Here is a 105,555-nt window from a genome sequence, read left to right as displayed (position 1 = left end):
GACTGTATTCGGCGGACTCCGGCGAAGCACGAGGCTAGCCTACCCACTACTTGGACCAACAAAGCTAGCTAGCTAGCGGGTAGCTACCGGTAACTTTTAGCAACTGTGGTTAGCTGTTTCCAATGTTATTTCACGCTTAAGAGTACCTGTAATTGAGCCAGCTAGCTGCCACCTTCAGCTGTTTTTCTAACCTCATTATCATTAACGTTAGGTGGTTGGTAGCTGCTGTACTTAATTTCGGCTACTGATTGCAGTCTGCCAGTTTGGCTTTATACATAGCTTGGGCTTTGTCGAGTAAGGCTTAAACTATGTATTTAGATTGTAGTTAGGTACTATAGGTAGGCATCGTGGGCTGTATATTATTAAGTAGTATAGGTAGGCATCGTGGGCTGTTGTGGGTAGCTGTTGTGTAGTTATTGTAGGTTACTTTTGTATTCGGCGGTGCCGGATGTAGCACGAAGCTAGCTAGCTAACTCACCTCCTGGATTAGCTGGCGAGTTGCTATTAGCAACGGTTGCAACTAAAAACAATATCCTTTTAGCCAGCTACATTCGTTCGCAGCGACGCCGTTTTTCAAACAAAGTCAACACAGTAGCCATTGCTAGCCAGCCAACACTACCAGCAGGCTGTGGTAGCTAAATACAATATCTTTGTGCTAGCTACCCAACGTTTAATCGTTGCTGCGTTATGAAAGGTAAGCTTGGCTTCTTATATGGTGTTGAGTTAAGCTTAAACCATGTATTTAGATTGTAGGTAGGTATTGTAGTTTGGTATTATAGGTAGCTTACTCAGGTAGTTATTGAAGGTTATTGTAGGTAATTATTGTAGGTAAGGACTGTATTCGGCGGACTCCGGCGAAGCACGAGGCTAGCCTACCCACTACTTGGACCAACAAAGCTAGCTAGCTAGCGGGTAGCTACTGGTAACTTTTTGCAACTATGGTTAATTGTTTCCAATGTTATTTCATGCTTAAGAGTACCTGTGATTGAGCCAGCTAGCTGCTACCATTCAGCTGTTTTTCTAACCTCATCCGAGGCATTAACGTTAGGTGGTTGGTAGCTGCTGTACTTAATTACAGCTACTGATAACAGTCTGCTGTAGTTTACTACAATTCTAATTTCTAAAGTGGAAGTTGGGAGAGTTTTACTCGGGTGGTTCAGTGAAACAATTATAGTTTCTGAGGTGGAAGTTGGGAGAGTTATATATATTATTTTTTTTTGGTGAGGGAGGCCTGCTCTCTCCTTTCCCTGATGTTTAGTTCATTTCATCCCGATCTCCTCTGCATTATTGTAGCCATCTGCTGCAGCCTGTCAACTATGCCTCTGCCTATCCCTGTTCTCTCCTCTCCGCACAGGCTACACAAACGCCTCACACCGCGTGGCTGCTGCCTCTCTAACCTGGTGGTCCCTGCACGCACCACACACCTGGAGTTCCAGGTCTCAGGCAGCCTCTGGAACTGCCGTTCTGCCGCCAACAAGGCTGACTTCATCCCAGCCTATGCCACCCTCCAGTCCCTCGACTTCCTGGCACTGACGGAAACATGGATTACCACTGAAAACTACTACTACTGCTCTCTCCTCGTCTGACCATGTGTTCTCGCATACCCCGAGAGCATCTGGTCAGAGGGGTGGTGGCACAGGAATCCTCATCTCTCCCAAGTGGTCATTCTCAATTTTTCCCCTAACCCATCTGTCTATCTCCTCATTTGAATTCCACGCTGTCACAGTCACTAGCCCATTTAAGCTTAATATCCTTGTCATCTATCGCCCTCCAGGTTCCCTTGGAGAGTTCATCAATGAGCTTGACGCCTTGATAAGTTCCTTTCCTGAGGATGGCTCACCCTTCACAGTCTTGGGGGATTTCAACCTCCCCACGTCTACATTTGACTCATTTCTCTCTGCCTCCTTCTTTCCACTCCTCTCCTCTTTTGACCTCACCCTCTCACCACCCCCCCCCACTCACAAGGCAGGCAATACGCTTGACTTCATCTTTACTAGATGTTGCTCTTCTACTAATCTCACTGCAACTCCCCTCCATGTCTCCGACCACTACTTTGTATCCTTTTCTCTCTCGCTCTCCTCCAACACTACTCACTCTGCCCCTACACAGATGGTAACGCGCCGCCGCAACCTTCGCTCTCTCTCTCCCACTACTCTCTCCTCTTCCATCCTATCATCTCTTCCCTCTGCTCAATCCTTCTCCCTCCAATCTCCTGATTCTGCCTCCTCAACCCTCCTCTCCTCCCTTTCTGCATCCTTTGACTCCCTGTGTCCCCTATCCTCCCGGCCGGCTCGGTCCTCCCCTCCAGCTCTGTGGCTTGATGACTCATTACGAGCTCACAGAACAGAGCTCCGGGCAGCTGAGCGGAAATGGAAGAAAACTAAACTCCCTGCCGACCTGGCATCTTTTCACTCCCTCCTCTCTACATTTTCTTCATCTGTTTCTGCTGCTAAGGCCACTTTCTACCACTCTAAATTCCAAGCATCTGCCTCTAACCCTAGGAAGCTCTTTGCCACATTCTCCTCACTGCTGAATCCCCCCCCCCCTCCTCCCTCTCTGTGGATGACTTTGTCAACCACTTTGAAAAGAAGGATGACAACATCCGATCCTCGTTTGTTAAGTCTAATGACACTGCTGGTCCTGCTCACACTGCCCTACCCTATGCTTTGACTTCTTTCTCCCCTCTCTCTCCAGATAAAATCTTGCGACTAGTGACTGCAGGCCGCCCAACAACCTGCCCGCTTGACCCCATCCCCTCCTCTCTTCTCCAGACCATCTCCGGTGACCTTCTCCCCTACCTCACCTCGCTGATCAACTCATCCTTGACCGCTGGCCATGTCCCTTCCGTCTTCAAGAGAGCGAGAGTTGCACCCCTTCTCAAAAAACCAACACTCGATCCCACTGATGTCAACAACTACAGACCAGTATCCCTTCTTTCTTTTCTTTCCAAAACTATTGAGCGTGCCGTCTTTAGCCAACTCTCTTGCTATCTCTCTCAGAATTACCTTCTTGATCCAAACCAGTCAGGTTTCAGGACTGGTCATTCAACTGAGACTGCTCTTCTCTGTGTCACGGAGGCTCTCCGCACTGCTAAAGCTAACTCTCTCTCCTCTGCTCTTGTCCTTCTAGACCTGTCTGCTGCCTTTGATACAGTGAACCATCAGATCCTCCTCTCCACCCTCTCCGAGCTGGGCATCTCCGGCGCGGCTCACTCCTGGATTGCGTCCTACCTGACCGGTCGCTCCTACCAAGTGGCGTGGCGAGAAGCTGTCTCCGCACCACGTGCTCTCACCACTGGTGTCCCCCAGGGCTCAGTTCTAGGCCCTCTCCTTTTCTCCCTATACACCAAGTCACTTGGCTCTGTCATATCCTCACATGGCCTCTCCTATCATTGCTACGCTGACGATACACAACTAATCTTCTCCTTTCCCCCTTCTGATAACCAGGTGGCGAATCGCATCTCTGCATGTCTGGCCGACATATCAGTATGGATGACGGATCACCACCTCAAGCTGAACCCTGGCAAGACGGAGCTGCTCTTCCTCCCGGGGAAGGACTGCCCGTTCCATGATCTCGCCATCACGGTTGACAACTCCGTTGTGTCCTCCTCCCAGAGTGCGAAGAGCCTTGGCGTGACCCTGGACAACACCCTGTCGTTCTCCGCCAACATCAAGGCGGTGACCCGATCCTGCAGGTTCATGCTCTACAACATTCGGAGAGTACGACCCTGCCTTACACAGGAAGCGGCACAGGTCCTAATCCAGGCACTTGTCATCTCCCGTCTGGATTACTGCAACTCGCTGTTGGCTGGGCTCCCTGCCTGTGCCATTAAACCCCTACAACTCATCCAGAATGCCGCAGCCCGTCTGGTGTTCAACCTTCCCAAGTTCTCTCACGTCACCCCCCTCCTCCGCACACTCCACTGGCTTCCAGTTGAAGCTCGCATCCGTTACAAGACCATGGTGCTTGCCTATGGAGCAGTGAGGGGAACGGCACCTCCGTACCTTCAGGCTCTGATCAGTCCCTACACCCAGGCGAGGGCATTGCGTTCATCCACCTCTGGCCTGCTGGCTCCCCTTCCTCTGCGGAAGCATAGTTCCCGCTCAGCCCAGTCAAAGCTGTTCGCTGCTCTGGCACCCCAATGGTGGAACAAGCTCCCTCACGACGCCAGGACAGCGGAGTCACTCACCACCTTCCGGAGACATTTGAAACCCCACCTCTTTAAGGAACACCTGGGATAGGATAAAGTAATCCTTCTACCCCCCCCCCCCCCCCCCCAAAAAAAAAAAAAAGTATAATTGTAAAGTGGTTATCCCACTGGCTATAGGGTGAATGCACCAATTTGTAGTCGCTCTGGATAAGAGCGTCTGCTAAATGACGTAAATGTGCCCTTGAGCAAGGCACTTAACCCTAATTGCTCCTGTAAGTCGCTCTGGATAAGAGCGTCTGCTAAATGACTAAAATGTAAATGTAAAAATGTTGTTTCTTGGTTATTAACATATTTTGAGGCATGCCTTGTAAGAGGCTATATTTGCTGCACTTGTGAGTGAGAATGCTGTACCAATTTAACTCCTATGTGGTTATAGTGCCTCATCAATTTAAAATGTATAGGGGACAGATTGGAGTGGCAGCTATTCTGAAACCTTAAATGGTTAATCATTTTGGCATGTCCGTTTGGTCCATTTTGCCCTGTAGTCGCTGCCAGTTTGGAAGCCTTTGTTAAGGCCACTAGAAGTGCAAGTGATATAAAACACCAAATATTCATTAATATGCTGTAATGTTTGTAAACACTTTATCTAGCAGCCAACCTGCTTGCACCAATCCCTTGTAATTACAGTAAAATACTGTGAAATACAAACCCCTCCCCTCAATGAATTTCATTCATTCATCCATTCATTCCGATTACGGTAGCATTTACTTTTTTTTACAATATAATACAGTAAATTATCTGGTACTGTACTGTGTGTCATTAAATAGTACTTGCTTTGATACCGTATTTATATTACAGTAGGTGTACTGTAATATGAAATACAGAATTTTACTTGCCACGAGCTGCTTGTAAGCTACTGTCAAATTCACGGTAACACCTTTACAGTGTAACTAAGGGTACATTGTTTGCAAATGTAGCCTGTGTCTGTGAACTGCTGTAACATACATTTGTTGAATTGAAATATTAATTTTAGATCTATATTAGATTCGTTTTATTTTGTATAGAATTATTTGCTGCAAAAGGCCTCCTGCGGGGACAGGGGCTGGGATAAAAAAAATATATATAGGACAAAACACACATCACGACAAGAGAGACACCACAACACTACATAAAGAGAGACCTAAGACAACAACATAGCATGGCAGCAACACACGACAACACAGCATGGTAGCAACACCACATGACAACAACATGGTAGCAACACAACATGGCAGCAGCACAACATGGTAGCAGCACAAAACATGGTACAAACATTATTAGGCACAGAAAACAGCACAAAGGCAAGAAGGTAGAGACAACAATACATCACGCGAAGCAGCCACAACTGTCAGTAAAAGTGTCCATGATTGAGTCTTTGAATGAAGAGATGGATGGTTTTTTGCAGCACGTTCCAGTCGCTAGCTGCAGCGAACTGAAAAGAGGAGCGACCCAGGGATGTGTGTGCTTTGGGGACCTTTAACAGAATGTGACTGGCAGAACGGGTGTTGTATGTGGAGGATGAGGGCTGCAGTAGGTATCTCAGATAGGGGGGAGTGAGGCCTAAGAGGGTTTTGTAAATAAGCATCAACCAGTGGGTCTTGCGACGGGTATACAGAAATGACCAGTTTACAGAGGAGTACAGAGTGCAGTGATGTGTCCTATAAGGAGCATTGGTGGCAAATCTGATGGCCGAATGGTAAAGATCATATAGCCGCTCGAGAGCACCCTTACCTGCCGATCTATAAATTACGTCTTCATAATCTAGCATGGGTAGGATGGTCACCTGAATCAGGGTTAGTTTGGCAGCTGGGGTGAAAGAGGAGCTGAGGGGACAGCTCATAATAATGGCTGGAACGGAGCGAATGGAATGGCATCAAACATATGGAAACCATGTGTTTGATGTATTTGATACCATTCCACTAAGTCCGCTCCAGCCATTACCACGAGCCAGTCCTCCCCAATTAAGGTGCCACCAACCTCCTGTGCATGTCATGTAGAGTCTTCATTTAAGATGCCAGTTATTGAATGATTTATTCTCCTTCATGTTGTATTGAACACAGAACATAATCATAATATTACTGCAACTGTGGTGTTGCTCTTGTGTGATTATTTAATGAGTTGATGATTAGAGATAATGTATGATATTGTACAGTAATACTAAATTACATTTATCCTTGCTTGATTTGTAACTAGTATATTTGTAATACTATGAGTTGATTTAATACATGCCTCAGAACATGAGGTACAGTGCCTTCAGAAAATATTCATACCCCTTGACTTATTCCACATTTTGTTGCGTTACAGCCTGAATTCAAAATGGATTAAATATATTTTTGTCTCACCCATCTACACACAAAACCCCATAATGACAAAGTTAAAACAATTGATTGAAAATGAAATACAAAAATATCTCATTTACATAAGTATTCACACCCCTGAGTCTGTATATTTGGTCTTGTGTTTTAGATTATTGTCCTGTTGAAAGTTAAATTAATCTCCCAGTGGCTGGTGAAAAGCAGTGTCCACCAGGTTTTCCTCTAGGATTTTGCGTGGGCTTAGCTCTATAATATTTTCTCCTGAAAAACTCCCCAGTCCTTAATGATTACAAGCATACCCATAACATGATGCAGCCAGCACTACATGTGAAAATATGGAGAGTGGTAATCAGTAATGTGTTGTATTGGATTTGTCTCAAACATGACACGTTGTATTCAGGACAAAAAGTGAATTGCTTTGCCAATTTTTTTGCAGTATTACTTTAGTTCCTTGTTGAAAACAGGATGCATGTTTTGGAATATTTTTATTCTGTACAGACATCCTTCTTTTCCCTCTGTCAATTAGGTTAGTATTGTGGAGTAACTCCAATGTTGTTGATCCATCCTCAGTTTTCTCCTATCACAGCCATTAAGTAACTGTTTTAAAGTCACCATTGGCCTCATGGTGAAATCCCTGAGCGGTTTCCTTCCTCTCCGGCAACTAAGTTCGGAAGGACGCCTGTATCTTTGTAGTGACTGGGTGTATTGATACACCATCCAAAGTGTAAATAATAACTTCACCATGCTCAAAGGAATATTCAATGTCTGCTTTATTTTACCCATTTACCAATAGGTGCCGTTCTTTGCGAGGCATTAGAAAACCTCCATGGTCTTTGTGGTTGAATCTGTGTTTGAAATTCACTGCTCGACTGAGGTATTTTACAGATAATTCTATGTGTGGGGTACTATTATTGCACACAGAGGGAATCCATGCAACTTATTAAGTGACTTGTTAAGAAAATGTATACTGCTGAACTTATTTAGGCTTGCCATAACAAAGGGGTTGAATACTTATTGACTCAAGACATTTCAGCTTTTCATTTTTTCTTAATTTGTAAAATTTTCGAAAATATAATTCCATTTTCACATTATGGGGTATTGTGTGTAAACCAGTGACACAAATTCTCAATTTAATCCATTTTAAATTCAGACTGTAATACAACAAAATGCGGAAAAAGTTAAAGGGGTGTGAATACTTTCTGAAGGCACTGTATATCTAACCAGCTCTTGAGTGGGTAGGGGTTCATTCTAACCAAAGAAAAAATATAGCGTCAGAATAAAAATAGAATGCTGATACTGCAGTGTTTAGGAATATACAAAGGTATTTTTAAAAGTCACAACACTTCCATCTCTCAAATTCACTATGGCTGTGATTTCATATTTTTAAATAACAGGTTCAATTGTTTCAGAAAATAGAACAACCTTTACAACCTTTCTTTTCTGAAATAGCAGAATGATAATAAATACACTGTCTGATACTTTGCTACAGTAGATTTAATGACTTTCTAATTTCAGCAAGCAAATGTATTGTACTATGGGCACATAGCCATGTAATGACAAATTCAGATCAAGCCAGATGATTACTGATACGCCACTTCTCATGCTCTCCCCTTCACCGAATAGAAAAGGAGGAGAGTCAAATAAAAATATTTTCATCAGATCTCAGAGTGAAGGCTAGCAGGAAAGAAAAGTGTAGAACGACAAGACTCAGGAAATTTGGCACCTGTCCAATAATTCAAAAAAATATATATAAAAAATAGCCATATTCCAACATAAAGCAGAACTATGAATTCATGGTTCAAAGCTCTTATCAGTCCTCATCCTGTACACATAACCCAGTTGGAATATGACTATGGATGGTCGTGGACATGTTGAATGCACTGTAAACATCATAGTGCAGGCAGATGACATTTGGCATTGAATGTTAACCCGGACAATGTCAGCCTCAGGGTTATTACTACAGCACAATACAGCCTCTGCTAAGCCTCTCCTACTACTGCACATTATTACCCACACAAGCCAGGAGATAGTAATGAGTGTCCGGCCTTGCATCTGCAAAGGAAAGAAGAAGCCTTACACCACTGAAAATCCAGGCCACTGCCTGAAATGATCACAAACATCTGTGAGGAGGGTTGGAGTCATATAAACCTAGAGAGATGGTGGGTTGGGTGTGTGGGGGACGGGGCACAGTATAGAGGCTTGGTGGAATAGAAAACAGTTCTTCAACATAATAAGTCCTCTTCCCCACTACCCACCTCCACTGCAGTAGAACAAGACTGACCATCGTTACAGTTTCCAGCCACACCTTGATCTTGAATGGACTAAAAGCACAATAGGCCTATCTCCTAACCAGTCATATCCTAACCAGTCACCTTCAGGTACAATGGCATTGTGATCATGGGTGATAGTGACAGTGATTCATATTTGGGGCATTTTACATCTAAAATGCACAATAAAATACCACAATGTAAAACAAAAACTACAGTAATACTGATATGACTTATGAGCAGTGGTGTAAAGTACTTAAGTGAAAATACCTGAAAGTACTACTTAAGTATTTTTGGGGGGTATATGTACTTTACTATTTATATTTTTGACAACTTTTACTTCACTACATTCCTCAAGAAAATGATATACTTTTTACTCCATACATTTTCCCTGACACCCAAAAGTACTCGAAACATTTTGAATGCTTAGCAGGACAAGAAAATGGTCCAATTCACACACTTATCAAGAGAACGTCCCTGGTCATCCCTACTGCCTCTGATCTGGCGGACTCACTTTCCTGCTAGCCTTCACACATGCTTCTTTTGTAAATGAGTGTTGGAGTGTGCCCCTGGCTATCCGTAAATAAATAAAAACAAGAAAAAGGTGCCATCTGGGTTGCTTAATATGAGGACTTAAAAATGATTTATACTTTTACTGTTGATACGTAAGTATATTTTAGCAATTACATTTACTTTTGATACTTAAGAATATTTAAAACCAAATAATTGTAGACTTTTACTCAAGTAGGATTTTACTGGGTTACTTTCACTTTTACTTGAATAATTTTCTATTAAGGTATCTTTACTTTTACTCAAGTATGACAATTGGGTACTTTTTCCACCACTGCTTATGAGTAAAAAGGCAGGATGATTGCCTCCCTGCTATATGGTAAGGAAGATGACCTAATTATTGATAGCGTGACAGATGACAGTTTGGTTATGTGACTCATTACATCCAATTTTCCAGTAACCAAAAAGACTCACAGTCAAGTCTGTGATGGGCCAATATTTTTTTAATGACAGTTCGTCATAAGTAGGATATAGCTTTCAACCTCCCACAGCCCAGCAATGTGCACATTAGCAGTAGTTTGCCAGTAAACCACACTGTAATGAAACCGGCAGGGAGCAGGTCTCGAACCCTCAACCTTCTAGCCCGAAGTCCAGCGCGCCATCGACTGTGCACCAAATGCATGCTCCAATAGCAGTGTCGATATCTGCGTTTATAAACCCAGGGTCGTTACACTTTCAACTACCGTAAAGAACATTTCCAGTTAGGATATCAGAAGGGAAAAGGAGATCATTTTCCAATGGTGCTACATTACATTACTACCGAGTCACTGTAGCTACCCTATGTTGGTCAGATGTTAATAACCCTTAATCGCAACTGAAGCCAATAAACAATTTATCTGATATTAATCGGCCTATGTGGCATCGATATTAGCCAGAAACATGTATTCTAATGTCAAAATTGACTACCAAGTGTAAATAGGATAATTTTGGTCATAAAGTCAGTCTCGTCCAAAACTGAGTTTTTAAAGTGAGTTCGTCATGACTTTGATTTCGATAATGTTCACTTGCCCACTACATGGGATACACAGCTGGGGTGATTGGTGGACGTCAGGTAGCCTAGCGGTTAGGGCGTTAGGCGTGGTTCGAATACCCGAGCCGTCAAGGTGAAAAATCTGTTGGTGTCCTTGAACAAGGCACTTAACCCTAATTTGCTCCAGCGGCGCTGTACTACTATGGCTGACCCTGTAAAACAACACATTTCACTGCGCCTATCCGGTGTATGCTATGCAGAACACAGACAGTGAAACAGACCTGTCCAGCAGCATAGCGGATCTTTACATAAGACAATAAGTTGCACATTTTTTGACTTGAGAAATACTGCACCAAACACCTTAGCTAGATGTAAAATTCCGCAACTAAAACCTCCTCGGGAAAAACGAGAAAATGAATTACAGATTTATTCTATATTCATTCCTTTGGGACTGATGAGCATTTCATTTATCTGATTGTATAGCCCCCATATTTAGCCTCACATTTAAGTGTTTTACCATTTTATTAATGAAAAACAATGACATAAAAAGTTGCATTCATTTGTTTTATTGACTAATGTTAATACAAAAATGAGGTCCACTAAACAAAATCCTCATATAAAATGCATTTATAAGAATGGTGTTAGTACAGGAAATGTTGGCTCAATGGGAAATGAATATAGAACTAGTCAGTGACAACTGTAGAGTTTGTGACAGCCACTATGAGTTTATTACAGTATTATTTTACATTTTTAATTTGATCTAGAGCGACTTACAGTTAGTGAGTGCATACATTTTTCATACTGGCCCCCGTAGGAATCGAACCCACAACCCTGGCGTTGCAAACGTCATGCTCTACCAACTGAGCTACACAGGTTTATAGTATTATAGACACTATGTGGTATGACTGTCACAAAACAGTCATACCATTTCCAACCCATGTCTGTGATCTGGCTGTAAATGTTGGAAGTGTCAAAAATGCATCTGAGAGATATAGGAAACCTCAGGAAAACATCAGGGACAATCACAATGCAATAATTCTGTATGATCTTCTATGTAGAGTTCTACCGAGACCCCAGATTGGGACAAACATCAGTTTTCTTCCTGAATTCACCCCAACCGTGGTATGCAGCCACTGATGTTTGTCCCAAGGCTCTCAGGGAAAGTGTGGGTGCACCAAAGGAAGGTCAGTCACTTCCCCCACAAACCAGTCAAGTTCCAGGCCAACGGCACCTCCTCGTCAGGGCAGTGTGCTCTGTAATTTCTCCCTGTCCCAGGTGTCACCTGAACATTTCGCAACCCACAACAGTCCCCAGTCTGTTATTCCATCTGCAGTCTCGTCTTCAAGACAAGCATGCACAGACATCATGGTCAGAGATAGCATCATAGCCACTTCTCTGACCCACATATGGTAACAGCCACAGAATGCAACACTGTGATTAGACACATGAAAATTAACTTTTCAGTCCAATATGAAAATTAGGAAGCATTTGGTCAGAAGTTGCAACAGGATTACTTCCACTGACATGGAATACTGTAGTTCCTTGCTGTGTTGAGGCAAGTTCCATTAATTTGGTTCAAATCATACGGCTAAACCATCTTTCCCAGGATTCCTTTTGAGTTGTTATAATACTGAATACTGAATAGTGTTCCTTTGGGAGGTAGCTATTTAGAGTGAGTCTGTGCCATGGCAATACCCTAAAACATGACCAGACTGGAGGGAAGTTGGCCTGAATATGATCCATTGACAAATTCCAAATGGCTCTGGCACAAACTGTACAGTCCGCACAAAAAGGGGAAGTGGGGGGGGGGGGCTTACAAAAACATGCCACACTTTAGCTATGAGTCAGGCCAGAACTTGCTTACACACCTTGCTATTCCATTGCATTTGGACTGAGAGAAGGGTAAATATTTGGTTGATAATAGAATGAAAATGTCCCCATTACATTTAAATAAAGTGTTGCATGCAAAAATAGTTGTGTGTGCATGAATTGCAGCATCATCATCTCTCACACTCACACAAGCATGCACATAAACAGTAGGCACATACTCAAAACTTGGGGCACATATCAAGATTGCACATATTTATTTACTAATGGCAGAGACTGAAATACCATTGATCAGTAGTGTCTATATAATATTTTCGTAATGTATTTCATTTACAATTTACAAGATCATTTACATTCTTGTAGTTCACCTGTTGGATAAAGTACGCAACAGTTAATGGTCTCCAGAAGACTAAATTATACATAAGAGAACATATTAAAGAACCACAGATTATTATAGCCCATGCTTCTTACCCAGTAATCCCAAAAAGACACCATACAAATTCAAAATCCTAAAAAGTGTAAAGATCTCTCACCTTTTGCTTTCTTACCAAAAAATTGGGAATTAATAAAACTGCATTCAAAATTCAGTAAAATCTAGCGACTACGATATAAAATCTCTGATGATGCCCATTGCCCATGGACTATTAGGCTATAACATCTCATCTCAAAACACATAAAAGGGACAAAAGGTCACTTGGTAGTCACAGTGCGACAGAGAGCTGTGTTTGGGTTGCACCTTTGTTTAAAACGGTTTTGATATTGCCACTTAAATGGTTCTAATCCCCAAGCCGACTAGGTGAAAAATCTGTCGATGTGCCCTTGAGCAAGGCACTTAACCCTAATTGCTCCTGTAAGTCGCTCTGGATAAGAGCGTCTGCTAAATGACTGAAATGTAATGTAATGTACTGCTAGAGACAAAACAAAACAGGACATGGCAGGAGGGAACAACAAGCCCTTTGGATCACTTTCACAAAACCAGACAGGTCTTTATAGTTGAGGAACTTGAGTGTCAGAATCTCCTTAAAACACACTTGTGTGTGCAGTTCTTAGGCTAGGCCAGGGTTCCCCAACTGGCGGCCCACGGGCCGAATTTGGCCCGCAGGTGGTTTTATTTGGCCCCCCAAGTTTTCTGAGCATAAATAAATACATTATTTTATTTTTCTTAATTTTCATTGTTGGACATAAACGACTGTAAAAACACCAGGAAATGTATTTTAATTTAGGAAATCTGTTCCCAAGTATTCCCACCATAATAGAGAGATACATGTGATTGTATACAAATGTAAGCAAGGTTTGAAATTATTCTATTTTAGTCAAATATTATATCTGTTTGGGATTCTTGCGGTCAAATTGCAGTCTACAAATGATTTGAAATTATGTTTCGGCCCCACAACAATCCGCTCATGAAAAAAATCGACCCGCGGCTGAATCTAGTTGATGATCCCTGGGCTAGGCTATATCAGTGCAATAAGAATAATTATTGATATGTAGGTAGGTTACTGTATGGGTTGATACAGGTGATCATTCTCATTTTGAAACCAACATCAGTATAATAATTAAAATCTTCATAAAATGTATTTTCTTGCTACAGTATTGCCTGGTCCCCTACACTAAATTGCATTGATGTGAGGTGGTAGATAATATATATCCCATTGGGACCAACACCATTGATTGACTTAGGTCCAACTGTCCCTTTTACCACAATCTCTTTAGCAAACAGATGTCAAAGCACTCTGAATTCATAAGACATCATGATATGTCTGTGATAAGTTTGTTCTCCAGAACACTGTTATAATAATAATAATAATATGCCATTTAGCAGACGCTTTTATCCAAAGCGACTTACAGTCATGTGCGCATACATATGGGTGGTCCCGGGGATCGAACCATCTACCCTGGCGTTGCAAGCACCATGCACTACCAATTGAGCTACAGAGGATCCAGTCATCTCCAATCCCAGAGAGCATTAGCACTAAGAAAATACCGTCCCAACAGTAATCAAGGAAGACATGGATTCCTTCCAGTGAGGAGGATCCTGGGTTTCTCCCTAGCAAGAGGATGGAGCCATTCCACAATGTCTTCAATTAACACCTAGTGCAGAGAGAAGGGAGTCCAGCTCCTTTTGTGCCTCCTCATCCTTGGGGTGAGATGGGGAAAGGGGGGAGAGAGAGAGAGAGAGAGAGAGAGAGACAGAGAGAGAGAGAGAGACAGAGATAAATAAATTAATCTATTTTTTAACCACAACAATGACAAATGTGAGAAAACTAAGACTAGAGCACAAGAATAAGCCAGTGACACTACAGTCAGTACCCACCTCTTTGGAAATGGTTTGAATGGAAGTAGCAGCATCACACATCTTCCTGGCCTGACCTTTTTGCCCCAGGTCTCTGTAGCACTGACCAATCAAAATCAAATTCCTCATCATAATCAACATCATCACTGGTGCACATAAAAAGCCATTGGATTACTGTATATAGATGAATATAAGATGCACACATAACAAGAACATTGGCAGCCCAACTTACCTTGGCTAAAAACACAAAGTTTAATTTGGAGTACTTGGGACTGATCTCCTCCACCTGTGAAATAATGAAAATATAAGAAAAACACGAGAACACTGCACTTGCTGATAATCAACTCTTTCTAGAGTTCAGCTTCCCGAGGATGGGACAAAATGTATTCTCCTTGTCCAGAATCTCTGTAATGTGTCAGCACTAAGGGGATCCATCCCTGATTCCAGTATGATTTGGAATCAAACTCTCGTGAAAAGGTAGCCCAGTCTTAGACTTGGAAGCACAAATTCCGCCCTCGGACGCGACGATGTTGGAGTTAAGTGTTACCATAAAGCTAGAAAACATGGATGTATTATTCCATTGAACATGCACCAAAAACACTACCACTGACAAAAACACAGACTCACAGTTTATGTTCTAATTGCATAAAATCAGTCCAGGACAGGTATGACGTTGGTACACGATTTGGGCAAATGAGTGCAACTGAACTTGCTCAGCACACACAATCATAGACAGGACTAACCATAGCATTATTGTACCTCTAGCAATGGATATATAGACACAAATTAATATCTGTCTATGTACTGTATATTTCACTTGACTCAACCTTTTATTCTGACCCTATATAGCCTTAGCATTAATCATACAGTGACAAGAGTACTATGACAACACCTGGGCACTAGGTAGTGGGTAGCCACTGTTTGTGTACTTGGCTGTTGTGGCACATGTTGCATAACTCAGCAGGATGTGTTTGTTGAAGCTAGACACCCTCTACCAGTCCTTGCGGCCAGGAGCAACAAGTTACAACAGAGTCAACCACTTAAATCAAATTGATGGGTGAGATACACAAGACATGAGGAAGATGCATGCAGCAGGCCAGAAGCAATCTTGGCCAGGAGCAATTTCATTTATCTTTATATAAACGTGAAAAGTGTGAACACAGATTATGCCTCTTTAAATACTTGGGGTTTGGTCTTTGAATCTGGGTTCAGAAGCGACCTCTGGGCAAATTCTGACTCAACACAAAACAAATAGGCTGCTGTGCGCTACATGTTTTAATGGTTTGGAGAGAGCGCATGAAAGACAGTAGAGCCTATGGCTTTGCAAGATGAGTTAAAGCAAGAAAGATTGTATGATTATAACAGGTTAAAGTACACATTATAGAACTATAAAAGTAACTTTTAAATGAGAAATGTACTGGTGAAGTACATTTGCAAGGCCTGACACGCTTTACGCCAACTAACACTCATTGTCTTACGTCATATAGCACAACGATTACGCCTGCACTGATCTGTCTTGTATCTCGCAAAGGGTAATGGGATAGATCAAAAGTAGTCTGGCTACAACGGGCTGTCATAACATTGGAAAATACTGTATTACCTAGGTGACTTTGCCTAATGAACCCAATTTCACCCTCAAAAAGTCAGAATTAATATAAGATAAAACAATAAATCAGTAATTGCTTTAGACTATTTTTCTTAGTCGCTCAATTTTACATCTAGCTAAGAAGTTTGGTGCTTGAAGGAGCAGTATTTCCGGAGTTTGACAATGTGCACGAAAACTAGCTTAAATTTGCCCACATCAATAGTCTGCTAGCGCTAAGCCAGTCACTTCATATGAAATGAATAGGAAGCTAACCTACTGCACACACTCAATGCTGAACACCAAATGCTTCCTCCATAAGCTAGCTACCTAGCAAGCTACTCTAGCAACATTATTCTATCACAATGAGTGATTTGATTAGGGTCCCCATTAGCCAACACCAATGGAGACAGCTAGTCTTACTGGGGTCCGACACATAACGAAAAATACTTTACAGACAAAACACTTTACAATGTACATACAGTACCAACCAAAAGTTTGGACACACCTACTCATTCAAGGGTTTTTCTTTATTTTTGCCATTTTCTACATTGTAGAATAATAGTGATTTTAATTTTTTATTTGACCTTTATTGAACTAGGCAAGTCAGTTAAGACCAAATTCTTATTTACAATGACGGCCTACACTGGCCAAACCCGGACGACGCTGGGCCAATTGTGCGCCCTATGGGACTCCCAATTACGTCCGTTTGTGATACAGCCTGGAATCGAACCAGGGGGTCTGTAGTGACACCTCAAGCACTGAGATGCAGTGCCTTAGACCGCTGCGCCACTCGGGAGCACTAATGATAACATCAAAACTATGAAATAACACATATGGAATCATGTAGTAACCAAAAAAAGTGTTAAACAAATCAAAATATTTGAGATTCTTCAAAGTAGCCACCCTTTGCCTTGATGACAGCTTTGCACACTCTTGGCATTCTCTCAACCAGCTTCATGAGGTAGTCACCTGGAATGCATTTCAATTAACAGATGTGCCTTATTAAAAGTACATTTCTGGAATTTATTTCCTTCTTAATGCATTTGAGCCAATCAGTTGTGTTGTGACAAGGTAGGGTTGGTATATAGAAGATAGCCCTATTTAGTAAAATATCAAGTCCATATTATGGCAAGAACAGCTCAAATAAGCAAAGAGAAATGACAGTCCATCATTACTTTAATAATAATAATAAATAATATGCCATTTAGCAGACGCTTTTATCCAAAGCGACTTACAGTCATGTGCGTATCCATTAAGACATGAAGGTCAGTCAATCTGGAAAATTCCAATAACTTTGAAAGTTTCTTCAAGTGCAGTCGCAAAAACCTTCAAGCGCTATGATGAAACTGGCTCTCATGATCACCCCCACAGGAATGGAAGACCCAGAGTTACCTCTGCTGCAGAGGATAAGTTCATTAGAGTTAACTGCACCTCAGATTGCAGCCCAAATAAATGCTTCACAGAGTTCAAGTAACAGACACATCAACATCAACTGTTCAGAGGAGATTGTGTGAATCAGGCCTTTATGGTCGAATTGCTGCAAAGAAACCCCTACTAAAGGACACCAATAAGAGGAAGAGACTTGCTTGGGCCAAGAAACACAAGCAATGGACATTAGACCGGTGGAAATCTATCCTTTGGTCTAATGAGTCAAAATGTGAGAACCGCCGTGTCTTTCTGAGACACAGAGTAGGTGAACGGATGATCTCCGCATGTGTGATTCCAACCGTGAAGCATGGAGGAGGAGGTGTGATGGTGCTTTGCTGGTGACACTCTGTGATTTATTTAGAATTCAAGGCACACTTAACCAGCATGGCTACCACAGCATTCTGCAGAGATACACGATCCAATCTGGTTTGCACTTGTTTTTCAACAGGACAATGACCCAAAACACACTTCCAGGCTGTGTAAGGGCTATTTGTCTAAGGAGAGTGATGAAGTGCTGCATCAGATGACCTGGCCTCCACAATCACCCGACCTCAACCCAATTAAGATGGTTAGGGATGAGTTGGACCGCAGTGAAGGAAAAGCAGCCAACAAGTGCTCAACATATGTGGGAACTCCTTCAAGACTGTTGGAAAAGCATTCCTCATGAAGCTGGTTGAGAGAATGCCAAGTGTGTGCAAAGCTGTCATCAAGGCAAAGGGTGGCTATTTGAAGAATCTCAAATATAAAATATATTTTGATTTGTTTAACACTTTTGGTTACTACATGATTCCATATGTGTTATATCATAGTTTTGATGTCTTCACTATTATTCTACAATGTAAAAAATAGTAAAAATAAAGAAAAACCCCTGAATGAGTAGGTGTGTCCAAACTTTTGACTGGTACTGTACATTTAAAAACATTAACATGTAGTGTGTGTGCGTATCTATCAGTTACACATACATGTCAGTAAACACACAACAAGTAGGTCACATGTGGGAGAGGCGTTGTGCCGTGAGGTGTTGTTTATTTGTTTTTTGAAACCAGGATTGCTGTTCACTTGCGCTACAGTATATAAGATGGAAGGGAGTTCCATGCACTCATGGCTCTGTATAATACTGTACGTTTCCTTGAATTTGTTCTGGACCTGGGGACTGTGAAAAGACCCCTGGTGGCATGTCTGATGGGGTAAGTGTGTGTGTCAGTGCTGTGTGTAAGTTGACTATGCAAATAATTTGGAATTTCCAACACAATGTTTCTTATAAAAATAAGAAGAAGTCTTTACTCAACTCTTAGTCAAGAGAGACTGACATGCATAGTATTAATATTAGCCCCTGATTACAATGAAAAGCAAGACGTGCCACTCTATTCTGAGCCAGCTGCAGCTTAACTAGGTCTTTCTTTGCAGCACTTGACCATATGACTGGACAATAATCAGGATAAGATCAAACTACAGCCTGCATGCTTTGCGGAGTATGGTGTCAAAAAAGCAGAGCATCTCTTTATTACAGACAGACCTCTCCCCAGCTTTACAACCATTGAATCTATATGTTTTGACCATGACAGTTTACAATCTAAGGTAACACCAAGTAATTTAGTCTCCTCAACTTGTTGAACAGCCACACCATTCATTACCGGATTCAGCTGAGGTCTAGAACTTACGGAATGATTTGACCCAAATACAATGCTATTAGTTTTAGAGATATTCTGGACGCGTTTTGAAGAAGCAGCTAGCGCTGCCTATTCTACTGCGAGTCAGTGCATTAGCCTCCCGTCAGCTTCTGCTGCGCTCAGCTGATCCAAACATTAGTAGCGATCGCGGAGAAACATGCTGATCTACGGACTGATTTCTGATAACGGTTGAGGGAAGAGCAATGAATACATACTGTGTCAAACACTTTTGCGCTGAACTGCAATCCATGGTAGCGTGGAGAATAACAATACCTTGAGGAAGTTCTTCAGAGCATCTTGGACCGTGGCACTTGGAGGCTCTCCAAACAATGTAGCAGCAACTTTCCTCTCAATCCACGACAACTGAGCCACCTGAACAGAACCAATGTATAAACTGTTTCAGAACATGGCAAACCAGAAAAGCATTTAAACATGGTGGGTAAAGTAGCATTTAAGTCTGTGAAAGTAGCATTTACAGTGCATTCAGAAAGTATTCAGACCTCTTGACATTTCTCCACATTTTGTTAAGTTATAGCTTTATTTTAAAATTGATTAAATTATCCTCATCAATCTACACACAACACCCGATAATGAAAAAGCCAAAACAGGTTCTTAGAATTGTTTGCAAATGTATTAAAAATAAAAAACAGAAATACCTTATTTAAGTAGGTATTCAGTCCCTTTGCTATGAGACTCGTAATTGAGCTCAGGTGCAACCTGTTTCCATTGATCATCATTAAAATGTTTCTACAACTTTATTGGAGTCCACCTGTGGTTAATTCAAATGATTGGACATGATTTGGAAAGGGACACACCTGTCTATATAAGGTCCCACAGTTGACAGTACATGTCAGAGCAAAAACCAAGCCATGAGGTCAAAGGAATTGTCTGTAGAGGTGTGAGACAGGATTGTGTCGAGGCACAGATCTGGGGAAGGGTACCAAAAAATGTCTGCAGCATTGAAGGTCCCCAAGAACACAGTGGCCTCCATCATTCTTAAATGGAAGAAGTTTGGAACCACCAAGACTCTTCCTAGAGCTGGCCGCCCGGCCAAACTGAGCTGATCTGGGGAGAAGGGCCTTGGTCAGGGAAGTGACCAAGAACCCTATGGTCACTCTGACAGAGGTCCAGAGTTCCTCTGTGGAGATGGGAGAACCTTCCAGAAGGACAACCATCTCTGCAGCACTCCACTAATCAGGTTTTTATAGTAGAGTGGCCAGACGGAAGCCACTACTCAGTAAAAGGCACATGACAGCCCGCTTGGAGTTTGCCAAAAGGCACCTAAAGGACTCTCATACCATGAGACAAAATATTCTCTGGTCTGATGAATCCAAGATTGAACTCTTTGGCCTGAATGCCATGCGTCACGTCTGGAGGAAACCTGGCACCATCCTACGGTGAAGCATGGTGGTGGCAGCATCATTCTCTGGGATGTTTTTCAGCGGCAGGGACGGGGAGACTAGTCAGGATCGAGGGAAAGATGAACGGAGCAAAGTACAGCGAGATCCTTGATGAAAACCTCATATTGGGGCAAAGGTTCACCTTCCAATAGGACAACGAACCTAAGCACACAGCCAAGACAACGCAGGAGTGGCTTCAGGACAAGTCTCTGAATGTCCTTGAGTGGCCCAGCCAGAGCCTGGACTTTAACCCAATCGAACATCTCTGGAGAGACCTGAAAATAGCTGTGGAGCGACGATCCCCATCCAACCTGCCAGAACTTGAGAGGATCTGCAGAGGAGAATGGGAGAAACTCCCCAAATACAGGTGTTCCAAGCTTGTAGCGTCATACCCAAGAAGACTCAAGGCTGTAATTGCTGCCAAAGGTGCTTTAACAAAGTACTGAGTAAAGTGTCTGAATACATTTTAGCTTTGTCATTGTGGGGTATTGTCTTTAGATTGAGGGAAAAAACTATTTAATCAATTTTAAAATTACCTGTAATGTAACAAAATGTGGAAAAGGTCAAAGGGTCTGAATACTTTCCGAATGCACTGTAAGTCAGGGGATATGTCAGCAGAGTAAAGGATCAGATTTTTTTTTATTTTTCACTATACAAAGACACTTCCAAAATACTGTTGCCAAGGCCCTGTCACTCATGATTTGGAGACAATATAATCTACCAAGCAGTTTCTAATCTTAACACACACCAACCCATCACGACAAACAGTGAGAATTAGGGATGTGCATCTTTCCCTTTCAAGACGATTCGATACGTACCTAGATACATGGGCTCCGATACGATACAGGAACGATACGTTTGACTTTGAAATTATTGAGTGCGATTCGGTTTGATTAGAGAATACAATTCAATGCACTAACATTTGTCGCATAAACACATTCAACTCTAAATTAAAATCTGCTGCTGATGGAGCTCATGAGCTGGGCCTCTGAGCTGACTTCTCTCTGTGCGTGTTTGTGTGTGTGTGTAAATGATGTACAGTGCCTTCAGAAAGTATTCATACCCCTTGACTTATTCCACATTGTTGTGTTACAGCCTGAATTCAAAATGGATTAAAAAAAAAAAAAATCACACCCATATACACACAATCCCCCATAATGAGAAAGTGAAAACATGTTTTTAGAAATTTTAGCAAATGTATTAAAAATTAAATACAGAAATATTACATTTACATAAATATTCACACCCCTAATGACACCTGTTTAATTTTCTAAACTGACCACTTTTCAGGGAGTGTATTATTCACTGTATGGTTGACTTGGGTTAGGGTGGGTGTGTGTGTGTGTGTCACATACAGCATAGCACCAGCGGCCCAGCAGGTAGTAAGACATAGGATCCTGTGGTTTCAGCTCGATGGCCTTATCCAAATGATCCTGTGAGCAAGGGAGGGAGAAAACAGAAGAGGACCGACAGCATTAAGTGTTCATTCATTAGACCACACATTCTCCTTTACCTGATCGGTCCTTCTCGACGTACCCATCTACCCACTACTACTTCACAAATATCTCTCACACACACTTACATGAATGTACAACAAGCTCCTATTTGTCATGCAACCCTCTCCTTTTACCCTCCCCCTGTTCATTTCCACTCCATCGCAAAATCAGTCTCTTTCGCTCTTTCTCTACCCTCTCGCTCACTTTCTGTCTCCCTCCAACTCTCCTCCCACTCTCTCTTTCTCTCCCACTCACTCCCCCTCTCCACACATTGCATGTTCTTCATGTCCGCCCCCTTCTCCCTCTACCCCCACACCGTACGAGGCTTTGCAGGTAAACAGTTTGTGAAGCAACTGACAGGTAAGATAAATGCTACGTGCTGTTGCCCCAGTCTCTGCCGTTATGCAACCCTTACATCTGGGTGTTAGTGAGGGGAGTGATCAGAATAGCCCACGGGCAATAAGGCTAAGACATGTATAGCAGTCAGTGTATAGATGTGCTGTCCACAACTGTGTGTATAGGAACACTTTCTATGTTTAATTTGAACAACACCTGACCTAAATAAGACAGAGGGTGATGATTCTGGCTGTCAACTTGTGGCGATGGGAGGACCCTCTAGACACAGATAGGACTAAACACTGACAGTGACAGACTACAGGGGAGGTTCTGGAAAAGTACAAGCCCTGACCTCAGTTACCCTCTCTTATTATTATTAATTCCACCAATCAATCTGTGTGCCTGCCATCACCTCAGGTGTTGCTAATGTACAGTGCCTTCAGAAAGTATTTATACCCCTTGACTTATTCCACATTTTGTTGTGTTACAGCCTGAATTCAAAATGGATTCAATATTATTATTTTTTCACCCATTTACACACAATACCCCATAATGACAAAGACAAAACATGTTTAGACATTTGTGCACATTTCTTGAAAATGAAATACAGAAATATCTCATTTACATAGGTATTCACACCCCTGAGTCAATACATAATAGAATCACATTTGGCAGCGATTACAGCTGTGAGACTTTCTGGCTAAGTCTCTAAGAGCTTTGCACGCCTGGATTTTACAATATTTGCACATTATTCTTTTAAAAATTCTTCAAGCTCTGTCAAGTTGGTTGTTGATCATTGCTAGACAGCCATTTTCAAGTCTTGCCATAGATTTTCAAGTTGATTTAATTCAAAACTGTAACTAGGCCACTCAGGAACATTCAATGTAGTCTTGGTAAGCTACTCCAGTGTATATTTGGCCTTGTGGTTTAGGTTATTGTCCTGCTGAAAGGTGAATTTGTCTCCCAGTGTCTGTTGGAAGGCAGACTGAACCAGGTTTTCCTCTAGGACTTTGCCTGTGCTTAGCTCTATTCCGTTTATTTTTACACCCCCCCAAAAAACTCCCTATTCCTTGCTAATGACAAGCATACCCATAACATGATGCAGCCACCACTATGCTTGACAATATGAAGAGTGGTACTCAGTGATGTGTTGCGTTTGCCCCAAACATAACACTTTGTATTCAGGTCCTACAGTTAATTTCTTAGCCACATTTATTTTAGCATTTACTTTACTGCCTTATTGCAAACAGGATGCATGTTTTGGAATATGTTTATTAAGTACAGGCTTCCTTCTTTTCACTATGTTATTTATGTTAGTATTGTTGAGTAACTACAAAGTTCTTGATCCATCTTCAGTTTTCTCCTATCACAGCCATTAAACTCTGTAACTGTTTTAAAGTCACCATTGGCCTCATGGTGAAATCCCTGAGCGGTTTTCTTCCTCTCTGGCAACTGAGTTAGGAAGGACGCCTGCATGTTTGTAGAGACTGGGTATATTGATACACCATCCAAAGTGTAATTAATAACTTCACTATGCTCAAAGAGATATTCAACGCCTGCTTTTTAAAAATGTATTTATTATCTACCAATAGTGCCCTTCTTTGCGAGGCATTAGAAAACCACCCTGGTCTTTGTGCTTCAATCTGTGTTTGAAATTCACTGCTCGACTGCTCGAGATAATTGTATGTGTGGGGTAGAGAGATGAGGTAGTCATTCAAAAATTGTGCAACTTATTATGTGACTTGTTAAGCACATGTTTACTCCTGAAGCTTATGTAGGCTTGTCATAACAAAGGTTTTGAATTCTTATCAACTCCAGACATTTCAACTTTTCATTTTTAATGAATTTGTAAAAATGTCAACAAACATAATTCTACTTTGACATTATGGGGTAATGTGTGTAGGCCAGTGACACATCTAAATGTAATCAATTTTAAATTCAGGCTGTAACACAAGAAAATGTGGAAAAAGTAAAGGGGTGTGAATACTTTCTGAAGGCACTGTAGGTAAGGTCTGACATAGTTCAAGTACAGACAAAACAAACACTTGAATCGGTGACCACATGAAGATATAGCTTTGTGTGTAGACTGTCAGAAAATCACTTACTTTGAAGATGTAGCCATTCTTTATCCTGTTCTGCACAGTCTCATACTCTGTCATGATTCCACACATTATGGCGTACCTAGAGAACAGGGATGTGCAAGGTTATTCCAATATCCGAACAGACATTAGTACTCGAATACTTGTGTGAGTAGGCAATTCATTTTTGCTCGGCCAAAAAATGATAGGCCTATTTTAACACTGAAAATGCTTTTTCTAAATGTAATTAAAATATCCATGTGACATTGTTACATACTACAAGGATAATATACCATGACATTTCAAATGATTAATTTAATAAAACAACAAACTTTTCAATGTAGTTTTTATGAGATGTGCCCCATAGAGAGACAGAGAATAGAGAGAATTGTTCAGAAATGTTGCTTTGTAATTTTGTCATGCCAATAAAGCCTTTTGAATGTGAAAGAAACAGATCATGGAGAGATTGCGATAAATAAGAGAGGGGGAGAGAGCGAGAGAGAAAGATGGAGGAGGGTTTGAATAGGGGTCCTTCAGTTCAGTCTTAATCATTTTAAAAACGACACTATATGGTGAAATGTTAACTAATTTGATAAAGCTCTCCCTGGCAACGTTTCCTCATTTTCTTGTGATGCCTATTACTTCTGCCCTCTCTCCCACAGGAGTCAGGCATGATGGAGAGCAGGGAGGGGTTGGGGTGGTTGCCTTACTCACACCACCCATTCCCTGGATCACTAGCCACAACTCAACCCAGAAGGCGCTGGAAGCCAACAACACTCAACCTCCCAGACAAGCTCCTCATTAAACAACTTGGAGGAGAGATAAGATAAGCCGCTTTGCCTCTTTTCCCTGGTTCTCGCTCCCAATTAAAGCTACAGTCTAAGCTTTAGGAAGCTGTTCAATGGTCATTTCAATTATAGATGTGTACCCAATGTATAGCGTCAAAATATGGTTAAAGCGATCACTTGGATGTCATGGATTGTCAGTCCAAAACAAGTGGAGAGGCTGGCGTTCTGTTTTCAGAATCCCAGAATGCAGCTTTAATATACAGGGAAGAGGCTAAATAAAACAGTTCTGCGTACAGTGGAAGATGGTGTGTGTTTTTACCCCAGCCTGTAGCCTGTAGCTGTGGGTTTGGAGAGAAGAAGAATGAGGTGATCAAAGTCCTTTCACCACAAGGCCTCTAATCCTGCTGGTACTCACAGCGGGACATAAACACCTTTTATACAAAGGATCAAGGGGGTGAAAAAGTCACCTGACTGTGAAGAGGGTGGTGGTGGTGGTACTGATGGTAGATTGGGATGTGTGTGTGTTTGTGAGGGGTGTATGGTAGCCTGTGAAAGCATTTGTTGGCAGGCCATGAAATAGAGAGAGTCTCTCTCTTGCTGGGCTTTAATCAGATGAAATGAGGCAGGCATAGCGTGCTACTTAACCGGATTGCAGCTCCTAAAGAAAACAGTGAAAAACGTACCGGGTTATCTAGTGTGTTGTGCCAACTGCCAATGTTAAATTCTGTTGCCTGATTAGCAGGAAACTAATTTAGTAGGATTTTGTGTATGAACTGTGTACGTACCGATATAATATGCTCCATGTGATTCATACATGTACAGTACATTCGGAAAGTATTCAGACCCCTTGACATTCCACATTTTGTTACGTTACAGCATTATTCTAAAATTGATTAAATAAAAATTGTTCCTTATCAATCTACACACAATACCCCATAATGACGAAAACAGGTTTAAAAAAAAACTGAAACACCTTATTTACATAAATATTCAGACCCTTTGCTTGAAGACTCGAAATTGAGCTCAGGTGCATCCTGTTTCCATTGATCATCCTTGAGATGTTTCTACAACTTGATTTGAGTTCACCTGTGGTAAATTCAATTGATTGGACATGATTTGGAAAGGCACACCTGTCTACATAAGGTCCCACAGTTGATAGTGCATGTCAGAGCAAACACCAAGCCATGAGGTCGAAGGAATTGTCCGTAAAGCTCCAAGACAATATTGTGTCGAGTGACAGATCTGGGGAAGGGTACCAAAAAATGTCTGCAGCATTGAAGGTCCCCAAGAACACAGTGGCCTCAGGGAGGCAGATGGTCACTCTGACAGAGCTCCAGAGTTCCTCTGTGGAGATGGGAGAACCTTCCAGAAGGACAACCATCTCTGCAGCACTCCACCAATCAGGAATTTATGGTAGTGGCCAGACGGAAGCCACTCCTTAGTAAAAGGCACATGACAGCCCGCTAAAGGACTCTCAGACCATGAGAAACAAGAAGCATGACGACTTGCAGCGAGTTGTGAACTTCATCAACAACTACGCAGAGGATAATGCAATAGTATTACCAGGACACCACCGAGGACACAAACACTTTGGTGGAAAGCTGCTGCCATCTCATGTCACAAAAGCAGCGGTGTGGCTTCTCTACAAGGAATCGATGACAACACTTGGTATGTAAAGCATAAACAACACGTTTTGATTATTTAATTTAACCCTGCAACGAGTAGGTGTGTCCAATTTTTTTTGACTGGCACTATATATACACTACCAGTCAAAAGTTTGGACACACCTACTCATTCAAGGGTTTTTCTTTATTTTTACTATGTTTTACATTGTAGAATAATAGTGAAGACATCAAAACTATTAAATAACACATATGGAATCATGTAGTAACCAAAAAAGTGTTAAACAAATCAAATTATATTTTATATTTGAGATTCTTCAAACACTTTTTTGATTACTACATGATTCCATATGTGTTATTTCATCGTTTTGAAGCCTTCACTATTATTCTACAATATAGAAAATAGTACAAAATAAAGAAAAACCCTGGAATGAGTATGTGTGTCCAAACTTTTGACTGGTATTGTATGTAAATGTAATATTTCAGTTATTTATTTATTTATTTTTCTTAAAAATTTCACTAAAACGCATTTTGCTTTGTCATTATGGGGTATTGTGTATTGATTGTTAAGGGGAAAAAAACTATTTAATCAATTTTAGAATAAGGCTGTAACGTAACAAAATGTGGAAAAAGTCAATGGGTCTGAATACTTTCCGAATGCACTGTATAAAGTGGGTAAAACAGTATGTAAACATTATTAAAGTGACCAGTGTTCAATTACTATGTACATAGGGCAGCAGTCTCTAATGTGCAGGGTAGTGCAGCGGGTGGTAGCCGGCTAGAACAGTGACTAAGGTTCAGGGCAGGGCACTGTACGGAGGCCGGCTAGCGGTGACTGTTTAACAGTCTGATGGCTTACCAAGAAAAACTTCCAAAAGGACTAATTTGAGGTAAAACGCAGTTGGAGCACTCAACAAAAGAGATTGATTTCTTAATGCTCACTTTAATCCATTGTACAGGATGCTGACCGGTGACTGACGTTGACGTCAAGCTGACGTCTTCCTCAGGGTTACCTGACCATTGCACAGCTCCTATTTCTAGCCTAGTGGCTCATTGAGACACAACAATATAAAACAATTATAATGATAATATGTTTCAAGGTAAATGGCAAATTATAGCACAAAATAAAAAGAGAAATAGTGTCTCATTAATCAATAGGCCATGTCAAAATATACATAGGTGATATTTGGATGTCTGAAAATCTGGAGACACAGAGATCCCAAAAAATCAAGGCAAGGACAGTGAAAAATCATTGTTTAGCCCCTTTGGATCCACAATGTCTAAGGAGTACTGCCAGAATGCCTCTTTTGTTTTAGTTTACGTACGATATCACCTCCTCTTGGTGAAATTTGGATGTGTTCTATGGCTACAAAGCACAGGGAGGCCACTTTCCCGCTGGTTAGTTTTTCACTCATGCCGGGCAGGCTACTCTGGTTATTGTGCTGTGCTACAGGTGATATTCTGACATACAGTGGGGGAAAAAAGTATTTAGTCAGCCACCAATTGTGCAAGTTCTCCCACTTAAAAAGATGAGAGAGGCCTGTAATTTTCATCATAGGTACACGTCAACTATGACAGACAAAATGAGAAAAAAAAATCTCCAGAAAATCACATTGTTGGATTTTTTATGAATTTATTTGCAAATTATGGTGGAAAATAAGTATTTGGTCAATAACAAAAGTTTCTCAATACTTTCTTATATACCCTTTGTTGGCAATGACACAGGTCAAACGTTTTCTGTAAGTCTTCACAAGGTTTTCACACACTGTTGCTGGTATTTTGGCCCATTCCTCCATGCAGATCTCCTCTAGAGCAGTGATGTTTTGGGGCTGTCGCTGGGCAACACGAACTTTCAACTCCCTCCAAAGATTTTCTATGGGGTTGAGATCTGGAGACTGGCTAGGCCACTCCAGGACCTTGAAATGATTCTTACGGAGCCACTCCTTCGTTGCCCGGGCGGTGTGTTTGGGATCATTGTCATGCTGAAAGACCCAGCCACGTTTAATCTTCAATGCCCTTGCTGATGGAAGGAGGTTTTCACTCAAAATCTCACGATACATGGCCCCATTCATTCTTTCCTTTACACGGATCAGTCGTCCTGGTCCCTTTGCAGAAAAACAGCCCCAAAGCATGATGTTTCCACCCCCATGCTTCACAGTAGGTATGGTGTTCTTTGGATGCAACTCAGCATTCTTTGTCCTCCAAACACGACGAGTTGAGTTTTTACCAAAAAGTTATATTTTGGTTTCATCTAACCATATGACATTCTCCCAATCCTCTTCTGGATCATCCAAATGCACTCCAGCAAACTTCAGACGGGCCTGGATATGTACTGGCTTAAGCAGGGGGACACGTCTGGCACTGCAGGGTTTGAGTCCCTGGCGGCGTAGTGTGTTACTGATGGTAGGCTTTGTTACTTTGGTCCCAGCTCTCTGCAGGTCATTCACTAGGTCCCCCCGTGTGGTTCTGGGATTTTTACTCACCATTCTTGTGATCATTTTGACCCCACGGGGTGAGATCTTGCGTGGAGCCCCAGATCGAGGGAGATTATCAGTGGTCTTGTATGTCTTCCATTTCCTAATAACTGCTCCCACAGTTGATTTCTTCAAACCAAGCTGCTTACCTATTGCAGATTCAGTCTTCCCAGCCTGGTGCAGGTCTACCATTTTGTTTCTGGTGTCGTTTTGACAGCTCTTTGGTCTTGGCCATAGTGGAATTTGGAGTGTGACTGTTTGAGGTTGTGGACAGGTGTCTTTTATACTGATAACAAGTTCAAACAGGTGCCATTAATACAGGTAACGAGTGTTGGACAGAGGAGCCTCTTAAAGAAGAAGTTACAGGTCTGTGAGAGCCAGAAATCTTGCTTGTTTGTAGGTGACCAAATACTTATTTTCCACCATAATTTGCAAATAAATTCATAAAAAATCCTACAATGTGATTTTCTGCTCTTCGCCCGGGCAACGAATGAGTGGCTTCGTAAGAAGCATTTCAAGGTCCTGGAGTGGCCTAGCCAGTCTCCAGATCTCAACCCCATAGAAAATCTTTGGAGGGAGTTGAAAGTCAGTGTTGCCCAGCGACAGCCCCAAAACATCACTGCTCTAGAGGAGATCTGCATGGAGGAATAGGCCAAAATACCAGCAACAGTGTGTGAAAACCTTGTGAAGACTTACAGAAAACGTTTGACCTGTGTCATTGCCAACAAAGGGTGTATAACAAAGTATTGAGAAACTTTTGTTATTGACCAAATACTTATTTTCCACCATAATTTGCAAATAAATTCATTAAAAATCCTACAATGTGATTTTCTGGATTTTCTTTTCTCATTTTGTCTGTCATAGTTGACTTGTACCTATGATGAAAATTACAGGCCTCTCTCATCTTTTTAAGTGGGAGAACTTGCACAATTGGTGGCTGACTAAATACTTTTTTCCCCCACTGTATGTATGTATGTATGTACACTACCAGTCAAAAGTTTGGACACACCTACTCATTAAAGGATTTATCTTTATTTTAAAGGATGTATCTTTATCAGCAAGGATGAAGCCACTGCTCCAAAACCGCCATAAAAAAGCCAGACTCCGGTTTGCAACTGCACATGGGGACAAAGATCGTACTTTTTGGAGAAATGTCCTCTGGTCTGATGAAACAAAAATAGAACTGTTTGGCCATAATGACCATCGTTATGTTTGGAGGAAAAAGGGGCAGGCTTGCCAGCCGAAGAACACCATCCCAACCGTGAAGAACAGGGGTGGCAGCATCATGCTGTGGGGGTGCTTTGCTGCAGGAGGGACTGGTGCACTTCACAAAATAGATGGCATCACGAGGAAGGAAAATTATGTGGATATATTGAAGCAACATCTCAAGACATCAGTCAGGAAGTTAAAGCTTGGTCGCAAATGGGTCTTCCAAATGGACAATGACCCCAAGCATCCTTCCAAAGTTATGGCTTAAGGACAACAAAGTCAAGGTATTGGAGTGGCCATCACAAGGCCCTGACCTCAATCCTATAGAAAATGTGTGGGCAGAACTGAAAAAGCGTGTGCGAGCAAGGAGACCTACAAACCTGACTCAGTTACACCAGCTCTGTCAGGAAGAATGGGCCAAAATTCATCCAACTTATTGTGGGAAGTTTGTGGAAGGCTACCCGAAACGTTTGACCCAAGTTAAACAATTGAAAGGCAATGCTACCAAATACTAATTGAGTGTATGTAAACTTCTGATCCACTGGGAATGTGATAAAATAAACAAAAGCTTAAATAAATCATTCTCTCTACTATTATTCTGACATTTCACATTCTTAAAATAAAGTGGTGATCCTAACTGACCTAGGACACGGAATCTTTACTAGGAGTTTAAATGTATTTGGATAAGATATATGTAAACTTCCGACTTCAACTGTATTTACCTTTCCATGGTAGCAAGAACTTATCTATTTTTGCTAACTTTCTATTAAAATCTATTGGAGTGAGATCATTTATTTCATTTGGGATATGTATTCTGAGTATATCCACATCACCATCAGACCATTTTATTGGTAAACTACATGGTCATGTAAAAATTGTATTTTTTAGTGATCCAATACATAATATGGTACATTTATCATAATTTGGTTGTAATCCAGAGAAGTTAGAAAATGTATCTAGATCCTCTATGAGGCTGTAGAGGGATTGAAGTTGAGGATTTAAAAGAAAACATGAATCATCAGCGTACAATGACACCTTTGTTTTTAAGCCCTGGATTTCTAATCCCTTGATCTTATTGTTGGATCTGATTTTAATCGCTAACAGTTCGATGGCCATAAGAAATAGATATGCCAAAAGTGGACAACCTTGTTTTACTCCTCTTGTCAGTTTAAAACTTTCTGAGAAATAGTCATTATTTACTATTTTACAACTAGGGTTACTATACATAACCCATTTCATAAGAGATTCTCCAAAATTGAAATAATCCAGGCATTTATATATAAACTCCAGTCGTACTTTATCAAATGCCTTTTCGAAGTCTGCTATGAATAGCAGGCCTGGTTTCCCAGATTTTTCATAGTGTTCTATTGTTTCCAGTACTTGCCTTATATTATCTCCAATGTATCGTCCATGTACAAACCCTGTCTGATTAGAATGAATAATGTCCAACAATACATTTTTTTAATTCTATGCGCTATACATTTTGCTAGAATTTTTGCATCACAACACTAAAGTGTAAGGGGCCTCCAATTGGACTGGATCTTTATATTTCCCACTTGTACCCTGTTACAAAAAAGGTTTGGTATACCTCGACTGGTATGCCATCCAACCCTGGAGTTTTCCCGGACTTAAAGTCTTTAATTGCATCCAGAAGTTCCTCCTATGTAATTTCACCTTCACATGAGTCTTTCTGTATGGCTGTTAATTTTACATTATCAATTGAAAAAAAATCCCTACAATTAGCTTCAGTTAGAGGAGATGGAGGCGACTGAAACGATAACATATGCTTCCTCCTTCAAAATATCATTTGGTGAATCATGGGTGACTCCGTCATTTGTAACCGGTGTCAGTAAATTCTTTTTGGTAGCATTTCTATGTTGAAGATTAAAACATAATTTTGTGCATTTTTCCCCATATTCCATCCAGTTTGCTTTATTTTTTATAATATATTACACTTGATCTTTCTTGAATAAGTTTCTCCATTTATTTTTGTTTTTCCTCTAATTTATTCTGAACCTCTATGTTACAGTTTTTATTGCTATCTATCTGTTCTGTTAGACCTTCTAGTATGGACACTCTTGACCTAAACTGCTTTTGTTTTCGAGATGAGTACTGAATTGCATGGCCTCTAAAGGCACATTTAAAAGTGTCCCATACAATAAGGGGATTTGCTGTACCTATGTTATGTCAGAAAAATTCAGTTAGAAATTCCTCTGTCCTAGTTAAAAACAAGTTATCATCCAATAGGCTTTGATTATATTTTCAATATCCTCGCCCACATGGAAATTCAGTAAGAGTAATGTATATGCCAGTTATATGATGGTCCGACCGCATTCTGTCCCCTATCAACACTTTTTAAACTTTTGGTGCCAACGAGAATGACATAAGAAGGAAGTCAAGATGACTTGCTTGATTGAGTCTCCGCCATGTATATCTCACTAGGTCAGGATATTTAAGCCTCCATATATCCACTAGTTCTAATGTATCCATGACATTCAAGATTTCCTTAAGAGCATGAGGGTGATAGTTTGTAGTGTGATTGAGCTATCCATTGAGCTATTTAAAACAGTATTATAATCTCCCACCATAATAATAGAGTATTGTATTGCTTGCAGGGTTAATCATTTATTATATATATTGTCAAAGAAGCGTGGATCATCATTATTTGGTCCGTAAAGGTTAATGAGCCATATCTGTTTATGGTCCAATAACATATTTAAAATCATCCATCTACCTTGCGGATCTGTTTGGACAATTTGCACACTTGGATCGAAATTACTGTTAATTAATATCATCACCCCTTTTGAGTTTCTTTGCCCATGGGAGAAGTATATTTTGCCCCCCCCAGTCCTTTTTCCACACAACTTCATCTAGAATTGTTGAATGAGTTTCCTGTAAACAATAGATATCATATTACATCTCTTTGAGCCATGTAAATATTGTTCTTCTTTTGTTATTATCTGCTAAGCCATTACAATTATATAATTGCAACGACTATTTTTGTTATTTAATTTTTATTAATAAAATAAAATAAAACATCTTCTTCCACTTTGACATTTGTGTAGATTATTGACACAAACATGTAAATACAAATGTAATCCCACTGTAAAACAATAAAATGTGAAGAAATCCAAGGGGTCTGAATACTTTTGCAAGGCGCTGAATAGGGATCAGATCTTACATTTTGTTGGTAAGTAGCAACATTCCCGATCTTTCCCAACCTAAATGAAAATTCCCCATAGTGTTCCTCCACAGGGGGAAATCCAGATTCCTCCGAGCGGCGAGGTGAGCCATCAGCATTATGTGCTCGGCCGATCATGAGCGCTTTTCTGTTTGCACTGGCACCTCCAGATCCACATACTTCTCTTGAAGCACTGCCAGAACAAAGCTACGTGCTGAACAATAATACTTAACCGGGCATAACCACAGAGACAGGAAACATTTGTTGCGGTTGATATTGAGCAATCCGTCCTTCACTGTCGCAGCCCTCTCCTGTGAGATGTTTGACCTGAACCCTGATTAGTACGCACCTCTGGAATGCTACTTTGTTTTTTTTCCCTCCCCTCCCCTGACTTCACTCTAGATTTATAGCTGTTAATCGTATTATATTAGTAATAATAAAATATTTTATTTGCCATTCAGGGCACTCAAGAATGTCTTACATTAAAAGTAGGCCTACATAAAATCAAGTGCTGTACAAAAGATCATAAAATCATGTGCATTATTAAAAGGACCAGAATAAACAGGACATCTTTTTTTAAGGAGGGAGGGGTTGGGTGCAGGATACAAACCCGGTTTAGGGTGGGGTTGGGGGGAAACATAGCTATACTGAGAAGGCACAGAAGGGGGATAGGACCGAGTTAATCATAGGCTATAGGTCGGGGGGTTGGCAAGAGGCCCGCAAGGGATTTTTATTTTGGCCCCCAAAACTGAAGGTGTGAACCATCGCATTTAACCATGGCAAGGTGACTTGGAACATGGATGTGTACAAGCAGGCCAGCCACGACCTCCGTAAGACAATCAAAGGTAAAACGACAGGATGGGGACAAAGTGGAGTCCCAATTCAACGGCTCAGACACGAGACGTTTGTGACAGGGACTCCAGACAATCCCGAATTATAAAGGGAAAGCCAACCACATCGCAGACACTGACGCGTCGCTCCCGGACGAGCTAAACACCTTCTTCGCCTGCTTTGAGGAAAACAACATAGAGCTGCTTACGCGGGCCCCTGACGCTCAGGAGCACTGTGTGCTCTTGTTCTCCGTGGCCAACGTGAGGAAGTCATTTAAGCGTGTTAACCCTCGTAAGGCTGCGGGCCCAGATGGCTTCCCAAGCCGCGTCCTCTGAGCATGTGTAGACCAACTGGCTGGAGTGTTTACGGACATATTCAATCTTTCCATATCCCAGTCTGTTGTCCCCACTTGCTTAAAGATGTCCACCATTGTGCCTGTACCCAAGAAAGCGAAGGTAACTGAATTAAATGACTATCACCCCATAGCACTCACTTCTGTCATCATGAACTGCTTTGAGAGGCTAGTTAAGGACCATATCATCTCCACCTTACCTGACACCCTAAACCCACTACAATTCGCATATCGCCACAACAGATCCACGGACGAAGCAATCGCCATTTCCCTGAACACTGCCCTATCCCACCTGGACAAGAGAAATGCCTATGTAAGAATGCTGTTCGACTACAGCTCAGCCTTCAACACCATAGTGCCCTCCAAGTTCATCACTAAGCTCAGGGCCCTGAGTCTGAACCCCTCCCTGTGCAACTGGGTCCTGGACTTCCTGCTGGGCCAACCTCTAGTGGTGAAGTAAGGCAACAACACCTCCGCCACGCTGATCCTCAACATGGATCAGGGGTGCGTGCTCAGCCCCCTCCTGTACTCCCTGTTCACCCATGACTGTGTGGCCATGCACAGCTCCAACTCAATCATGACGTTTGCTGAGTATACAACAGTGGTAGGCCTGATTACCAACAACGATGAGACATCCTACAGGGAGGAGGCGAGAGCCCTGGTGGAGTGGTGCCAGGAAAATAATCTCTCCCTCAACATCAACAAAACTAAGGAGCTGATCGTGGACTACAGGAGACAGCGGAGAGAGCACACCCTAGGGCTGTTACGGTGACCATATTACTGCCACACCGGCAGTCATAAGTTATGACTGCAGTCAAATTCTATGCGACCGTTGAGTCACGGTAATCCCTTATGCACTCTGGGCATGCGTTAGTAGTACCCAACTCGCTAATGATCATCAGGTCGCTAATGTCGCTAATGACCTGGTACTCAGGGCTCTAATGTCCCTCTAACCACTCTGACATCAATGCAAATGCAATCGAAAACCACATAAAACGCTTATCATCAAATCACCTCACTGTGATTGATCAATTTTAAGAAAGTTCGACAACAGGTTGAAACTGAGTGGAAAACATGGTCGTTGTAGATGTTGTTTCAAAGCCTAACACAATAAAATGGACAGTGCTTTCTAAAGTGGTGATGAATTCAAAACAAAGCATATTAGAGCTTATGCATATGCAAAAAAAACATAATTAAAATAATTGTGCCATTATACAATACATATCTTACCGCATAATCCACAAGCCAGAAAAAACATTTTTTTAAATACTGATTTGGTACATAATTTGTCTAGCCTAAGTTAAACTAATTCTGAGCCTACAATTATAGTGAATTTGTATTTGATTTTGAATACCCTAGTAATAGGGCATTTTTTATATTTCATAATTAATAGGCTGACACATTACCTTTAGCTACAGAATATCTCACCACCGTGCGTTTCCATCTCCTCCCCTATTTCTGTCACGATCGTCTAAGGAAGCGGACCAAGGCGCAGCGTGTGAAACAAACATGACTTTATTTAATTAAAGTACTAACAAAACACGACTCGTGAAGTCCACGGTTAACAATACCGACACAGAACAAAAACCCACAACACCCAAGGGAAAACATACAGTTTAAATATGGCTCCCAATCAGAGACAACCCACAACAGCTGACACTCGTTGCCTCTGATTGGGAGCCACTCTGGCCAACATAGACATAGAACAACTTAGAATACCCAACATAGAAAATGAACACATAGAATGAACACACCCTGGCTCAACATATAGAGTCCCAGAGCCAGGGTGTGACAGTACCCCCCCCTAAAGGCGCGGACTGCGACCGCGCCTTAACAAAACCCCAAACAGGGGAGGGCTGGGTGGGCATTCCTCCTCGGAGGCGGCTCCGGCTCCGGGCTTGACCACCACCCTTCCATAATTCCCTCGTAGCGCCCCTGGTCCGGTCTGACCCCGCTGGCTGGATCTGGACTGGACATTGACGGAGCGGATTGCTTACGCTCCGTTGTGGAGCAGCTGACCGGTCTTACCAGGCTGACGACTCGCACCCCGGGCTTGGTGCGAGTAGCAGGAACGGGCTGAACCAGGCTGACGACTCGCACCCCTGGCTTGGTGCGAGTGGCAGGAACGGGCTGAACCAGGCTGACGACTCGCACCCCTGGCTTGGTGCGAGTGGCAGGAACGGGCTGGACCAGGCTGACGACTCGCACCCCTGGCTTGGTGCGAGTGGCAGGAACGGGCTGGACCAGGCTGACGACGCACACCGTAGGCTTGGTGCGTGGAGCAGGGACAGGCCGGACAGGGCTGGCGACGCACACCGTAGGCTTGGTGCGTGGAGCAGGGACAGGCCGGACAGGGCTGGCGACGCACACCGTAGGCTTGGTGCGTGGAGCAGGAACAGGCCGGGCAGGGCTGTCGACGCACACCGTAGGCTTGGTGCGTGGAGCAGGAACAGGCCGGGCAGGGCTGGCGACGCACACCGTAGGTTTGGTGCGAGTGGCAGGAACAGGCCGGGCTGGGCTGGCGACGCACACCGTAGGCTTGGTGCGTGGAGCAGGGACAGGCCGGACAGGGCTGACGACGCACACCGTAGGCTTGGTGCGTGGAGCAGTAACAGGCCGGACAGGGCTGGCGACGCACACCGTAGGCTTGGTGCGTGGAGCAGGGACAGGCCGGACAGGGCTGGCGACGCACACCGTAGGCTTGGTGCGTGGAGCAGGAACAGGCCGGGCAGGGCTGTCGACGCACACCGTAGGCTTGGTGCGTGGAGCAGGAACAGGCCGGGCAGGGCTGGCGACGCACACCGTAGGTTTGGTGCGAGTGGCAGGAACAGGCCGGGCTGGGCTGGCGACGCACACCGTAGGCTTGGTGCGTGGAGCAGGGACAGGCCGGACAGGGCTGACGACGCACACCGTAGGCTTGGTGCGTGGAGCAGTAACAGGCCGGACCGTACTGGGAACACACACCACTGGCTTTAAACGGGGATCAGGAACGGGCCGGACCGGACTGGCAATACACCTCAGTACCTCTCGCCGTGCCTCTACAACTTCCTTCCCTCCTCTCGCCAATGGCTCCCGTAACCCGGTGGCCTTCTCTCCTCGTCTCCTATTTCGCCCTGTGGCAGCCTCCTGCTGCCCAGTCGCCCATGCCGTGTGCCCCCCCCTAAAAAATTATTGGGGGTGCCTCTCGTCCGTCCGACGATGGCACTGCTGACGCCGCTGCTCCTCTCTCGCCAGGGCCTTGATCCTACCCCAAGGTCCCTTGCCCCCGAGCATGTCCTCCCAGGACCACACTTTGCCCACCTGGGCCATCGCCAGCCTCTCCATCTCCTTTCCTGGCGCTTCCTCCCATGTCCAGTCTGCCTGCTCCTGGACACGCTGCTTGGTCCTTTTACGGTGGGTTTTTCTGTCACGATCGTCTAAGGAAGCGGACCAAGGCGCAGCGTGTGAAACAAACATGACTTTATTTAATTAAAGTACTAACAAAACACGACTCGTGAAGTCCACGGTTAACAATACCGACACGGAACAAAAACCCACAACACCCAAGGGAAAACATACAGTTTAAATATGGCTCCCAATCAGAGACAACCCACAACAGCTGACACTCGTTGCCTCTGATTGGGAGCCACTCTGGCCAACATAGACATAGAACAACTTAGAATACCCAACATAGAAAATGAACACATAGAATGAACACACCCTGGCTCAACATATAGAGTCCCAGAGCCAGGGTGTGACAATTTCCTCCATTCCTTTCTCCAGCACGCAGAAAGAGGGCCTGTCAACAGTTTAATGAAATATGTTTCATTATGAAAACATGTTACTATCGATGTTCCCGAACCGATTTCACTTGGTTTCCCAAATTAAGCACTGGGTAGCTGCAGGAACAGGGTTGGATAGGCCATGGCATACAGAGTTACAGTGGGGAAAAAACGTATTTAGTCAGCCACCAATTGTGCAAGTTCTCCCACTTAAAAAGATGAGAGAGGCCTGTAATTTTCATCAAAGGTACACGTCAACTATGACAGACAAAATGAGAAAAAAAAATCCAGAAAATCACATTGTAGGATTTTTAATGAATTTATTAGCAAATTATGGTGGAAAATAAGTATTTGGTCAATAACAAAAGTTTCTCAATACTTTGTTATATACCCTTTGTTGGCAATGACACAGGTCAAACGTTTTCTGTAAGTCTTCACAAGGTTTTCACACACTGTTGCTGGTATTTTGGCCCATTCCTCCATGTAGATCTCCTCTAGAGCAGTGATGTTTTGGGGCTGTCGCTGGGCAACACTGAATTTCAACTCCCTCCAAAGATTTTCTATGGGGTTGAGCTCAGTACAATACCGGAAGCACATGTTTGTTCACATGTCATATACAGTATATACCAATGAATTAGGCATATATACAGTGCCTTCGGGAAAGTATTCCGATCGGGTTAGGGATGGTGCCCGGTTTCCTCCAGACGTGACGCTTCGCATTCAGGCCAAAGACTTCAATCTTGGATTCATCAGAACAGAGAATCTTGTTTCTCATGGTCTGAGAGTCTTTAGGTGCCTTTTGGCAAACTCCAAGCGGGCTGTCATGTGCCTTTCACTGAGGAGTGGCTTCCGTCTGGCCACTCTACCATAAAGGCCTGATTGGTGGAGTGCTGCAGAGATGGTTGACCTTCTCCCATCTCCACAGAAGAACTCTGGAGCTCTTTCAGAGTGACCATGGGGTTCTTGGTCACCTCCCTGACCAAGGCTCTCCTACCCCGATTGCTCAGCTTGGTTGGGCGGCCAGCTCTAGGAAGAGTCTTGGTGGTTCCAAACTTCTTCCATTTAAGAATGATGGAGGCCACTGTGTTCTTGGGGACCTTCAATGCAGAAATTTTTTGTTACCCTTCCCCAGATCTGTGCATTGACACAATCCTGTCTCGGAGCACTACGGACAATTCCTTCAACCTCATGGCTTGGTTTTTGCTCTGACATGCACTGTCAACTGTGGGACCTTATATATCCAGGTGTGTGCCTTTCCAAATCATGTCCAATCAATTGAATTTACCACAGGTGGACCAATCAAGTTGTAGAAACATCTCAAGGATGATCAATGGAAACAGGATGCACCTGAGCTCAATTTCGAATCTCATAGCAAAGGGTCTGAATACCTATGTAAATGAGGATTTCTTTATTTAATTCATTTTAGAATAAGGCCGTAACGTAACAAAATGTGGAAAATGTCAAGGGGTCTGAATACTTTCCCGAAGGCGCTCATTCAATGGATGTGGAGATTCAACAGAACCACACAGATGACATGGATATCATTCTATAACACAAATCACACAAAACAAAGACACAAAACGAGAGGAGAGAATAATAGGCATGAGATAATAAACCAATAAAAACAACAGTGATATGAAAGGTAATCCAGGAAGATAGGAGGGCCTTAAACCCTTCATCCTCCTGGCTGGCGACAGCTTCATTCCATAGGCCTACTACTATATTAATACCAAGGTTTTATTTAATGTTTGATGTCTCGGTTGCTTTAAATAGCCAACACTGCCTCGCTCTGTTTTCCTCTGTTTCCAAACCCCTTGACAATGGTGCCTTTTGTAGAAAGCACCTGGTCAGCCTTGATTACAGAAGCCCATTATTGAGGAAAGATCACTGTATGAAGAAACGGGTCAATCCAATCTGTACGGTACAGCACAATCACACACAAAAAAGAAAAACGAGATGGTATAGTGTTGCACTTAATATGCCAACATATTGTTACAGTGTAGCCTCATCGCGAGGTGATGTTGTAGTGATGCGCAGATAGCGAATGATTCGTTCATTTTGATAGACTCTTTTTACTATTCCGAGAGTCATTTGTTTCATTTTCTGTCATATGTGCACAGGAAAACAGATCATGCTGCAGGCAGCATAGAGAATAACTGATAATTGATTGCATGGCACAAGAATGAATGCAATTAATGTATTATTGAATGTTATCGAGACATCTTTGTAGAACCAAAACATACACACAGCCTTGCTCAACAAACTCGAACTCGAGAACGAATCATTTGGGGTGCTGCAGTTTTGCGAACGATATTGTGCTAATCACCCTCATGGCAGTCAAGCAATGCATTCTGCCAAGAGTCGTTCACAATCTAGTCCAGTTGCGGCCACAACTAGACCTCTTTTCAAATATATCAATAAATAATCTTATTTGTATGCCTAGCAAAAAACAAATGTACATTGTTTAAAGCACACTTTTACTCAGTCTCAGTCTCAGTCACAAATGACAGCTACAACAAGCCCCTTGTAGCAGAGATCTGTATATAATGATGAGAGGCCGGTGTAGGCCGTCATTGTAAATAAGAATGTTTCTTAACTGACTTGCCTAGTTAAATAAAAGGTTAAATGAAAAAAATAAAAAAAGTTGAAAATGCTCATGTCTCCGCCCTAACAAATGGGAGTCGTTGTCCCAAAAGCGTCAAGGCAGGCGACAAGCTTAGGTCTAAAATAAGCCCATAGAAACGCATTGGGCTTATTTTGGAAAAATGTTGGCGAGAGTGAAACCTCTCGCTTCGCCTCTTCCTTTCTGCTTATGGTGAACGACATGAAAAGGAGAGGCTTGTATATCAATAATTATTTCAAGTTTTCAGTTCATCGTTCGCTGGTAGGGGGTCCTGCGTGCTCTGGGCATTACTGACTCAAATTAACGAAATTAGTCGAAAGATTTATTCTTTTGACTGAACGAGTTGAAAAGATCAGAGTCAGTAAAAAGACCCGAACTTCCCATTACTAGAAGCCTGGGGAAGTTCCATGGCAGAAATCAGCTAGAGGGGTGGAAACCCGGTATAATTCAGTAATGCCTCGCAACACGTCAAACCAATCACATGCCTTGCTTGGGGCGGAGCTCCAACGGTGCTCACCAGATTAGTGCCGTAGCAGCAACAGTGCGTCCGGACTAAAAATGTCAACCAAATAAGCACTGGTGAGAAAACCAGCTTCCTGCAAACATTCTAAAATGTTTTCACAGCATTTCTCTGTTATTTTGAGAATAGCTAAAGCAAGAGGGGATAAATGGTCTACAATGCTGGAGTGAAATTTGGCTGTGCAGGCTAGCATGAGGGACAAGAAGTAGCTAGCCACAATGAGGTTCGTTTTGAGAAAAGTCAGCTAATCTTGTAATCTACATACACTACCGGTCAAAAGATTTAGAACACCTACTCATTCAAGGGTTTTTTCTTTATTTTTACTATTTTCTACATTGTAGAATAATAGTGAAGATATCAAACTATGAAATAACACATATGGAATCATGTAGTAACCAAGAAAGTGTTAAACAAATGAAAATATATGTTATATTTGAGATTCATCAAATAGCCACCCTTTTCCTTGATGACAGCTTTGCACACTCTTGGCATTCTCTCAACTAGCTTCACCTGGAATGCTTTTCCAACAGTCTTGAAGGAGTTCCCACATATGCTGAGCACTTGTTGGCTTCTTTTCCTTCACTCTGCGGTCCGACTCATCCCAAACCATCTCAATTTGGTTGTGGTCGGGGGATTGTGGAGGCCAGGTCATCTGATGCAGCACTCCATCACTCTCCTTCTTGGTCAAATAGCCCTTACACAGCCTGGAGGTGTGTTGGGTCATTGTCCTGTTGAAAAACAAATGATAGTCCCACTAAGCCCAAACCAGATGGAATGGCGTATCGCTGCAGAATGCTGTGGTTGCCATGCTGGTTAAGTGTGCCTTGAATTCTAAATAAATCACAGACAGTGTCACCAGCAAAGCACCCCCAAACCATAGCACCTCCTCCTCCATGCTTTACGGTGGGAAATACACATGCAGAGATCATCCGTTCACCCACACCGCATATCACAAAGACACGGCGGTTGGAACGAAAAATCTCCAAAGGACAAATTTCCACTGGTCTAATGTCTGTTGCTCGTTTTTCTTGGCCCAAGCAAGTATCTTCTTCTTATTGGTGTCCTTTAGTAGTGGTTTCTTTGCAGCAATTCGACCATGAAGGCCTGATTCAAACGGTCTCCTCTGAACAGTTGATGTTGAGATGTGTCTGTTACTTGAACTCTGAATAACTTTTTTGGCCTGCAATTTCTGAGGCTGGTAACTATAATGAACGTATCCTCTGCAGCAGAGGTAACTCTGGGTCTTCCTTTCCTGTTGGCGGTCCTCATGAGAGCCAGTTTCATCATAGCGCTTGATGGTTTTTGCGACTGCACTTGAAGAAACATTCAAAGTTCTTGAAATGTTCCTTATTGACTGACCTTCATGTCTTAAAGTAATGATGGGGACTGTCGTTTCTCTTTGCTTATTTGAGCTGTTCTTGCCATAATATGGACTTGGTCTTTCACCAAATAGGGCTATCTTCTGTATAAAAACCTTGTCACAACACAACTGATTGGCTCAAACAGACGGAAAGAAATTCCACAAATTAACTTTTAAGAAGGCACACCTGTTAAATGAAATGCATTCCAGGTGACTATCTCATGAAGCTGGTTGAGAGAATGCCAAAAGTGTGCAAAGCTGTCATCAAGGCAAACGGTGGCTATTTGAAGAATCTCAAATATAAAATATATTTTGATTAGTTGAACACTTTTTTGGTTACTACATGATTCCATATGTGTTATTTCATAGATTTGATGTCTTCACTATTATTATACAATGTAGAAAATAGTTTTAAAAAATGAATAAAGAAAAACCCTTGAATGAGTAGGTCTTCTAAAACTTTCGACCGGTAGTGTAGATAGATACTGTATATTTTTGCTACTGCTCGACTAAAGAAATCTTGGTCGACCAACAGCCTATCGACCAAACAATCGCCCAGTCGATTAAATGGGGTCATCCCTACAGTACATACACACAACAAGTAGGTCACATGGGGGAGAGGCGTCTTTACAACCATTGAATCTATATGTTTTGACAATGACAGTTTACAATCTAAGGTAACGCCAAGTAATTTAGTCTACTCAACTTGTTCAACAGCCACACCATTCATTACCAGATTCAGCTGAGGTCTAGAACTTAGGGAATGATTTGTACCAAATACAATGCTCTTAGATTTAGAGATGTTCTGGACCAGTTTGTTACTGGCGACCCATTCCAAAACAAACTCTTTATTAAGGGTTTCAGTGACTTCATTAGCTGTGGTTGCTGATGGGTATATGGTTGAATCATCAGCATCCATGGACACACATGCTTTGTTTAATGCCAGTGGCAGGTCATTGGTAAAAATAGAAAAGAGTAGAGGGCCTAGAGAGCTGCCTTGCGGTACACCACACTTTACATGTTTGACATTAGAGAAGCTTCCATTAAAGAAAACCCTCTGAGGTCAGAATCCACGATATGGCAGAGGTTGAAAAGCCATAACACATATGTTTTCTCAACAACAGGTTATGGTCAATAATATCAAGGGCTGCACTGAAATCTAACAGTACAGCTCCCACAATCTTCTTATTATCAATTTCTTTCAACCAATTATCAGTCATTTGTGTCAGTGCAGTACATGTTGAGTGTCCTTCTCTATAAGCATGCTGAAAGTATGTTGTTAATTTGTTTACAGAGAAATAGCATTGTATTTGGTCAAACACCATTTTTCCCAACAGTTTGCTAAGAGCTGACAGCAAGCTGATAGGTCTGCTGTTAGAACCAGTAAAAGCCTCTTTACCACTCTTGGGTAGTGGAATGACTTTTGCTTCCTCCAGGCCTTAGGAGAAAGACTTTCCTCTAGGCAAAGACATGACAGATAGAAGTGGCTATAGAGTAAGCTACCATCCTCAGCAGCTTTCCATCGAAGTTGTCAATGCCAGGAAGTTTGTCATTATTGATCGATACCAATTGTTCCACCTCTACCACACTAACTTCACAAAATTCAAACGTAACGCTTTTCTTTCATTATTTGTTTTTTTATGCATAAGTACGATGGCTCACTGTTCGTTGTTGGCATTTCCTGCCTAAGTTTGCCCACTTTGCCAATGAAGTAATTGTTTAAATAATTGGCAACATCAAATGGTTTTGAGATTAATAAGCAATATGATTCGATTAAAGATGGAGTTGAATTGGTCTTTCTGCCCATAATTTCATTTAAAGTACTCCAATGTTTTTTTCCATCATTCTTTATATCATTGATCTTGGCTTCATAATACCGTTTTTTCTTCTTTTTGTTGAGACAGCCAGTCAGATGTGCAGCCAGACTTATTAGCCACTCCTTTCGCCCCAATCTCTTTCAACCATACAGATTTTAAATTCCTCATCAATCCATGTAGCTTTAACAGTTCTAACAGTCAGTTTCTTAATAGGTGCATGTTTATCAATAATTATAAGAAGCAATTTCATAAATTTTATAAATGAAAACATGGCAATGTACCAACCTACGTGACATCAAAGAGGGCCAACCAACTTTCTGATAGAAAATGCAGCGATGAGCACTAAAATTGTTGCCTGTAATAAAGCGCAGTGCGCTATGATAAACTGCATCTAACGGCTTTAATGAAGTGGCAGCTGCGTTAATATAGATGTCGGTCTAGGACCGAAAGGAACGTCGACTGAATAATCTGCTTTCTACTATTTAGCGAGAGGCAGGACCTACTTCTATAGAAGAAGCCAATTTTTACTCTTAGCTTCTTTACTAACTTATCAATATGCTTTTTAAAAGACAGCTTTTCATCTATCCAAATGCCCAGATATTTGTAAGCAGGGACACAATCAATATGGACACCATCCAAAGTACAGTGCATTCGGAAAGTATTCAGACCCCTTAATCTTTTCCACATTTTGTTACGTTACAGTCTTATTCTAAAATTGATTAAATTATTTTTTTCGTCATCAATCTACACACAATACCCCATAATGACAAATCGAAAACAGGTTTTTAGATTTTTTTGCAAATGTATAAAAAAAAATAATAAAAAGATACCTGATTTACTTAAGTATTCAGACGCTTTGCTAAGAGACTCGAAATTGAGCTCAGGTGCATCCTGTTTCCATTGATCATCCTTGAGAGGTTTCTACAACTTGGAGTTCACCTGTCGTAGATTCAATTGATTGGACATGATTTGGAAAGGCACACACCTGTCTATGTAAAGGTCCCACAGTTGACATTGCATGTCAAAGAAAAAAACCAAGCCATGAGGTCGAAGGAATTGTCCGTAGAGCTCCGAGACAGGATTGTGTTGAGGCACAGATCCGGGGAAGGGTACCAACAAATATCTGCAACATTGAAGGTCTCCAAGAACACAGTGGCCTCCATCATTCTTAAATGGAAGAAGTTTGGAACCACCAAGACTCTTCCTAGTGCTGGCTGCCTGGCCAAACTGAGCAATCGGGGGAGAAGGTCCTTGTTCAGGGAGGTGACCAAGAACCCGATGGTAGAGTGGCCAGACGGAAGCCACTCCTCAGTAAAAGGCACATGACAGCCCACTTGGAGTTTGCCAAAAGGCACCTAAAGGACTCTCAGACCATGAGAAACAAGATTCTCTGGTCTGATGAAACCAAGATTGAACTACTTGGCCTGAATGCCAAGCAAAAATTTATAAAAACCTGTTTTTGCTTTGTCATTATGGGGTATTGTGTGTAGACTGATTAAAAATAACAAATTCTCATCCATTTTAGAATACGGCTGTAATGTAACAAAATGTGGAAAAGTGAAGGAATCTGAATACTTTCTGAATGCACTGTTCATATGCTTAAATCTGACTTATTTTTATGGACTCTAGAGAACAACATATATTCAGTTTGACCTGCATTCAATACTAATTTCAGGTCAATAAAGTTTTTCTGTAATACAATGAAGGCAGACTGTAGTTCAGATAGAGCCTGGTCAACCGGGGGGACAATGGCATACACAACTGTCGGCATACAAGTGCAGGTTACAGTTTTTTACAGACAAGTCGATATTGTTAATGTAAACAGTAAAAAGTACAGGAACCAGAATTGACCCGTGAGACACCTTTCTTAATATCCAGGAAACCTGATTTAACACCATCAGTAGATACACATTGTTCTATCTGTGAAGTAATTATTAAACCAGTTACATGCAGCCTGGTCTAGGCCAATTGAGGAAAGCCTCCAAATTAGCAGTGAGTGATCAACAGTTTCTAAAGCCTTTGACACATCAATGAAGAGGGCAGCACAATGTTGCCTTTTATCCATAAAGTTAACCACATCATTTATAACTAGGGATGCAGCAGAGATAGCCATGACCTGGTCTAAACCCTAACTGATGTACATTTAGAATACATTTAAAAGAGAAGAGATCTTAGCTGAGAATTAATCAAAGATTCTAATATTTTATCTAGGCAAGAAAGTTTAGAAATCGGCCGATAATTACTTAGATCACAAGGGTCACCACCTTTGTGAAGGGGGAGTACATGGGCAGCCTTCCAAACCTTGGGGATAGTACCAGATATTATCGTCAGGTTCAAAATATGGGTTAATGATTCAGAAATCGGGGGGCAGAGAGCTGCAGCAAAAATGCATCAAGCATATCAGCTCCAGTGATTATTTTTTTTATTTTTTTACATCAATCTTAAGCAAGGCATCTAGCACATCACAGATAGTAAATTGTTGAAATGAAAACAAAGACTCACTAGAAGTTGACAGGTTAACCGTCGAGTCAGCTAGAGGCTGGCAGAGGGAAGAGCAGTCGATTGACTGACCAGGGTCAACTACACCATCATTTCTCTCAAATAAAAAGCCTGCAGAGATAAATTGATGATTAAAATCATCACTTATCCCAATCTTCTCAGTTATGATGCCAGAGTCAGACAGAACTTGCTTAGGCTGTCACGAATTCCGCTGAGACTGCTCCTCCTCCTTGTTCGGGCAGGCTTCGGCGTTCGTCGTCCCCGGAGTACTAGCTACTACCGCTTGATGTTCTCTATGTTTGTTTGGTTTTGTCTTGTTGGTGCACCTGTTTCGTTTTATGTATTGATTATGTCACCTATAAGTTTCCTTTGGTTTTGTTGGCAGTTGTGTGTTGTTGTCCGCCTGGCCGTTGGTGTAATCTATTTGTTCTCTTGTTGAGAGTTATTTTACGCACTGTTTGCGTAATCGCCCGCCTCCTGTGTTTGAGGCCCGTTATTTTGTATTGTCTTTTTGAGTAGTAAAGTCGTGTTGACTGAGCTTCTGTTTCCTGCGCCTGACTCCAACACCGCATCCACATCAGCTTGTGACATAGGCAGGGAAGAAGAGGAATTCGTATGCTTCAGTGCATTTACTGTTTCCCAAAAAGGATCACCAGCAGAGTCAGACAGATCTTAAAAAGCAGCTTGATTTAGCTTTCTTAATTGAGATAGTACATCGGTTTCTCAATTCTCTGAAAGATTGCCAGTCCACTACAGAGTCAGTTTTCCTTGCTTTGGCCCAGACTTGATTTCTTATCTGAATGAGATCAAGGATTAGATCTATCTTTGACTCTGAATTGTTTAAAAGGGGCATGTTTATCTGGAATAAATATAGAGGATACATTTTCTAGAGCCAACTCAGGGTCAGGAATACAGGAGATCGTGGCTAAATCAGAGTAGAACATGTCATGTAAAAACCCTTGAGAAAACTTAAACGAGGATTAGTATTTTGCTGTTCCGTATCTCTAATACATACTATGGGACAATGATCACTGATATCATATGCAAAAAGTCCACTAGGCAAATATGTATGGGGTTTATTAGTAAGAATTAAATCAATCAATGAGGATTTACCAAGGTTTTTCATATTTAGCCGTGTGGGTTTTGAGATCAATTGAGTCAGATCAAAATCAAAGCATATACTCTTAAATTGATCTGAGTCCGGGCTTAGCCAATCCAGATTAAAATCCCCTAAAATGACAAATTATGGGGACAAAAAAGGTGTTAAACATTCGGATATAGCACCAATAGCAACCGCCATGGCAGCATGGTATATCCTAGCAACAAATAAATGTGTATTCTGGTTTATGGACACATCTACAACCAGGACCTTGAATTTCTTGGGAACAGAAATATTTAAAGATTGGGACAACCATGAAATTAGATTTTACATATATGGCCACTCCTCCCCCTTTCTGTAATCTGTCACATCTAAGTACATTATAATCATTTACTTCAATGTCTTTATCAGATACAGAACAATTTAACCATGTTTCCAAGAGAACCAGAATGTCAGGACACGAGTCCTGTACCCAAATATCAATTGTGTCCATTTTTGAAATCATACTTCGCACATTTAGGTGCATTAGCCCAAGCCCCCTATTAGATTTAAAGTCAGAGGGGGTATTCAGCTCATTCCCATAAGCGCTAACAGGCATAGGGTCGTCTGCAGCTATTTGTTGAGTGAGCCGAGACTTTGCCAAGGTCCTTGGCCAACCACGTGAGAGCAGAGCAGACTGAGCATTTGACAGGCCTCCCTCAAGTTGCTGGATGCAGGGACTGGGGCGGAACTGGGAGTGCAGTGTTGGCAAAGCTCAGTCCATCCTGATGAAGCTCCCGCCAAATGAGTGGAGCTGCTGCAGGGGATCAGATTGGCTGCCAATGCTTTATTCTGGGTGTGCACAGGAGGCCTTGGTGTGGCTCCTGTTGCACGGTTGGGGCTGCCATGGGGGGCAGGAGTGTCCCAGGCCTGTCCTGGGAATGGGAGTAGGGAGGGTAACTAAAATTAGCCTGGGAGGGAGGTTGTGGGGGGAATTGAGCAGGGTGGTGTAGAGGGTAGTGTAGCTGGCGAAGCTCCAAACTTTCAGCATATGAGGGCTGATGATGTGAATGATACATGGTGTGGACTGCATCATGTGGTGCCCTACCCTCAAGAGTGTTTTGCCAGACCCTAGGGTAGTGGTTGGTGCTGTGTAGAGTTGAGGTGGGCCTGGTCTGGTTGAGCAGTACTGTGATGGGCCAGGTCTGGTTGTGCTGGGCTGTGATGGGCCTGGAATGGTAGAGCTGTGCTGAGGCGGACCTGGTCTGGTAGCATGGGAAGGAGGTTGTAGGGGGAATTGAAGAGGGTGGTGTGGTGGGCAGTGTGGCCGGCGATGCTCCAAACTCTGCATGGGGCCTCTGACTGCATAAGGCTTGGCCATAGCTCAATGTATCTGCATGCAGTTCCTGGGAGAGAAGTGGTGGGCAGTGTTGCTGGCTGTTCTCCAGTCTCTGTGAGGCGCCACCAGATGCAGGTCTAAAGGAGCATCTGATTTGTCTCAGGGAGTTGGTAGCTGGTCTATTGCTCCTTTGAGGTGAGGTGGACTGGCCACCCAGAGCAACATCCTTTAATGTCCTGGTGAAGGTGGGGACTGTCTCTCTGTACAGGTGTACATTGTTTTAAATACAGTCCAGGCTGAGGGTGGGATGGTGGGCCAGGTGTACGTTTGGCCATAGCACACAGTCCCGAGAGAGGCTGGCATTTACCCTCTGGATGGTGTCAGGGTGGAAATCTCTCCTCTGGAGCAGGGTAGATATTACAATCTTAGCAAGGGGGAAGATTGTGAAGGCCCTCTCTATCACTCCCCTTAGTGATGTGACCACCCTCTCCTGTTGGGCACACAGGTCACTGGTCCATATGTGAATGATGATATGGCTTGGGGAGCAAAGCTGGGCCACTGGCAAGAGCTCCATAGCTCTCTCTGTTGTGGGGCACCATAACCTTGACACCTTTTTACTTGGGAAAAGTCTATTCTCGAATATAAACTTTCCATTTGAGTCCATCATTAATATAATGTCTGGTTTCTCATCAGGTCTATGGCGGATGGCAGGAGTGATGGGAGTAATTACAGGCCGTGAGATGGGGATGGAGGGGATCAGCTGGGTTGGTGCAATGGTTGGTTGGTGGGTTCTGATTCAGCTGTTGGCCTGGTCCTGGGTTTTTGTAGGTCTTTTTCAGAGTGGATGGTGGTGGCTGAGAAATTCCTGCCTTAGTGCGTGCTCCCTCAATACAGCTTTAGAACAAAGTTCTACAGTATTAGTAAAAATGTGATCAATACAACAACAAAACAGCAGGGATCTAGACAGCCACAAGCCCGGGACAATCCGCAGTCCCAGCCATAATTGCTAACCGCGAAGCAGGCTGCGTTCAAGCCCTCAAGAAAATCGAGCTAGCATGATAGGCGGCTAGCTAGCCTCAAGCCTACAAGGTGTCGAAAGCGTTCCACAGGGATGCTGGCCCATGTTGACTCCAATGCTTTCCACAGTTGTGTGAAGTTGGCAGGATGTCCTTTGGGTGGTAGACCATTTTTGATACACATGGGAAACTGAAATCCCTAGCAGTGTTGCAGTTCTTGACACACTCAAACCAGTGCGACTGGCACCTACTACCATACCCCGTTCAAAGGCACTTCCATCTATTGTCTTGCCCATTCACACCTGAATGGCACTCATACACAATCCAAGTCTCAATTGTCTCAAGGTTGAAAAATCCTTCTTTAACCTGTCTCCTCCCCTTCATCTACACTGATTGAAGTGGATTTAACAAGTGACATCAATAAGCGATCATAGCTTTCACCTGGATTAACCTGGTCCGTCTATGCCATGGAAAGATGTTTTGTACACTCAGTGTATAGATCAACATGTAAACAATGTGTGAGTTTAGCTATTCTCTGCTTCAGATGACAGACCAGTAATGCCATCATACTGTAGGCCTATGGCTGCATTGATAAGCTGCGAAATTGATTGAGATAGCTGATATACTGAGTCAGCGACAATCAAATAAAACATATCGGAGATCTTACAACTAGACAAAAGGAAATGTTCATTGGAGAATACAACACAACAAACAAAGACACATTACAGACAGAACCCCTTCCCCTCTTTATTGCAGGATTGTGTTATATGATTGAGCAACATTGACATTTGAATAATAATTTAACAATTAAAACAAGTTTAAACTCTTCACTTCAAAAGAACCAACACTTCATCACTACAAAATGTAAAAATAAGCTAACTCGTATGTAAAGATTAGACATCTTAGTCTAAACAACAATAGATAATTGAGTAGTAATAAGTAGGCAATTATTACTAAAGCATCATTTCAGGTTAACAAAAAAACTCCATACCAGCGGTGGCCAACCTTGTTCCACTGATCCCTGATCTACTGGGTGAGCAGACTTCTGTTCCAGCCCAGCAATAGCACACTTGATTATCAACTCATTAGATGTCCTGAAACAGAACCCTGCACACCCAGCAGACCTCCAACAAGGGTTGGACTGCTCCAATTGTAATAGGTTTATACACTGTGTGTGATGTTTAACTGTATTTTTGTATACAACATGAGCTAATATAGGTAGGCCTACACATATAACCCATGGAATATAGGTAGGCCTATCCATGTTAGCAAATGTTGTATACAAAAATACCGCTGGTATACACAGTTGCTTTTTGAGAAGGTGTTCAAGTTCACAGTTAGCCATTGTTATGTAAACGCCAGATGAAAAGTACCAGTGGCTTGCTTTGGCCCCAAGTGAGAGCAGGTGCCATGGCCCAGTGAGACATCGATGTCGGCCAGTGTAGATGGAAACCGAAAAGTCTGAGCCTTTTGCGTAAAACACTGGGGTAAATCCTGTATGGAAATGCACCATTAGTCTCTTTGGACATTCATTGGGACTTCTCGCTTCATCTGCAAACACAGGCTATCACAGCGCTCCATATCTGAGGACAGAAAACATCAAAGAAACAGGCTTCATTATACTCAAATTAGACATCACTGAATATTATGTTGGTATTACAGATTTTGTCCTCAAAGCTTTTCACGCTAAGTACTGTAACTTGAGATCTGTAATCTTTTCATAATGTCCTTCCACAAAGTTACCTGCCCTATCCAGTAGCCTAAGCTTCCCCTTTACTGACAGCTGGAGCTGCAATTTCACCCTCTTCCATGGCTGTTATCTACAAATGCATTTGGAGACTGTTTTTAATTTACAATGATTACATCAAGATAGCTAGCTAATAGAAGGTTAGCTAGCTGCTGACATTTAATTCACTTAGCTAAACAGTGTAAAGTTAGATAGCTAGCTAGCAGCTCAGATGAGTTAGCCTACAAAGTGGCCTACTAGTACTGTAATACATATTTATTTTTTACTTTTTCAAAATGTATTTACTTACTTGAATAGGTCCTCCCACCGCCTGTTTTTTGGGTCCTTACAAAAAATAAATAATGGGCAATCTTCGAGATTTTTTAGGTGGCAGTAAAGCGCAGCCATGTGGATGAATGGAGACAAAGCAAAAATGTGTGTGCCACCAGAGCGGTTTAGAACGTGTTGTGACGTTTGACTTTACCAGAGTAATCCACTTTCAATAAATATAAAATCGCAGACTGTCGGCCACACTTGATAACTTGAAAACTAGCACACGCAACAACTCTCTATAAAATGTGTCCTACCTTGACGGAAAATAGTGACGCACATAACACACAGCACTTCTTCTACGGGCGTGTGGGGGGAGGGTTCTTGAAATGTAACATCCAATCAAAATCTTGCTGCTGGGAGCCAGCGGACCATTCAAACCATTTTTGCAATACAAAAATCCTCCAAGGGAGGCGTGACAATGATATGATTTTGGCGGTATGGCAACGAGAGACTAGATAAATAACAGTCATCACATGAATGCAAGTCATGTCACGACACTAGTTACAGTGTAACACAAGACATGCAAAGAGCGTTGCGAGTTATTTTAACTTTGCTTACAAGCAATGCAGGGGATGGAGTATTCAGCAAAGGCAGGGAAAAAAGAAACGCATGCAAACAGAATGCATAACATTATTATATTTGAGGGAACATCTAAGTTCACTTGGAAGTGGTGCATGCAATGACAGCTGTATGGTACAAACATGATGGGTTGTGTGCTCAAAGAGGATAAATAATTATTTATTGCCTTTTATAGAAGCTATTTTAGAGAGGTTTCTGTTTTGACAACAGCATTACGTCATACTATACTGCACATCTGAAAAGCGTGAAAAGATCACGGTTATATGTAGTGTTGTTTTGGCCAAACAGCCGAGCTAACAATGAGATAACATGCTGGATTGCATGGGGGAAATAAGCCAACACACAACCGTGTCTTATTCCTTAAGACAACTTAATATGGAGCAATAGACCCTGTCAATGGTTAATTGTGCATTATTGGTGATGCACATAGTTGTGAGTACTTCATCCTAATCCTTCAGGTGACAGCAGTACCAAGACATACAGTACCAGTCAAAAGTTTGGACACACCTACTCATTCAAGGGTTTTTTCTACATTGTAGAATAATAGTGAAGACATCAAAACTATAAAACTATTATAGACTGATCATGTCTTTGTCAGTGGGCAAACGTACAAAATCAGCAGGGGATCAAATCCTTTTTTCCCTCACTGTAACCCTAATCTTTGGTAAATGGTGTGAATGCTGGGGATCAACGGTCAGTATGCGGTTTATTACCAGTCTCTGCATGGGTCTTCTTCTGCTCTAGGTTGGTAGTGATGTCATGAACATCCACGTAGGCCCGAACTAGTCGCCATAAGAATGTAGTGTTCTGTCCAAACTGTGAAGAAAAGAGGTGTCAGTGTCAATAAACTTTACGTCATTGACCTTTATTTGGAGGCAGGCTTCACCTAGGAGCTCTACTGCTCCGACCTGGATTCAAATAGTATTTGTTTTCTTTCAAATACTGTAAGCACCACTGGATTAGGCTTGTCTACAGGGCTAGATGGGCGAGATTTGCTCTTTTGGAACTATTCCATTGGTTTCATTGCACCAAGCAAACTCAAGCAAGCTCAATCAAGCACAGCTGACATTTTTTGAAAGAAAGCAAATACTATTTGAACCCATGTCTGCTACTGCTGTGATTTTATTTTATTTTAAATACAGATATCTACTAGCCCTAGGACATCCGAACTCAAGACTTGGACAGTTGGTTGATGTGGCCCACCTCCTCCCTCTTATCCAGCATGGAGCGGAGGCACTCCCTCTTGTCTCCATCGCTGCCGTTGTGTAGAGCGTCCAACCTCTCCAGGAGGGCTGAGAACTCATCCAGAGGCTCGATCACAGTCACTTCATCCAGACTCTGACCCTCCTCAGCCTCACTCTGCTCTTCTTCCGCAGAGTCCATTAAAGCTGTTATGTACCTGAAACACAGGAAGCATTCATTAGCACCAAGTTCTGGCAACATCTGCATGTGTGTCATCTGTGGTTAAGGAAACGTTTTGGTCTGCGAGCGATGGTTCTGGGTAAGGGAGAGGTATGTTGGAGTGGACCACTGACAGGCGCATCTTGGGCCCACAACAGGTGCTGGAGGCCCCATCTTAGATCGCTCCCACCCCACATACCTCACCTCAGGCCCGAATAGCTGATTACTTAAGTCAGTGCCTTTGAGACAAAAGTATGTGTTTGCAGGAAAACAGCAACACTGCTTCTCCGCAGGGCATGCAGCAAGATCCAATGACGTTGTAAGAACCTGACTAGCCAATGTTGGAATGATACTTACCTATAATAACCTTTTCAGAGCCTACCAAATGCTTAAGAAAAGTTAAGAACATCAAACATCTAAAACTTCAGGAATAGTGTGTCACTAGTCTTGAAATAGATAACAGAGTCAATGTAAAGTTCTTAAGCAACACAAGCAAAAAGCAAAAATGTATATAGACCTATTAGCCTATTTTTCCAATTGAGACAAACCCAGTCATGGAAGTGCTTTATGTTCGAGATGGGCACGGTTATTCGAATATTCGAAAATACGAACAGACGTTAGTATTCGATTACTTGGGAGCGTATATATAAAAATAAACATATATAGGCCTATTTTAACAATGAAAAGGCTTTGTCTAAAATTAAATAAAATGATCTATGTGACATTGCTACATAGCCTACAAGGATTGACCATTACATTCAAAACATTTATAAAACACTTGACAGTTTTTATGAGTGCGCCCCATAAAAAAAGTCACGGTGCTTGTTGTTATTGTCGGTCAATCAAAGTGGCTACAGTCAGAGGCTCCATGTGTAGCAATGAAGTGGGAGATTTCTTATCAAAGCAAAATGGAATTAAAATTACGGAATTAAGTTGGCTAAATGAGAAGGAGTAGGCTACAATGATCAACCAACAGGTAGGCTGTTGTTTCATATGAATGGAGTTGTTGTAGACAAGTATGGGGAGCGCAGCAAAATAGCCTAAATTAGCCTTGTTACTTTAGCTAGCTGGCTAACTTAGCTGGCTACTGTAGCTAGCTAGCTTATTTAGCTACAACGATTTGATGCAGTGAAGACAGGCTACCAGATGGAATGATAGAAAAACTTGTTGCTGACATAAGTTTTAACTAGAGCGAGTTCTAACTTGAGCGAGTCAGTTTGGCTACCTTCTCTTTCTCCCTCCGTGCCACACACATAGACTGTCACACACACACCAGCCCCTGCTCCTCTCTCGCCCCTCCCCTCCCTGCTCCTCTCTCGCCCCTCCCCTCCCTGCTCCTCTCTCGCCCCTCCCCTCCCCCTATTCTGCTGAAACAAACCCAGGTTCCTAATCCGCTCTCTGCACAGTGACCTCGGAGTAAGCTCCAAACCTGTAGGCTAGTGCTGAACCCATCTATCGGCCAATACAACAGGACTTAAAATTCTGAATGGACTCGCTTTTGTGTGAGCAACGATGGCCATTCTCCAAATTGTGGTGTATTTGTTTTTTGTGCTTGCACACAACGTACTTGTACATTGAGTGATTGTCAGCATTTATCCAGATCCCTAGTGGAGACCCCCCTGGTTGCATTCTCTCGTTCATTAATTTGTTTGTTTACCAATTCATTCACTCGTCCAGTCATTCATCCGTTGGTCCTTTCATTCATGCAGTCCTCTCGCTTTTCCTCCCTGCGCTTGAAAGATGTTGAGAGAGGCAACATCCTGTCACGCCATTCCACGGCCCATGAATCACTGGAGTTGAGACAGAAAAAAGCCCAGGATGTAGGGCTGTGGAGGTTATGAAATTTTGTCAGCCAGTGATTGTCAAGCAAATAACTGCCGGTCTCACGGTAATTGACCATTAATTAACATTAACACATTTAGCATCGCCTGGCTTCAACGCATAGCCTACAAGCCACTGATGCAGACCTTTGGAACAATCTACATTTAAAAAAGTCTAATAACTCCATGTAATATAGCCTACACCATCACAATACATCTATTATTTTAGACAGGTCTAAAGAAAGATGATATGAAGAAAATGTAGTCTATTTCAGAAGAACAGAATAAAATACTCTGAGTTGTCCTTATGTAAAGCCCTGATCTGGCTATGCTATACGGCTGTGGGCTATACTAGTTAATTTAGCAGACAAGATTTGCTTAGAATTCCATGGCATTATTTTATATTATTTTATAGTTTGAAGAATACAATTGAACATAGCTGAATATAATAGAAAGGATTCTTTCTCCAACAAATTTCAGAGGGAGTGCGCATATGCGGCTATTCTGTGTTGAGCAGTTAAAGAAAAAGGGTCCTCCTATTGTGCTAATTTAGAGTTATTTATGCAACTTTAGTTGTGATACAAACATTGGGCTATATGTTTTGATTTTTAATACATTCTAAGGCTGCATGAAGCAACTAATTATGATTTGAAAAAAGTTGCATGAAAGGCATGAGCTCTGCTTTGTTTTCTGCTCAGGCTGCACACACTTCATCAGTCTCTCATTCACAATTTGACAAGCACTTGATAATGCCTCGAATTTCCCGGCAGCATCCCCTTTGTGTGGTCGTAATGCCCCCTAAAAGAATCCATGCCTTTTGTTGCCATTATAATTCCCTTCTCCCGGCTGCGTGCTCCAAAGGACCTCTCACTCACATGGCTCGCTCAGATCTCAATTCTTATTAACCAATGCAGTCACATGATCGGGTCTTTCTCACAGGCTACAAGTGAAAACCGACACATCGTGGACGCAACTGTGCGCGTCCTTATCCAATTATGAGGCACATATTCAAGATATTGGAAGAACTGTCCACGTACTTTTCATCAGCAAACAAGAGTGGCTGATGAGTAGAGTAGAGTAGAATGAGTAGGCCTAACGAACAGCAAAAGCACTAGCCTATGTCCATTTACCATCCCCCATAGTACAAAAGTTGACCTATTCTAGTCTGAGAGAGTTGTGGGATGCGATAGATCCCAAATCAATACAACCATTAGCGTCAAAAAAGCTTTTTTAAGCAATGACGCTGACGGAACAGATCAGAATGTTTAGCTTAAAATGTTAATAAACTAATAGGCTATTTCTTCACATAAGCGCAGCAATGCACACATGGCAGTAGGCTATGAGCATGAATGTTCAAAAATGCAATCAATTAGTGTGAAAACACCACTCTCAAAAGTGACCGCAAATGCGATTATGCATTTTTATAGTGAAAATGATCTTCCCCAAACTTGAAACTCGCGCATTGAGTATGTACACCAACAGTCAAATGTTGGACATACCTACTCATTCAAGGGTTTTTCTTTTTTTTAAAAATTTTTACATTGTAGAATAATAGTGAAGACATCAAAACTCTGAAATAACACATATGGAACCATGTAGTAACCAAAAAAGTGTTAAACAAATCAAAATATATTTTATATTTGAGATTCTTCAAAGAGCCACCCTTTGCCTTGATGACGGCTTTGCACACTCTTGGCATTCGCTCAACCAGATTCATGAGGTAGTCACCTGGAATGGATTTCAATTAACAGGTGTGTCTTCTTAAAAGTTAATTTGTGGAATTTCTTTCCTTCTTAATGCGTTTGAGCCAATCAGTTGTGTTGTGACAAGGTAGGGGGGGTATACAGAAGATAGCCCTATTTAGTAAAAGACCAAGTCCATATTATGGCAAGAACAGCTCAAATAAGCAAAAAGAAACGACAGTCCATCATTACTTTAAGACATGAAGGCCAGTCAATTCTGAACATTTCAAGAACTTTGAAAGTTTATTCAAGTGCAGTCGCAAAAACCATCAAGCGCTATGACGAAACTGGCTCTCATGAGGACCGCCACAGGAATGGAAGACCCAGAGGTACCTCTGCTGGAGGATAAGGTAATTCGAGTTACCAGCCTCAGAAATTGCAGCCCAAATAAATGCTTCACAGAGTTCATGTAACAGACACATCTCAACATCAACTGTTCAGAGGGGACTGTGTAAATCAGGCCTTCAGGGTCGAATTGCTGCAAAGAAACCACTACTAAAGGACACCAAAAAGAAGAAGAGCCTTGCTTGGGCCAAGAAACATGAGCAATGGACATTAGACTGGTGGAAATCTGTCCTTTGGTCTGATGAGTCCAAATGTGAGATTTTGGGTTCCAACCGTCGTGTCTTTGTGAGACGTAGAGCAGGTGAACGGATGATCTCCGCATGTGTGGTTCCCACCATGAAGCATGAAGGAGGTGGTGTGATGTGTGGGGGTGCTTTGCTGGTGACACTGTCTGTGATTTATTTAGAATTCAAGGCACACTTAACCAGCATGGATACCAAAGCATTCTGCAGCGATACGACATCCCATCTGGTTTGCGTTTAGTGGTACTATAATTTGTTTGTCAACAAGACAATGACCCAAAACACACCTCCAGGCTGTGTAAGGGCTATTTTACCAAGAAGGAGAGTGATGGAGTGCTGCATCAGATGACATGGCCTCCACAATCACCCGACCTCAACCCAATTGAGATGGTTTGGGATGAGTTTGACCGCAGAGTTAAGGAAAAGCAGCCAACAAGTGCTCAGCATATGTGGGAACTCCTTCAAGACAGTTGGAAAAGCATTCCTCATGAAGCTGGTTGAGAGAATGCCAAGAGCGTGCAAATATGTCATCAAGGCAAAGGGTGGCAACTTCGAAGAATCTCAAATATAAAATATATTTTGATTTGTTTAACCTTTTTTGGGTTACCACAGAATTCCATATGTGTTATTTAATAGTTTTGATGCCTTCATTATAATTCTACAATGTAGAAAATAGTAAAAAATAAAGAAAAACCCTTGAATGAGTAGGTGTGTCCAAAGTTTTGACTGGTACTGTATGTCCCATTTCAGGCGGTGATACAACCGGTCAGGATGCTCTCGATGCTGCAGCAGTATAACTTTTTGAGGATCTGGGGACCCATGCCAAATCACTGGGCAGCTCGCGGCTGGGTTTCCCTTTGTAGTCCGTAATAGTTTGCAAGCCCTGCCACATCCAACGAGCGTCAGAGCCGGTGTAGTAAGATTCAATCTTAGTCCTGTATTGACGCGTTGCCTGCTTGATGGTTCGTCGGAAGATAGAACAGCTGCCTCCGGTAAGACAAGGCGTGGCAGTCTGTGTATATATGTAAACAACAGCTGGTGCACAAAATCTAATATTAAGGAAGCCTCAAGGTTTTGCTCGCCTGAGGTAGAGTATCTCATGATAAGCTGTAGACCACACTATTTACCAAGAGAGTTTATCTATATTTTTCGTAGCTGTCTATTTACCACCACAAACTGATGCTGGCACTAAGACCGCACTCAATGAGTTGTATAAGGCCATAAGCAAACAGGAAAACGCTCATCCAGAGGCGGCGCTCGTAGTGGCCGGGGACTTTAATGCATGGATACTTAAATCAGTTTTACCTCATTTCTACCAGCATGTTAAATATGCAACCAGAGGAGGCAAGTGTCTTCACTGACATTTTCAACCTGTCCCTGACTGAGTCTGTAATACCAACATGTTTCAAGCAGACCACCAGAGTCCCTGTGCCCAAGAACACTAAGGTAACCTGCCTAAATGACTACCGACCCATAGCACTCACGTCTGTAGCCATGAAGTGCTTTGAAAGGCTGGTCATGGCTCACATCAACACCATTATCCCAGAAACCCTAGACCCACTCCAATCTGCATACCGCCCCAACAGATCCACAGATGATGCAATCTCTATTGCACTCCACACTGCCCTTTCCCACCTGGACAAAAGGAACACCTACATGAGAATGCTATTCATTGACTACAGCTCAGCGTTCAACACCATAGTGCCCTCAAAGTTCATCACTAAGCTGGTTACAATTGACGGAGTCACCCATGATTCACCAAATGATATTTTGAAGGAGGAAACAAAGTACTTTAAGCATATGTTTTCTTTTCAGTCGCCTCCATCTCCTCTAACTGAAGCTAATTGTAGAGATGTTTTTTCTATTGATAATGTCAAATTAACAGCCATACAGAAAGACTCATGTGAAGGTGAAATTACATAGGTGGAACTTCTGGATGCAATTAAAGACTTTAAGTCCGGGAAAACTCCAGGGTTGGATGGCATACCAGTCGAGGTATACCAAACATTTTTTGATAAACTCAGAGGACCGTTATTAGCATGTTTTAACCACTCCTATGTAAATGGTAGATTATCTGACACTCAAGAAGAAGATCTCATTATTACTGAAACAGGATACAAGTGGAAAATAAAAAGATCCAGTCCATTTAAAAAATTGGAGGCCCCTTACGCTTCAGTGTTGTGATGCAAAAATACTAGCAAAATGTATAGCGCATAGAATTAAAAAGGTATTGTCGGATATTATTCATTCTAATCAGACAGGTTTTTTACATGGAAGATACATTGGAGATAATATAAGGCAAGTATTGGAAACAATAGAACAATATGGAAAATATGGGAAACCAGGCCTGCTATTCATTGCAGACTTCGAAAAGGCATTTGATAAAGTACGACTGGGGTTTATATATAAATGCCTGGAGCATTTCAATTTTGGAGAATCTCTTATAAAATGGGTCAAAATCATGTATAGTAACCCTAGGTGTAAAATAGTAAATAATGACTATTTCTCAGAAAGTTTTAAACTGTCAAGAGGAGTGAAACAAGGTTGTCCACTATCAGCATATATATTTATTGTGGCCATCGAGATGTTAGCTATTAAAATCAGATCCAATAATAATATCAGAGGATTAGAAATCCAGGGCTTAAAAACAAAGGTGTCATTGTAAGCTGATGTTTTCTTTTAAATCCACAACTAGAATCCCTCCACAGCCTCATAGAGGATCTAGATACATTTTCTAACCTCTCTGGATTACAACCAAATAATGACAAATGTACTACATTACGTATTGGATCACTAAAAAATACAATTTTTACATTACATTTTACATTTTAGTCATTTAGCAGACGCTCTTATCCAGAGCGACTTACAGTTAGTGAGTACATTCATTATTTTTTTTTATATATTATTTTTCATACTGGCCCCCCGTGGGAATCGAACCCACAACCCTGGCGTTGTAAACGCCATGCTCTACCAACTGAGCTACATCCCTACATTACCATGTTGTTTAGCAATAAAATGGTCTGATGGTGATGTGGATATACTCGGAATACATATCCCAAAGGAAATAAATGATCTCACTTCAATACATTTTAATAGAAAGTTAGCAAAAATAGATAAGATCTTACTACCATGGAAAGGTAAATACCTGTCAATTTGTGGAAAAATCACCCTGATTAACTCTTTAGTATTATCCCAGTTTACCTATTTGCTTATGGTCTTGCCTACGCCTAGCGAACAGTTTTTTAAATTATATGAGAAAAAAATATTCAATTTTATTTGGAACGGCAAGCCAGACAAAATTAAAAGGGCCTATTTATATAATGAATATGAATTCGGAGAACAGAAATGATTAAATATTAAAGCATTAGACCTATCACTAAAAGCTTCAGTCATACAAAAGTTATACTTAAATCCGAACTGGTTCTCAAGCAAATTAGTAAGATTGTCTCACCCAATGTTCAAGAATGGCCTTTTTCCCTTTATTCAGATTACAACCACTCATTTTCAGTTATTTGAAAAGGAAATCGTCTCCCAAATATCACTATTTCTAAAACAAGCCATTGAAAGTTGGTTGCAATTTCAATTTAATCCTCCAGAAACGACAGAACAAATAATGCAACAAATATTGTGGTTAAATTCAAAACCTTTATTTTTTGACAGAATGTTTAAAAAAGGTATAATCTTCATAAATGATATCATCGGTAGGACTGGTGGAGTTATGTCGCACATGCAGCTAACAAAAACATATGGAAATGTTTGCTCTACCCAAAATTACAACCAAATAATTGCAACCTTACCGCAAAAGTGGAAGAGGAAAGTGGAAGGGGGAGAAAGTAAGGTACTTGTCTGTCGGCCTTGCATTAAAGAACATAATTGGTTAAGGATATCTGTGATAAATAAAAAAGTATATCAGTTTCACTTAAGGACCAAAGGATTGACAGCCATCCCATATAGATTGCAAAATAGTTGGGAAGAGATTTTTGACGTACCGATCCCATGGCATAGTGTTTATGAACTGACACGCAAAACGACACCGGATTAAAAAATTAGAATCTTTCAATTTAAATTATTATATAAAATTCTTGCTACCAATAGAATGTTATTTATATGGGGGATACAATCTTCCCAGCTCTGCAGATTTTGTTGTGAAGAGACAGAATCATTAGATCATTTGTTTTGGTTCTGTCCATTTGTAGCTTGTTTTTTGACACAGGTCCAGGAATGGCTAAAGGATTGCAATATTTACCTGGAGCTAACCTTGCAGATAGCATTACTGGGTGATCTGAAAAGTCATAGTCAATCGATCAATAATATAATAATACTTTTAGCAAAAATGTTTATTTTTAATTCACAATCTGTAGAAGCAATGAGAATAGAAAGGTTCAGAACTTTTGTAAAACATCACAGTACAGTTGAAATATATATGGCAAATAGAAATCCTATATGGATGGTGTTAAGAGATAGATGGGAGGTATTGAATGGAGTTGAAGGATGGGACTAATAACAAATAACAACAAATAATAACAAGATAACTAATAATGTAAGCATACTGTGTCCATAATAAGTATATAGGTTGTATGTTGGGAGCTTTTGGGAAAGAGCACAGTTAGAAAGATATGGCATATAGAAGCAAACCGGATGGACATCATGAAAATGATTGGAGAGGTTGAGAGTAGAAGAAGTTCAGGAGCAAACAAATAAAATATAATTATTGTAAAATTGACTGTCCATAAGGTGTAGATAGTAAGTATAGGCTGGAAGTAGAGGCCTGGGCATTGTTGTTCACTAATTTACCCCAAGTAGGGAAAGGATGGGCGGTTGAAAAGTAATAAAGGGGAGTATATACACTGCAAAAAATTTTTTAGGGAACACTTAAACAACACAATGTAACTCCAATTCAATCACACTTCTGTGAAATCAAACTGTCCACTTAGGAAGCAACACTGATTGACAATACATTTCACATGCTGTTGTGCAAATGGAATAGATAACAGGTGGAAATTATAGGCAATTAGCAAGACACCCCCAATAAAGAAGTGGTTCTCCAGGTGGTGACCACAGACCACTTCTCAGTTCCTATGCTTCCTGGCTGATGTTTTGGTCACTTTTGAATGCTGGCGGTGCTTTCACTCTAGTGGTAGCATGAGACGGAGTCTACAACCCACACAAGTGGCTCAGGTAGTGCAGCTCATCCAGGATGGCACATCAATGCGAGCTGTGGCAAGAAGGTTTGCTGTGTCTGTCAGCGTAGTGTCCAGAGCATGGAGGCGCTACCAGGAGACAGGCCAGTACATCAGGAGACGTGGAGGAGGCCGTAGGAGGGCAACAACCCAGCAGCAGGACCGCTACCTCCGCCTTTGTGCAAGGAGGAGCAGAGGGAGCACTGCCAGAGCCCTGCAAAATGACCTCCAGCAGGCCACAATTGTGCATGTGTCTGCTCAAACGGTCAGAAACAGACTCCATGAGGGTGGTATGAGGGCTCGACGTCCACAGGTGGGGGTTGTGCTTACAGCCCAACACCGTGCAGGACGTTTGGCATTTGCCAGAGAACACCAAGATTGGCAAATTTGCCACTGGCGCCCTGTGCTCTTCACAGATGAAAGCAGGTTCACACTGAGCACATGTGACAGACGTGACAGAGTCTGGAGACGCCGTGGAGAATGTTCTGCTGCCTGCAACATCCTCCAGCATGACCGGTTTGGCGGTGGGTCAGTCATGGTGTGGGGTGGCATTTCTTTGGGGGGCCGCACAGCCCTCCATGTGCTCGCCAGAGGTAGCCTGACTGCCATTAGGTACCGAGATGAGATCCTCAGACCCCTTGTGAGACCATATGCTGGTGCGGTTGGCCCTGGGTTCCTCCTAATGCAAGACAATGCTAGACCTCATGTGGCTGGAGTGTGTCATCAGTTCCTGCAAGAGGAAGGCATTGATGCTATGGACTGGCCCGCCCGTTCCCCAGACCTGAATCCAATTGAGCACATCTGGGACATCATGTCTCGCTCCATCCACTAACGCCACGTTGCACCACAGACCGTCCAGGAGTTGGCGGATGCTTTAGTCCAGGTCTGGGAGGAGATCCCTCAGGAGACCATCCGCCACCTCATCAGGAGCATGCCCAGGCATTGTAGGGAGGTCATATAGGCACGTGGAGGCCACACACACTACTGAGCCTCATTTTGACTTGTTTTAAGGACATTACATCAAAGTTGGATCAGCCTGTAGTGTGGTTTTCCACTTTAATTTTGAGGGTGACTCCAAATCCAGACCTCCATGGGTTGATACATTTGATTTCCATTGATAATTTTGGTGTGATTTTGTTGTCAGCACATTCAACTATGTAAAGAAAAAAGTATTTAATAATATTATTTAATTCATTCAGATCTAGGATGTGTTGTTTAAGTGTTCCCTTTATTTTTTTGAGCAGTGTATATAAAAAAACATGGGGGATTGGAAGTGATGCAGACAATTACATTGATAGAAGTTACAATCTATCTGCAGTATTAAGCTGATCTACCCCCCCCAAAAAAAAAAAAAAATAGAAAAAGCTAAGGACCCTGGGACTAAACACCTCCCTCTGCAACTGGATCCTGGACTTCCTGACGGGCCGCCCCCAGGTGGTAAGGGTAGGTAACAACACATCTGCCACGCTGATCCTCAACACGGGCCCCTCAGGGGTGCGTGCTCAGTCCCCTCCTGTACTCCCTGTTCACCCATGACTGCATGGCCAGGCACGACTCCAACACCATCATTAAGTTTGCCGACGACACAACAGTGGTAGGCCTGATCACCGACAACGATGAGACAGCCTATAGGGAGGAGGTCAGAGACCTGGCAGTGTGGTGCCAGGATTACAACCTCTCCCTCAACGTGATCAAGACAAAGGAGATGATTGTGGACTACAGGAAAAAGAGGACCGAGCACTCCCAAATTCTCATTGACAGGGCTGTAGTAGAGCAGGTTGAGAGCTTCAAGTTCCTTGGTGTCCACATCACCAACAAACTATCATGGTCCAAACACACCAAGACAGTCATGAAGAGGTCACGACAAAGCCTATTCCCCCTCAGGAGACTGAAAAGATTTGGCATGGGTCCTCAGATCCTCAAAAGGTTCTACAGCTGCACCATCGAGAGCATCCTGACTGGTTGCATCACTGCCTGGTATGACAACTGCTTGGCCTCCGACCGCAAGGCACTACAGAGGGTAGTGCGTACGGCCCAGTACATCACTGGTGCCAAGCTTCCTGCCATCCAGGACCTCTATACTAGGCAGTGTCAGAGGAAGGCCCTAAAAATCGTCAAAGACTCCAGCCACCCTAGTCATAGACTGTTCTCTCTGCTACCGCACGGCAAGTGGTACCAGAGCGCCAAGTCTAGGTCCAAAAGGCTTCTTAACAGCTTCTACCCCCAAGCCATAAGACTCCTGAACAGCTAATCAAATGGCTTTCCGGACTATTTGTATTGTCACTTGATCCATTTGTATTAAAAAGTCTTAAGATCTAATACTAGTTCTACACACAGACACAACATGTTCTCTCATGAGAGGGATTGGACATTCAATATGCAGACTTCGAATCCAGGGGGTATGATCTGAGTCTTTCGAGGGAGCTTAGCAGCAGTGGTCACCATGGTAAAGCTTCAAAACAAACATGATGAAGAGTTTACACTCCCAACATCCTCTGATCCAGGGAGCATTCAGCTCAGCTCATAGGGAATGCACCACTGGTAGTGAAAGGGGCCTCTCAGGGATTGATTTAGATGGGGGCCTTGGTTAATCTTTCCCTCGATCCTGACTAGTCTCCCAGTCCCTGCCGCTGAAAAACATCCCCACAGCATGATGCTGCCACCACCATGCTTAACCGTAGGGATGGTGCCAGGATTCCTCCAGACCTGACGCTTGGCATTCAGGCCAAAGAGTTCAATCTTGGTTTTATCAGACCAGAGAATCTTGTTTCTCATGGTCTGACAGTCTTTTAGGTGCCTTTTGGCAAACTCCAAGCAGGCCGTCATGTGCCTTTTACTGAAGAGTGGTTTCCTTCTGGCCATTCTACCATAAAGGCCTGATTGGTGGAGTGCTGCAGAGATGGTTGTCCTTCTGGAAGGTTCTCCAATCTCCACAGAGGAACTCTGGAGCTCTGTCAGAGTGATCATCGGGTTCTTGGTCACCTCTCTGACCAAGGCCCTCTCCACGGTTTGGGCGGGAGGCCAGCTCTAGGAAGAGTCTTGGTGGTTCCAAACTATTTCCATTTAAGAATGATGGAGGCCACTGTGTTCTTGGGGACCTTCAATGCTGCAGAAATGCTTTGGTACCCTTCCACAAATCTGTGCCTCGACATGATCCTGTCTCGGAACTCTACGGACAAGTCCTTCTTCCTCATGGCTTGGTTTTTGCTCTGACATGCACTGTGGGACCTTATATAGACAGGTGTGTGCCTTTCCAAATCATGTCCAATCAATTGAATTTACCACAGGTGGACTCCAATCAAGTTGTAGAAACATCAAGGGTGCTCAATGGAAACAGGATGCACCTGAGCTCAATTTAGAGTCTCATAGCAAAGGGTCAGAATACTTATGTAAATAAGGAATTTCAGTTATTTCTTTTTTATACATTTGCATACATTTCTAAAAACCTGTTTTCATTGTCATTATGGGGTATTGTGTGTAGATTGATGGGGGAAAAAAGTAATTAAATCAATTTTTGAATACATCTGTAATGTAACAAAATGTGGAAAAAGTCAAGGGGTCTGAATACTTTCTGAATGCACTGTATTGTGTAAATCAGTGCCTTCCGTGAAGTTCCGGATGCAAGAGATCGAGAGACAAAATGTGACTGGCCTGGACACTCATCACTGATCATGACATCATTTTTACAGTCTGGGCTTTTAAATTACAAAGCCCGAGGTCCTTTTTATCTTCATAAAACCTCTCACTGTGTGTTCCGACATGCCCGTTGATAAATGAACAAAATGGTCTCCTTAAATCAACAACTATCCAATGTCATAAATGCTACTGTTCTAAACACAAAAGTTATAATGTCCTCTAGCTACGGGGTGAGCAGTGTGATGTGAATAAACAGCAGTAGGAACTGTTTGAGGAATTACAGTTCCGACATGATGCTTTAAAATGAGGCCTTTGACAGCTCAGCATACAGATTGGAAGATTTATGGTCCTACTCGGTTGAGGTGGTAAGTTCAAGGAAGCTGTTTTGACAGATGAAGAGTGATTGGTGCAAACTGTTTGAGCTTTCCACCTTGAGAGTGTGAGTGGCTAAACTGAGCAAATACACTCCTTATCAACTTTGACCTGCTCCATAATTAAGCGTCCTTCCTTGTCATGCGTCTGTGCAATACAGAGTAGTGTGTACCCTGTAATAGGCACTTCGTGTTTCTGCAAGACCAAGCACAATCTGCAATATCTCAACACTGGTCAAGGTCTGAATATCTTCGCAAACACACCAGACAAAGCCGGATAAGGAAAATGAAATAATGACTAATTAATCCCTATAGTTTCGTAACACAGGACTGAAAAAGGGCTTTAAAAAAAAAAGGTCCGACTGCTTCGGAAATAGAAGTATGGGCATCTTCACAACAGTAATGTATTTCTAGTTACTGCAATTGTGGCTGTCTCGTGCCAATAGAACATGAGGAAGTTCAAAAGAGATACAGGTTACACTGCTCTCATGTGCTTTACTTGGGTGATACTCCAGCATTTCTTTCAAACAACAAAATCAAGGATGACAATCAAATACATTGTTTTTACTAGGCCCCTTATACTCTAGCCTTCTGCTACTGAATAAGCACAAAATATAAAAAAATAGAGTTACTCTGGGCCACATTTGGAGCTCGGGCCGAACGTTATGCACGCTGTAGGACATACCTCTAAACATTAATCATTACATTCTTTATCAATCCATTGCACATTTTAGTTGATTTATTTTCTCCAGACAATGACAATTAAGCATAAAAAGAAAACAAGCTATGACAATGCTAAAAGCATGACACCTGCCCCACCCACCATAGCATGGTTTTCCAATAAATATATCTTTGCAGTGAAGGATATACAGTGCCTTCAGAAAGTATTCACACCCCTTGACTTTTTCCACAGTCTGCCATCTTCCCGGTACAGTGGAAACCAGGATTCATCCATGAAGAGCACACTTCTCCAGTGTGCCAGTGGCCATCGAAGGTGAGCATTTGACCACTGAAGTCGGTTACGATGCCGAACTGCAGTCAGGTCAAGATCCTGGTGAGGATGACGAGCGTGCAGATGAGCTTCCCCGAGACGGTTTCTGACAGTTTGTGCAGAAATTCTTCAGTTGTGCAAAGCCACAGTTTCATCAGCTGTCCGGGTGGCTGGTCTCAGACAATCCCGCAGGTGAAGAAGCCGGATGTGGAGGTCCTTGGCTGGCGTGGTTACATGTTGTCTGTAGTTGTGAGGCCCTTGGACATACTGCCTAATTCTAAGCCATTGGCCTATGGCGATTCTACTGTTAAAAGAGACAGTGCACAATTATAAAAAGAGAATACTTCTATGCAAATGTTATTGATCAGTAAAATAAAATAAGTCCCAAATGGAACGAAAACAGCTTGTTTTTCAACTGTAGCTCCATGAAATCAGCCAAAACAAGCCCAATAACTCAATGTATGCACACACTCCTATTGAATTTGCATTCAACTGTATTGATTTACCCAGTTTATCAATAGAGATTTACCATTCAAATAAATGATTACCATGTTGTTATGTAGTTAGATTGTCTTTTACCAAAGTCAAATTGATTGTATGATTCTATAATTGATTAATTAATAAATATGTAATGATATTGAACTAAAAAGATCTGTCTGGATCAAGTGCCATTCTGTGACTTTGGCTAATACGCCTTATTTTTATGCCATGGTATCAATTTGGTATCGAGTATCGTGACTGTATCGAGTATCGTGATACTAAGCCTGGTATCGAAGTCAAAATTCTGGTATCGTGACAACACTAGTCTGCCTATCTCCCCAACAGGGAGGAGGATAAACTCCATTGATTACAGAAATAACAGGAATGATGACCCAATATGACCCGGTCTTTATCATGTGATATAGTATATGATATAGCTTCTGTATTACACTTCCATTCTATTAGCTTTTTCACTACAAAAAAGATAGGAGAGTAGTACGCTTTAAAGTACACCACTTGATTATTATTTTGGTTCCTTTCACTCAAGTATGGACAGGTTCCACCAGTCTTACACCCTGTAGTAAATTATGGCCTGAGAAAGAGTGCCTAGGCCCTCAAAGTCTGTAAACGAGGAACTGAGAGGCACAGCCACAGACAGACTGAAGTAAGACACCAAAACAACAATGACTAACTACCCAGAGTTCTCTGGCTGGCTGTTGGCCTGCTTGTTATGTTGTTACAGCAAGAATTGCTCCAGGCGACTGCTACCAGAGCTCTGCCAGGATGTAGGGCGGCAGGTAGCTTAGTGGTTAAGAGCGTTGTGCCAGTAACCGAAAGGTCGCTGGTTCTAATCCCCGAGCCGACTAGGTGAAATCTGTCGATGTGCCCTTGAGCAAGGCACTTAACCCTAATTGCTCCTGTAAGTCGCTCTGGATAAGAGCGTCTGCTAAATGACTAAAATGTAAAATGTAAATATAAATCTGGAGCTAACCTAACTGGGGGGAGGAGCCATGATCCAGCTCTGATCTGCAGCCCATTACACTGCTCTACCCCGCCCACTTCGCTGGGTTTGGATGCCAAGCCAGGCCAGGTAGGGTGCTTCTTTTTCTTGGCACACCTAATGCATTCTTAATGAAAGTACAGGAAAAGTCAATCCAGGTGATGCTCTCCTAGTCAGAGCAATGTCCCGCAACGCTATGACAAGTTCTTAACCCACAGCATTTTCTTGTTTCAAGGAAGTCCCAGAACATCACTAAGAAAAGTCTATCCCTTTCCTCTTTTTATATTCACCACCAGAAAACATCAAACACACTTACGTTTTTTCAGAGATCAAGACTATACTGTGAACAGGCGTAACAGAATAGCCTCATATCTCTTTCCACTTTCTGTTCTCACCTCGTGTATGAAATGGGACGTAGTTGCAGGCTGCAATTATGGTATTAGAAACCATCTGGTGGTGGCTTGTGGTTACAACAATCATGTATGTTTTTTGAACAATCAAAAGGGAAAGCCATAACTTGGATGTCAGATAGGTCATTCTTGTCACACAGTCAGAGTCATCCGCATACCCGGTCGACCCATAGTGAATACAAAGGTAACAAAAAAAACAATATACACTACCAGTCAAAAGTTTGGACACACCTACTCATTCAAGGGTTTTTCTTTATTTTTACATGGTTGAATAATAGTGAAGACATCAAAACTATGAAATAACACATATGGAATCATGTAGTAACCAAAAAAAGTGATGACAGCTTTGCACACTCTTGGCATTCTCTCAACCACATTCATGATGTAGTCACCTGGAATGCATTTCAATTAACAGGTGTGTCTTCTTAAAAGTTAATTTGTGGAATTTCTTTCCTTCTTAATGTGTTTGAGCCAATCAGTAGTGTTGTGACAAGGTAGGGGGGTATACAGAAGATAGCCCTATTTGGTAAAATACCAACCATATTATGGCAAGAACAGCTCAAATAAGCAAAGAGAAACAACAGTCCATCATTACTTTAAGACACGAAGGTCAGTCAAAATGGAACATTTCAATAACTTTTTAAGTTTCTTCAAGTGCAGTCTCAAAAACCATCAAGCACTATGATGAAACTGGCTCTCATGAGGACCACCACAGGAATGGAAGACCCAGAGTTACCTCTGCTCAGCCTCAGAAATTGCAGCCCAAATAAATGCTTCACAGAGTTCAAGTCACAGACACATCTCAACATCAACTGTTCAGAGGGGACTGTGTGAATCAGGCCTTCATGGTCAAATTGCTGCAAAGAAACCACTACTAAAGGACACCAATAATAAGGAGAGACCTGTTTGGGCCAAGAAACACGATCAATTAGACTGGTGGAAATGTGTCCTTTGGTCTGGAGTCCAAATTGGAGATTTTTGGTTCCAACCGCCGTGTCTTTGTGAGAAGCGGTGCGGGTGAACGGATGATCTCTGCATGTGTAGTTCCCACCGTAAAGCATAGAGAAGGAGGTGTTATGGTGTGGGGGTGCTTTGCTGGTGACACTATCTGTGATTTATTTAGAATTCAAGGCACACTTAACCAGCATGGCTACCACAGCATTCTGCAGCGATACGCCATCCCATCTGGTTTGGGCTTAGTGGGACTATCATTTGTTTTTCAACAGGACAATGACCCAACACACCTCCAGGCTGTGTAAGGGCTATTTGACCAAGAAGGAGAGTGATTGAGTGCTGCATCAGATGACCTGGCCTCCACAATCCCCCGACCTCAATCCAATTGAGATGGTTTGGGATGAGTCGGACGGCAGAGTGAAGGAAAAGCAGCCAACAAGTGCTAAGCATATGTGGGAACTCCTTCAAGACTGTTTGAAAATCATTCCAGGTGAAGCTGGTTGAGAGAATGCCAAGTTTGTTTAACACTTTTTTAGTTACTTCATGATTCCATATGTGTTATTTCATAGGTTTGATGTCTTCACTATTATTCTACAATGTATAAAATAGTAAAAATAAAGAAAAACCCTTGAATGAGTAGGTGTTTCCTTACTTTTGACTGGTACTGTATATATAGGACCTATTGAAGTTGAATGCAAAGTTCAGATTTACTGCTCAGTCAAACTGAAATTTGGATCAAAGTAAGTATGCGGAATCTTCCTATAAGCAAGAGATAAGAAAATGGATTCCAAAATGTTTTCCAAAAATGTAATAAGCTAGCCTATGTGGGTAATATTAATATCAACTGAAACGTCTCACAAAGCTTTAACACTGTTAACAACACAAGTGCCTTTATTTTAATATTCACTACTTACATGTTAATATATTGGTTTTCATAAAGAGGGGTTTTAAGAGGCAGTGAATTTTAAAAGACATCCGTTATTTATGTTATTCTAGGCTGGCGTGTTATCAAGGTATTTGGCTGCGGATGGAGGACGATGGGCATGTGGCACTAAATTCCACTCTGACACCCCAGCCACATTCACATACTTCTGGTATCGTGACAACACTAGTCTGCCTGTCTCTCCAACAGGGAGGAGGATAAACGCCATTGATTACAGAGGCAACAGAAATGAAGACCCAATATGACCCGGTCTTCATCATGTGATATAGTATATGATCTAGCTTTTGTATTACACTTCCATTCTATTAGCTTTTACACTACAAAAAAGATAGGAGAGTAGTACGCTTTAAAGTAGACCACCTGATTATGGGCATGTGGCACTAAATTCCACTCTGACACCCCAGCCACATTCACATACTTCTCAATTAACCAGATATAATGATTGAGCAAGTCAATTTGGCTTGCGATGCAGGGTGAGCATGTAACTTTGGCTTATTAAGATAGAGTATGTTTACATGCACACTAATAAATTAAGCAGAGCCAGCTCAGAAAGGAAACCAGATCGCCCCGCCTCAGGCTGACGCATCAGCTGAGATGGCATCAATTAGAGTCTAGTATCAATCACGCCTACCTTCTTTGGCGGTCTATTCACTCAGCTTCTTACTCCCACCAGCACCCCAGCCTCCACCTGTTAGGTTCTGTGTTCCAGCCAGGGGGATTGGTATAGCTTACCACGCTCACTGCCTGTAGGCTATTTTATATTGACGCTTTGCTTGGGCAGTGAGCTACCCTGAAGGAGCAGAGCCTATATTGCCAAGACTGGGGGGGTGGTTGTAACCATTTTCTAGTGATAGCCTTTTTACATTTACATTTTAGTCATTTAGCAGACGCTCTTAACCAGAGCGACTTACAGTTAGTAGTGCATGCATTTTCATACTGGCCCCCCGTGGGAATTGAACCCACAACCCTGGCGTTGCAAGCGCCATGCTCTACCAACTGAGCTACACGGGGGGCTGCAAGTAGGACCATCAACAGGTACTCGTATCTATTGTATAAGTTATTAGGTATAATACACAAATACAAAACTTAAAGTATGCATCTTGGAAATAGTTTTCACATTCAAACCTTATATGTCCGAACTCTGAATCAAATAGTATTCGCAAAAATAACATGGTCACTGTGGTAGAGCGTTTATTTTGATTGACGATTTTCTGCATTTATCAAAAGCCCCATCAGTAGCCTTATTTCAGATGTGTCTATGTAAACAGGCTTATTAGGGAAATCGTTCTTCTTGCAAAGCATGTACACGTTTTAAACAAACGATTAAATTAATCTGACTATACACAATAATCGTATTATTGTGTGCATGTAACTGTGCTCACTGTTCAAGTACAGGTGGGATAGTTAAGGTGGTGCAGCTGGTAAAGAGGAAACCAGCATTTGAGTATAAAATGCCAAAAGGAGTGGTGGATGTTTTGATAGAGGAGATGATGTAGCCTACTGCAATCATATCATATTAATGTCAGTGAATATTAGTGTATCGTTGGAGGAAATGTAAAATGAGTTTGAGCCATTGAACATAGAATAGTGCTGAGCGATTTACCGAAATGTCTGTTATTTTTCATTTTTTAAACAACTAATTGACCGACGTCGGTTCAATTATTTGAATTCCATTTCATTCTGGGGGTTTTTCTGTGAGCTCGATGTGCAGTTTCTTTTGAGATAAATCAGATCAAGCCTGAACTGTGCGATGTAGTAGGGAGTTGTAGTTTCCAACAGGCCAATATTCTACATAGTTCAGCGCAGAAAACATGGTCATTAACTACAATGACCATAATCCATTGTGCATCCGCTTAAACTTGTCTGGTCTGTGCAGAGGAGACATGGAGACAGAAGAGAGAACCGTGATCGAGAGGGATAGAAAGCAGTTGCTTCGTGAGCCTGAAAACACATGTTCTAAGTGATTGATAGTTGGTATTCAGCAGTCATAAAAGTATGCCTTATTTACTCAAATTGTGATTTTGTCAGACAGCTTAGGCAGCAGCTCTATATGACTTGGAATGAAATAAAGTAATCAAATAAAACATATTTTATTGAAGTAAAGTAATGTGAATAAATTATGATTATATAATCGAAACCCGTGATATATTTTTTATATTCGATCCGAAACAACCTCAAAAAGCACTAATCGCTCAGCACTAGCATAGAAATAAAGGCATGTCAAATACTATGAACAGTGCCTTGTTTTTTCTATGAAATCATACTGATGGCCAGATTTCCCCCCTGTATCTGAACCAAATAACATGTGACTATGCCAGAGAGAGAGATGGGACTCACCCTCCTTCGCTCTCAGTCCCCTCCTCAGAGCTTTGGCCTCCAGCTCTGGCCACTCCCCCTGCAATTTTCCTCCTGCGTGTGGGTGTAACTCGGTTTGGCGGGCCTGCCCTTATGCAAGCCACAGCCCCCTCAGCCCAGCCGCTGTGTCCTCTCAGCTCATTCCTCACGTGGTCCTGCAGCTTTGGGATGGCACTCTTTAGGGCCCGCGCCTCATCCTTCAGCTCTGACACACACTGGATCAGGGCTGCGAGACGATCTAGAACCTCAGCCTGACCCGGCAGGCTGTTTCCTCCCCCCACCACCATACTGTCTCCAGCCACCCGCTGGTCATTACTGCTGAGGTACAGCTTACTATGCACACTATGTCCACTCTTTGGCACGGCCCTCCTGCTGTTGTACAACACCACAGCGCCCAGGCTGAGGCCAGCCGCTCCAGCCAACACACCCAGGACCAGAGCCTTGTTGTCTGATGACAGGGCCATCCTGCCGACCTGGAGAGAAAGGGGAGAAATTAGAAAGACACATGAATAATTAATTTGTTTTGTTGTACACACAATACCTGTCAATCTCCCTCAGCCTGGGGCTCCATGCAAGATCTCACCTCGTGGAGTTGCAATGATCATGAGAACGGTGAGGAATCAGCCCAGAACCACACGGGAGGATCTTGTCAATGATCTCAAGGCAGCTGGGACCATAGTCACCAAGAAAACAATTGGTAACACACTACGCCGTGAAGGACTGAAATCCTGCAGCACCCGCAAGGTCCCCCTGCTCAAGAAAGCACATATACAGGGCCGTCTGAAGTTTGCCAATGAACATCTGAATGATTCAGAGGAGAACTGGGTGAAAGTGTTGTGGTCAGATGAGACCAAAATTGAGCTCTTTGGCATCAACTCAACTCGCCGTGTTTGGAGGAGGAGGAATGCTGCCTATGACCCCAAGAACACCATCCCCACCGTCAAACATGGAGGTGGAAACATTATGCTTTGGGGGTGTTTTTCTGCTAAGGGGACAGGACAACTTCACTGCATCAAAGGGACGATGGACGGGGCCATGTACCGTCAAATCTTGGGTGAGAACCTCCTTCCCTCAGCCAGGGCATTGAAACTGGGTTGTGGATGGGTATTCCAGCATGACAATGACCCAAAACACACGGCCAAGGCAACAAAGGAGTGGCTCAAGAAGAAGCACATTAAGGTCCTGGAGTGGCCTAGCCAGTCTCCAGACTTTAATCCCATAGAAAATCTGTGGAGGGAGCTGAAGGTTCGAGTTGCCAAACGTCAGCCTCGAAACCTTAATGACTTGGAGAAGATCTGCAAAGAGGAGTGGGACAAAATCCCTCCGGAGATGTGTGCAAACCTGGTGGCCAACTACAAGAAACGTCTGACCTCTGTGATTGCCAACAAGGGTTTTGCCACCAAGTACTAAGTCATGTTTTGCAGAGGGGTGAAATACTTATTTCCCTCATTAACATGCAAATCAATTTATAACATTTTTTACATGCATTTCTCTGGATTGTTTTGTTGTTAATCTGTCTCTCACTGTTCAAATAAACCTACCATTAAAATTATAGACTGATCATGTCTTTGTCAGTGGGCAAACGTACAAAATCAGCAGGGGATCAAATACTTTTTTCCCTCACTTTATACTGTACATTGCATTATACATTTTATACTGTACATTGCACTATATTGTATCGTTATCTAACGAGACGATTGTTATTCTTATTTGAAACCATGTGGAAGAGAGGAGTTTGTGCATAAGGGCAGCAAAACATTTCATTTATGGATGTTGTTTGTTTCTTTATCAGAGAATAAAAGATCAACACCAATCCTGATCCTTTGGTCATATGTAATCTACACCGGTCACACCTGCACCCATTAAAACCTCACCACTATTCCACTACTTTGGCCCTATCTGATCCTACTCCAGGCCAGCAGCCTGGGAGGACGGGACACTATCGTTCAAAACATCTTGTAACTCTTCTGAGGTAAAATCTCATGCACCCAAGTACTTCTCTGCAGCTGCCACCACAACATCTGTCCTCAGTGATTTATTTACGTTCCATTCCTGCGGTACAATTGACAACCATGGCCATGAACGTCAAAAAACCAACCTTACTGAAGCCATGTTATTCCTATCACTCTCTATTGGCCTTGGCCTACTCACAGGTAGCCTCTTAGGATCCCTCGCCCTGGACCCATCTTCCTCTACTACTCTCTTCACTGCCTCATCATACAACATCTTCTGCACTACTCTGATGCTGGCAACCTCAATCTGCCTTTCTCCCACCGGACACCTCTGAACCCCAGCACCATGGGTACCCCTACAGATTACACACACAACTTTTTCCACCGATAATACACATTCCTTTGTCTCATGTCCTCCTGCACACTTCTCACATCTAGGAATCTCCCTCCTACACACTGCTGCCACATGACCATAAGCTTGACACCTAAAACATCGTAATGGATTTGGGACAAAAGCTCTCACAGGATAACTGACACATCCTAAGTTGCAATGGCAACTTCCTCCAAGTTATCTATTCTTCTTCTTTGGTTTTTAATTGGTGGTTGGCAACCAAATGGTGCATTACCACAATCAACTGGACAGGTGTGTAAATCCATTACACTTTATGTCGTAGCCGGCCGCGACCGGGAGACCCATGGGGCGGCGCACAATTGGCCCAGCGTCGTCAAGGGTAGGGGAGGGAATGGCCGGCAGGGATGTAGCTCAGTTGGTAGAGCGTTTGCAATGCCAGGGTTGTGGGTTCATTTCCCACGGGGGCCAGTATGAAAAATACAAATATATAATGTATGCACTCACTAACTGTAAGTCGCTCTGGATAAGAGCGTCTGCTAAATGACTAAAATGTAAAAAAAAGTGGGAAAATATTATTTAATAAAACTATTTATTTATAATATTCAAAAGTAAACAAAAACAAAACAAAAATGTTACTCCTTCAATCAGATTCAAAATGTCTATTCAGATCCCTACACAGGCTCAGGAACCTGAGAGGGGGGAACCTCTTCTTTCAGTATTCCCTGTAACATTTCAGCTGTAAAGTCCTGGTGATCCAGCAATATTTTTGTCGCCTTCACAATGATGCCTAGCTTCTTAGATTTTTGATTAGTTTAACTAGTGCAATTTATCACTTGCTCTATAACCGCAACAAAGTCCACCTTCTTCACTGTTAGTGTTTCGAGATCCTTCTCCTGAACGGCATTCACTGCAAGCTTTGGGGCATCCACTACCATCTAATCTCCATTCGCTCCTTCAGCTATTTTCACTGCCTCCACATACACTGAATGGCCAACAGTATATTTGATTTGATTTGATTTGCTCATCAAACATCTCATTCCAAAATCATGGGCATTAATATGGAGTTAGTCCCCCCTTTGCTGCTATAACAGCCTCCACTCTTCTGGGAAGGCTTTCCACTAGATGTTGGAACATTGCTGCGGGGACTTGCTTCCATTCAGCCACAAGAGCATTAATGAGGTCGGGCACTGATGTAGAGCGATTAGGGCTAGCTCGCAGTCAGGGCTCTGTGCAGGCCAGTCAAGTTCTTCCACACCGATCTCGACAAACCATTTCTTTATGGACCTCGCTTTGTGCACGGGGGCATTGTCATGCTGAAACAGGAAATGTCCTTCCCCAAACTGTTGCCACTAAGTTGGAAGCACAGAATCGTCTAGAATGTCATTGTATGCTGCAGCGTTAAGATTTCCCTTCACTGGAATTAAGGGGCCTAACCCAAACCATGAAAAACAGCCCCAGACCATTATTCCTCCTCCACCAAACTTTACAGTTGACACTATGCATTGGGGCAGGTAGCATTCTCCTGGCATCCACCAAACCCAGATTCGCCAGATGATGAAGCGTGATTCATCACTCCAGAGAACGTGTTTCCACTGCTACAGAGTCCAATGGCGGCGAGCTTTACACCACTCCAGCCGACTCTTGGTATTGCGCATGGTGATCTTAGACTTGTCTGGAGCTGCTCGTCCATGGAAACCCATTTCATAAAGCTCCCGACGAACAGTGCTTGAGCTGACATTGCTTCCAGAGGCAGTTTGGAACTCGGTAGTGAGTGTTGCAACCAAGGACAGACGATTTGTACGCGCTACGCACTTCAGCACTCGGCAGTCCCGTTCTGTGAGCTTGTGTGGCCTACCACTTCGCGGCTGAGCCGTTGTTGCTCCTATTTGTTTCCACTTCACATTAACAGCACTTACAGTAGACCGGGGCAGCTCTAGCAGGGCAGAAATCTGACGAACTGACTTGTTGGAAAGATTGCATCCTATGACGGTGCCACGTTGAAAGTCACTGAGCTCTTCAATACAGGCTATTCTGCTGCCAATGTTTGTCTATGGAGATTGCATGGCTGTGTGCTCGATTTTATACACCTGTCAGTAACGGGTGTGGCTGAAATAGCCGAATCCACTAATTTAAAGGGGTGTCCACATACTTCTGTATGTGGTCCCCTGTAGCTCAGTTGGTAGAGCATGGCGCTTGCAACGCCAGGGTTGTGGGTTCGTTTCCCACGGGGGGCCAGTATGAAAATGTATGCACTCACTAACTGTAAGTCGCTCTGGATAAGAGCGTCTGCTAAATGACTAAAATGTAAATGTAGGAAACCTGCTGTATATCCCTTATCCTAGCTACTGCGACCTCCTTCTTTACAGGGCACTCCGGGAACTCGGGAACATGATTCCCATCACAATTACAGAAACGTGCTTCATCTGACTCTTCAGCTATGACATAGGCTATTATTCCTTAGACAAACACTTGCCACCTGTCCAAACTTTTTACAATTGTAACACTGCAGCGGCTTCTGTAGCCTAGGCTACATACGGTCTCACCACATATCTTACATGTTACCCAAGTTTTACATGAGTCGGGAGAACCACTTCATCAAATGACAGTAAAACCAACAGGCTTTCCGCCTTCATTCTGTCTATCATTCGAGTCAAGCGACGTGTGTCTACCGCTCCTGGAATGTTATCCTTAAACCACACAGCCTCTATGTCCAACGAGACGCCAGAGATGATACGTCCACATCATACGTCGATAACTTGTAGAGCCACATAGCTTTCTCCTATTGCTCTTTTGACACACAAAATCAACATCATACTGCTCCTGGGCCCAGTTTCCCAATACAATAATGCGTGAGATCCCGGGAACAACTCCTGACAAGGGTTGTTCTGAGGCCCGAGGCGAAGCCAAGGGCCTGGATACAGTCCTTGGAGGGAGTTGTCACATGATCATTCCCGGGTTTGAGGGCATTGTTGCTTTTATAAAACGGTTGCCAACATATTTATAAAAATATGAATTACATTTTATAATTAAAACATTATTTAAAGAGTAAATTCATTTTTACATGTTCTGACCCAGTCGTTTATTCTAATCATTCTATTAATTTGACGTTGCTATGCTAAACAAATAATTGGCATGTATCTACGCTAGCTAGCAGAGATTCAATGATGAGAGAGAAGAACTTGTAAGGGTTAATCAATGAGGGGCTATGCGTTCTCTGGAAAATAATGCACAACGTGGAAGGTGTGTTCCATGATGCGTTAGCAGAGTGGAACTAACCTTCCAGAGAACCCATAGAGTCCTGAGTTAATGATCCCTTTTATACCATGGCTATAAATTAACATATTTGCCGCTAGAAATGTATTAATTTGCCAGTATAAATGTGACAACATCCACTGAAGTAGCTAGCAAGTTTAATAGCTAGCTAGATGGCTACAGTAGTTGCCTTATTAACCAAACAAACAGACATGCTAGATTAGCTAACCAAACCATTATCCTAGCCTGCTATTATGAAAATCGAATTCAACAATGCATATAATGTTTCCAATTTGACTTTTGCTTTCAAAAGCATCTCAAAAATAGAACATGTAAGAATGAACTTCATAGCCATTGAATTATACCATGCAATTATACCATGTGTTATAGGGATGCCGAGAGAAGCCAGGCTTCCCAAATATTTGGCCACTAAATTATAAAATAATTTATCTTTAGTGTCTCTCTGTGTTTTCATAATTTTCTGTCAATTCAATTTCCATCAAGTGGCTGAATCTCACCGGAGAAATCATCCGAGGATGGGAAACAGTGCCCCTCTGTCTCAGTATGTGTAGCCCATGTAGCTATCTGATGCTGTCTGGACCAAAAGAGAATAACATGTTGCTGCTGTAGCATTTGATTGATTGATGTCAGCATGCATTTGGCCTCCCTTGATAAAACAATTATAAAATAATTTGCCAATCAGCGTTGAGCTGAGCTCAACTGTGGCTTGTCCTGGTGCAGCAAAACGCCCCCCAAGAGAGGCCAGTTTGGGTTTGGCTTCACACCAATCAAATCACTTCCTAAGCAAAACGTCATTTTCAGAAAAATTCTGGTCTGTGTGTGTTGATGTCCTGCAGTAGCTAGCTTGCTAAATCGGCCCTTTCCTAAGCCATGGATGGAAATGGGGATTTGGACTTGTGGTTTTGACTTAATTATTTGTACAGGCCAATGATTATTACAGCGATTCTGATCTAACCATAAATTAATATGTTGTGCCACTGGCCTGAGATGACTCAAGTTCAAAATGTAGCCTAGTAGGCTCACGTTAACTAGCTAGCTAATTTAACTGGTTCATTGTTGCCCATGCAAGAAAGTTAGGCTAGCAAGCATTTTAGCTAGGTAGCCTATGACAACAAAAACTAAAAGTGTACTGTATGACAGAGCCATAGACCGTTTTGCCAACATGAAATAGAGGAGGATGGCATTGGCGTTCAACTAGTCTACAAATCGGGTGAATCCCCCATTTTTTTTTTACTTGCGCACGCATGCAGACACACACACACTGCAGAGCTGCCAACTCTCACGCATTGGCAGTGAGACACACGCATTTGGCTCTCTTCCCAGGCTCTCAAGGGCACACCTCTTATGTCTCACGCATTGAAAAATTAGACCTTTAGCGCGTTAACTTTTTAACTGTGCTCCAAGTCGTTTTGAAATCAGAGCATCTGCGCCTGCAATTTAACATCACGAGCGGAATCTCTATCATTGTCCTGTCTTGCCACAGAACTGTGAACCGCGGCACATTGAAGCATATGATTGATCTAGTTACAGTATGTGAAGGATCAAGGGGATAGGATGCATGTTTAAAAGAAACGCCCCTCAAGATTAGAATGGCGCTAAATGGAGCTGAAATATATTGTAGAATGCAGCCTTTTGACAGCATGTACTAAATTTGATTTAATCCACACTTGCATTAGTCCCCTCGTTTGGTGATTGGCATTTAGGCTGTGACAACGAAAAGGCAGCAGACAGACCTACAGTATGTTTTAGCAGGGAGGGTGCCCTGATTTGTAACTATGAAAATAATTTTGTCAAACAGATTGTGAACCCAAAAGTGTACGTTTGATTCTAGAATGGGAAAAATATAGAAGAAGAATTTGGTTATGGTGTAGGGGCAGATTTATGTCATCTTGTCTTCAGGAGATTGTATTATCTATTTACTTTATTTAGTCTGATCAGTTGAACAATTCTCATTCTTTTCAATACTTCCCACGGGGGGCCAGTATGAAAAAATAAATAATGATAATAATAATGTATGCAATCACTAACTGTAAGTCGCTCTGGATAAGAGCATCTGCTAAATGACTAAAATGTAAAATGTAATGGGCTAAAATATAGGGTAATTACTGTGCTTGTCAGCAGGAACACTTCTGTTACTTTCCAAACTTATTTTATTATCAAATCAAATTATTCCACTTCTTCCCAATTTTGCCAGTGTAATCACATATTTGAAATCTGATATCCCTACTTGTGTCTTTGTAAATGGATGATATGAGGCTATGTATTTTTGCAGCCATTCATGGACAGTTTTGAATAAGATACAAATAAACATTGGATATTAACCAAATATAATTTTTGACATTTTAGTATTGTGCACATGCTTGGCAGAGATGGTAGGGGGACTCACAACTCATGAAGGCCATAGCTGCAGGAAGTAGTTTGGGGGTGGGGGTGCAACTATATCAGTTAGCTAATACAGGACTATTAAAGGCCTAGTGCACTACTTTTGTGAGAATTGTTTATTTATTTATTTAAATAAAAATAAATCAGGGGATGCTGCAGCACCCTCAGCACCCCTACTTCCCACGACTATGATAAAAGCGTCATATTTTGTCTATGTAGAGTAAGATGGTGGCAAGGATCTTCAACTAGTAAACATAAACCACCTGAATATAGATATTCATTAGATTTTTTCTTGAAGGTTGGGTGATTTTGAGAAATTAATTGTTATAACAAGAACATTTTCAAACACCCAGCACTTGGGAAACATAGGTCAGTGGTGGCCAACCCTTCTGGAGAGCAAGCAGGATTTTCTTCCAGCCCTATTTTAAAGAGTTCACCCAAATTACAAAATGTTTGTGTACTTACCTTGAAAGCAGTCTGTGGACAAGGAGACTGCAATCTATGATTTGGTTACCCTCTGCCATCAACCATTAATATAAAACATTTTAATACTCCCCGGCACGTGTTGCATACAACTTTCTACCTGAGAACGCGGACCAATCCCTGCTTCCAACCTTCCCACTGTTTCTAGCATTTTCCTGTCTCCCTATCTCATTTCATTACTGTCTGAATGAAGTGTCAAACCACCCCAAAAATATTAGCATATTAAAAATGTAATCCCCCCCAAATCTCAAAGTAACAAAGTCGTTGAATTTTGAGTGTTCATTTAATGTTCAAACTATCCTGAATACACCTGACCTGTGGTTTTTATTATTTTTATTTTCCACACTGGCCATGGCCTAAGCCATGTCAAAAAATTAAAATATGTAGAATTGCAGGAAATTAGCTTTAAAACAGTAAACATTTTCTCAGTCTCCCTTCTAGGGATTGTGCCAGGGGGCAATGAAATTCACATAGCAAATCTCACTCCAAGCTTTCTTCAAAAGTTGGAAGCCCTGCACACACACACACACACACACACACACACACACACACAGAAATAAGTAGCATGGACAGCCACATGCTATTTAGCAACATTGATTGAGCAAAATAGTTTTTAGTATCTTTAAGTTTATTTTCAGTGTATTAAACCAAGCATATATAGCCTTGATGATTTGATGATGTTTAAATGTTTAAGTTGAAATGGTACTGAATAGCAGAGGCAGTGCTCCTGTTGTCTTTGTGCTGACTTGCGGTAACTCTGTGGTTCTAAATCAGTAGTTGTTTAGTAAACTGTTGAAAACATTAACTTGCTTGACCATGCTGCTGGTAATGTAACTGTTTGTTACATGCAATATTTGCTTTGTGGACTTCACCAGACAGATGTTGCTCTCCGGTTTTGTGATGAAACGAACGTATGTGTAGTCAAATGTATTCCGCCACTGTGTGACTGTGGTCTTTTTGTTGTCATTTCCTTATTGTATATCACGGTGGTGTATGAACGAATGTGCATTGGTGTCTAGCTGTAGGCTAGTTATCTAGTTATATTGTCGACCATCATCAGCTTATCCAGGAAAGAAAACAAATATTGATAGAAAATAATAAAGCGAAATAAATGGTCTACTACTTCTGGCCACAGATAGCACTGAGAACACCAGTAGGCTACCCGCGCGCACCTGAAAAACAAAGAAATGAGTGCTCTTAACAGCTGACTGACAAAAGCAAACAATGATAAATTAAAGGATAAATCTAATGCATTGGAATAAAGGCTATTTTTATCAAGGACGCATGAGAAACAAATGGCGAAAATGAGGATGTACAAAGGAAAATCTATGCATAAAGGAGCTGAGCTGAGGCCGAAATTCAGCAAATAACCCGTTTTATAAGAGCGTTTAATGATGCATCGTAAAAAATAATAGCAAAAGATGTCACACCGTTTCCCAAAACGCCACGCGGGCACTAGTTACAAAGTGGAATTCAACTGTGTTGTTAAAGGAGCTGTCCCGTACTGAAAATGTTTCAGAATGTAGGCTAAAGAGCTCAATGTAACTCATAAATTATTTATGGGATCTTTGTTTTTACACTGAACAAAAATATAAACGCAACATGAAAAGTGTTGGTCCATGTTTCATGAGCTGAAATAAAAGATCCCAGACATTTTCCATATGCACAAAAAGCTCATTTCTCTCACATTTCCTGCACAAATTTGTTTAAATCCCTGTTAGAAAGCAGTTATCTTTTGCCAAGATAATCCATCCACCTGACAGGTGTGGCATATCAAAACGGCATGATCATTACATAGGTGCACCTTGTGCTGGGGACAATAAAAGGCCACTCTTAAAAAGTGCAGTTTTGTCAACCGGCCTCACAACCGCACACCACGTACGTGTATCGCGTCGTGTGGGTGAGCAGTTTTCTTATGTCAACATTGTGAACAGAGTGCCCCATGGTGGCGGTGGGGTTATGGTATGGGCAGACTTAAACTACGGACAACGAACACAATTTATTTTATCGATGCAATTTGAATGCACAGAGATACCGTGACGAGATCCTGAGGCCCATTGTCGTGCCATTAATCCGCCGCCATTACCTCATGTTTCAGCATGATAATGCATGGCCCCATGTTACAAGGATCTGTCCACAATTCCTGGAAGCTGAAAATTTCCCAGTTCTTCCATGGCCTGAATACTCACCAGACATGTCACCCATTGAGCATGTTCGGGATGCTCTGGATCGACGTGTACGACAGCATGTTCCAGTTCCCGCCAATATCCAGTAACTTCGCACAGCCATTGGGGCGGCAGGTAGCTTAGTGGTTAAGAGCGTAGTGCCAATAACCGAAAGGTTGCTGGTTCTAATCCCCGAGCCGACTAGGTGAAAAATCTGGCAATGTGCCCTTGAGCAAGGCACTTAACCCTAATTGCTCCTGTAAGTCGCTTTGGATAAGAGCATCTGCTAAATGACTAAAAATGTAAGAGGACTGGAACAACATTCCACAGGCCACAATCAACAGCCTGATCAACTCTATGCGAAGATGTGTTGCACTGCATGAGGCAAATGGTGGTCACACCAGATACTGACTGGTTTTCTGATCCACACCCCTACCTTTATTTAAGGTATCTGTGACCAACAGATGCATATCTGTATTCCCAGTCACGTGAAATCCATAGATTAGTGCCTAATGAATTTATTTAAATTTACTGATTTCCTTATATAAACTGTAATTCAGTAAAATCCTTGAAATTGTTGTATGTTTACATTTTTGCTCAGTATAAATCCATATTTTTTACACAATACAGTTTTCCCATAGGCGGTGCGTCCATAAGGCTAGGGGAAGCTAAGCTTTCTCTAAAGTAAATTGAATTGCCAAAATTATATAACCTAATTAGCCTACTCCTGTCTATACAGAAATAAATAAAATCATTCAAAATAGGCTACTAAAGCATGATTTGGCCACAGAGGATCATTATCTTATTTTGTAATTGTTTTAAATCGCATTGCCTACAGTTGGAAAGAAAGGCAGAATATGCAATTTGGGCAGCGTGGGAGGCAAATACCAAATAATTTAGATGATTGTTGAGTTGCAACTGTCAGTGAAAAGTAGAGAGGCCCAACCAGGCAGGCAAATCGCAATATTTCAAAATACAATCACGGGAAAACCTATTTTGGGAAGCAAATGACTATTGCTGTAAAGAGAAGACAATGAAAATACTCTAATCCAATTGTCACGACTTCGGCCGAGGCTGCTTCCCCTCCTTGTTCGGGCAGGCTTCAGCGTTACCGGAGTACTAACCACTGCCACCCCAATCATCATCACAATTGTCTTGTCTCGTTATTTTACATTTTAGTCATTTAACAGACGCTCTTATCCAGAGCAACTTACAGTTAGTGAGTGCATACATTATTTTTTTATATTTTCATACTGGCCCCCCATGGGAATCGAACCCACAACCCTGGCGTTGCAAAAGCCATGCTCTACCAACTGAGCTACATCCCTGCCGGCCATTCCCTCCCCTACCCTGGGCCAATTGTGCGCCGCCCCATGGGTCTCCCGGTCGCGGCCGGCTACGACAGAGCCTGGAAGTGTTCCCTCTGCCCCCTTGTCCTTGTGGGTGATTGTTTATTGTGAAGGTTAGTGAAGCTCGGTGGAGCGCGTGTATTTTGTTCGACGGGAGTATTTTCCTGTGTGCCTTGTATTTTACAGTGCACCTGTTTTGTGCCCTGGAGTGTGTTTGACGCAGTTCTGCGTAAACCTGTATTTTGCGGATTAAAGCCTGTTATTCTGTGATTTACCATCCTGCGCCTGACTCCTTCAACACCACCTCATCACACCAATTATATTATATTTGTGTCTCAGCTTCTCATAGGACTATTATATGGACAACGTCGTTTTTATTGATCTGTTTGTCAGTGTCAGCAGGGTAGGCAACCCTGTAATTTGTTGTATTAAAAATGATTCTGCTAATGCCTCCAAAGTGTAGTAGAATTGCATGAAATAAGTTTATAAAAGGCACATTTTTTATGTTAAATTAGCTTCCCGAACTTGAAACTCACACTATGAGTTTTCCCATCAAGAGAATAAATGTTCTGTAGCCTATTATGTTTGCCATGTGTTATGTATTCTACGTGTTTTCTCATGCTCTCTCATTTCTCATGCAAAGCAAGAATGAATAACGCCAGGGTTGTGGGTTCGATTCCCACGGGGGGGCAGTATAAAAAAAAAATATGTATTCACTAACTGTAAGTCGCTCTGGATAAGAGCGTCTGCTAAATGACTAAAATGTAAATGTAAAATGAATAAAGCCAAAGTCGCTCGTTCCCTCGTGACCTCAAAATAGGATATGATGACAATGGTTATCATAATTGCTCAACAAATCATTGTAGCCTAATGGCATGCAGGAATTTAGCTTCAAGTATGCCTACAGATATTCTACAACTAAATAATCAAACAATTAAAATATTTAAAATAATTAAACATGAAGTAGAAAGTTAAGCAACGTTGCCATTGACCTTACTATGTTGACCTTTAGATTATTGGTTAGGCTAGTCTACAGTGAAATGCGTGAGCTTTTAGATAATAGCCTACAGGCAGGCCTAATAGATAGGAATATTAAAGCAGCTCAGATGGCTTAATACTAGGTAGATCTATCCAGGGTGCGAATTACGGAGGAGCCAGGGGGGGCTCAGCTCCCCTAAATGAGACATTAGCGCACCTAAATGCAAGTAAAATCGAACTTTGCTAATTTAACCATTCTCCTATTTATTTAAAATGTAGTGGTAAATATGTTTTACAGTGGTAAATATGAAAATAACAGCTTCCAAATGAAACAAACACCCCCACCACCTCTCTGTCATGGTTTAAACCATTTACAGTATTTCTATGTGGCAGTGCTGTCCACTCAATAGTGCTGAATTTCGGCATCAGCTCAGCTCCTTTATGCATAGCTTTTCTTTGTACATCCTCATTTTCGCCATTTGTTTCTCATGCGTCCTTGATGAAAATAGCCTTTATTCCAATGCATTAGATTTATCCTTTAATGTATCATTGTTTGCTTTTGTCAGTCAGCTGTTAAGAGCACTCATTGGTTTGTTTTTCAGGTGCGCGCGGGTAGACTACTGGTGTTCTCAGTGCTATCTGTGGCCAGAAGTAGTAGACCATTTATTTCGCTTTATTATTTTCTATCAATATTTGTTTTCTTTCCTGGATAAGCTGATGATGGTCGACAATATAACTAGCCTACAGCTAGACACCAATGCACATCCAATCCATCCAACAAGTAGGCCTATAGCCTACGTTAATGACAGTAGGCCTTTAAGGTGACGCCTCCATCACACTGACAGTGTTTTTGCAATTATTAGTTTCACTTTCATTCTTGGGCTAGCTACCCTACTGGCACTTGCGAGATCACATTTGTAAAATGATACATTGTTGCACAGGTCGTAGAGGCAGACAGGTAGGTTTATGCCTCGATCACACCAACAGTGTTATTGTGTTTTGGTACACCAGAAGTACATACATTTCCAATGGAACGCTGCGTTTCCCTGCAGCATTGTGTTGAAGAGGCAGTTGCAGTGCGTTCTGTGTGGTGCATACGTTGGATTTATTGAACGTATGCATCAAACTGTATGCGCGTAAAAGGCTTGATAGAAATTTTAGAAGAAGGTGAATATTGACATTTGTTTCTCACATAGCCAGATGATGCTGCATACCATTTTGCTGCTTGACTCTTTCGGTTAGAAGAGGTTCTAATGTTCGGACGGCAAAACACACTGAAATGTTAGGTAGGCATAGTTACACTTACAGTGTATTTTATGAGATCTCCAAGATCCATGAATCATACAGGGTTTAAGTTCAATGTTCTAATTCAATTGTTAAATGCTCAATAATTACTAATAACACTGTCATAAATTACATTAATGTAAGGAAAGAAAGGTAGTGTTTTATGTCACAACTGGACAGCTCATGAACTAGGGTGTAATGTCTCCCGAGTGGCGCAGTGATCCTGGTTCGAATCCAGGCTCTGTTGTAGCCGGCCGCGACCGGGAGACCCATGGGGCGGCGCACAATTGGCCCAGTGTCGTTCAGGGTAGGGGAGGGAATGACCGGCAGGGATTTGGCTCAGTTGGTAGAGCATGGCGTTTGCAACGCCAAGGTTGTGGGTTTGTTTCCCACGGGGGGCCAGTATAAAAAATTAATAAAATAATAATAATGTATGCACTCACTAAACTGTAAGTCGCTCTGGATAAGAGCGTCTGCTAAATTACTAAAATGTAAATGTGTAAAACATGTTTTTATTCAACTCATGTATTATATTGAATGTAGGCTACATGTTCTGCGTGTTATCGTGGGAGTAAAATTCCCTGCTGAGAGGGTAGGCTACCGGTAGTGGTGTAGGCCTAGTGGAGGACAAACCCAAGTAATCGCCTTTTACTGACCCTTTTCAGAAAAATGCATTGGTGCATTACTTTCAGAGTTCTCCCACCTATTGTTTTCACCACTACATCTCTGGCTACCGGTAGGCCTATTTGAAGTTCATGGTAATACACATTGTAGCCTAGTCTAGTAAATGTACCTTATGTTTTAGGGTGACCATCTCGTTTTTCCCGGGACGGTTTCAGCCCCATTTCAGGTGTCCCGACTTTTCAGGCTAAAAAAAGGTAAATTTGTCAGCAAGACTCATCAATTAATGTAGGCCTAATCAATGGCAATTGCTGAATGTCATTAAGCACACTTTTTTGTGTTTTGTAACAGATGTCTAAATGCATTCATCAAATGGCGCAAGTATAGGCCGACATGCCGTTTGGGTGCAGGGTTTATTTTGGAGTGGATGAACATGCCCAGGTAGCTTATTTTTTGAAGTGATTTGTTTGACAATCAGATGAACATATCATGACTGGTTGTATTCATGCCACATTATTAAAAGGTAATTCATTTTTACCATTTAAATTAGGCTACATCTTTCTCATTAGAGACCCCCAAATGTCATGGTGTAATTCACACTTTGGGTCTATCGATTGCACACACATGAAATTGATGTCAATATTTAGCCTAAGAATCTAGCTTCACTGTAAGACTTTTCTGTAATTTCAACAGTAAAACACTGTAGGATGCATAGTATAATACCATACAATTGAAGTCAGAAGTTTACATACACTTAGGTTGTAGTCATTAAAACTCGTTTTTCAACCACTCCACAAGTTTCTTGTTAACAAACTATAGTTTTGGCAAGTCCGTTAGGACATCTACTTTGTGCATGACACAAGTAATTTTTCCAACAATTGTTTACATACAGATTATTTCACTTATAATTCACTGTATCACAATTCCAGTGGGTCAGAAGTTTACATACACTAAGTTGACTGTGCCTTTAAACAGCTTGGAAAATTCCAGCAAATGATGTCATGGCTTTAGAAGCTTCTGATTGGCTAATTTACATCATTTGAGTCAATTGGAGGTGTACCTGTGGATGTATTTCAAGGACTACCTTCAAACTCAGTGCCTCTTTGCTTGACATCATGGGAAAATCAAAAGAAATCAGCCAAGACCTCAGAAAAAATTGTAGACTTCCACAAGTCTGGTTCATCCTTGGGAGCAATTTCCAAACGTCTGAAGGTACCACGTTCATCTGTACAAACAATAGTATGCAAGTATAAACACCATGGGACCACGTAGCCGTCATACCGCTCAGGAAGGAGATGCGTTCTGTCTCCTAAAGATTTAACGTACTTTAATGCGAAAAGTGCAAATCAATCCCAGAACAACAGCAAAGGACCTTGTGAAGATGCTGGAAGAAACAGGTACAAAAGTATCTATATCCACAGTAAAACAAGTCCTATATCGACATAACCTGAAATGCCGCTCAGCAAGGAAGAAGCCACTGCTCCAAAACCACCATAAAAAAGCCAGACTATGGTTTGCAACTGCACATGGGGACAACGATCGTACTTTTTAGAGAAATGTCCTCTGGTCTGATGAAACAAAAATAGAACTGTTAAGCCATAATGACCATTGTTATGTTTGGAGGAAAAAGGGGGTAGCTTGCAAGCAGAATAACACCATCCCAACCATGAAGCACGGGGGTGGCAGCATCATGCTGTGGGGGTGCTTTGCTGGGGAGGGACTGGTGCACTTCACAAAATAGATGGCATCATGAGGAAGGAAAATGATGTGGATATATTGAAGCAACATCTCAAGACATCAGTCAGGAAGTTAAAGCTTGGTCGCAAATGGGTCTTCCAAATGGACAATGACCTCAAGCTTACTTCCAGAGTTGTGGCAAAATGGCTTAAGGACAACAAAGTCAAGGTATTGGAGTGGCCATCACAAAGCTTGTGCGAGCAAGGAGGCCTACAAACCTGACTCAGTTACACCAGCTCTGTCAGGAGGAATGGGCCAAAATTCACCCAATTTATTGTGGGAAGCTTGTGGAAGGCTATCCAAAATGTTTGACCCAAGTTAAACAATTTAAAGGCAATACTACCAAATACTAATTGAGTGTATGTAAACTTCTGACCCACTGGGAATGTGATGAAAGAAATAAAAGCTGAAATAAATCATTCTCTCTACTATTATTCTGACATTTCACATTCTTAAAATAAAGTAGTGATCCTAACTGACCTAAAACAGGGAATCTCTACTAGGATTAAATGTCAGGAATTGTGAAAAACTGAGTTTAAATGTATTTGGCTAAGGTGTATGTAAACTTCCGACTTCAACTGTACATGTGTTTTACAGCATTCATGCTGTAGTTTGCACTGCATTATGGGTAAAATGCTGAAAAATACTGTTATTAACTGTAATTCGGAAACTTCCTTTAAAAATTACTCTAACATACTGTATTTCTTTACAGTAATAGCTTATGCCTACTGCAGATTCAAATTATCAGTTTCAGGCGCCAACCTCATGCTGTCGGGTGAGACACATGAAGCTCAGACTATTTTATTAAATATCTTCTTGAAGTGGCTGTGAAGTGGAATAATATTTTCAGCAGCTGCTGGGTAGGTACCTTGCCTTGTTTATAAGCATATTTTTTGCTAGCCAACGTTGAATTACTGCATGTTTCCTTAGCTAACCTAGCTAGATAGCTGCCTAACGTTTGCTAGCTAGCTAACGGTAGCTAACTCCGTTCCGTACATATGTGGGCAACCGCACCATTCAAACGAGGCTGCAATGAAAAATAATGGGACTGTAGCAACTGTGTTAGCATCAAAATCCGGGGTGTGAACTAAGTTTCGATTCAGCGTTGATTGACATGGTAATGGACCAATAGTATTGGAGAAAAGTTGAAAAAACTGACCCAGCTGACGCTGTACGTTAAAGTGTGACATGTCACAACGTAACGTACGGCACGCATTATTCAACTCATTCTGTGCCGTACAGCTTCTTTCCACCAGGTGTAGCGCTTCTCTTGCAGATTAAAAACAAGAAATGATCAATGGTGAGTGTAATGGTGAGTGTAAAGTTAATTACTCGTGAGTTCATCAATAGTTAATTCAATCAATTGTTAATATTTCACGTAATCACTGCGAGCCATCATGACTCTCAAAAACCATGACACCCACAGTTTAATTGTGAAGATAAATTTAGCACCGCCCTAAAAACCCTATTAAAATTTCGACACAAACCTTCAAATAGGTATGTAATGAGACATTATATAAACTCTTTATAGTGTTTTATTTACATTTTAGAGGTGATAAGTTGGACAAATCGGGTGAAAAAAGCAGGTTCCCCACATGACATATCTCCCCCTTTCATTATGACGCAGTAGCTTTCACTTCCCCACCTGCCATTTTTAAAAAGACCCGGCGGAGCTCCTTTGCTTTCTTCAATCATGCAGAGACGGGCAGCATGAAGGTCTCGTCATTGATTTTGCTGGAAAGGGGAGAAATTGTGCTTTACAATGGTATTCATATTACAGTTTACCTGGAAGTATTACGTTTTTGGGGCGCTAAAATAAGGTCAAATGTACGGAACAGCGCAATGTACAAAAGTGCGTTAGCTACCGTTAGCTCAAGTTGACAAAAGCCATTTCGGTCTGCTCTAAATTGCTCGTAGATATCTAGCTGTGCGACCTAGAAAAACATCACAGAGAGAATATTATGATTATAGGCTGTATCGCAGCCTCTGAGTGCCATAGAGAATACACTGAGCGCAGATTCGTGACCGTTATGTTTCCGCCATTACTACAGAGAAAATGGCTTGTTTCTAGCAGTTCAAAAGATGACCCATATTCTTTCGGATTGACGGGCCGCCTTTTACACATAAACCGCGTTCTGGGCCATACTCGCTAAAGCTGACCAGTGCACCATATTGTATCGAGGTGCCTGCCGACCTAAGGTGCAGTGCCACTGGTTAGCTGTAGCCTAACACAGTGTCAGCGGGGGAAACTAGTAACGTGGCGAATTTTCCCCTCCCAGGATTATACAGTATTTCAAGTAGGATAGCAGCCTACACAAGAAATAAGTAATATTGGTAGCCATCTAGATGTCACCGTGATATATTCTACTCAATGGGGAGAGCATGAATGTCAAAAACACCGGGAGAGAGTGTCCTCCTTAGCTGTCACAATCTTGTGTGATTCTGTTCACTTGGCTCTCATCTGAGTGACATAAATCATTGTTTTGTAGGCCAGGATTATTGCCTCTCCCGCTAACCATTTGTTTAATTTGAAAAACATTGTACCATAATGTTACAGTATTAGCTTAACCTGTTCACTTTACCAGTAGTTTGCAAACATTTGGTGGCACAGCTAGAAAGGAAAATGTTATGAGTCTGGTAAAAATAATCTGTGATATTGTGTAGGCTATAGCAATGTATTAGTTTGCTAGGGTTTGAAGTAGGTGTATCTAGCTGTCTTATTTGTATTTGTTCAATGCCTCAATTGATTTCATAAACTATATTGGATATATGCTGTAGGTTCGAATCAACCCAAGATGATGAATCCTGAAGATGGAACAAAGTGCATGACAAGGTGGCCCAAAGGAAGCCAGCTGTTTGTTCTCAATTCCTACCTTGCCCCGTTCTTCCAAGAGCTCACTGTTTGAAGTACACATACACACGACACCAGCTTGATATGTCCCTTGTCCCCTGTCTTTTTAATAGTACTGTAAAACATATTACAGCATCTCTGCTCTATAGCAAAATTACAGTATTAAGCTGACAACTGTGGTGCCAATATAATGCTGTAAATTTACAGGGAAACGTTTTATAGTGTATTATATCATTTGGTTATCTCGGTTTTCCTATACTTTTTAAATCCTTGCTTCGCTTGTATTAATATTCAAGTATGACGTTTTCGGCAATCACAGAGACAGATAAACATCTTCATTCAATGTTTAGCAGAGAATTCCTGTGTGTACTGTAAAGTGACACGGGAGGGCTAACATGCTGACCAAACTGCCCGAGCGTTGCAAAATGTATTTACACATAGGCCTACATGTTATTCAATCACTTCATCCAAACTGCTAACACGTGTCAACGGGCGTCTGAGTAGCCAGGCGCTAAAATAGAACTCGGAAAACACTTGGTTTGTTATTTTTGATTAAAACAAAAACGCTACTCATAAATACGAAAACAGAACTTGTTTTTGCGTGGATTCCACGAGGCGGTTAGCTTTTAACAGCTAGGACTGCTATTTCTTGTCCGGAATCCCACTTAAGAGACAGGTTGAAGCCTGCTTGACAGAGACGCTAAGCTGCTAGCCATCAAGCTAACGAAGTTGGTACCAGATGAGTTTTGCAATGGAGCCCTCTTTGTCTGGAGAACTAAATAAACGGTTCCAGCGCTGTAGCAGCTGTGTCTATTACGCTTTGTTTCGGGACAAACCGGATCACTCTGAGTTCCAATGTGGCAATTGTTTACTTGCCGAGGATTATAAGCTTGAGGTAGCTTCCTTGATCACGCAGGTTGCCAGCCTACGTAAGAAACTGGGGAAAACGCAGAGTGGAATGTTTACATTTTCTACGCCGGTGGCTGGACGGCGTTCACACTTGTTGGATGCATCTCCGCCTTGTCGTTTGTCTTTATCCGACTGGCCGATGTTGCCCGGAGCTCCCCCATCTGATGGCGCCGTCGAAGGAGCACAGCATGAGGAGAAAGGCAATCAACGATGGTCGCATGTTACGAGCCGTGGAAGCCAAAGACCTCCCGCAAAGCAGTCTACACTCCCAACGAGAGGCCCGGAGCGGATACAAACAACGAATAGTTTCACCGTCCTGGAGCCTGATCTTCCTGCATCTTCGTCGCTGGGGGTGCCTGTGTCTGCGGCCGCAGTGCCTACTACTATGATTTCGAAGTCGACGTCAGCAACCTTCCGTCCCTGCTCTGGATCGAGCGGGGATTCTCCATCTGTCGGAGGCCTGCATCCTGTGAAGCGTGGGAGTGGGCAGATTTCCTCGTCCTTCTCGCCAGCCGTGATTTTGGGCAGCTCCATGGTAAGAAATGTGACCATTCCTGGTGCAAAAACAATGTCCTATCCCGGAGCTCGAGTAAATGACATTACTAAGCTGCTCCCAAATGTACTACGTCAGGACATGGAAATCGATTCTATCGTAGTCCATGTGGGTTTTAATGACATTGTTGACAGTTTCGATACCTTTTGGAAACAAAACACGTTTTATAAGGAGGATGGGATCCACCCAAATCATTTGGGTTCCTGGATCATTTCACAGCATTATAAGGCTGCGTTGAGACAATGACTTAGCAATGACCCAAGCCCAGCTCAGCTAATCCCTACCATTGTGACGCAGAGTTGTCAAAATACTTCAGCAAATGCAAATTGCATCAGGGGCGTCGGTAGACATTGTGGGTAACCTGGTTTGTGTCCCTCTAACTACACTGGGTGCCTTTGCTGATCCTGCAGCTGTTGTGTGCAGTGATCATGTGCCTAGGAACCAGATTTATACTGTTAGCACTGAGCCGGTGTGCCCGAGGAGGCAGTCCACTGTGTGCAGCTCACCTTGCACTAACATAAAGAACATGAGCACATCTACTGCTGCTAAGCTTCCCAGTAAAGCAATAAAAACAAGTAAGCATCCCAGAAGAAAAGTGCTCAAAATAGCCCACATTAACATATGTAGCTTAAGAAACAAGGTTAATGAAATCAATCATTTGATAGTAACAGATGACATTCATATTCTGACTATCTCTGAACCTCACTTAGATAATACCTTTGATGATACAGTGGTAGCAATACAAGGTTATAACATTTAGAAACTATAGAAATGCCAATGGTGGAGGTGTTGCTGTTTATATTCAGAACCACATTCCTGTGAAGATTAGAGAGGATCTCATGTTAAATACTGTTTAAATAATATGGCTACAGGTTCATCTGCCTCACCTAAAGCCAATTCTGGTGGGAAGCTGCTATAGACCACAAAGTGCTAACAGTCAGTTTCTGGATAACATGTGTGAAATGCTTGATAATGTATGTGATATCAATAGAGAGGTATACTTTCTGGGTGATTTAAATATTGACTGGCTTTCGTCAGGCTGCCCACTCGATAAAGCTTCAAACTGTAACCAGTGCCTGCAACCTGGTTCAGGGTATCAGTCAACCTACCAGGGTGGTTACAAACAGTACAGGAATTAAATCATCAACATGTATTGATCATAACTTTACTAATGCTGCAGAAATTTGTTTGAAAGCAGTATCCAAATCCATTGGAGGTAGTGTCACAATATAGTAGCCATATCCAGGAAAACCAAAGTTCTAATATTGTGTATAAGAGGTCATACAATAAGTTTTGTAGTGATTCCTATGTTGTTGATGTAAAGAATATATGTTGGTCCGTGGTGTGTAATGAGGAGCAAACAGACACTGCACTTGACACATTTATGAAATTGCTTGTTCCAGTTACTAATAAGCATGCACCCATAAAGAAAATGACTGTGAAAACTGTTAAATCCCCATGGATTGATGAAGAATTGAACAATTGTATGGTTGAGAGGGATGAGGCAAGAGGAATGGCAAATGTCTGGCTGCACAACCGATTGGCAAACGTATTGCAAATTGAGAAATCATGTGACTAAACTGAATAAAAAGAAGAAGAAACAACACTATGAAACAAGGATAAATGACATAAAGAATGATAGTAAAAAGCTTTGGGGAAAAGGCAAATTCAGCTCCATCATTCATTAAATCAGATTGCTCATTCATCACAAAACCAACTGATATTAGGCATGACATGCCAGCAACAATTGCTGACACTACACATTCAAGTATATCTGACCAAATGATGAAAGACAAGCATTGTAATTTTGAATTCCGTAAAGTGAGTGTGAAAGAGGTGAAAAAATAATTGTTGTCTATTAACAATGACAAGCCACCGCGGTCTGACAACTTGGATGGAAAATTGCTGAGGATAATAACGGACGATATTGCCACTCCTATTTGCCATATGTTCAATTTAAGCCTACTAGAATGTGTGTGCCTCCAGGCTTGGAGGGAAGCAAAAGTCATTCCGCTACCTAAGAATAGTAAAGCCCCCTTTACTGGTGTCACGCCCTGGCTCTGGGGACTCTTTTATGTTGAGCCAGGGTGTGTAGTGTCTATGTTGTATTTTCTATGTTTCGTTCTAGTTCGTGTTTTCTATGTTGGCCAGGGTGGTTCCCAATCAGAGGCAGCTGTTTCTCGTTGTCTCTGATTGGGAACCATACTTAGGCAGCCGGTTGGCACTAGTTTATTGTGGGATCTTGTTCTGTATAGGTTTGTGTTGGTGAACCTTTTGACTTCACGTATCGCTTTGTTGTTTTGTTGTTGTTGCTAAGTACTCATTAAAAGATGTACGCCTATCACGCTGCGCCTTGGTCCGGTTCATATGACGATCGTGACAGAAGATCCCACCACGACTGGATCAAGCAGCGTGAAGAGGAGCGAGGATGGACTTGGGAGGAGAGGAGAGAGAGTCTGGCGAGAGGCATGGAGGCCATGTTCACGGGGGAGAGACAAGCCCAAACATTTTTTAGGGGGGGGCTCACGCCGTGGACGACGAGGCAGCAGGAGGCCGCGATAGAGCGGTTCAGCCGGTTAGCAGAGGAGGCCGCCAGGTTACGGGGGCTATTGGTCACGAGGGAGAAGGAGAGTGTGGAGGCACGGCGAGAGGAACTGGTTAGGCAGCAGAGGGAGCGGAGGTTTATGAGGAAACCCAGTCCCGCTCCTCGCACCAAGCGTCGCCAGCCCGGTCCGGCCTGTTCCTGTCCCTCGCACCAAGCCTGTGGTGCACGTCGCCAGCCCAGTCCGGCCTGTTCCTGCCCCTCGCACCAAGCCAGCGATGCGCACCAAGCCAGTGGTGCGCATCGCCAGCCCGGTCCGGCCAGTTCCTGTCCCTCGCACCAAGCCTGTGGTGCGCGTCGCCAGCCCGGTCCGGCCTGTTCCTGTCCCTCGCATCAAGCCTGTGGTGCGCGTCGCCAGCCCGGTCCGGCCTGTTCCTGCTCCCCGCACCAAGCCTGTGGTGCGCGTCGCCAGCCCGGTCCGGCCTGTTCCTGCTCCCCGCACCAAGCCTGTGGTGCGCGTCGCCAGCCCGGTCCGGCCTGTTCCTGCTCCCCGCACCAAGCCAATGGTGCGCGTCGCCAGCCCGGTCCGGCCTGTTCCTGCTACCCGCACCAAGCCAGTGGTGCACGTCGTCAGCCCGGTCCGGCCTGTTCCTGCTCCCCGCACCAAGCCAGTGGTGCGCGTCGTCAGCCCGGTCCGGCCCGTTCCTGCTCCCCGCACCAAGCCAGTGGTGCGCGTCATCAGCCCGGTCCGGCCCGTTCCTGCTCCCCGCACCAAGCCAGTGGTGCGCGTCGTCAGTCCGGCACAGCCCGTGCCTGTTCCACCGGTGCCTGGTCAGGCACCGGTCAGCTGCTCCACACCGGAGCCTGAGCAATCCGCTCCACCGGTGTCCAGTCCAGCTCCGGCCAGCGGGACCAGACCAGGGGCGCTACGGGGGGGTAGCGAGAGAGTGGTGGTCACGCCCGGAGCCGGATCCGCCTCCGAGGCGGAATGCCCACCCGGCCCCTACCCTCTTGAGTTTGGTTGGCGCGGTCGCAGTCCGCGCCTTTGGGGGGGGGTACTGTCACGCCCTGGCTCTGGGGACTCTTTTATGTTGAGCCAGGGTGTGTTGTGTCTATGTTGTATTTTCTATGTTTCGTTCTAGTTCGTGTTTTCTATGTTGGCCAGGGTGGTTCCCAATCAGAGGCAGCTGTTTCTCGTTGTCTCTGATTGGGAACCATACTTAGGCAGCCGGTTGGCACTAGTTTATTGTGGGATCTTGTTCTGTATAGGTTTCTGTTGGTGAACCTTTTGACTTCACGTATCGTTTTGTTGTTTTGTTGTTGTTGCTAAGTACTCATTAAAAGATGTACGCCTATCACGCTGCGCCTTGGTCCGGTTCATATGACGATCGTGACAACTGGCTCAAATAGCCAACCAATTAGCCTGTCACCAACCCTTAGTAAACTATTGGAAAAAAATGTGTTTGACCAGATACAATGCTATTTTACTGTAAACAAATTGACAACAAACTTTCAGCATGCTTATAGAGAAGGACATTCAACAAGCACAGAACTTACACTTTTGACATTATCGATCATAGTCTGCTGCTGGAAAAACGTATGTGTTATGGCTTTACACCCACTGCTATAATGTGGATAAAGAGTTACTTGTCTAACAGAACACAAAGGGTGTTCTTTAATGGAAGCCTCTCAAACATAATCCAGGTAGAATCAGGAATTCCCCAGGACAGCAGTCTAGGCCCCTTGCTTTTTTCCATCTTTACTAACGACATGCCGCTGTCTTTGAGTAAAGCCAGTGTGTCTATGTATGTGGATGACTCAACACAATACACATCAGCTACTACAGCAACTGAAATAACTGCAACACTTAATAAAGAGTTGCAGTTAGTTTCGGAATGGGTGGCAAGGAATAAGTTAGTCCTGAATATTTCCAAAACTAAAAGCATTGTATTTGGGTCAAATCCTTCACTAAACCTCAACTACATCTCGTAATGAATAATGTGGAAATTGAGCAAGTTGAGGAGACTAAACTGCTTGGAGTAACTGTCATGGTCAAAGCATATTGATACAACAGTAGCTAAGATGGGGAGAAGTATGTCCATAATTGAGCGCTGCTCTGCCTTCTTAACAACACTGTTCAGTAGTGTGGTCAGGTGCCACAAAGAGAGACTTGGGAAAATTGCAGTTGGCTCAGAACACGGCAGCACGGCTGGCCCTTAAAAGTACACGGAGAGCTAACATTAATTACATGCATGTCAGTCTCTCCTGGCTCAGAGTGGAAGAGAGATTGACTTCATCACTGCTTGTTTTTGTAAGAGGTGTTGACAAGCTGAATGTACCGAGTTGTCTGTTTAAACTACAATCACACAGCTCGGAAACCCATGCATACCCCACAAGACATGCCACCAGAGATCTCTTCACAGTCCCCAAGTCCAGAACAGACTATTGGAGGCACACAGTACTACATAAAGCCATGACTACATGGAACTCTATTTCACATCAGGTAACTGATGCAAGTAGTAGAATCAGATTTTAAAAACAGGTAAAAATAGACCTTATGGAACAACAGGGACTGTGAAGAGAGACACACAAGGGTATAGACACATGCATACACAAACATTGTGATATTGTTGTATGGTGGTATTAAACATTTTGTATTGTAGATAGGTAGTGGTGTAATAATGTCATATGATGTACTGTTTTATATTTTGTTTTATATGTAAGGTAAGTGCTTTAATATGTTTGGACCCCAGGAAGAGTAGCTGCTGCCTTGGCCTAATAAATATAAAAATACAAAATCTACTCATTGGTTTTTAACAGCATACTAACCCAAGTGGGTGATTGAAAGATGAATGAGGTCCACACTCCAGTCCAGTTGGTGGCGCTAATGCACCTTAAAGTTGTGTTGCCAAGAATAAACAAGGAGAGATTAATCAAAGAAAACGAACTAAAACTAACTAGGTTTTCCCATTTTATCTGTGGATTAATTGTCGGAGTAGAGAACACACGATTTTGTATGACTCAAAATGGGTCAAAATTCTACAAAGATCCAACAAAAAAAGGACCATATGCATTTCAGGTAAAATAACAACCCAATTGTTATCTCCCAGGACAAATTAGCTAACAACAGCAAGCTAGCTAAATGGCCATGAATGTTGCATGTGTGTTTCGACCTGTCCCCAAATTGATATAGTTGGTTCACAGTTGGTTTTGGTATTTTAACCTGCATGTCATGAACACGTCTGGTGGGGATAGACAAAATCAACATGCGCACACAGACGCATGCGCAGAGGCGGTTTTGTAAGCATGTAACAGTGATCTAAAGACGCACTTAGCTGTTCTACGATTGGTCTGAGTCAGGCGTTAGATTACGAGTGATTTCAAGTGCAAAGTTAATAAAGACGGTTTCGGGAAACAGCTCGGAAATTTTAAGATGCTCTTATGAAGCTTCTAATGATGAACTTAGCCTTTGGGAAACCAGGCCCTGGCCACTTCACCATCTTCGAGACTGCAAACGGGTCACCCCAGAAAAAACATCCTTGCTCGTGAACCAACCTTTTAGCTCCATTCTTCTTCACCGTTGTCCACTCATTTTCACCAACTTTACTTGTGCTAACAGAATCGCACAATGCTTCCGCCATTGCTCATTAGGGCCAAACAGTTTTTCTCCTTTCGTGACATCATACCTTTGGCAAAACCCATGAATACAGATGGTGCGCCTGGTGTCTGTGCCTGCCTACTTAATCTGATATGTGTCCCAAGTAAGCGTTTTGGAAGCTGATTCGCTGCTTCTCACCCATAATCACGCCCCATAGTTACTGTTGCGACAACAAATCCACAAGCGCGAGGATGTCGCGGGAGAAGGCGAGTCAGATCGGGCACGGTACTGCAAGCTACAGTGGGGGAAAAAAGTATTTAGTCAGCCACCAATTGTGCAAGTTCTCCCACTTAAAAAGATGAGAGAGGCCTGTAATTTTCATCATAGGTACACATCAACTATGACAGACAAATTGAGGGGAAAAAAATCCAGAAAATCACATTGTAGGATTTTTTAGGAATTTATTTGCAAATTATGGTGGAAAATGAGTATTTGGTCACCTACAAACAAGCAAGATTTCTGGCTCTCACAGACCTGTAACTTCTTCTTTAAGAGGCTCCTCTGTCCTCCACTCGTTACCTGTAGTAATGGCACCTGTTTGAACTTGTTATCAGTATAAAAGACACCTGTCCACAACCTCAAACAATCAAACTCCAAACTCCACTATGGCCAAGACCAAAGAGCTGTCAAAGGACACAGAAACAAAATTGTAGACCTGCACCAGGCTGGGAAGACTGCATCTGCAATAGGTAAGCAGCTTGGTTTGAAGAAATCAACTGTGGGAGCAATTATTAGGTAATGGAAGACATACCACTGATAATCTCCCTCGATCTGGGGCTCCACGCAAGATCTCACCCCGTGGGGTCAAAATGATCACAAGAACGGTGAGCAAAAATCCCAGAACCACACGGGGGGACCTAGTGAATGACCTGCAGAGAGCTGGGACCAAAGTATCAAAGCCTACCATCAGTAACACACTACGCCGCCAGGGACTCAAATCCTGCAGTGCCAGACGTGTCCCCCTGCTTAAGCCAGTACATGTCCAGGCCCGTCTGAAGTTTGCTAGAGTGCATTTGGATGATCCAGAAGAGGATTGGGAGAATGTCATATGGTCAGATGAAACCAAAATAGAACTTTTTGGTAAAAACTCAACTCGTCGTGTTTGGAGGACAAAGAATGCTGAGTTGCATCCAAAGAACACCATACCTACTGTGAAGCATGGGGGTGGAAACATCATGCTTTGGGGCTGTTTTTCTGCAAAGGGACCAGGACGACTGATCCGTGTAAAGGAAAGAATGAATGGGGCCATGTATCGTGAGATTTTGAGTGAAAACCTCCTTCCATCAGCAACGGCATTGAAGATGAAACGTGGCTGGGTCTTTCAGCATGATAATGATCCCAAACACACCGCCCGGGCAACGAAGGAGTGGCTTCGTAAGAAGCATTTCAAGGTCCTGGAGTGGCCTAGCCAGTCTCCAGATCTCAACCCCATAGAAAATCTTTGGAGGGAGTTGAAAGTCTGTGTTGCCCAGCGATAGCCCCAAAACATCACTGCTCTAGAGGAGATCTGCATGGAGGAATGGGCCAAAATACCAGCAACAGTGTGTGAAAACCTTGTGAAGACTTACAGAAAACGTTTGACCTGTGTCATTGCCAACAAAGGGTATATAACAAAGTATTGAGAAACTTTTGTTATTGACCAAATACTTATTTTCCACCATCATTTGCAAATAAATTCATTAAAAATCCTACAATGTGATTTTCTGGATTTTCTTTTCTCATTTTGTATGTCATAGTTGACGTGTACCTATGATGAAAATTACAGGCCTCTCATCTTTTTAAGTGGGAGAACTTGCACAATTGGTGGCTGACTAAATACTTTTTTTCCCCACTGTAGCTGATGGCTTGTACACGTAGCTAGCTAGGTTAGATAGCTACCTAGCTGGCTATGGTGAGAGGCTACAGTGTGCTCCGATAACTAGCTAGCAACCTGTTTTTACTGTATAATTTAGCTTGATTTGGTTTGTATTTATTTTAGTTTTCCATTTTGAACCAAGAAAACTAAGTGACTTCTGGCTAGTTAGCTATCTAGCTTAGTTACATTAACAAACAGGAAGACATCAACAAACACTCCTAGGTAAGTGTCTTTTTTTGTCTTATAATTTCACATTTGGAAGGTGCAATGAAACAATTGGCTGGCTAACTAGATTGCATGGTAATATGTTTTCTATCATAGCCAGCTAGTAAGTTATGATGCACTGAAGTTACTAGAGGGATCACTATGGTACAGGGCAATTGGAAATTATTCAGACCCCTTTTCTACATTTTCTTACGTTACAGCCTTATTCTAAAATTGATTAAATTGTTGTTTTCCCTAATCAATCTACACACAATACCCTATAATGACAAAGCAAAAACAGGTTAAGACACTTTTGCAAATGTATTAAAAATATCATTTTTACATAAGTATTCAGACCCTTTACTCAGTACTTTGTTGAAGCACGTCTGGCAGCGATTACAACCTTGAGTCTTCTTGGGTATGATGCTACAAGCTTGGCACACCTGTAATGGGAGTTTCTCCCATTCTTCTCTGCAGATTCTCTCAAGCTCTGTCAGGTTGGATGGGGAACGTCGCTGCACAGCTATTTCCACGTCTCTCCAGAGATGTTCGATTGGGTTCAAGTTTGTGCTCTGGCTGGGCAGGTTTTCATCAAGGATCTCTCTGTACTTTGCTCCGTTCATCTCTCCCTTGATCCTGACTAGTCTTCCAGTCCCTGCTGCTGAAAAACATCCCCACAGCATGATGCTGCCACCACCATGCTTCACCGTAGGGATGGTGCCAGGTTTCCTCCAGATGCGATGCTTGGCATTCAGGCCAAAGAGTTCAATCTTGGTTTCATCAGACCAGAGAATCTTGTTTTTTGGCAAACTCCAAATGGGCTGTCATGTGCCTTTTACTGAGGAGTGGCTTCCATCTGGCCACTCTACCATAAAGGCCTGATTGGTGTAGTGCTGCAGAGACGGTTGTCCTTCTGGAAGGTTCTCCCTTCTCCACAGAGGAACTCTAGAGCTCTGTCAGAGTGACCATGGGGTTCTTGGTCACCTCCCGGACCAAGGCCCTTCT

At 42.4% G+C, this 105,555-nt stretch overlaps 1 protein-coding gene across 1 annotated transcript; it reads right to left on the bottom strand.

Annotated features, from left to right (window-relative positions):
* Positions 1–14,218: 14,218 nt before the first annotated feature.
* On the bottom strand, positions 14,219–75,866 carry rmdn2 (regulator of microtubule dynamics 2; the record flags this gene model as incomplete). The annotated part of the gene is made up of 10 exons (XM_084165022.1): positions 14,219–14,275; positions 14,453–14,533; positions 14,664–14,717; positions 19,388–19,486; positions 21,870–21,947; positions 24,452–24,527; positions 30,237–30,249; positions 54,225–54,348; positions 54,736–54,931; positions 75,385–75,866. 10 exons carry the CDS (start codon positions 75,864–75,866, stop codon positions 14,219–14,221), a joined length of 1,260 nt encoding a protein of 419 aa, XP_084021148.1.
* Between the last annotated feature and the right edge of the window lie 29,689 nt (positions 75,867–105,555).

Source organism: Coregonus lavaretus (assembly GCF_964263955.1).
Source record: "Coregonus lavaretus genome assembly, chromosome: 1".
Taxonomy (NCBI): domain Eukaryota; kingdom Metazoa; phylum Chordata; class Actinopteri; order Salmoniformes; family Salmonidae; genus Coregonus; species Coregonus lavaretus.
This window is presented reverse-complemented; position numbering and strand designations above follow the sequence as displayed.